The sequence below is a fragment of the Coenobita brevimanus genome, chromosome 56 (genome assembly GCF_032717465.1).
Source record: "Coenobita brevimanus isolate Jiangsu-jjx chromosome 56, ASM3271746v2, whole genome shotgun sequence".
In the NCBI taxonomy this organism is placed as follows: domain Eukaryota; kingdom Metazoa; phylum Arthropoda; class Malacostraca; order Decapoda; family Coenobitidae; genus Coenobita; species Coenobita brevimanus.
This window is the reverse complement of record NC_137009.1, coordinates 24,331,270-24,475,448: the sequence shown is the minus strand read 5'-3', so window position 1 is coordinate 24,475,448 and position 144,179 is coordinate 24,331,270. Positions and strand designations below refer to the sequence as shown.

The following is a 144,179-nucleotide window of genomic DNA, read 5'->3' as shown; positions in this document are numbered from 1 at the left end:
ATATATTGTGGCCAACTGCTCGTCGATGAAGAATTCACGAACTCTGTACAGAAGTCCCAATTTATAGAAGCATTTTTCGCAAGGGATTTAATGTAAGCTGTCCAGCTCAGGTTACAGTATTCGATCTGAGAACGCACATGACTTTTGTATATTGTGGCCAGTTGCTCGTCAGTGAAGAATTCAAGAACTCTGTACAGAAGTCCCAATTTTTTTGAAGCATTTTTAGCATGAGATTTAACATAAGCTGTCCAGCTTAGGTTAGTGTTTAGTGTGACACCTAGGATATCAATTGTAGTGGATATGGGAATATTGGGATCATTTTAAATTTTGTGGAAGCCTGAGGGATTCTTTCTGTTGGAGAAATTAGTGTATTTAGTTTTCTGAACATTAAATGAGGCCAGATTTGTTTGTCGCTATTGATTAATTTTAGAAAGGTCCTGATTCAGAGAAATTGTTGTGATTATTTGGGAATTTATAATACAGATTGTGTAAAGAAGGTACTAAATATGAAAGAACTATGAAGTGACGAGTCATCAGCATAAGAGTGTAATGGGTTATGAGTGGCAGATAGGAGTCATTTATATGAATGGGAAAGAGAGTTGGGACTAAAACTGATCCCTGGGGTAAGCCAGCATTTATGGAATGAAATTGGGAATAAATTCCTTCTACCATGACCCGTATTTTTCTATTGGGAAGGTAAGAAGGAATTAAAGGAACCAGTGATGCAAGGCCATAGTGTGACATCTTAGACAATATGGCCCATTGCCATACTCTGTCAAATGCTTTTGAGATATCAGCGCTTTTGTGTGTGTTTCACTATGCTGGTCTATTGTTTTGTTAGTCTGATGGGTAAGAAGGCAAGGAATGTCCGCAGTCAAACGTTCTTGTCTAAATCCATACTGCCGATCATTGATTAATTTATTGATTTCTAGGGGCTTTACAATGTGTCTGTTTATTAGTATCTCAAAAACTTTTTCGAGAAAGGAAGTTATAGCAATTGTCTGTAGTTTGCTGGATCAGAAGTGGCCTCCTTTTTAGGAACAGGATGGATATTTGTTTCTTCCAAGAGACTGGAAAACCTGAGGTATTGATGCATAAGCAGAAAAATTTTGCCAATACGAGAGCCAACAATGGAGAAAAATTTTTAAGTACTACTGAAGGAATTTCATCTGGACCAGTAGCTTTGTCTACTAAGAGATTCTGTAATACATCCTGTACGTATCTTGTATGAATCTTCAAAGGAGGTATTTGAGGGGAATCAAAATGAAGTACCGGAAAATTGTGATTTTCTGTATTTGGGGTTTTGTTGAAAAAATATCGACAAGATGGTTGGCTTTTCCACATGGGTCACTTACTAAATATCTGCTGGGGGATATTTGAATAAATAAAGGGTAGACCAGAATATTTTGTTATCATTTGGGTTGTTTAGCAGTTTGTTAGCTTGTCTATGAAGAACGTTTGATTTACAAAGATTGATAATAGTATTAACATGGTTCCTAATATTTCTATAATAGTTAAAGGCTTCTTTAGATGTGGTTCATGTATAAGTGTTATAGGCTATTGTTTTATGTTCTGTTACTCTAGCACAACTGTCGTCAAGCTATTTAGGTGAATTACATCATTTTCTGTAACTATGATGGGGAATTAATGTTTTAATGCCAACTTTAAAGAAATCCTGTATGTGGCCTAATGTGGAGTTTCCATCTTGAGAGAAAAAGGAGGTCCAAGGAACATCCATATATATATATATATATATATATATATATATATATATATATATATATATATATATATATATATTTATATATTCTCTTTTTACGTGTCCGACTCCGGCCGGACATATATATATATATATATATATATATATATATATATTCTTTTTTTACGTGTCCGACTCCGGCTCCGGCCAAATGAATATATATATATATATATATATATATATATATATATATATATATATATACTATTGCCAGACGCCTTAATCCCGTACGGGGAGGCCACAAACAAATTGCTTCCTCGTCGCCCTGTCCCCCGCCATTTCACTGCCCTGATACCAACTCACACACCCCTCTCTCATATACCTCTCCACTTCATCCCTCCATCTCATCCTCGGCCTCTCTCTCCCTCTCCCCCCATCCACCTCACTCACATACACTCTCCTCGTCAGTCTCTTACCCTCCATCCTCTCCACATGGCCAAACCACCTCAGTGTGTTCCTCCTAACGCTTCCTATCACATCTACATTCACACCACAACGTTCCGTTATATCCTCATTTGTCAGCCTGTCTCTTCATGTTACTCCACAGGCTCCTCTTAAATAACTCATTTCCACTGCTCTCACTCTTCACTTGTATCCTTCCAACAACGTCCAAGCTTCACTTCCATACGTTATAGTTGGCATCACAATACTGTCATATAGTAACTTTATCACTTCCACGCTCACTTCCCTGTTTTTTATCACTGCTATCAAGGAACCAGCAACCTTTCTTCCTTGTTGTACCCTTTCAAGCACTTCACCCTCCAAACTTCCATCCTTACTCATCACACTCCCCAAGTCCTTAAACGTACTTACATTTTCCATTTCCTCACCATTCAACCTCGCTGTACATACACTGACTTCACCTCTCTCAAAGACCATCACTTTACTCTTCCCTACATTTACATTTAGATTCCGTTTCTTACACACTCTCCCAAACTCATCCACGAAGCCTTGCAGCTCCCCTTCGTCTTCATTGAACAAAACAGTATCATCTGCAAACAACAGTACAGGGAGTTTCTAAACACAACCCTCTCTCACTAGGGCCACTCCAACATCCACTGCCCTACCTTATATCTTTTTTATTACCCCATCCATGTACAGATTGAACAGCCATGGAGACATGACACATCCCTGCTTTAACCCAACCTTCAAAGAGAAAAATTCACTTAGTTCACCATCCACACGCACTGTAGCCTTACCACCATCATACATATTTTTCACAGCATTCAACAACTTCCCATCTATTCCAAATAATCTTAATACTTTGCACAATCCTTGTCTATCCTACGATATATATATATATATATATATATATATATATATATATATATATATATATATATATATATATATATATATATATATATATATATATATATATATATATATATATATAGACATATATATGAAAATTTACAAGTCCATGGTTAGACCAATTTTAATTTATGAGCATGAGTCATGGTACAGTACAAATGCAACAGAGCAGAAAGTATTAGGATTTGAGAATAAAATACTGAGAAGGATTCATGGGGTAAAGTGGCAAGACAGAGTTACAAATGAACTAGTAATGGATATTACGAGAATGGAACCAGTTGATGAATATGTAAGACTGTCTAGCTGGAAATGGCTGGGGCACATATATACAAAAGAAGGAAGTTTAATACAGGATGTGCCACAGTGGGCAGCTAGAGGAAGAAGAGACAGATGTAGGCCAAGGGAAACCTGGTTGACGACGATGAAAAGAGAAGCAGGAGAGAAGTGTTGGTGGGACCTGAAGGAGATGGCGAGAGACAAATATTGGTGAAAAGAGTTCATCGAGGCCCCATGCATTCCGTGAAGTGCCCCTGGAAATTATATATATATATATATATATATATATATATATATATATATATATATATATATATATATATATATATATATATATATTTCCAGACGCCTTAATCCCGTTCGGGGTGGCCACAAAGAAATCGCCTCCACTTCGCCCTGTCCCCTACCATTTCACTGCTCCGCTCCCAACTCACCCCCCCCTCTCTCATATACCTCTCCACCCCATCCCTCCATCTCATCCTCGGCCTCCCCATCCCTCTTCCCCCCTCCACCTCACTCACATACACTCTCTTCGTCAGTCTTTCACCCTCCATCCTCTCCACATGGTCAAACCACCTCAGTGTATTCCTCCTAAAGTTTCCTATCACATCCACATCCACACCACAACGCTCCTTTATATTTTCATTTGTCAGTCTGTCTTTCCATGTGACTCCACAGGGTCCTCTTAAATAACTCATTTCCACTGCTCTCACTCCTGACTCGTGTCCTTCCAGCAATGTCCAAGCTTCACTTCCATACGTTAGAGTTCGTATCACAATACTGTCATGTAGTAACTTTTTCACTTCTATGATCACTTCCCTGTTTCTTATCACTGCTTTCAAGGAACCAGCAACCTTTCTTCCCTGCTGTACCCTTTCAAGCACTTCACCCTCCAAACCTTCATCCTTACTCATCACACTACCCAAGTACTTAAATGTACTCACATATTCCAATTCCTCACCATCCAACCTCGCTGTACATTCACTGACTTCACCTCTCTCAAAGACCATCACTTTACTCTTCCCTACATTCACCTTTAGATTCCGTTCTTACACACTCTCCCAAACTCATCCACCAAGCCTTGCAGCTCTCCTTTGTCTTCACTCAACACAGTATCATCTGCAAACAACAGTACAGGGAGATTCCGAACACTACCCTCTCTCACCAGGGCCACTCCAACATCCACTACCCTACCTTATACCTCTTTTATTACCCCATCCATGTACAGATTGAACAACCATGGAGACATGACACATCTCTGCTTCAACCCAACCTTCAAAGAGAAAAATTAACTAAGTTCACTATCCACACACACTGCAGCCTTAGCACCATCATACATACTCTTCACAACATTGAACAACTTCCCATCTACTCCATATATTCTTAAAACTATCCACAATCCTTGTCTATCCACCCTGTCATATGCTTTCTCCAAATCCATGAAAACCGCATACAACTTCTTTCCCTTCTCTAGAAACTTTTCCACTAAAGATCTAAGAATGAATATCTGATCTACACAACCTCTTCCCTTCCTAAAGCCTCCCTGTTCTTCTCCAACTAATTCCTCTGTTCTTTCTCTAACTCTGTCAATAAGTATCCTACAATACACTTTTCCTATTATACTAAGAAGACAGATGCCCCTATGATTACCACACACTTCTTTTTCCTCTTTTCCTTTGTACAAGGGAATAATTATACCTGACTTCCAATCCTCTGGAACTCTACCTTCCTCCCAGGCCAATCTGCACAATTTCCACATCCATTCTACTACTACCTCTCCCCCATACTTCAGCATTTCACCACACACTCCATCAATTTCTGGGGCTTTCCCCAATTTAACTTTCTTCATTGCTTCCACAACTTCTATCCTACTGATTTCTTCCTGTCTTCTCACCTCCCTCCTCATCCCAGCCATTCCCCAGCCACTTATACTCGCATTACTTCCATCCTGTATGTTCAACAATTCCTTAAAGTGTTCTCTCCATCTGCTCACTTTTTCTCCCTTCTCCACTAGTAATCTACCATTTTTATCTTTCACTCCCCTGCTAACTTCACTTCCACCCTGTCTTACTCTTTTCACCTCTTTCCAGAACATTTTCTTACAGTCCCTCCACTTTACATTCAAGTTCCTTCCAAATTCCTCATCCACTTTCTTCTTAATCTCTCTTACTAATCTTTTCACCTCTCTCTTTCTACATATAACTCTCTCTTCTGCCTCTCAACTTCTTCCACGTCCCTATTTCTCATCCATTCATTGTATGCTTTCTTCTTTTGTGCCACAGATTGTCTCACCTCTTCATTCCACCATGCTGTTCCTTGCACACCCCTCCTTCTTCTCTTCATCCGACACATCACATCACATGCTGCATGCACTTCTTCTGTAAATATCCTGCACACACCTTCCACGTCCCCCATCTGCTCCAATTCATATTTGCCCAATCGTTCCTCCATTTCTCTCTTATACTCTGCCTTTTTCTCATCCTCTTGTAACCTTTCCACTCTCCTTACAAATACTCCTTCTTCCCATCCCTCCCTTCTTCTGTTTCTCCATCCTAATTGGACCTTGATTCTGGCCATCACCAAGTAGTGGTCAGAAAGTCCACTCCCCAAACCTCTATAAGCTCTTGCATCCATTACACATTTTCGCATCCTTTCATCCACACACACATAATCAATCATTGCCTTCCTTTCATTCAGTTCACCACCCACCCTTCTCATCACTCGCCATGTATACCTGTGGATCATCTTGTGCCTGAAGAGGGTATTGGCTATCACCAACCCCCTCCCAGCACAAAAGTCCACTAACGCACTGCCATTCTCATCTATCTCAGCAGGCACAGCCCACTCACCAACTATTCCATCCACCTTCACATTCCCTACTTTACCATTCATATCACCGATCAAAAACACTCTCTCATTACTTCCAAGTATATATATATATATATATATATATATATATATATATATATATACACACAGTAGTGCACCAACTTTCGCTACAGCAGGATTCGCGGAATCTACTTTCGCGGCATGCACCAAATATTCCCTAACTTCCACTTTCGCTTGAAGAAAATCGATTTTCGCGCACAAATTTTGGGTTTGGGACAATATTTTGAACTTTGAATTTCCTGCACCGCCTGCCCGCAACCCACCGCCATCTTGAATGACGTCGTGTCAACTCTCTGTCCACCCATTCCCGCCATTGTGTACGAGCGTGCTAGCTCCATTGTGTTGGATTCTCACGGTTCAATGGCCTCTACTATACCTGGTAGTGTGGGGAAAGGGCCTGGTGGTGTGGGGGGAGAGCCTGGTGGTGTGGGGGGAGGGCCAGGAGGCAGTGGTGGTGATAAAAAGTGGCCGGGACATTCAAAGTCGGGAGGAAAGGCCAAGGCTAAAAGAGAGTATCGTGTTGGAGTGAAGAAACGGCAGTATAATAATGAAATGAAAAGGAAGATAGTTGAGCACATGGACAAGGGCACAAAAAACAGTGAAATCTGCCGTATATTTAACATCCCAGAATCGACAGTGCGTAGTATGAGGAAACAGCATGGTGAATTAAAGACAAACCTTGCCCTTGCAAAGAAGTACTTTGGTGTGAGTGGAAGTGAAGGAGGAGGAAGTCAGAGAAGTGTAAAGTGTGTGACTGAGTACAACAAGATCATGATTGTATTGGAACATTATTTAGCGAAGTGGATTAATAGGCGTAACAAGGAAAGTGCAAGTGTTACAGGACCCCAAATACAAGATCAAGCTCGTCTTTTCTTCAGAGCTTTGATTAAGAAAATGAAAATTAAAAATCCACCTTCTTTTACTGCTTCACGTGGGTGGCTTCAGCGATTTAAGGGTCGGGCTAAAGTTAAACATGCTGTTTACCATGGTGAAGCCCAGTCTGCAGATATCACAGCTGCAAGTAACTTCCCTGCCATTGCCAAACAGTTAATTAGAGATGGTAACTATTCATTAGCCCAGATTTACAACTGTGATGAGACGGGGGTTTATTGGAAACGATCCCCACGATCAACATTTATCTCGGTAGCAGAGAAGCAAGCCCGTGGAGTTAAAATGGCAAAAGACAGGTTCACTGCACTCCTAACGGCAAATGCTGATGGGTCACACAGGATGCGTCCATTAATTTGTTTACCATTCAAAGCGTCCTCGCTCCTACAAGCATGCCAACATGGATAACCTCCGTGGTTATATCTGGAAGTCTAATTCCAAGGGTTATACATATGACTTCTGCATTATCTCTCGAGTGGTTTGATAACCACTTTGTCCCTGATGCAAAATCTCACTGCCAAGCCAACAATCAAGATTTTCGTGTTATCCTGTTTATGGATAACGCACCTGGCCACGCCCGCTTCCTCGTTGACCGCCACCCTGCTGTCCAAGTGGTGTTTTTACCCCCAAACACCACATCCAAAATCCAACCGATGGACCAGGAAATAATTGCGAACACCAAAATCCTGTTCTACCAACATGTGCACAACATGATGAGGGGATCAACGGATACTCAGGAAGAGCTACGTGCCATCCAACAGCAGGATTCCCCCATACCTGGACCTAGTTCTGTGCTTTTGTCAGATGAAAGTAACGACAGTAGTGACACTGACAATCCCTCATCATCAGACGCCACATTATCAGTCAAACAGTTCTGGCGCCAGTTTAATATTCGCCAGGCAGTTGAAATATTTGTTAAGTCATGGCAGTCACTCACCATGGCAACCCTGAAACATGCCTGGAAACCGCTGCTACCTGATTTAGTCACCACCCAGGCAGACAGACAGCAGCGTGAGCAGTTGTCGGCAGGCGCGTTATGGGTGGTACAGCAGGTCCCAGGTCCTGGATTTGCCAACGTCACAGGGGCAGAAATTGAAGAACTGATTGACAAAAACTCCCACGAAACCATCGAGGATATCATGGAGGAAGATGATATTGAAGAAAAGGAGCAACAAATACCTGTAGAAGCAGTACAGCAGCAACAGCAAGAAAGAGCCCCAACAACAGCATTGTTGTCATCGTGGATCGACGCTTGTGAAACAGCGACCGAGCAGGCAGAGGCATTAACGTTTGATAACAAGGAGAAAATTATTGCTTGCTTTCAATCAGCACTAAGTCTGATTGGTGAAGTGTTCAATGAACGCATCCATGAAGGGCAGCAGGCTCTTATCACACGCTACCTGCAGAAGACTAAGGAAATAACGGAGGTGGAAGTACCATTGGAAGCCGAGAGGGCAGCCGACCATGGTGCTATCCCTACTGACAGTGCCATAGAGGAGCTTAACCTGGATGAAGATTTCCATGGATTTGTTCAAGAGAACCTAGCACAAAGGGAAATTCAGCACAGAGTGGAAGTGTTGCATCAAGTTGCATCTGAGGAGGCAGAGAGAGAGAGTGGTAGCGAGGCAGCAAGAGGTGGCGCCAATACATCTGGCGTGGCTAAATAAGCCCGCCACGCACCTCGGATACTTACCCCCAACATCCATTAAACACCTCAACCTGGTCTCTGTGGTATGTTTCTCCTCATATAATGTGTACTGTACAGTTTTTATTGTTTGTATCTCACAATGCAATGTACAATAGTGATTTGATGTACTGTATTGCAAGTGAGGCCCTGAGAAGCAGAACTCGCCAAGCGCCACCCCAGCCGAAAACCAGGTTATTATAGCATTGTCTTCCCCCACCCTTCCCCTATCTGGAGAGAGACAGAGGCGGGAGTTTTTCAAATATCCTCAAGGTCGTATTCGCATGTTAGTGCACCACACTTTCGACCTTATTGCTGCGTCACATGGTCTGAGGCCCAAGCTTGGCTGCAGAACTAACTAAGCGCCCACGTCGCCCTGACAGCTGAGCCCGGCCAATCACGCTCGCCGTAGTGTCCCACCTTTAGCCCCGCTCGGCCAATCACCGTGCGTGTTGCTCGTCACCCTCGCGCCAAAACACAGCTGGGAGCATCAGAAGCTCTTTAACTACGCATACCACTGGATTACTCTCCTAATTCTCGTGAATTTTGTGCTTTTTTTCAGTGTTATTCAGCTTACGATTATTGTCTCACAATGCATAATGACATTACCATGAAATTTCTGTAAGGAAAAAAGTAACAGTAAAAATTAATAACAATACCTACCTTAGACCATTCCAAAGCTGAAAGAAAGTGGCAAAATAAAACAATAATATTATTATTATACGATATTACTTTCTTGAGTAAGATAATAATAATGTTTTCCATTAATTTTATTGATTGCTTTCTTATTTTTCTTCATTCTACGTTTCGTGCATTGCATTTTTTCATTAATGTCGTTTTTCTCTTCTCAATAATTTTTGTTTATTATCATGCCCATTACTTCCATGTATTATTATTGTATTGTATTATTATCTTATTATACTATTATTATGTTATTTTCATTGCACATGTTCTTTTTTTGCTCTATTCTTACATTGACTCTTTCCTTATGCATAAAAATGAAATGAAAATAAACACGGAGAAAATCGAGGTCACAGATTTCCGAATTTCAAAATGCTATACCTCATGACCCTATAATGCTATGAAGTTGAATGTAGACTCAAAATGATCAGCATTTTATACCCTATTCACTTAAGTAATAAGCGAAATTATAAACGTTCAGCATTTTGAGTGGCAGGAGTATGAACGCAATGAGGTGTAATGAACATTTTATTCATAACACCAATAAATTGCAGTCACGCTCCTGCCGCTGGAAATATCGACAGATTTTAATTGATTTTAGTCCTTATGTAATTAGGTTATACTTTACTGATCATTTTGAGACTAAATTCAACTTGATACCTTAATTGAGTCAGGAGATTTAGCCTTTTAAAAGTCGGAATTTGACCGCGATTTTTTTTTTTTTTTTTTTTTTTTTTTGGCGCTTGGCGAGTTCTGCTTCTCGGGGCCACAAGTGAAAATGAAAATCTGATGTTACTTTAGGATAACCGGGAACCAATTAGCCTTTTTGCCATAAAGACAATGCCCCAACTTTCGCTAATTCCACTTTCGCGCATTATTTTTGGACCCAATTAGGCGCGAAAATTGGTGCCCCACTGTATATATATATATATATATATATATATATATATATATATATATATATATATATATATATATATATATATATATATATATATATATATATATATATATATATATATATATATATATATATATATCAGTTCTTGCACTAACCCTGTTCCTGGTGTATATATATATATATATATATATATATCAGTTCTTGCACTAACACTGTTCCTGGTTCATATTAATGATATCTTATCTATCACCCAGAATCCCATCCATTCTTATGAAGATGACTCAACACTTCATAGTTCATTCACACTCAGACACCCATTTACTAAGTCTGATATCTCTAACTCTCAACTCAGTACAGCCATCTCCATAAATCAAGACTTATCTACAATCAGTGAATGGGGACAAAACAATCTCGTCTCATTTAATGCTAGTAAAGCTAAATATATACAATTTATTACAAGACAGGTATTGCCAGACTCGTATATTACCTTCAATGGTAGAAATATTCCATTCTCCAAAAGTATTGAAATTCTCGGTCACACTTAACAATGCCCTCAGCTGGACCTCTCATGTCAGATCACCTGCTAAAACCACCTCAAAGAAACTTGGATTATTGTACAGAGCCCGTTACTTCTTCACTGACGAGGAGTTAGCTATAATTTATAAGAGTCATGTGCTCTCTCAGCTTGAATACTGCTCACCCTTGTGGAATCGATGTGGAGAGGTTTTATTAAACAACTTGACAAAATTCAGAACAAAGCTGTTAGAATTATCAATAATCCTGCTATTATTGATAATTCTAACGGCTACAAGTAAGAAGGAATGTTGCCTCCCTTGCATTGTTCTACAGATAATTTCAGAGCAAATGCTCAGACGAAGTTGTGCCATTGTGCCACCTTTCCATGCCTTCCCTCGTGCTACACGGGCATCTGGTAGCGCTCATGACTGGAATGTAACTCAGACATGTTGCAGAACTTCTGCCTATCAGAAATCTTCCATTTCCCAAACTGCATTTCTCTGGAACTCGCTTCCCCAGAGTTGTTTCCCTCAAAACTTCAACCTGCAGCTATTCGAGTCTAACTGTTACAAATGCTTTATGAAAAGAGGACACCAGTAATCTGGTGTACGGATTTTCTTTTTTAATTCATTTCTTTTTCCTTCCTCTGTTATGTTATTTAATATATATATTAAATAACATATATATATATATATATATATATATATATATATATATATATATATATATATACTGTTATGAAGGGGGATTTGCCAGTTAGGTAGTCTCGTACCTTCGAGACGTTTCTCGTACCGTAAGTTCCGGTACGAGTCATCAGAGTTGCCCGTTTGCCTGTTGTTTGTGAGTGTAGTTATTTCGTGAGTTAAACATTCATTTATTTTTATGCTCTTTTTCTTTATAATGTTTATTTAAGTGATTGCTTGTTAAATTATGTAATTTAAGTTCGTATGGTAAATGATTTAGAGTGTTATGTAATGTGAGACAACTCTGCATGTTTTGATGTGTCTGAGTTGGCAACTGTTGCTCGTCGAGAGTATACTCGTAAAATGTAGACTTTTCTTGAATAATGCAAGCTTATATAAGATGGCGTAGAGTTTATTACAAGTTTACTGAGGTGTCATGTCAGTTTGAGTCCAGTGCAGTCGGTTTTGGTTCAGTCTGAGTGTAGTGCAGTGTCAGTGTCAGTGAAGATTGTATACTTTTGTTACTTGTGAAAACAGTGGCAAACAGTGACGGATTATTGAAGTTTGTATATCATTGGAACTTGAGAAAACAATGAAGTGTCAAACATTAAGTGTAATAACTATGAAGTGTTGTTAAGCATTGTGTAATGCTAGGTGAAAAAGGTCCGACTCCTCGGTCCTAAAGCACCTAACGTGTACCGGGGTCCTCTTTCGAGACCGGAGCATAGTGCAATGAAGAGAGGCAGGACACAAAAACTTCAGGAATAACCTTTTAGACGTATATTATCACAGTCAGACACAGGACAATAACAGCAGATATTACAACACAATATATGACAAAGAAATAAAACCTTAACTAGGATATTAGTATATCGCAGGATACTGGCTTAACTAATACTGATGCCAATACAGTAATTCTAGTGCACAGGTGTACAGGGAACACAGGCGCTCGTGGGAGCTTGGGGAGAGAGGCTCACATGGGGGGAGAGGGGAAGGACTCGTGACGGGTCAGAACAGAGTTATAGTAATATTGGGAGAGGGTAAGTATTATTAATTCAAACTTAGTATCATCTGATAGCAAAGGGGTTTTGACATTTGATTCTATTTTGCGTTTACGTTTACGCTAGCTACTGGGAGGAGATTCTTTAGAAAGCAAGGGAGTGGAGGGCACTGGAAATTCACTGTGTTTACAGTAATACAAACGGGAGAATATTATTTACACTTCCTGTACTATTTTCTGGTAACAAAGGACATGGGTGTATTTTTACTACAGAGGATTCCTCGGGGGAAGAGTCTTACTGGTTTTCTACAAGGGCGTCACTTGTGAGTCTGATTCATCAGAACTTACTCTCTGTGCTAGTTCTTACTCATCCACCCGTGATATCACTCACCCCGATATTTAACATACATTAAGTCACTGTATCACTGTAACACGGTTTCTAGGGCAACGTCACACTTAACATAAGTCAATTCACTAGTTCTGGGGGAACACCACACTTAACATAATTTACTCATGTTGTGGGGGTGGTGGGGAGACATGCCGGCGACTACTCTGCCAGGCTAGGGGCACCGCCAGGGGAGGGCATACCAAGAGGGCATGGGACGACTCGCAGGGGCATCCTCTTGCATCCAGGGCTGCAGGTGGCGTAGGAGCCCGCAGTCTCTGGGCTAGGTTCAGGGGTGTGGCCCTCAGGACTGGGGCCGAACAGTCCAGAAATCTCTGGCTCAGGTCTCGGCCGGAGGTGGTCTTACGCTGTCTCGTGGGCGTGGAAAGTTCTCGCTCGGGCATCCTGGAGAGGGCCTGGAGTGACTGAGGACTGCAGTCCCCAGAGTCGAGGGGTGCCATCAGGGAGGGGCTGCGGCACCGATCTGCACTAGGGTCCGTCAGGTGAGTCTTCTCCAGGGCCAGCCATAGGGAGCAGAGGCCAGGGGAAGCCGTGAGGCCTCACTGAGTTTCTCCGGTGCTGGGGGTCCAGGCGTCTGCCTCACGCAAGGGCGATGACACTAGTAACACCTCTCTTTGGCCGTGGCTGCCCAGGGGCGCAACTATGAGGCGCCAAGGCCCGGCAATTGGCCATGGCCTGAGTGGGGGAGTCAGCGCGCCTCTGGAGGCCTTTGGAGCTGCAATCGGCCGTCTGACGAAGGCAGGAGCGGCAGTAGGCCATCTCCTTCCAGCGGAGGGAGGAGCGGCAGTAGTCCGTCTCTGAGGCAACACCTTCGGAGCGGCAATCGGCCGCCTGATGAAGGCAGGAGCGGCAGTAGGCCATCTCCTTCTGCTGGAGGGAGGAGCGGCAAAAGGCTGACTCAGGGGCAACACCTTCGGAGCGGCAATTGGCCATCTGACAAAGGTGGGCGCAGCAGTAGGCCATCTCCTTCTGTCGGAGGGAGGAGCGGCAATAGGCCGATTCAAGGGCAACGCCTTCGGAGCGGCAATCGGCCGTCTGACGAAGGTAAGAGCGGCAGTAGGCCATCTCCTTCTGCCAGAGAGAGGAGCGGCAATAGGCTGACTCAAGGACAACGCCTTTGGAGCGGCAATCGGCCGTCTGACGAATGTGGGAGCGGCAGTAGGCCGTCTCCTTCTGGCGTAGGGAAGAGCGGCAATAGGCCGACTCTGGGAGAACACCTTCGGAGCGGCAATCGGCCGTCTGGCGAAGGCGTGAGCGGGAGTAGGCCGTCTCCTGAGGGGCGCTGTCTGGAGCTGATTTGGCAGCTCCACCCCTAGCTCATCCGGCAATCCCACTCCCAGAAGGTAGTGTCCTCCTCCTGCTAGGGTGACGGTGTGACGGTTTGGAGTGATAAGGGCGCACCGCCCAGGCTGCCTTATGCCGTTGTCGCATGACGTCCCGTTGTTTGGCTGCGGCTACTCCGTGGGGTTCTGGTGGGTGTGTTGGTGCATTTCCGGGGACACTATGCTGGTCATCGCTCATCTCGTTTTCGGGGGCACTATGCTGTTCCTCACTCACCTCGTTTTCGGGGGCACTATTTTGTATGCCACGCATTTCAAAGTGTAATAGCAGTTAGTAGAGTGTGTATAGCTCCAGTGCTTGTGAGAACAGTGTAGGTTGGAAAGCATGAAGTGGAACTATTTGGAAAAAAAGACAGTGATCTTTAAGGAGCCAGTGTTTATTTTTGCCTGAGCTGATCTTCTGTACTGCACACCTATAGGCTAACCATAGGAAGAACAACTCACCAGGCAACGTCCTTCCTACACTGTACTACTGCTGTTGGAACCTGTGGCAGTGTGGGGACGGGATGTAACACTTGTGTCAGGAGTGTCGGATTATTATTTCAGGGCTGCAGTGAGGCTAATCTTCGACATGGAGCAAGAAGGTGTCCAGACAAGAGGCCAAGCTAGGCAGGAAGAGGCATTGCTGGATGGAATCATGAAACTATTACAAGCACTACAAGCACATATAAAGGCACGGAGTGAACAACTAGAGGCACAAAATAATGAGCTCAGAAACGAATTTAAAGAACTGTTAAAGAACAATTACAGGCACAAGAAAAAATTCAGTGACCAATTACAAGCACAAAGTGCCCAACTACAGGCAGCACAGAAGGCAGAACAGAAAGAACTCCAAGAACAATTGCAGGCACGGAACGAAGAATAGAAAGAACGATATGAACAGCTTCAGGAGGCACTACAGGAGCAAGATCACAGCTGAGGGTGCAAGGACAGCCAGATGCATTCATGGTGGAAATGAAGGAAGAACAGCAACAGCTTAACCCGTCACGTCCCGAGGTTTTCCGCGCCTATGACATCCCCCAGTCCTGAGCCTTTTGGAAAAATTTTTTTTTTGCTAAAACTTCTGCTTAGGTCGAGAAACGAAGGAAAATCACAAAGAGAGTGGTTCCCGCGGTCTATAAGTGGTCCGTACAGGTGCGGTTCCTCCCCGCAGGTATGGTGTTCTCTAATGGGCTGGATATGCGTTTACGTTTTCTATGGTAAGGAATAATGGGAGAAACAACATACAACACCTCTATATTTATTGAATTTGAACTAATAAACAATAACAGTAACAATATAATGGATTTCAGACACATATATATGAAAAATAAGCGTTGTACCATCGCGCGAGCATAGCGAGTTTGGTCCGAGTCGTAACATGCTATATGCTAAGTGTCTGGTATGAGTCAACCTATCATTCTTTCTACTTGTATACTTCTGTTTCAATTACATTTTACCAATTACAACTGTTTGTAAGTGTTTTCAGATGTTTTCATTCATTATGATGACATGCAGCATAAGTATAGCGCACATCAGCTTAGTAAGCGCACTCGCTATGACTCGTATTTCAACATACCAAATTGTTTTATCACTTTCCAATTATTTTCCCCTTTACATAGAACCTTTCCTCCACCACTGTAAAGGTTTTCAATTATTTTCATTCATTACGAGGGCATTTAGCGATATGCTAGCGCATATTCACGTAGCAACCACTATCTCAAACACTCGTGTTTCATCATCTGCTTTATTTATTCACACCACTTATAATTTCCCACTTACATTACACACGTTTACACCCCTATACTGCACTGTACATACTTACTGCCATTATTTATTCAAGTGAGCGTGAGAATATCGCCTGAAAATACCCTCGCAAGGAATGTTTCGACAAACATAATACTCACACACTTATATACTAATTCACTCACACACTTATATACTAATTATTCACTTTATCACTTGCTGACTTTTATTTTGACTAATACGTGCCTTATTCATTCAACTGAGCGTCAGGAAATCGCATCTCTATACACACGCTATGAATATTTGGCTTAGAATATATATCATCACTTACAATAATTTGAACTTATATTATACCCGTAAGAATTTCCCATAATAATAATTATATAATTATGGGCCGTATTTATTGCACTGAGCGACAGAATATCGCATCATAAAACCCTCGCTATGTAAGTTTCAACTTAGGGCAGATTTATATACTTACAATGTTTTCACTTATGTTCTACCCGTATGCACTTTATACTAATATTTGGAGATCAACATGACTGATAATTTCACTGAGCGTCTCTGTCTGTCGCATTTACCTCATAATTTCAGCGTCCTTTCGCATTCACACCATACTAAAATTGCATCAACGTGTGATATTCACTAAAACATGGGTGAATACAGAGACCCACGTCACACTGCACGCTCTCATAGCGAGTGTCCTTCCTCTGTGTCGTGAGTCTCACCTGGGAATTACTGCACACGTGACACCTGCACTGGGGCCTAGGTCTGTTTGGCTGGGGAGGGATAGGAGTGGGGAAATGGCGGCCGGATATTCTCTGGCGAGTTTGGGCAATATGGGCAGTGCGGGTGCGATGTTGGGGCCTTTCAACAGCATACTTTGCAAAGATTTCTCTTGTGAGCTCCCTCACAAACCCTTCAAATGTTTCCTGAACTCCTGTGGTCATGGCGTGAAGGTGGTGGCAGTTCAGAGCAGTGATATCTAGCAAGTGAAAGAACAGTGTTTTATACCACTTCATCGTGGTCCTGGCACACTCTACCGTCGATATCATGGAGTCTGACTGGTCCACGAGGAGCATGTTTATATTGTAATCCATAACACTCAGGTTTCCAAACACGACGCCTGCTCTCGCTACGGTAATCTACTGAATCAGTACGGTGCATCAAGGGGCGGTGAACCGTGGACAAGAGGCTTACTTCTCTGTTGTGGTTCCACATTGTTGCAAGGATGTTGTTGGCTTTGAAGAAGACAACCTCATTCCTTGCAAGTTTCCGCCCCACCTTGGCCATGTGACGCCGGTTCACCTTTACGGTTCCACAGATTCCCGTTTCATGTGTGTGAAGATAACGAGCGAGAAGAGGGCTAGTGTACCAATTGTCGAGGTAGAGAACGTGACCACAATGAAGGTAGTCTTCTCTCATCGTCTTTACCACTGCTCCCGACAGTCCAATACTTCGATCTTCTATTATGTCTGTCTGTGCACCAGTGTACAAGACTATGTCTTGCATGTATCCAGTCCTACAGTCACACATAACAAAGATCTTGAACCCAAAACGGTGCCTTTTGCTGGGTATATACTGTCTGAATGAAATATTGCCTCTCCACAACACGAGACTCTCGTCAATGACGAGGTCTCTATAGGGATAGAATGAGGAACGAAAGGTTTGCCTGAGGTGATCAAAGACCAACCTAATTCGCCTCATTTTATCAGTGTTGTTTGCATTTGCAGGGTCATGAGCATCATAGAAATGGAGGCAACTTAGAATTTGTTGAAACCGATTACGGCTCATCACTTGACCAAATATGGGGGTAAACATAACAGGGTCCCTTGGCCAGTAAGCAGGAATTCTATTCTTTCTTATAATACCCATCAAAAGGACCAGGGCAAAAAATAAGAACATTTCTGGAAGGGAGACAGGGTAATCATAGATCATAGAATGCCTACTCCTTGTTCCCAATCTTTCACTCTCTAGGCACTGGGCGCTTGCAAACAGGTTTGTTTGGTATACAATCTGATCAACAAATGCCTCACTGAAAAACAGGTGGAAAAAATCCAACCTGGTGGAATTACGGTGAATTCCTGGTGCAATGCAGCCAGATCGCCCCTGCTCAGTGAAGGGGTGAATGAGGGGAGAAAAATCACTCCCATCCTCCCAATTCCACGACACAAATCCCTCGTCCCTCATCAGCCCCATCACCGCCTTCGTCTGGGTGGGGAGGAGATCCTGGTTGGGGAGGTGGGGGAGAAGGAGTGCGGAGGGCTTCCCCACTGTCACTCCTTTTCCCTCTGCCTTTACCTTTTCCCTTTCCCTTACCCTTACGGCCTTGAGGAACATTAGGGGGCTGTGGGGATGAAATAGGGGAATATTGGGGAGCAGAAGACGTGCTTGGGAGTGGTTCCTCCCCACTTTCCCCCTGCATTACAACACCACGTGCTTTCTCACGCACCCTAGCTCGACTACGTGTTAGGGGATATTGGGGAGCATAAGACGTGCTTTGGAGTGGTTCCTCCCCACCTTCCCCCTCCCTCACAACCCCACATGATAAGGAACGCACCCGCACTGGCCCACGTGATCCACTACGCCACCTCACACTACATAGGGAGAGCAATGACTCACTCACGTCACTCTCACTTTCCCTAATCCTCCCTGGACTTTCCCTTTCACTCCCCACTCCTCCACTTGACTTCCTAGCTCCCCAAACAAAATGCTAGGCCCATACCTGCTCATACGACGTGGTGTGCGCTCTGGGCCACGATGTGTAATCACCTCCCGTCCATACCACGTGGCAGCACGTCCCACGGCTCCGTCCTCGTCCTCGTCCTCGAATTCTGGTTCCAAATCACGCTGGGGAAAGGGATAGGATATTGCACGTGCCTTCTTTGCCTCCTGCCCCTCTCTAGCAGCACGGTAAGTCACGTACTGCCGCTTCCTGGGAGACGGAACTTCCTTGTCACTGCTGGTGGTTTCTTCCTCCTCTGGCTGCACATAATCCTTGTCCATATCCTCATCGTCCAGTGGGGAATCACTGTCGCCAGTAAAGGTGTCCAGGGCGACTTGAATTTCGCTGTCTGAGAGACCTCTCTTAGCCATGTCTGAGCAGGACCGTGGCTACCAGGTGAGTGGACGAGTGGTGGTCTAGCGCGGGTTGCGCGGGGTCACCGAATGTCCCCGCCTAGTGGCAGGTAGGGGAAGGTCATGAGAGGGTACGTACCGCAAATCAAGCGCGCAAATTTGAAAATTGTCGAAATTATGCAAATTGCAATTGCACGACGTACTGGTACATCACCGGGACTGGCAAATGCAAATCGTTGCAACGTACCCATACGTCAACGGGACGTGGCGGGTTACGGAGGAAGTAGATGCCAAGCTACAGTAGCAGAAGTATGAGGTAAGCAATAATGTGACAGAGTGTAAACAGCATGTAGATGACCAGTTCAAGACAATTAGTGAGGAAATAGTGAAGGAGTGAAGACAGCATGTAGATTGCCAGTTGAAGCGTGTAGTCGATCATGAGATGATAATTAGTGAGAATATGGAGGATATTGAGAAATATTGCACTGCTGAGCCTTAGGTTAGTGTACAGAGAGCATATGAAAGGAATGGACAGTGTATGGTGAATCTTGGCAGATCCCGGGCATCTGAAGATGGCATTGCAGGGTTGAATAATTAATCAGAATGTTGGAGGTTCAAGTCCTGGACATAATTATCATGCCTCAGTTTTTAGGCCCCAGACCAGTGAAGTGCGTGGCTATAATGGGGATTCAGTAAATCTCAGGATTTTGATGGTAGAGTATCTCGGGAAACTTACTCTGCACAGTTTGAGTTACTTGTGGATCAGAATGGTTGGGGTGATAAGAAGAAGGCTATAGAAGACCCACCACTTAAGAAATGCAAGAGAACCTTGATGAATAGTTTGCGAGAAGACAGAAGGACAGACGACATACAGCATCGTAGGAATGGGAATTGTAGGAAGAAATGCTGCTGTACTGTAGTGACAGGGCCAGTGTAAGATGAAGACCTGGGGAGCATGCAGATGGAGGATGCAGATTTACAACCAGTGCTAAAGTGGCTGAAGCAGAGTACAGTGTGATCATCTTGGGAAGAAGTTTCCAGGTTAAGCCCTGCCACCAAGAGCTACTGGAGTCAGTGGGACCTTCTTCACTTGAACATCGGACTACTGGAGCGTCAGTGGGAGACAGCCAATGGCCTCAAAAAGCTTTGGTAACTAGTGGTTCCGAAGAAGATGAGGTCCGAGATCTTGGATGAGTCCCATAACAAGATCGCTAGTGGGCACCTGGGAGTGAAGAAAACTTTAAGCCGGCTGCAACCGGGGTTCTACTGGATTGGCATGCGTCAGAATGTTGAAGAGTGGTGTCGGACCTATGATGTGTGCTGTGCCAAGAAAGGACTCAAGAAACGTGGTTGGGCCCCTCTCCAGCTGTACCAAGTGGGTGCACCAATGGAATGAGTTGCGGTGGACATTGCTGGACCTTTGTCACTCACTGAGCGAGGAGACTGGTATATATGTTTTGCCATGGACTACTTCACAATGTGGCCAGAAGCCTATGCTATCCCTGATCAAGAGCCTGTGACTGTTGCTCAGGTGTTGGTTGATCAGTTTTTCTGTCGTTTTGGGATGCCACAAGAGCTACATTCAGACCAGGGTAGAAACTCGAGTCCTTTGTGTTCTGTGAGTGCTGCAAGTTATTGGGGATCAAGAAGACCAGGACGACCCCCCTAATGCCACAGTCAGATGGGATGGCTGAGAAATTCAAGTGGACCCTGGGGCAAGAACTGGCCAAGTACTGCACTGATAGACAAACAGACAGGGACCAGAAATCACCTGCTTTGCTGATGGCATATCGGTCTACATCCCACGAGTCTACTGGCTACACTCCTGCAAATCTGATGTTGGGCCACGAGTTACGTTTACCCGTCGACTTGTTAATGGGAAGGCCACCTGGTGAAGAGCTGCCTACAGACACCACCGGCTATGTGAAACACCTTCAGGAAAAGTTGGCTGATATACATCAAGTGCGAGGAGTCCTCAAGAGATCAGGAGAAGTGATGAAGTGCAAGTACAATGCCAAGGCAAGTGAAATGAGCTTCAAGGATGGTGACCAAGTCTGGTTATACAATCCTCAGCGTAAGAAGGGACAGTCACCGAAGCTGCAGAGCCCATGGGATGAGCCTTACACTGTGTTGGACCGCCTATCAGATGTAACGTATCGGATTCGGGGAGGCAGGAAGTCTCGCCTAAACGTGGTACACATGAACCATCTGTGGCAGTACCATGGGCCAGGACAGTTCAGATGGGACGTCTCCGAGGAATCGTGCTCACCCGCAGCTGAGGATGTTGAGGAGGACCAAGGAGCTGGAGTTCAAGAGGATGGTGACAGTTCCCCAACAGAGGAAGTGAATCAAGAAGAGGACCAAGACCTTCCTGGAGGAGTGGACTGTGTGGAGGAGTAAGGATGTAGTCAGAAGCCGCATAGAAGAAGACCTGAGAAGTTGCAAGATTATTTTGTGTATAGTTAGAGGTTTCAGTAGGATTAAGGTTTATGTTTGTATATATTGTGCAGTTCTGTCAGGACTACAAAGAACTAGGGAGGGGGTAGTGTTATGAGGGAGGATTTGCCAGTTAGGTAGTCTCGTACCTTCGAGGCGTTTCTCATACAGTAAGTTCCGGTACGAGTCATCAGACTTGCCAGTTTGCCTGTTGTTTGTGAGTGTAGTTATTTCGTGAGTTAAACATTCATTTATTTTTATGCCTTTTTCTTTATAATATTTTATTTAAGTGATTGCTTATTAAAATATGAAATTTAAGTTCATATGGTAAATGATTTAGAGTGTTATGTAATATGAGACAACTCTGCATGTTTTGATGTGTCTGAGTTGGCAACTGTTGCCTGTCGAGAGTATAGTCGTAAAATGTAGACGTTTCTCGAATAATGCAAGTTATATAAGTTGTGGTAGAGATTATAACAAGTTTAGTGAGGCGTCAAGTCAGTTTGAGTAAAGTGCAGTCGGTTTTGGTTCAGTCTGAGTGTAGTGCAGTGTCAGTGTCAGTGAAGATTGTATATTTTTGTTACTTGTGAAAACAGTGGCAAACAGTGACGGGGTATTGAACTTTGTATATCATTGGAACTTGAGAAAACAATGAAGTGTCAAACATTAAGTGTAATAACTGTGAAGTGTTGTTAAGCATTAAGTGTAATAGCAGTTAGTAGAGTGTGTATAGCTCCAGTGCTTGTGAGAACAGTGTAGTTGGAAAGCAATAAGTGAAACTATTCGGAAAATAGACAGTGATCTTTATGGAGCCAGTGTTTATTTTTGCCTGAGCTGATCTTGTGTACTGCTCACCTAAAGGCTAACCATAGGAATAACAACTCGCTGGGCAACGTCCTTCCTATATATATATATAGTTACGTCCTCACCCCACACTGCCACAGGCTCCAACAGCAGTAGTTCAGTACTGGAAGGACGTTGCCCAGTGTGTTGTTCTTCCTATGGTCACCCTTTAGGTGTACAGTACACAAGATTAGCTGAGGCAAAAATAAACACTGGCTTCTTGAAGTTTACTGCCTTCATTTTCCAACTAATTCCATGTAATGCTTTCCAACTTCACTGTTCTCACAAGCACTGGAGCTATACACACTTTACTAACTGCTATTACACTTAATGCTTGTCAACACTTCACTGTTATTACATGTTCTGATGACATACAAACTTCAATAAACACTTCACTGTTTTCTCAAGTACCAAAAATAATCTTCACTGACAATAATTACACTTAACCCGCAGCGTCCCGTCGACGTACTTCCACGTCCTCACGTTATGTCACTGCCAATCCTGTTGACGTACTTCAACGTCCTGCAATTGCAAGGTTCATAATTTCCACAATTTTCAAAATTCGCGCGAGATTTTCGATTCGCCCACGTACCCAAGCCTCCCCTACCTACCCCCAGGCGGGCAGCGTCCCAGACCCCGCGTGACCTGCGCTCGCCCTTGTCTCGGTCACTCACCTGTTAGCAGTGACCCAGGTCAGACATGGCGCGTAAAGGTCTCTCAGACGACGAAATACAATCCGCCCTGGATGCCTTCACTGGAGATAGTGATTCTCCACTTGATGATGATGTGGTGGATCGAGATTATGTGCAGCCTGAGGAGGAAATAACAAGCAGTGATGAGGAGGTCCCTTCGCCCCGGAAAAAGTGGTATGTCACGTATCGTAAGGCAAGGGAAGGCCAGCCTGCACCCAAAACATCTGCATGGACCTCTCTCCATCCCCTAGAGAGAGATTCTGATGAGGACGAGGATGAGGACGATGACGATGACGGCGGCTTAGGACGTGATGTTGCCTCGTGGTTGGGGAAGGAAAAATCTCACCCCGAGGATCAGAAGGTGGGGCGAGAAGGCAAATAAAGTATGGCCTAGTGTTTTGTCTGGGGAAGGCGAAAGTGGTGTGGTGGGAGTGCGGGGTGAAAGGGAAGTGGTGTGAGGGAGGCAGCACGAGCACGTGGTGCACGTAGGCCTAGGGGAGAGGAGGTGGAGCCACTCCCCAGCACGTCTTTCACCATACAATATTCCCAAACTTCCTCCACACAGCCCCAGGATGTGGGGAAAGGAAGGAAAGGGAAGGGAAAGGGTAAAGGAAAAGGGAGAGGGAAGAGAAGTGCGAGTGATGAAAGGCGCCGCTCTCCACCTACCCCACCACCACCAATGTTGCGTTGTGCCTTCAGCCATGTTTCAGAGAGTACCATAACTTCCTACACTACTGAAACTGTGTGGGATGGCGATATGACGCTCAGTATAATGGTAAGGCCAGTCAGTATGTGCCAAGTCTTATATAAACTTGAAACGGGTGTAATGTTTGCAGGAAAGTAATGTATAAGTTGAGAAATAGTTTAAGTTGAACGAAGTGATATGAAAACTACACCCACTGTATAAATCTGCGAAAATATGACGCTCAGTATAACACTCTGGTCAGTAAATATGTGATAGCAAGAATATAAAGTGGAAACGGGTGTAATGTTAGCATGAATAAAACGTATAAGTTGAACAATAGTGTAAGTTGTAATAATTGATGTCACGAGTACACCCACATTCTGGTCAGTAAGTATGTGATAGGAATTATATAAAGTGGAATTTGTTGTAATGTTAGTAGTAAGGTATTTTATAAGTTGAATACTAGTGTAAGATGAAACAAATGATATCGCGATAACACTCCCTGTGTAAGTAAGCGCTAATATGACGCTCAGTTGCATCGTAAGTTCTGAAATTATGTGATATCAATTATATCAAGTGTAAACATGTGCAATGTTAGTGGAGAATTATTATATAAGTACAAAAATAGGTTGTAAGTTGAAATAGTAGTCATAGCGACTTCACCGTGTGTGTTATCATGCGCTATTATTACGCTATATATTTACGTAAGGCCTGAAATTATCTCAAAACAGTTCTATAAAGTTGAAAAGTGTATAATGTTATTAGAAAAGTATTATGTAAGTAGAAAAAACACAATACGAGTTGAAACAACAGTCACAGCGAGTTCACTCACTACGTAAATAAGCGCTAACATTACGCTAAATGTTATCAAAAGGCCTGTGAATACGTAAAAACAGTTCAATAAAATGTAAAATGGTATAATGTTATTGTAGAAGTATTATGTAAGTAAAAAAAATGATATGTATCATGATTTTCGAATGTTAGCGATTCATCGTGACCAAGTTGCCCGATTTTGCTCGTTTCGCACGATGGTACAATGCTTATTTCTGCTCTATTTTTGTATAAAATCCAATATACTCTTTTATCACATGTTTTTATGTTTGTAATAAATACATATCTACTTACTTTCATTGGTTTCCCAGACTTATAATACCATAGAAAACGTTAGAGGCTCAGACCGCCTACGGAGAACACGGGGCCAGGTGGGACAAAGGCATACCTGTTTAGGGTAATTATGGACCCCGGGGAACAATTTCCTTGTCACTGACCACTGTTTCTGACCAAAAGCGAAAGTTTTAGCAAAAAAAAAAGAAGGGTCGAAAAATGGTCGGGATTGGGGGGTACCAGTGGTGAAAAAGTGGTCGGGACGGGGCGGGTTAATGCCTGCCAGCAACTCTTCACAAACTTCAGTAACAGCACTACACTCAGACTGAACCAAAACCGACCGAACTTCACTCAAACTGACCCAAAACCCGACTAAATCTGCCCTAGCTTCTCCCTAACTTTATATAAGCTTGGAATTTACTTGAAACTTCCACATTCTACGAGAACTACAGTTGCCAATTCAGAGACAACCAAAACATGCCAAAGCTGTCTTACATTATATAACACCCTGAATCATTTACCATACGAACTTAAATTACATAATTTAACAAGCAATCAAATAAAACATTATAAAAAAAAGGAGCAAAAAAATAAATTCATAACTTACGAAACAACTACGTTCACAAACAGCAGGCAAACTGGCAATTAATTCATAACGGAACTAGCTACCGTAAATATCAGGAAACGTCGAGAAAGATCTCGGCACCTAACTGGCAAATCTCATTTCTTAACAATACCCCCTCCCTAGTTCTTTGTTATCCCGACAAACCTACACAGTATACTGTATACAGACACAAACCTTAATCTTAATGGAACATCTAACTATACACAAAATAATCCTTCAACTTATCAGGTCTTATTCAATGCCACTTCCGACAATGTCCTTGCTCCTCCACACAGTCCACTCCTCCAGGAACATCTTGGTCCTCTTCTTGATTCGCCTCTTCTCTTGGGGAACTGTCACCATCCTCTTGCACTTCAGCTCCTTGGACCTTCTCAACATCCTTGGCTACAGGTGATCACAATTCCTCGGAGACGTCCCAGGCGAACTGTCCTAGCCCATGGTACTGTCACAGACGATTCACGTGTACCACCTTTGGGCGAGACTTCCTGCCTCCCCAAAGCCGATACGTTATGTCTGATAGGCAGTCCAACACAGTGTAAGACCCGTCCCATGGCCTTTGCAGCTTTGGTGACTGTCCTTTCTTACGCTGAGGATTGTATAACCAAACTTGATCACCATCCCTGATGCTCACCTCATTTGCCCTTGCATCATACTTGCATTTCATCACCTCTCCTGAAAACTTGAGGGCTCCTCGCACTTGATGATGTACCTCAGCCAGCCTTTCCTTAAGATGCTTTGCATAGCTGGAGGTGTCTGTAGACAGCTCTTCACTAGGTGGTCAATGGGTAAACGTAACTCGTGGCCCAACATAATATTTCCAGTGGTGTAACCAGTAGACTCATGGGATGCAGATCGATACCCATTCTGTATGTCCATCTATGCAGTACTCCCAGTTCTTGCTCCAGGGTCCAATTGAATTTCTCCATCATCCCATCTGACTGTGGCGTTAGTGGGGTTGTCCTGTTCTTATTGATCCCCAATAACTTGCAGCACTCACGGAACAGTGCAGACTCGAAGTTTCTACCCTGGTCTGAATGTAGCTCTTGTGGCATCCCAAAATAACAGAAAAACTGATCAACCAACACCTGAGCAACAGTCGCAGCCTCTTGATCGGGGATAGCATAGGCTTCTGGCCACTTCGTGAAGTAGTCCATGGCGACACATATACACCAGTTTCCTCTCTCAGTGAGTGGCAAAAGTCCTGCAACGTCCACCGTGACTCTTTCCATCGGTGCACCCACTTGGTACACCTGGAGAGGGGCGCAACCATGTTTGTTGGGTCCCTCCTTGGCACAGCAGACAGCACAGGCCCAACACCACTCTTCAATATCCTAACACATGCCAATCCAATAGAAACTCTGTCACAGCTGGCTTAGAGTTTTCTTCACTCCCAGGTGTCCACTAGTGATCTGGTTATGGGACTCATCCAATATCTTGGACCTCACCTTCTTCAGAACCACCAGTTGCCAATACTTGTGGCCATTGGGTGTCCTCCACTGACGCTCCAGCAGTCTGTTGTTCAAACAAAGATGGTCCCACTGACTCCATCAGCTGCCGGTCGCAGGGCCTAACCCGGAACCCCCCCCCCAAGATGGTCGCATTGCATGCCACTGCAGCCACTCCAGCACTGGTTGCAAATCTGCATCCTCCCCAGGTCCTCATCATCTGATGCCAGCCCGTCACAACAGTACAGGAGCATTTCTTACTATGATTCCCATTCAAATTACTCTCTTTGCCATCTGTTCTTCTGTCTTCTCGCACACTCTTCATCAAGGTTCTCTTGCATTTTTTAAGTGGTGGGTCTTCTGCAGCCTTCTTCTGTCATCCCAACCATTCTGATCTGCAAGTAACTCAAACTGTGCAGAGTAAGTTTTCTGAGATACTCTACCATCAAAATCCTGAGGTTTTATCTTAACTGAATCCCCATTATAGCCATGCACTTCACTGGTTTGAGGCCTAAAAACTAGGGCATCATAATTTAGGCCAGGACTTAAACCTTCTGCATTCTGATTATTCAACCCTGTAATGCTACGTTTAGATGCTTGGGATTCGTCAAGATTCACCATATGCTGTCCAGTCCTATCATATGCTCCCTGTACATTAACCTGGGGCTCAGCAGCGCAATATTTCTCTACTGCCTCCATTTTCTCACTAATTATCTTCACATAGTCGACTACATGCTTCAACTGGCTATCTACATGCTGACTGCACTTGATCTATTCCCTCACTAATCTTCAGCTGGTTGTCCACATGCTGTTTGCACTCTGTCACTATTTCCTCACTAATCTTTAGCTAGTTGTCCACATGCTGTTTACACTCTATCACATTATTGCTTACCTCATATTCTGCTGTTCTAGCTTGGCATCTACTTCCTCCTTAAGCTGTTGCTGCTCTTCCTTCATTTCTCCCATGAATGCATCTAGCTGTCCTTGCATCCTCAGTTGTAATTCCCTCTGTTGCTCCTGTAATGCCTCTTGCAGTTGTTCATATCTTTCCCTTTGTTCTTCACGTTGTGCCTTTAGTTGTTCACTCTGTGCTTGCAATTGTTCTTTGATTTCACTCCTGAGCTCATTCTGATCTTCACTTTGGCCTGTAGTCTTTCATTCTGTGATTGTAATTTTTCTTCGAGCTTTTTCTGTTCTTCTTTCTGTGTCTGTATATGTGCTTGTAATCGTTTCATAATTCCACCCAGCGATGCCTCTTCCTGCCTAGCTTGGCCTCTTGCCTGGACACCTTCTTGCTCCATGTCGAAGTTGAGACTCACTGCAGCCCTGAATAATCCCACTCCTGACACAAGTGTTATGTCCTCACCCCACACTGCCACAGGCTCCAACAGCAGTAGTTCAATACAGGAAATACGTTGCCTAGTGACTTGTTCTTCCTATGGTCAGCCTTTAGGTGTACAGTACACAGGATCAGCTGAGGCGAAAATAAACACTGACTTCTTGAAGTTCACTGTCTTTACTTTCCAAGTAATTTCACTTAATGCTTTCCAACTTCACTGTTCTCACAAGCACTGGAGCTATACACACTTTACTAACTGCTATTGCACTTATTGCTTGTTAAACACTTCACTGTTATTACATGTTCTGATGATATACAAACTTCAATAAACACTTCACTGTTTTCACAAGTACCAAAAATAATCTTCACTGACAGTAATTACACTCAATGCATGCCGGCAACTCTTCACAAACTTCAGTAACAGCACTACACTCAGACTGAACCAAAACCGACTGAACTTCACTCAAACTGACCCGAAACCTGACTAAACCTGCCCTAGCCTCTCCCCAACTTTATATAAGCTTGCAATTTACTAGAGACGTCTACATTCTATGAGAACGACGGTTGACAATTCGGAGACAACCAAAAAATGCCAAAGCTGTCTTACATTACATAACACCCTAAATCATATACCATACGAACTTAATATACACAATTTAACAAACAATCACTTAAATAAAATATTATAAAGAAAAGGAACACAAAAATAAATGCATAACTTACGAAACAACTACGCTTACAAACAGCAGGCAAACTGGCAACTAACTCATACTGGAACTAGCTACCGTAAATATCAGGGAACGTCAAAAATGATCTTGGCACCTAACTGGCAAATCTTGCTTCTTAACAATATATATCCCTCATTTATCCGGACATGTAAAGAGCCAATGGCACGTCCGAGTAGTGGCAACATCAAGATATTGAACAATATTCCCCTACCACTACCAGACCCAACTATCCCCATCTCCAACCTATGCCTAACTTATTTGTACAGTACCTATCCTTAATCTGCCATTGTTTTCCGGTCATTCAGGCATATTCATATATAAAAAATCACATAGGAATATCCAAAGTAATGCCAAACACCAAGAAAACCATGCAGAAAAATCACTGAAAACCAAAAACACCTTACTCATACACCACTGTATGTATTACCCCTCCTAATTTTGGCACTGTTTTCAGTCACATTTTGACATCAAAGCACACATAGGAATATTCAGAGTAATGCTAAACACCAAGAACACCATGAAAAAAAAATATACACAGAAAACCAATAACCACCCTGCCTATATACCAGTGTATTTACAGTATCCCTCCTAATTTTGGCACTGTTTTCAAGACAATAGCCCAAATTTAGACATCAAAACATACATAGGAATGTCCGAAGTAATGCCAAACACCAGGAAAACCATGACAAAAAAAAAAAAAACACTGAAAACCAAAAAACTGACTTATACATGTACACGCCTTTATGTTCCGTACCCCTCCGAAATTTGGCACTTTCTTTGGATCAATCTACCATACAGTAACAAGCAAGATTTGCCAGTGAGGTAGCAGAGATGTTTCTTGACGTTTCTCGTACAGTAGGTTTTGGTACGACTCAGAGTTGCCAGTTGCCTGGTGTTTGTGAGCATAGTTGTTTCGTAAGTTATGCATTAATTTTTATGCCCTTTTCTCTATAATGTTTTATTTAGGTGATTGTTTGTTAAATTATGTAACTGGAATTAATTTTCTATGGTAAATAAGTTACAGTGTTATGTAATGTAAGAAAACTCTTCCATGTTTTGGTTGTCTCCGAGTTGGTAACTGTTAACTATTGCCTCATCAAGTTTATGCTAGAAGTTTCTCGAATAATACAAGCTTATATAAGGATGGATAAGAGACTAGAATGGGTTCAGTCGGTTTTCATTCAGTGTGTGTAGTGCACTGTCAGTGAAAACAGTGTTGTTGGCAAACAGTGCTTATTGAAGTTTGTATATCTTTGATACTTGTGAAAAATAGTGTTGTCAAGCATTAAGTGTAATTGCAGTTAGAATAGTTTGTACAGCTCCAGTGTTTGTGAGAATAATGAAGTTGGAAAGGATTAAGTGTGAATATTTGGAAAATAAGGACAGTGAATTTGAGAAGGCAGTGTTTATTTACGACACCTGGGCTGATCTCATGTACTGTACACCTAAAGGCTGACCATAGGAAGAACAACTCACTGGGCAACGTCCTTCCTATACTATACTACTTCTGTAGGAGCCTGTGGCAGTGTGGGGTGGGAACGTAACACATACTGTATTGAGACTTAAAAACACACATGGGATTATCCCAATTAATGCACAACACCTAGAAAACCATGAATAAAAGAATACTGAAAACCAAAAAACACCCGACCTTTACACGACTGTACGTACAGTCCCCCTCCTAATTTTGGCACTGTTTTCAGATGAATCTGTTATTTTCAAGCACCTTAGCACACATATGATTGTCCTATTAATGCTAAACATCATGAAAACAGTGCATAAACAACAAAAATTCACAAAGAAATTGACGATGGATTGAAAATCTGTTGTTTGTGATCAGTGATTGGTCTCGGGGCTCAAAAAGAAAAATCCACAACCAAAAATGCCACTGCAAATTGCTTATATTGGTATAAATCGTATACCATAATCTTCGCTGGTGTTTATACAATAAGAGCTGCTATTAAAAACACATAAAACTGAAAAGTAATAGTACGAAATTCAAGCAGGAATAAAGTGTTCAAGAGTAAAACTTACCTTCATATAAGTTTCCACAATCCTAATTCAAAATTTTGTCAGCATCTTCCAAGATGCATAGGTCTAGATGCATAGGTCTAGATGCAGAATTTCAAGAGCTTTCCCATGGTCACCACGAAATTTCTGTACGGCCACTAGTAGTCGAATAAATCGCAAAAAAAAAACTGAAAACTCATTAGTCAATGCTATCACCACAAAAAAGGGTAAGGACTGAGAGAGTAAGGGAGAAGCCACGAGGGTATGGAGGAGGGAAGGAGGGGGAGATACAAGGTTGTGGGCAGGATTCTCCCTCTTCTGTCAACAGTGGATGGGCACTTTTACCATAACTTGTGGCTTGAAGTCTGTTAGACGCTGAGCGGCCATGCAGAAACAAACACATCATGACTGGGGGACTTTCGACCTTCAATAGAGAGGCGGACAGCCACTATCGCTGAACATGTACTCATGGTTTGTGGTCCATGTTTGATGGAGGTGGCAGTTGAGAAGGACTTAGCCCCCGTGGCCACGCGATATTAGACATTTGGTGGGGAATGTGCATGAACGTTTTGACACAGCACGCGGGTTAGTCATATTACTTGGGTGCTGGAGGTTAGTTGGGAGTGATAGGACGAGCACACGATTTTGACCAATCAGTACAGGCTCAGATGGACATTTTAGCTCGGGTTGAGGGTTACAGACTACTTCCCGCTCACAGCTCAAGGCCAGCGGCCATGATACTGAATATTTGGACATGTCTGCTGGCTGGCCAAAGTTCTCAGGCACTTTTACACCCGGATAAGAGCAAGTACAATAATTTCGGATTATGGCTTAATAGAGCCAAGGCCCAGCATCCGAATGCTGAACACGTTCGGATAATGAACACCTGAGTAATTAAGGGATCACTGTGTAGTAGGGTGGAGAGTTTTAACACTTTTTTTGATTTTTTGGTGTGGGTAGTGTGGAAAAGTTGTCATTTCATGAGAAAAAAAATTGTGTTAAAAGTATTTTGCTCCAGGACAGTGTTTCTCAACTGGTGGTCCATGGACTACTGGTGGTCCATGGTGACTTTTTGGGTGGTCCATAGGACGTTCACTATATTTGGTATTAAACTGGAGATTGGTGCATACATTTTTAAATTTATTGAAAATGCAGTACAAAATTTTTTTGTCAAAACAAATAATTGTTCAATTCATTTTATTGTATTATTCCTATTCAAGAAGATATTTTTCAAACCAAAATGTTTGTTGTCTCTACTTTATTTATCATTACTCAAAAATGAAATGGTCTACGATATTTCTCTTAATTGGGCTGGTGGTCCGTGGCCTAAAATGAGTTGAGAACCACTGCTCTAGGATGATATCTTTTACCACCCCAAGCTGATTGAAGTTTGAAAATTCACCCTGGAAAATAAGCAACAAATGTGAAATACCCCGATTTGATATTTTCATGTATTTTTCTTTTGGGTACTGCTGAAAACTATTAGTTATACCTTGTAAATGACACATGCAAAGATGGACTGATATATGATAATATCTTCTACTGCCCCAAGTCGTCTAAAAAAAAAAAAACGTTTTCAGTAGTTTTTGAAAAATTTCTAAAATTCTACCATGATGTCTATAATTTAGATGTAGCTATAATATGAAAACTAAAAACCTATGCGTAATTTGTGCAAAGGAACGTCAGTATTCAATAAAATCTTCCACTTACCCAATTAAAATCAATATTACTTATTTTCAGCAACTTTGTCAAAAACTCTGCATCTATGACTGCTTGCCAGAGTTCAGAATATAAATTTCCTGTTTTTAAGCTATTATTTAGTTGAATAGAATTTCATGTACAGCTCTTTGCTCATTTTTTCTCATTTATATTGAGGAAAAAATAACCCAAAACTCACCGCAAGGAAGTGGCTGTATTTCGAGTTCCACCCTACTCCAGCCCAACCATCCTACCATTGCTGGAACTGTTTATGTGCAAAATCACATTTTAGTTTCAAATCAGTGCATTTGTTGGCGAGACAACAGAGTTGATTGAATAGAAGCTACAGAAAATCCATCCGATAAATTTATGACTATCATCAAATTCATCATGACAGTGTATGCTCCAATGTGGTTTGAGAATCAGATGCAATCCCTCAGTAACAAAAGCTTCTAAACATCTTCATAAAACAATAGTCAGAGTTGGAAAATTGGACGGCAGAACACAAGATTGAGTAAAACCAGTTATTCAACGAAATGCATACTGTACTATGGTCACCATGAAAATATTTTACTATATATGATTCACGACAAGGAAGGTCACAAAAGAGAGCTGGGTTGGAGGAGGATCTTGAAGGCACGAAGCTCAGCACCAGATTGTGTGAGAGCTTTTAAACTGCCCACTCTAAATTTCGATGCTGAATCATACTACAGTATGACATTGTTGACTGGCATTCCTTGGAGCTGGCAGAACCTTCTCTTACAAGAAATTTCATCATCATCATCATCATCATACGGTCCTCCTTTCCCACCCTAGGACAGGGTGAGGAGTAGCAATGTCCAGGTAGCCCAAGTTTGCCCAGTCCAATGGGCCAAGCTTCCATTCACTCATCATTCAAGCCCCCGGAATCCTGGCTCTATCTGATACGCCAAAAACATTCACCACGTTCTGTTGCTTCACATAAACTTACCCGATTGAGTTAATTTGGACGCTGCCACGTTAAAAAGGAGTGCCAAAATCCCTGATAATGCACTTCTCCTCACAACATTCATCCATCCAGCTCGATCACTTGTCAGATCGCTAGCCTCACCGACTTCCAAATCTCTCTTCCTCACACACTCATCCACCATATCTCTCCACCTTCCCTTGGCCTACCTCGCCTACTCCCTCCTTCATAGTCGCTCAGATATACCTTTTTCACCACTCTATTATTATCCATTCTCTCCACATGACCATACCATCTCTTCAATTCTGGTGTCCACCGACTTCCTCAATCCATATCTTTGACGAATCACATTATTTCGTATCCTATCCGCCTTCCGTACTTCACATACATTCCCAAGTAGTCCCATCTCCACTGCACTTACTCTTGACTTTTCATTTTGATGCTGCACTATAATCTCACAACCATATATTAAAGTTGGCACTAACACTCCCTCATGTAAGCCTCGTGCAGCTGCAAAACTCAAGCCTCTGTTTCTTATCAAGGCTTTCATTGCACCAGCTATTGTTCTTCCTTGTGTCACTCTACTTTCAACTTCTATTGGATGCTTTCCTCTCATTTCTATCACTGTACCCAGGTATTTGAACTCTCTCACCAGTTCCAGTCTCTCTCCATTCACTGTAACATCACACTGGAAGTCACCTTCTCTCTCAGTACCCATCACTTTACTCTTTTCTACATTTACTGTCAAAACACGACGCTCACAAACATCAGCAAAACTCTGCACTAGTCTGTCCAGTTCTTGTCCGATACTTGCAAGCAGTAATGCATCATCAGCATGCAACAAATTTGAGATACATCATCCATCACCATTCATTACCAACGCCATCCCTCTCTCCATTACTCGTGTTTTTACTTCTCTCATCACCCCATCCATGTATATATTGACCAACCATGGGAACATCACACAACCTTGTTGCACGCCCACACTGATGGTGAACCATTCACTTAGATGCCCATTAACCCTTACACATGCTTCGCTACCGTCTTAAAAACTTTTGACAGCACCTAGCAGCTGACCATCTACATTGTACATGAGAAAACTTTCCACAATCCCTCTCTGTCTCCTTTGTCGTATGCTTTTTCCAGATCCATGAATGCCATAAACACCTTACGGTCCTTCACACAAGCCTTCTCTGCTAACTGTCTCACTGCAAATATTTGATCCACACATCCTCTGCCACTCCTAAAGCCACCCAGTTCATCACTCACTAGGACTTCTGATATCTCTCTTACTTTCTCTATAATAATTCTTCCATATACCTTCCCTACCACACTTAATAAACTTAGGCCACGATAATTCTTGCACTCACTTCTCTCACCTTTATTTTTGTACAGGGGTACAATCACAGCCTTTTCCACTCTGCAGGCACATTTTCATTCATCCATACCTTCTTACATATCTCCAACAAGCACTTGTTTCCACTCTTTCCACTACACTGAAGCATCTCTGCATACACCTCATCAGCCCCAGCTGCTTTCCCATTTTTCAGCCGCTTCACAGCACTCTTCACCTGTGCGAGTGTCACGTATCCTGGCACTGCATTCCTTCTCTGCACACCACCAAAACCAATCATGTTTACAGCCGCTCTGCTCTATCTATTCCCATTCATTGGACTTTCAAAATATTCTTTCATTCTGGTCCTTCCTCCATCTCCATGGGTTAATAATCTACAACCTACATCCTTCACACCATCACATTTTTTTTCGCTTTCACTTCAACATTTCCCCATCCCCTCTCCAGAATAACTCCCTATTTTCAGAGTAGTTCACATTCATTTTTCTTCTTAGATCATCATTTACCTCCTTCTTTTTCCTCTTCACTAGTCTCTTTACGTGCTTCTTGCTCTCAACATACTCAGTTTTTATTTCAATTGAATCCATATCCTGTGACCACTTTAGCCACTTCTTCCTCTTTTCCTCCACCGCTCTCTTAACCTCCTCATCCCACAATGCCATACCTTTCTTCTTTGTTGTTACTCTTGCCACACCACACACCACCTTAGCATTCATGACTAAGCAGTCCCTATATGCATTCCACAGGCTGTCCAGATCCATTTCATTCCAGTTCACTGATTTTAACTACTCCTCTACTTTGGTCCTGTAATCATCTGCCAGTTCTTTGATCCTCAGCTTCTCAACTTTCAGTCTTTCTCCCTGACTGTTCCTCTCTCTCCTGATCCACCTTACTCCTCTCAGCTTGATCTTGCATACCACAATCATATGATCTGACAGACCTCCACATCGTCCTCCCACGGCCCTCGTATCAGCAACCATTCCCATCATCGATGTCCCTACGAGCACATAATCAATCAGGCTTCTTTCAACACGATCCCCGTTTCCTCTATACCATGTATATTTATGTGTATCTTTGTGTTTGAAATACGAGTCACAAATGCACAACCTCCTCTCCTTAAACATGTCCTTTAGTCGCTTTCCATTATCATTTTCTCCTGGTACTCCATAATGACCAATTATGTCATCCTCAAGACCAGTGCCTACTTTTCCATTCATTTCCCTCATTACGATCATCTTGTAGCTCCTGGGCATTTCTCCCACTACTTCATCCAGTTTATCCCAAAATCTGTCTTTCTCTCTCTCACTCCTGTCCTCACATGGTGCATATGCTACAATCACTGCCACTTTCACCTCCTTTAACTTGAACTTGACATACATACACCTCGAGCTGACACATTTGTAGTCTCTCATTCCACTCTGCCACACCTCATTCATCAACAAAGCAACTCCTTCCTTGCATCTTTCTCGCCCATTCATTCCCGATCTTACGCATTTCACACCCTCCCACTCCTCCACTTCGCACCCTTTCATCTTCGTTTCACACAGTCCAATCACAGCATATCTCGCACTCTTGAACACATTCACCACTTCCACCCTCTTGCTCTCCTCATTCACACCCCTCACATTACACATGGCCTTGCGAATCTGCCCTTTTGGCTGGGACCCTGGGCATGTATTGGGCCCTCCGAGGTTCTCTGAAACGACTGCCTTGATTAAATGATTTTGGATAGGGGAATCTGGGGAACACTTAAATGCCAGAAACCCCGGTTATATGGTTACAAGGAACTTAGACAGAAAATATCATGGATTTCATTCATACAGGTGATGTTCCACGTTCTCAAGCAAAGGATATTTCGTGTCATATTCAAGCACTGGAACGTTACATCAAGCTTGTTACCGAGGCTTCTGAGAAAGTTTGTGGGAGAAGCAACCGGGATGGATTTATTCAATCAACTCTGTTGTCTCGCCAACAACTGCCTCAGTTTGAGACTAAAAAGAGATTTAGCATATGAACAGTTCCAGCAATGGCAGGGTGGTTGGGCTGGAGTAGGGCAGAACTCGAAATACAGCCACCTTCTCGTGGTGAGTTCTGGGTTATTTTTTCCTCAATGTAAATGAGAAAAAATAAGCAAAGAGCTGTATATAAAATTCTGTTCAACTAAATAATACCTAATAACAGAAAATATATATTCTGAACTCTAGCAAGCAGTCATACATTCAGTGTTTTTAACCAAGTTCCCGAAAATAAGTAATATTGATTTTAGTTGGGGCAGTTGAAGATATTATTGTATACTGATGTACCTTTGCATAAATGATATACAGGCTTTTAGTTTTCGTACTATACCTACCCCTAAATTATAGACCATGGCTGAATTAAAGGAATTTTCTAAGAAGAAATACTGAAAAAAAAATCATTTTTTTTTTCCCAGACGATTTGAGACAATAGAAGATATTATCATATATCAGTCCGTCGTTGCATGTGTCATATACAAGGTATAACAATAGTTTTCAGCAGTACCCAAAAGGAAAATACATCAAAATATTAAATCAGGGTATATCATATCTGTTGCCTATTTCGAGAGTGAATTTTTAAACTTCAATCGGCTTGGGGCGGTATGAGATATAATCCTAGAGCAAAATACTTTGACCTCACTATTTTTTTTTCTCATGAAATGACAACTTTTCCACACTACCCACATCAAAACATCGATAAAAGTGTAAAAACGCTCCTCCCTGCTGTGTGTGTGTGTGTGTGTGTGTGTGTGTGTGTATATATATATATATATATATATATATATATATATATATATATATATATATACTCGTATATGTATCCCATTCGCACCCAGTGTCCCCAGTATAGGACGGAACTAGGCATTGTCAAAATTTAATAAAGAATGGAATCCCCAGGTAGGGAACCATGAGCTTTGAGACCATAAGCTGACAGACGGAGCGCGGTACGCCTTGCACCCTTCCAGCAAAGTCCCTCACACAGGTATTCAGGAACCCAGTGGGATAGAGAGAGAGATACTGGCAGGGGTACTCAGCGTTGCTGAGTCAAAAGGGCGAACACCCTAAACCTATTTTTTCCAGTTCAATCTTTCTTTCTACTTCAGAAAGACCATGTACCTCTTTTGCTTATAAAAAATGATTATAAGAGGTCCAGGAGCTTTCTATTTCAGGTTTTGCAAATTAACGCACAGTATTTGTGCACACATATTTATTATTGCCGGTGACCTCAAATGGCCTCCAACCGGTGACCCCAATTGACCTTACATAGCCTATGTTCTAACTGGGGGTCATGTGAGTCTCCATGCCAAAAATTGGGCTGCTAGTCCAGTCATTCGAACGTGTATTACCAGTGACCTGAAATGACTTCTGACCAATGACCTCAAATGATCCCGGAGGTCAACTTCACATAGCCCATATCCGAACTGGAGGTCATGTGAGTCTCCATGCCAAAAATTGGGCTGCTAATGTATAAGGCGTTGCCTGATGCAAAAAGGCGAACACTCTACCGATGGCCTGAAAAGACCGAAATTTGAATATTGACCCCCTCCAAACCATCCTTTGGTCATCCTGATTCAAAATATATATGCTTTTCCGGTTCTCTAGCCTTGTTTTGGGCGTGACTGAAGGACAGAAACAAGCAAAGAATGCGGCTCATATATATATATATATATATATATATATATATATATATATATATATATATACAGTATATACATATATATATATATATATATATATATATATATATATATATGCAAAATAACCACAGGAGAAATGAAAGGAGCGACATTGAGTACTTTCGTATATTACATCTTCAGACAGAGTGAGACAGAAACGTAAAGGTTAGTCGTTATGCACACCCGCAGCAGGGAGTGGCACACAGAACAAAGAATGACCTGAATTTTTACCTGCGGCTTAACTTATGGACACCTGCAGGAGGGAGTGGCACCCAACAAAGGATGACCTGAATATAAAAATGGGCGATGCACAGAACAATAGGTACTTTTTTTTTTTTCTTCTTCTTCCTTAGGGAAACACCTGGCAAAAAATGGGGAGGGATAAATACTGCGGCTTAACTAAAGACCTAGAGTATTAATGCTAAGTGTGTCCCACACAGGTGTGACTACACTACCAGGAGACGACAGGAAACAATCAATTGTTATTCTGGGGGATACTGCTTTAAATTAATTCAGTTAACAATTTTAAAGCAGTGTCCCCCAGAATAACAATTGATTGTTCCCTGTCGACTCCCGGCAGTGTAGTCACACCTGTGTGGGACACACCTAGCATTAATTCTCTAGATTTTAAGTTAAGCCGCAGTATTTATCCCTCCCCTCCTTTTTTGTCAGGTGCATCCCTAAGGAAAAAAAAAAAAAAAAGATCCCTATTGTTCTGTGCATCGCCCATTTTTAGATTCAGGTCATCGTTTGCTGTGTGCCACTCCCTGCTGCAGCTGTCCATTAGTTAAGCCGCGTGTAAAAATTCAGGTCACCCTTTGTTCTGTGTGCCACTCCCTGCTACGGGTGTGCATAAAAGACTTCTACGGATTACGTTTCTGTCTCACTGTGTCTGAAGATGTAATATACGAAAGTACTCACTGTTGATCCTTTCATTTCTCCTGTGGTTGTTTTGCATACATATCTTCACGGTGAAGTGGAGTTTCTGCATATGTATATACATATATATATATATATATATATATATATATATATATATATATATATATATATATATATATATATATATATATCAGCTCGGTCCATAGGTCCGTCTATCCTCCTACATTCTAAACACTTTTTCAGCGCTAACACCCACGTTCCAATCTATATACAATATACATGCTAGGGCTGTCTCATACGGGACTAATGTATTGGTATTACCAGGAATATTTTTAAATGAGATTGGGTCATTGGTAGATTAGTAAAGTCTGCCTTGACAAAATTTAAATTCTTAAATTATTTTCTGTCGCAGCTAATTTCGAGCATGAACCCATTAGGACTGTAGGCCACTTCTCTACCGACTGGTCCAACTCCTAGTGATACTTTGTTTATAGCTGATGCAATAACCCAGCAAATTAATAAAAACTTTCCATGCATACATCTTAGTAGTGTTTAGTATCGGTCCCTCACATGAAGGCGCCCTCTTGCAACACCACGTGATGTGTATAAAGTGATTTCATGTTTTAACATAAAATTTTAGTGCTCATCAAAGTTTTAGTAGAAACTGTATAAGTATATCACTGATGTGTCATTTACCCTTAATTAAATAAATTCATTACTACCAAACATATATGTTTTAAACATTTTATGGTATCCAGACTTCATCATCTAGCTTTTCTGTATCTCAAACAACCCCCAGAGTAATGAAAATATAATGTTAATATCCTAAAAATTATTTGCTATATAAATCTCCTCCTCCTTCTTCTCGTTTTCGATTGGCCTAGCTCTACAGTGGCAAAACCAATCACATTCTTTTTTTTCTTTTTTTTCAATCATAAAATGTTTCATTTTCCAGTGACAAAGACACGCGATATATAAACTGACCAAAAAAGGTCAACCTGCCTATCTATCTAATCTATTGACAGACACCTCAATCCCGTAAGGGTTGGCCACAAACAAATCGCCTCCATGTTGCCCTGTCCCCCACCATTTCATTGTCCTCCCCCAAGCTCACACACCCCCTCTCTCATATACCTCCCTACTCCATCCCTCCATCTCATCCTCGGCCTCCCTCTGCCCATCTACCTCATCCATATACACTCTACACCTCTGTGTATTTCTTCTAAAGGCTTCTTTTCTCACAATAACTATGTAAGTGCTTGTAGTGAAGTTTTGTAGATCAGTTATACATATATTAGAGTTGTGGACGAGCGGTTGTTATACTTTAGTAGTTTTGTAAGTAGATAATCTTCGTTCCCTTTTTGTCATGCAATGACAGGAGAGGTAAAGATGAGTATGGGACTATTTTTATTTGTCTTCGAAATATTAACAAAGTCTCTCACACACGAGTGAAGTATAGAGTCCAGCGAGCTAACGCCTGTCTCTCTCTCTCTCTCTCTCTCTCTCTCTCTCTCTCTCGCCCATGTTGCTAGGCTCCTTCTCCCTACTACCTGCCGGTTCTATGGCCAGTCTCCTTCTGAGCTCTGCTTCCTAAATTCTGGTGTAGCAGGGGTCGTGTCACGTGTGTTACACTGTTGTTGAAATGTTTTAGAAGCCTGTGTGTGAGTATGTGTGTATGGTCACTAGGCATTGTTCGTATGCTTATCTCGCTGACACACTACCTATCTCATCCCCTGACTTGCTGCTTCCGGTGTATTGTCAACATTTCTTCACTTACACTTGCAAGCTCATATCCCGTTCCCAGGCTTGCCTGGTGTTCTGTCTATCTGTCTGTCTATCTATCTATCTATCATGTTTTCTATAATGAATTGTATTTATAATATGGAGTCCTGACACTGCTCGGTCAAGCGCTGGAGGTCCTCCGACAACAATCATCATTGACATATGCTAATCTATTAGTACATAATATTGATTATAATATTGTATACATACTGTATAATATTCATGTTAATATTGTACTCATCCAATAATATTACATTTTAAACAAGTTGTATATATAATTGAACAAATGCAATGGTTGTTGTATGACCTTTTGTAAGATATGTATGTATAACAGACATATGCATATAATTGTGCAATGGTAATACTGCTAGGTTATTACATTACATATTGAGTTATCCCTTTAGTAATGACTAATATTTCACCTAACTTGTGTGATGATTCTGGTAATACAGAATTGTGGTAACATTGTATGAATTTACATAATATTGTAGTAACATTGTGGTAATACATAATTGTAACATTGTATGAATTGTTACATAATTGTATTGTAATTGTTACATTGTAGTAACATTGTAGTATATAATACATAATTGTAACATTGTATGAATTGTGATATAATATTGTAGAAACATTGTAGTAATACATAATTGTAACATTGTATGAATTGTTACATAATATTGTGGTAATGCATAATTGTGTTGGCCTTATAATTGTAGTTATATTTTGTTAATGCAACGGTTACATAGTTGTGTTGGCCTTATAATTGTAGTTACATTTTGTTAATGCAACTGTTACATGTTTGTGTTGGCCTTATAACTGTAGTTACATTTTGTTAATGCAACCGTTACATAATTGTGTTGGCCTTATGATTGTAGTTAAAGTTACATAAAAGTTACATCTTGTTAATGCAACTGTTACACAATTGTTACATATTGTTTGTAGTTACATAATTGTAATAATTGCAGTCCTGACACTGAATCCGGTCAAGCTGCGGTCGATGATAGTTATGATGTGCCATGCCACTGGCTCGTGGAGACAACAATTTGCTTTTTATTTCACTTATAGAAGGAGTTTATGTGATGATGTGCCATGCCACTTGCTTGTGGAGAACACTAATTTGCTTTTTGTTTCACTTATAGAAGGAGTTTATGTGGTATTTTGGGATTTGTAGTAACACTTACGCTTATTTTCATTTGTTTATGTGATCTTACTCTATTTCTTTTTTTTTTCTTTTTTTTTTTGTATGTATTGATATTCTATAGTTTGTTTTTCTTCGTTTGACTACGCTTTTTCGGTGTTGTTCGAGGTTGCATAATTGCTGGCTAATTTCCTTGGGACTCTTTTTTAAGGCTTACTTTACATTGCACAGATATTATTGAAAATGATATTACATAGCCCCCTAATTTGTTATTTTACATAAAAAATATATATACACTATATACAGTATTAACTATATACATGACTTGTTCACTTGTACCTATCGTGGGCAATATATGTGTCAGCATTGTGTGGAAATCTTTGCCTTCACGATTGTGTTGAAGATGTTCATTCATGCAATCGTCATTTGTGTCGGCCATTTTTTTTTTCTTTTCCTGGTTTTCCTTGTAACTTAATTATCTGTTTCTACTAGGTAGCTTTAATTAATAAATGTTTATGTACAGTACTTTTAATCGCTCACTGCATAACTGTGATGGTATATTTTCTTTATTACTTTGTAGATGTAATAATGTATATCTGTATGTATGAAACACGTATTTTATGTAGGTATAAATGGTAATACTCGTTGGTAGTAAATAAATGAATGAATATATAGTGTAAAATATTTATTGTTGGTGCAAGTATTTAATGATTGAATTATGAAGATAACTTAAGTAGGTATATGTATTTAAGTTGTAATTATGTAGCACGTTTTATATGTTTGTGCAGTAGTTTTTTTGTCTATCACTGTGTATTGTACAAATGAAGTAACTACGTAACTCACTAATTTTTACCGTGGTGGGAATGGTGTGAGTGGTGTTGCACGTGGTGATAGCGTTGTTCTTCACGGGTTGAGTGACGTGTTGTGGGGTGTCAGACACACGTTGATAGGCGTGGCGTCGTGTCAGCTAACACGTATGGTGACGTCGACTTCCCACACTGGTAGCTGTGGTGAGTAAATGAGTAGCGATGAGTAACATCAGTGAAGATAAGTGAGTAAGATGGGTTGTGAATATGGACTTGGTATTTGCTTCGTCGTCTTGACCTCGCACTCATGTGTCAGCGGTGGAGGTAGCAGAGAGAGGAAGGTGAGGTCTGGTGGTTGTGAGTTGTGAGTCGTGTCTCACTCTTCGTTTGTTTGTTTTTTTTTCTTTCTCGATGTATTCTCGGTCCTTTTTTCTTGTGATTTACTCGTTGTGGGATGAAGACTGCCGCTACTTGTAGGTGCGTGTAGAAGATTATACAGACGACTCGTAGAGTTGTTACTTGTAGTTGATCGTAGATTGTTGTAGTTTGCTGGTTCATCACAGAAAATGCAAGATTGTTTGTATCAAAATTTTGTTAAACTACTGGCAAGGCGTCCTGTGACCTCTTCACCTCTACATCAAAGTGATGATCGGGCAGACGGAGGGGGGGATTGGAGAGAATACTCTCAGGACCTGGTTGTGAGTTGTTGGTTGTAAGAGGTATTTTTTATTTCAATCTTGATAATGCAGAATCAACTGTACACTCGTCGGCTCGTAGGCTTGTAGACTCATATTTTGTAGGAATTCACTGTAGAACTGAAGCTAATCTTGGTTAGAGACTTGCCTGCTTTTGTAGAAATTCACTGTAGATTCATAGAAGAGGTTCGTACGTCTGCTGCCACCATATCTCACAATAACTTTGTAAGTGCTTGTAGTGAAGTTTTGTAGATCAGTTATACATATATTAGAGTCGTGGACGAGTGGTTGCTATACCAGAGTAGTTTTCTAAGTAGATAATCTTCGTTCCCTTTTTGTCATGCAATGACAGGAGAGGTAAAGATGAGTATGGGACCATTTTTGTTTGTCTTGGAAATATTAACAAAGTCTCTCACACACGAGTGAAGTATAGAGTCCTCCGAGCTACCTCTTGTCTCGCTCTCTCTCTCTCTTCCACCCTCTCGCCCATTTTGCTAGGCTCCTTCCCCCTACTACCTGCCGGTTCTATGGCCAGTCTCCTTCTGAGCTCTGCTTCCTAAATTCTGGTCTAGCAGGGGTCGTGTCACATGTGTTACACTGTTCTTGAAATGTTCTAGAAGCCTGTGTATGAGTATGTGTGTATGGTCACTAGGCATTGTTCGTATGCTTATCTCGCTGACACACTACCTATCTCATCCCCTGACTTGCTGCTTCCGGTGTATTGTCAACATTTCTTCACTTACACTTGCAAGCTCATATCCCGTTCCCAGGCTTGCCTGGTGCTCTGTCTATCTATCTATCTATCTATCATGTTTTCTATAATGAATTGTATTTATATTATTGAGTCCTGACACTATCACATCAACTGTACATCCACACCACAACGCTCCTTCACATCGTCATTTGTCAGTCTGTCTCTCCATATATCTCCAAATGCTCCTCTCAAATAACTTATTTCCTCTGGTGTCGAGCTTGACTTTTGTCCTTCCAGCAAGGTTCAAACTTCACTTCCACACATTAGAGTTGGTATCACAATACTGTCATGCAGCGACTTTTTTTTTTTTTTACTTCCTTGCTCATTTCCCTACTTCTCATCACAGCTTTCCAAGAACCAAAAAGGGTCATAGGTTAAAAATTGGTTAACTTTCGTATTTTTTTATTTGATTTCGACCAAACTTGGTGGAAGGGTTCAAGATTGGGAATAGGTGAAGTTAGTCAAAGGACAGTAAATTTGGGGTGTATATCAAAACCTGACCATTCGACGGCTGTAGAGTCCTCACCCTGCATATAAGCGCTTCTCAGCATTTGTACGTACCACTCTTGGTCTGTAGATCCACTGAAGAGGGCGACAGCTGTCGCCGAAACTGTTTGGAATACATCTTTTTTCGTCTGCCAGTGTGGATTTTTATGTCTTGACTATTCAAATTGGATCAAACTTTTTTCTTTTCAAGTTACCCAAGGATAGTTTGATTGTTTTGGAGTAACAACAATCCAGTCGTCAAGGTCAAAGAGCAAGATGAACAGAAACACTTTTGATTCTGTTTAGACCAAATACAGCTAAGTGTCTCGCAAGGATGAAATATTTCATGTATGAGAGCACTTTAGTCAAGGGTCAAGAACACTGGGCAGAGTCAGAGGTTCGGTCATATTACAAGTCAGATTCTACAGACACGAAGGCAATCGTTTGCGTGAATGTTGATCGGGTTGGTGAAGGTGGTATACAAATCATCCCGACAGATATCAAAACACGCGGTCTCCAGACGATCTCTTGGTGGAAAGAGTCTTATTTGCCTTCATTTTCATACATACCTTTCAAAAATTTTTGTCACATCATTATTAATCTCAGTAATGGCTTTTTATGTAGCAGAAGTATAGCAGCGATGGCATCATTTTTATGGTTGGTATGTGGGTCACCATAGAAACACCAAGATGGAAGGTGACAGAGCAGTTCTGCTGTTGGCTGCTCAAGGAATACAGCTATTGAAACTGATAAAGGAAAAGGAGAAAGTAGCCAAATCTAGGACAGGTCGAAAGGAGCTGCTGTCCCGGAGAAGGTGAAGAAAGGCATGAGAAGAAAAAAACATCAGCGTTTAATGCCTCAAATTCCGACCAGCAACCTAGGACGTCCAGTAAGCTCAGAAGTAGCTTTAAGCACATCAAATGCAAGTAAGGGCTACTTTTGTTTATCCGTATGATAATGAGCTCTTGCTCTTAGGAAGTGTTTTACAATTACGTATCATTCGTATCATCATAATACAAAAGTAACCTCAGTATTTGCTGGAAGTGTGACTGAAGCTTGAGTAGCCTAGATCTACCTGGACTTGGTCAGTGATTACCCCAACACTTCTTTAATTTTATGGCAAAATTTGTAACAAGAGATAGTTAAAATTATGAAAGATTGTCAGCGGTTGTCTAATAGAAATAGGAGAATTTTCCAGATTAATTTAAAGTATTCCATTTTCATAGATGTTGTTGCTTCACAAAACTTGATATCTTTTACAAGACACCTTATTCTTTTTTGTGATCAATTGTTATATGCATATGTGACCCTGATTTGTACGATGGGATACATCCAATCTACAGTTTTCAATCCAGTTGTTGGACAAAGTTTATTCTGTAAAGATCCACTTTATTGCTGCTAATTATTACATCAATTCTTATGTGTGTTTTGGGCTCCTTACATTGTATACTTATTACTGGTATATGTCATTATCGATGCAAAAAGGTTGGGCTAGGTTAAGTTCGGAAAGGTTTGGTTAGTTAGGTTAAGGTTAATTTGCCTTACTATCGTCTTTAGCTCCACATTTTTCCTTATCTTCATAGCCCTCCCCACTAGTGGGGGCCGCGTTTTAAGACTGTTGGAAAATCGGAAATTATACAATCATTTTTGACGGCACTCTGTTCTTTACAATTCAGCTCTATAATAAGGAAAAAAAAAAAAAAGTTGAAAACTATAGCGGCAATAAGTTGGACCTTTACCTTTAAGTCTGTGTTGTATGACTTGTCTGGTTCATGATTTGGCATAATGACCTGTTGCAACACTCTTTTTTCCAGAGTTAAACAAGAAGAAAGGGAATTCAACAAGAAACTCAAAACTACGGGTGGTGGCCCTCCTCCAAGGCCAACACAGCCCTGGGAGGAAATGGCTTTAGCGGCATCACTGATGACTGATGAGCTCACGATGGGTGACAGTGTAGTTGATACATTGGTCATTCACTCCGTGGACATGGCTGGGAAACCGATGTCTAATATCAGAATCAGTAAGCCTGAGATTTTCAATTGTAATTGCGTATTGGTATAGTTTAATGCCTTATTATTGTAACATCACTTTATATGTATGCACTTCCTGAAGACCATTTCACTTCTTAATAAAGTATAAACCCTGTGGTTATAGATGAACGGTTGTTCTTAACTGGTAACGTACATACTCATGTGCATTTTCATGCCTGGATTCATGGTTATATTCCTATTTTTTGGTATGTAGCTACTGTAATACGGACGTTGATAAAGCAGGCAACTGGAATTTCATGGTCCTTTTCCTTATGTCGGTGACTTGCAATTATAGTTTAGTAGAAGAGTAAGGTACCTGTGGAAACACGAGGCTCTGCTTAAGTTTCCTTGAATGAAGCACCGTGTTTCTGAAAATCCATAGCTAATGAATGAGAGATTGGCTTGCTGCAGGAACTGCTCCGGCATCTTAAAAAAAAATATATAAAATAAATGTCTGGCAGTGTTGTGTCCTGAAATATTTCCAGCTAATTTAGTACGCTTGAAAGTCAAGCATCATCTGAAATATTTTCAAGGTGTACTGTTAATTGCGTAGACTTCAAACGCAGACATAATTGTAAATGTTAAGAAGGTGGGCTGTTAATTGAGTAGACTTCAAACTCAGGCATCATAGGAAATATGAGCAGCATGAAATATATGCTGAAATTACCCGTCTCTTGCAACTGTCTTTGGGGGATTAGAAAGGTTGATTGATTGACTGACTGAATATAATTAACATGTGGCAGCGCAACTGCCAGGGTCATATGCCATCGAACAGCATGGTAAAAGACGCCGCAAATAAATAGTGCACATTCAAAATAAAGTGAATACCCATTAGCAGAAATACAACACTGTATTATAATAAAAGAATAGTTTATAAAGTATCAATTTCTTACAAAAGTGGAAGGAGGCCCGCTTCCTGAAGAAGATTAAGAACATCATTAAAATCGCTGGAGGTTCCACCAAGCATCGAGGACAGACAGTAGGCATCATCTGCCCCTTTTTGCCTACGGAGGAATCTCTGACGTAGGTCCCCCAGACTTGGATGCTCGACCAGCGAAACAAGGCAATCGTCACAGTGGTTGAGTCCCACCACTCATCAGGAACCCATGTGTAAGCAAAGAGTGCCCAATGCGAAGCTTGGCAAGAACCACTTCCAATCACTGAGGCTTGGAGGTGAGAACCCTTGGCACAACCACTCTTTGAAATATTTATTTTAGTTTCTTATGAGGAACACCAATCCCAGTGTCTCTGCAAACATGTACGAATTGCTTATTGCAAGTAAGGTGTTACATCAGAAGCAGGAAGCGGGTAGTCAGTTGGGGGTTGTTGAAAAGATGCAGCTTTAACTAATGTATCTGCCTTCTCATTGCCCACCACACCAACATGTGCGGGAACCCAACAGAAATGGACATGATGGCCACGATGGCTAACAAGAAAAAGCCACTCCAAAACTGATAAAACCAATGGATGGGATGCATTAAAAGACTCAGTGCAGACGGAGCACTACCTAGGTTGGCTACAGCCTCTACTAAAGGAAGGGGAAACAACACCAAAGCCCTCTCCAGTATCAGTCTTAGACCTGTCAGTACAGACAGGGAAAGGACCCTCATGAAGGTAGGCATGTTCTAAAGAGAGAGAGTGACACCTGTGAGGGATGTGAGCCCTTTTTACAAACAACGGACCTATAAAATGTCATGCAAGGGAGTAGCCAAAACCCACCCCTGGGATCCGATGTGGACAAACTACCAGTCTCAGAACAAAGAGAGCTAACATAACAGACTGGACCCTGTAACCAAAGGGATTTGGGAAACTAGGACGGGTGTCGTAAACAGAAGATTGGGAATACTGGGAGACGACGGCACAAGAAATTGAGTCCGAAATGCAGTCAAGATGAAATCAACACCTCATCATCAACGACTGGCGACACAAATCAAAGGGGAGTACACCAGCATCCACCAACAAACTTGAAATCGGGGATGGCCTGGATGCCCTGGTTGCTAGACATACACCAGCATGATGCACAGAAATTAACAACCGAAGACCGGCATCTGTTGCAGAGAAGACCTCACACCAATACTCAAGTTTAGGAAGAGTAAGAGACCTATACAAGAGGAGCAGAGTCTGACAGTCAGGACCCCAGGAGGTATGAGCCAAAACCCTCAAAAGACTCAAAGCTTCGAGACAAACCCCCTTAACAGAACGGATATGAGAAACCCAGGTTAGTCATCCATCAAACAGAAAACCCAGAAACTGTGTCTCTTCCATACAGGAGATTCTTCGACCATAGAGATACAAGTCAGGGTCTGGGTGAACCCCTCAAAGACAACAAAAATGCATAGCCACTGTCTTTATTAAAGAAAAACGGAATCCACAATACTCGGAACACTCAGAATTTCTATTGATAGGTAGCTGCAACTTCCTATCTATCAGAGATATTCTACATGCGGTGAAGGAAATTTAGAGGTCATCGACATATAGTGAGCCTCATACACCATCCTGAAGTACATTGATTACGCTGTTGATGGCCACAGCAAAGAGAGTAACACTAAGGATATTCCCTTGTGGTACTCATTTTTAAGTCCACGGTCATTAGAAAGCACTCCTCCCACACAGACCCTAAAAAAACAGTTAGATAAAAACTGCTGAACAAAAATAAGCAAGCACCCACGAAGACCAAATTCATGAAGAAAAAGTAAAATGCCATGATGCCAGGCACTGTCATTTGCCTTCCCCAGATTGAAGAAGACCATGAACTGGTGTTGGTTAGTGGAGAAATTCTCACACAGAGAAGTTTCCAAAGAAAGTAGTGCATCAAAGGTAGTGTACATTTTTCGAAAACCATACTGGAAAGGGGTTAGGAAGTCACCTCTCTCCAAAATACCACACATGCCTAACACTGACCATCTTTTCCAGAACTTTACATATGCAAGAAGTCAGGGAAATAGGTTGATAATTCGTCTCCTGTAGATAGGGATGGAGATAACCACAACAACACCCAACAAGCCGGAAACTCACCAGAACACCAGATCTTATTAAATCATGAAAGCAAAAGCGAAAGGGACTCATCAGACAGGTGACGTAAAATGGCATAAGGAATATCATCACGGCTAGGAGAGGAATCATGGCACTGTGACAGTGCTGCCAGTCGTCGTCTTTCGTAGCCACGATGCGTGTGCACAATTGATTCATGATAGTGTGATGGCTACATTCACACACTGCGTTCCCCTGTGGCTAGTAGGGAGAGGAGTGGGAGATTTTATACCCAAATGTTCTGGCGAGCTCTTCCCAGATTTTTCCAGAGAATTCAGGGGCATTATCAGAATGGATGGCCTGAGGGATGCCGAAATAAGGGAACACGTGTCAGAGAAGGGCATCGGCGACGGCGACGGCATGATACTCTTTGGCTGGGCAGGCTGTTACAAATTTTGATCATGTGTCCACGAAGGTGATCACATATTTATATCCAGATCTGGGAGGGAGGGGGCCTACTACATCTATCACCAGGAGTTGCCAGGGCCTGTGGGTGGTGATGTGGCCCGAGGGTCCTGCAATCCGGGTGATATCTTTCTCCAGTGCACTGGCATGGCAACTTTGAATGATTTCCTTGGCGAGGGTCTAAGGGTTTGGCACCCAGTAGGTGTCGTTAAACACCTGCAATAGTTTGTTGGTGCCCAGGTGGATGCCGTTATGGGCATGAAGGTGGCGCAGGGTGTCACACTTCACATCGGGGGTCAGGAGGATATGCCCGGACGGGGTTAGAAGGTGGTCACCCTGTCGGCATAGCTTGCTGACCAGGTGGGAGAGAATCCAGGAGGGCCGCTCCTTGCAGTGCCATTGTTGTAGGAGGTCCGGGTCTGGCTGTACTGTGTGGATGGGGAGGCGGGAGAGGGCATCTGCATTGGTGTGGAGTTTTCCAGGCCTGTAAGAGATCTCGTACTGGAATTCTTCCAGGGTTGCATGCCACCTGATGAGTTGGGCATTGTGCGAGTCAGACTGGAGTAACCACTGGAGTGACTAGTGTTCCATGATGATCGTGACCTGGGTCCCGGAAAGGTAAGCCCTGAAATGTTGGAGAGCCCATTTATGCCAAGGAATTCCCACATGGTTGCGGCATAATTCCTCTCAGCTGGATTCAAGGTGTGGCTGGCGCAGGTGATGATGTGCTCCTGACCGTCTTGTACCTGGGCTAGTACGGCGCCTATGGAGGTAAGGGAAACATCGGTGTAGAGGTGAAAGGGGAGGGCATAATCAGGAAAGGCCACAATGGGGGCGGAGACGAGCTTGTCCTTTTGCTTGGAATGCAGCTCGCCTCTCTTCAGTCCAGAGGAATGGCTCCCCCTTCCTGGTCAGATCGTCAAGAGGCTTTGCAATCTGAGCGAACCCCTTCATGAAGCAACGGTAATAGGACGTTAGTCCTAGGAAGGCACGGATGCCGCGGACGTCCTGTGGTGACGGGATGTCCGCTATGGTGTGAAGCTTGTCGGGGTCCAGGGAGATTCCTGCCTGGGAAATGATGTGTCCCAGGAACGAGACAGTCCTGGCAGCCAGGACACACTTAGAGGGGTGGAGCTTGAGGCCTGCCTCGCGAATCCTAGTGAAGACTCGGCAGAGGCGCTGCAAGTGGTCGGCCCAGGTCTGGCTAAAGACGATGATGTCGTCCAAATAAATCAGACATATCTCTCAGGTAAGGCCCCTCAGGACAGATTCCATTAGCCTAGAGAAGGTGGCAGGGGTGTTGCAGAGGCCGAACGGCAGGACATTGAGTTCGTAATGTTTGCCATTGCTCGTGGAAAAGGCCGTCTTGCCTCGGTGTTCTGGATGTACAGGGACCTGCCAGTATCCAGACTGAAGGTCGAGGTTGGAAAACCAAGACACTCCATAAAGGGAATCTTAGGAATCATCAGTTCGTGGGAGGGGAGTGGCATCTTTGATGATGACGTTGTTCAGGTGGCAGTAATCGATGAAAAATAGCATCGTGCCGTCTTTCTTCTTCACTAGAACGACGGGGGAGGACCAGGGGCTGATGGAGCGGGAAATGACGTCGGCCTCTATCATTTCACGTACCTGGTGGTCCTCTTCCTCCCTTTGTCGGGGATTCTTTCGTTGGGAAGGCTGTCTAATGGGTGGGCCTGTTGTGTGAATCTCATGCGACAGGTATGTGGTGTGCCCTATGTCTGCTGGTCCTGTCACAAACAGGTCCTGGAAATCCAGGAGGAGGTGATGTAGGGTGGGGCAGAGAGATGGTCGGGAATGGGGGGTAGGGGGCAGGTGTCATGAAAGACTTTGTAACTTCTTTGTAGTGATGTTTTATATATATTAGACTTGTGGATGAGCGGTTGTTATACGTGAGTAGCTTTGTAAGTAGATAATCTTGGTTCGCTCTCTCTCTCTCTTTCTCTCTCTCTCTCTCTCTCTCTCTCTCTCTTCCATGTTGCTAAGCCCTTCTCCCTACTACCTGCCTGTTCTATGGCTAGCCTCCTTCTGCCCCTGCTCCTCTGGCAGAAGGAGATGGCAAGAGGCCGCTCCTGCCTTCGTCAGACTGCTGATAGCCACTCCGAAGGTGCTGCCCCCAAGACGGCCAATAGCCACTCACTCCTCAGGCAGAAGGAGACGGCAAGAGACCACCCCCGCCTTCGCCAGACAGCCGATAGCCGCTCCAAAAGTGTTGCCCTAGAGACAGCCGATAGCCACTCACCCTTCTGGCAGAAGGAGATGGCAAGAGGCCGCTACTGCCTTCATCAGACGGCCAATAACCGCTCCGAAGGTGCTGCCCCCAAGTCGGCCGATACCCGCTCACCCTCCCTATTGCAGGAGACAGCCAATAGTCGCTCCCGCCTTCGTCAGACGGCCGATAGCCGCCCCGGTGTCCAGAGGTGCACTGAGTCCCCCACTCAGGCCACGGCCAACAGCCGGGCCTTGGCGCCCTATAGCTGCACCCTTGGGCAGCCACGGCCGATAACCGGGCCCAACAGCCAGAGAGAGGTGCAAGCAGTGTCACCGCCCCAGCGTGAGATGAGTGCACAGACCTCCAACACCGAAGGACCCCAGGGAGGCCCTACAACTTCCCCCGGCCTCTGCTCCTTATGCCTGGCCCTGAAGAAGACCCACTTGATGAACCCTAACTCAGGTCAGTGCCACACCCCCTCCCTGACGGCGCCCCTTGACCATGGGAGCCGCAGTCCTCGGGTACTCTAGGCCCTTCCCAGGACGCGCGGGCGTGATCTCTCCACTCCCCAATGGCGGAAGACCGCCACCTCTGGCCGAAACCTGAGCCAGAGATTCCTGGACCTGTGTGGCCCCAGTCCTGAGGGCCACACTCCTGTACCCAGCCCGGAGACTACGGGCCCCTTCGCCACCTGCAGCCCTGGACGAGAGAGGACGCCCCTGCGAGTTGTCCCGTGCCTTCTCGGCATGCCCTCCCTTGCCGGTGCCCCTATTCCGGCAGAGTTGTAGCCGGCGTGTCTTCCTGCTGTCCCCACTATATGAGTGATTTATGTTGTGGTGTTGCCCCAGAATTAGTTAAGTGACTTATGCTAAGTGTGATGCTGCCCCAGAATTAGTGTAACAGTGATACAGTGACTTAGTGTATGTTGAATACCGGGGCGAGTGATATCACGGGCGGATGAATAAGGACTAATGCAGACTCTAAGTTCTGGTGAATCAGACTCACGAGTGATGCCCTTGTAAAAAATCAGTAAGACTCCTACCCCGAGAAATTCTCCATAGTAAAATATCCAAACGTCCTTTGCTGCCAGGAAACAGTAGAGAAAAAGTGTTAATAATATCCTCCCGCTTGTATTACCATAAACACAATAAATTCCCAGTGTCCTCCATCCTCCCTTAAGGAATCTCTTCTCAGCAGTCAGTGTGTATGTAAGAACCTGGACTAGCAATAGAATCAATTATCAAAATCCCTTTGCTATCAGAAAATACTAAGTTAGAATCCATAACCTTAATTCCCTCCCAATATTACTATAACTCTGCTGACCCTCTGCACGTCCTCCCTGGCCCCCTCCCCCCCCGTGTGAGACCCACTCCTACTGTCCCACGTGCACCGCAATCCTGTATTCCCTGTACACCTGTGCACTAAAATTACAGTGTTGGCATCAGTGTCTGTTAAGCCAGTATCCTGTGAGATCCTAATTATCTAGTTAAAATTTAATTTTCTGTCACATACTGTGTTGTATTATCTGCTGTTTTTGTCCTGTGTCTGACTGTGGTAATATACGTGTAAAGGTTAATGCCTGGAGTTTTTGTCCTACCTCTTTTTATTGCACTAAGCCCCGGTCTCGAAAGAGGACCCCGCTACATGTTAGGTGTTCTAGGACCGAGGAGTCGAGCCTTTTTCCCCTAGCATTACAATTGACATAATTTAAAATTATGTGAGAGTCTGAAGGATTCTTTCTGTTGGAGAAATTAATGTATTTAATTTTCTGAGCATTAAATGAGACCAGATTTTTTTTTGTCCCCATTGATTAATTTTAGGAAGGTCCTGGTTCAGAGAAATTGATGTGTTTATTTGGGAATTTATAATATCAAATTGTGTAAAGGATGTTCTAAATGTGAAAGAATTATGAAGGGTCAAGTCTTCAACATAAGAGTGTATTGGGTTATGCGTGACGGATAGGAGGTCATTAATATGAATGAGAAAGAGGGTTGGCAGCAAAACTGATCCCTGAGGTAGACCAGCATTTATGGAATGAAACTGAGAATACATTCCATCTACCATGACCCGTATTTTTCTATTATGAAGGTAAGAATACATTAGGGGAACCTGTGATGCAAGGCCATAGTGTGACATCTTAGACACTAAGGCCTGGTGCCATACTCTTTTAAATGCTTTTGATATATCAAGTGCTATTGTGTGTGTTTCACCATGTTGGTCTATTGTTTTGTTAAGCTGATGGGTAAAAAGGCAAAGAATATTGACAGTTGAACGTTCTTGTCTAAATCCATACTGCCGATCATTGATTAACTTATTGATTTGTAGATGGTTGACTATGTGTTTGTTAATGTCTCAAAAACTTTACCAAGAACGGAAGTTATTGCAATTGGTCTACAGTTTGATGGATCAGAAGTTGCCCCCTTTCTAGGAACAGAATGGATATTTGCTCCTTTCCAAGAGGCTGGAAAAAATTGAGGTACGAAAGCATAAACGGAAAAATTTTGCCAATACAAAGGCCAACATTGAGGAGCAATTTTAAGTACTATTGAAGGAATTTCATCTGGACCAGTGGCTTTATCTGCTGAGAGATTCTGTAATACAGCTTGTACATATCTGGTGTGAATCATGAAAGGAGGTATTTGAGGGGAATCAAAATCAAGTACAGGAATATTGTGATTTTCTGAATTTAGGGTTGAGTTTGTTGAAAAAATATCAACAAGTAGGCTGGCTTTTCCACGTGGGTCACTTACTAGAATGGAAGAGGTGGTAGTGAAGTTAGTTTTGAATTAATTAACCCCTTCTTTACCGACCCCTCCCCCAAATATAAACATTACGCGTACCCCCCATACCGACCTGATAGCTCCCCCTCCCGTAGTGTGAGGGGTAGTGTATATTTTTTGCCCCGTCGAAATTATTCACTCTTTTTTATTTGTTTGTATACTGATGATCACATAAACCCAACATGATGTTGGTAATAAAAAAATATTATTAAATAAATCATTATGGTATATAAGTTTACATATCTTATGCTAAAGTACTGTTACCCAGGTAACTACTGTACAAACTGGCTTGAAAAAAATGTCCTGCACAGATGGATGGTTTATTTATTTACCTTGTAAGCTAAGCATGAAGTATGTGGACACACGTGATGGGGATGGCGACCTTGACCCACTTGTTGCCGAGAGTGCACCGTCACTAAGCTCTCTACTATTTTCCTCTTCCTTCCTCACTCACATCAACTTCGCTATCATTTTCAGGATCACAGTCATCTACTGACACATCAGACACTGCTGCATCATCATCTGATACATCTAAATAAGTATCCTCATGAGGAATAAACTCATCACTATCGGAATTTGCCAGAGATGCCATGAGAGAAAAATATCCTGTACACCCTCTCTCGTGGTCAAGTGCATGGTAACTGACTCACTCAGGCAGGCCAAGGGGTGTAAATTTTGCCGTATGTCAGCAGAAAATATAGTACGATATCTGTAGTAGAAATTATAAATAAAAAAATGATTGGTCTAAAAGAGGTTACATCACAGATGAGTGAGCAAGCCATTGGTGCCACCGCAACTCAGTCATGACATATCTTATGATGTCAGAATTCGTCAGAACTTCGTCACAGTCTTTGTCGTCAAAACACAGAGCTGTTGCTACCACGAGGTCCTCAGAAACAGCCTTACCGGGCTACCCTGAGGCCCATAAGCTGCCATTCATTGGAGGGTGTACCAGCATACAATGGTAACGGTTCCGGTGTCTCACGGGTGTTTACTGGCGAGGTATGGGGGTACATCAAAACACATTTTCGGTAAAGAAGGGGTTAAGGGTTGACCAGAATATTTTGTTATCATTTGGATTGTTTAGTAGTTTGTTAGCTTTTCTATGTAGAAAGTTTGATTTAGAAAGATTGATAATAGTTTTGGCATGGTTTCTGATGATTTTAGAATAGTTAACCCGAGACGTCCTGTCGACGTATGGGTACGTTGCAACATTTTGCATTTGCCAGTCCCGTCGATGTACTGGTACGTTTTGCAATTGCAAGGTCCCTAATTTGCACAATTTTCAATTTTTGCGCGTGATTTTTCGTACTTATACATGGGACACCTTCCTCTATTCCTCTACAAGATGCCAAGCAGGGACAATGCCTTACACCGCATAACCTCACCCCCCCCCGCACGCCATTGTCTCGGCAATTCACCTGTTACCAGTGACCTGGCCAATAAAGACATTCAGGGCCAGAGTGATTCCCCAATCAATGACAATGTGGAGGACAAAGTTTACATAGCATTAGAAGAAGAAACAGTCAGAAATGATGATCAGGTAATGTGGCAAAAGAAAGTCAGGAATGGTGATAAGTTAGTGAGTGAAACAATGCTTATAATGCCTATATTACAGTTTGAAAACCAATATACTCTCATACTACATATAAATTCGTACCAAATAAATAAATAAATACTGTTTAGGAGTGGTGTGGAATAGTTATCCTCCCATAGAACTCGTTTTCTTTGCAGCCAGCCTGATAGAAAACCCTGTAAGGTAAGGAGGTACTCCTACCTGTATCGATTATTTTAAACCTCAGGTGAGCGATTTCTCTATGAATTTTCGATGCTTCTCACCAAAAGTGGAGGATTTAGCCAAAAAAAAAAAAAATCCAAAAATGGTCGGGACTGGGGGGTGTCGGAGGTGTGAAAGTGGTCGGGACGTGACAGTTTAAGGCTTCTTTGGTTTTGGTCCTTGTATAGGTGTTATAGCCTATTGTTTTATGTTCTGTTACTCTAGCACAATTGTGGTCAAACCATTTAGGAGAATTATACCTTTTTCTGTAAGTATGATGGGGAATGAATGTTCCATACCGACTTTAACCCGCGGCGTCCCATCGACGTTCTTTAACGTTCTCACTTTTTGTCACTGTCAATCCCGCTGACGTACTTTAATGTGCCGCAATTGCAAAGTCCATAATTTGCACAATTTTCAAAATTCGCGCGAGATTTTCGATTCGCCCACCTAGCCAAGCCTCCCCTACCTGCCTCCAGGTGGGCAGCCTCCCAGACCCCGCGTTACCCGCGCGCGCCCTTGTCTCGGTCACTCACCTGTTAGCAGTGACCCAGGTCAGACATGGTGCATCAAGGTCTCTCTGAGGACGAAATACAATCCGCCCTGGATGCCTTCACTGGAGATAGTGATTCTCCACTAGATGACGATGTGGAGGATTGGGATTATGTGCAGCCCAAGGAGGAAATAACCAGCAGTGATGAGGAGGTCCCTTCGCTGAGGAAAAAGCAGTATGTTACGTATCATAAGGCGAGGGAAGGCCAGCCTGGACCCCAAACACATGCACAGACCTCTCTTCAGCCCCTAGAGAGAGATTCTGATGAGGAATGGACAAGGATGAGGATGAGGACAGCGGCTTAGGACGTGATGTTGCCTCATGGTTGGGGAAGGAGAAAATTTCACCTCGAGGATCAGAAGGTGCGGCGAGAAGGCAAATCAGGTATGGTCCTTCTGTATTGTCTGGGGAAGGCGAAAGTGGTGTGGTGGAAGTGAGGGGTGAAAGGGAAAGTGGTGCGGTGGGAGTGCAGGGTGAAAAAGAAAGTGGTTTGGTGGGAGTGAGCGGTGATAGGGAAATTGGTGTGAGGGAGGCAGCACGAACACATGGTGTATGTGGGCATAGGGGAGACGAGGTGGAGCCGCTCCCCAGCACGTCTTTCACCCTACAATATGAAAGGAAGGAAAGGGAAGGGAAAGGGTAAAGGAAAAGGGAGAGGGAAGAGAAGTGTGAGTGATGAAGGGCACCGCTCCACCTCCCCAACCTCCCCCACGACCCTTCCCTCCCCACCCTGACGAAGGCGACGATGGGGACGAGGCTGGAGATGGTGGTGTGTCATGGAACTGGGAAGATGGGAGTAATTTTACTCCAATCATTCACCCTTTCACTGAGGAGTGGCGGTCTAGTTGTACGGCTCGAGGTGTGCATGCGGGCTCCACTAGGGTGGATTTCTTCCACCTGTTCTTTGGGGAGGTGTTTGTGGACCGCATAGTGGAGCAGACGAACCTCTTTGCAAGAAGCCAGCGCCGTGAAAGTGAACGTCTGGGTACAACCAGCAGGCACTCCCAGCAACATGACTATCCTGTAACCCTTTCTGAGATGTTCTTATTTTTTGCCCTGGTTCTCTTGATGGGTGTTGTAAGGAAAAATCAAATTCTGGCGTACTGGACCACAGACCCAATGACCATCTCACCTTTCTTTGGAAAGGTAATGGGTCATAATAGATTTCAGCAGATTCTCGGCCGCCTCCACTTTTTTGATGCAGACGACCCAGCTAGTGCAAATAACACTGATAAAATGAGGAGAATTAGGCTTGTTTTTGATCATCTACGGGAAATGTTCTGCTCCTCATTTTATCCTTACAGAGACCTCGTCATAGACGAGAGTCTTGTGTCGTGGAGAGGCAATATTTCCTTTCGCCAGTACATACAAAGCAAGAGACACCGTTTCGGGTTCAAGATCTTTGTTATGTGTGACTGTAAGACTGGATACGTGCAAGACATAGTCTTGTATACGGGCGCACAGACAGACATTACAGAAGATCATAGTATTGGACTCTCAGGGGCCGTGGTGAAGACAATGATAGAGGAGTACCTTCATCGTGGTCATGTGTTGTACCTGGACAACTGGTACACTAGCCCTCTTCTCGCTCGGTTCCTCCACCAACACGATACAGGAGTCTGTGGTACAGTAAAGAGAAACCGTCGCCATATGGTCAAGATAGGGAGGAAACTTGACACGAACGAGGTGGTTTTCTTCCAGGCAAATAACATCCTTGCCACCCTGTGGAACCACAACAGGGAAGTTTGCCTCCTGTCGACTGTACACAGCCCCCTGATGCACCGCACAGACTCCGTTGATCACCGTAGCGAGAGGAGGCACCACGTCTGGAAACCTTACTTGGTACTTGACTATACTTTCAACATGAGGCAATTGGATCAGTCAGACTCCATGATTTCCAGTGTGGACTGTGCCAGGACCACGATGAAGTGGTACAAAAAGCTCTTTTTCCACTAGCTCGACATCACTGTCCTCAACACGCACTACCTCCATGCCATGACAACGGGAATCTCTGAGACCTTTGAGGGGTTTGTGAGGGAACTGTCACGTGAAATTATCGCCAGATCTCACAGGACAGGCCCACACACCGCACACGCACCCCCATGGCTGCCCAGACTCCCCTACGCCTTGCAGGACGCCACTACCCAAGCACTATCCCTTCCCAACCAAACCGTCGTAAACCCCAGCTCCGCTGCCATGTATGCAAGCACTCGACAGTAAGACCAGCCACTCAGAGAAAAGACACAAGGTACGAGTGTGCAGAGTGCAATGTTGCATTGTGCCTTCAGTCCTGTTTCAAAGAGTATCATAACTACCTACACTACTGATACTGTGTGGGATGGCGATATGACGCTCAGTATAATGGTAAGGCCAGTCAGTATGTGATAAGATTTATATAAAGTTGAAACGTGGGTAATGTTTGTGGTAAAATATTATATAAGTTGAGAAATAGTGTAAGTTGAAAGAGGTGATATCACTACACCCACTGTGTAAATCTGCGAAAATATGATGCTCAGTATAACAGTCTGGTCTGTAAATATGTGATAGCAATGATATAAAGTGGAAATGGGTGTAATGTTAGCAGGAAAGTAATGTATATGTTGAAAAATAGTGTAAGTTGTAACAATTGATATCATGAGTAAACCCACTGTGTAAATCTGCGAAAATATTACGCTCAGTAGAACAGTCGGGTCTGTAAATATGTGATAGCAATTATATAAAGTGGAAAAGGGTGTAATGTTAGTGGGAAAGTAATTTATAAGTTGAATAATAGTGTAAGCTGAAACAAATGATATCGCGATTACACTCACTGTGTAAATATGCGATAATCTGACGCTCAGTAGCATAGTAAGGTCTCCAATTATGTGATAGCAATGATATAAAGTGGAAACATGTGTAATGTTAGTGGAGAAGTATTATATAAGTAGAGAAAAAGCTTGTAAGTAGAAGTAATAGTCAAAGCGACTTCACCCGCTGTGTTATTATGCGCTATTATTACGCTAAATATTATCATAAGGCCTGAAACTATCTCAAAACAGTTCTCTAAAGTGGAAATGTGTATAATGTTATTAGGAAAGTATTATGTAAGTTGAAAAAACACAATGCGAGTTGAAACAATAGTCACAGCGAGTTCACTCACTACCTAAATATGTGTTAACATTACGCTAAATGTTATCAAAAGGCCAGTGAATACGTAAAAACAGTTCTATAAAATGGAAAATGGTATAATGTTATAGGAGATGTATTATGTAAGTTGAAAAAATGATATGTACGATGAATCAGCAATGTTAGCGATTCATCAGTGAACAGTTTGGCCGATTTCATAGTTTAGCCGATTTCGCTCGGTTTGCCCGATGGAACAATGCTTATTTCACCTTTATTTTTGTATAAAATCCAATTTACTCTTGTATCACATGTTTTTTTTTGTTTGTAATAAATACATATCTACCTAATTTTATTGGTTTCCCTGACTTATAATACCATAGAAAAAGTGAGAGCCACAGACCACCTCCACAGAACACAGTACCAGGTGTAACGAAGGTATACCTGTTTAGGTCACTTATGGACCCCGGTGAACACTTTCTTTGTGATTGACCATTGTTTCTGACCAAAGGCATCCATGAGAAAATTTTGAAGTCGCTCCCAGTCTGCCCTGTCGTAGTGCCATTTAGTCATCATGACAGGTTCAGAGCAGGAGGGTGTAGTAGGTGTTAAAATGGTGGCTTGAATCAATGATCAGAGGATCCGAAGGGGGACTTCACTTCGACATTAAAATTATCTGAATTGGTTGTTAGAAGCAAGTCCAATAGGTGGGGAATTTGATTGGGGTTGTCTGGTACACGGATGGGTTGACTGACTAACTGGGTGAGATTAAATGAGTCTGCAAATAGCTCACATTCAAGACCAGAGTCATCAGTTCTGGTTGAATAAGTGAGCCATTCGACATTATGGACATTAAAATCATCCAGAATAGTAATTTCTGATGCAGTATTAATGTACTTGTGCAGACATAGAGTCAAATAAACTCGGCTCTGGAGGGGCATTAGGGGAACGATAAACACAACAGAAATACTTAATTATACCTAAAGAGTTTAATTTGTATATGGAATAGTCGAAATAAGGACAATAAAATTTAGTAATCTCCTCCAGGGCAGTTTCTGATTTAGCAAGGCAACATACACCTCCTTTGGGTCTGAAATTTTGAATCAAGATATAACCAGGAAAATTAAATCTAGCTAAATCAGAGGTGGAGCTTACTTGTGTCTCTGTCAAAAATAGCAGATCAGGGGATTCAAACTGGAGGAAATTTTGAACAAAGTTGATGTCGGAGTGAAGTCCCCTAATATTGTAAAAGACATTTTTACTGACGAGGAGATTTAGGGCACCGCAACACCGGAGGTGGCACAGTCGCTTGATGACGACCGGAAGGGCCCTGTGCAGACGACCCAGCCCTGCTAGTGGTGGTCACCCGAGAAACCACCTCACTGATTCCCATTATAGCAGCAGCCATGGTTCTTTTTATGGGGAGGAGAGCAGTGATGTGTTGTGAAATATGTATGATATGTAATGACAAGATCGGTGTTTTTTTTTTTTTTTTTGAGAGAGAGAGAGAGAGAGAGAGGATAGCTGGTTTAAGGTAATGTAATATAATGTGTATGTGTGTGTTGTGTAAAAAGGGCAGGCTGATGCCCTCCGGTGTTTGAGGCAGAAAGATGTGTAACCATCTACCAAGGCCTAGGAAAGAAAATGGAATCCAGGCTATTCCTTGAGTTTCCCGTTACCTTGGCGGTAGTACTTCCCTGGGCGGGGCTGCCTACCCCTACTACTCACGACTAGGTAACTAGGTAACTTAATCTAAGTTCTGATCACGTTCGCATAGAAACAGCTATATCCCAGCCACACTTCCTCACTTAAGCGAACTTTTGGTCATAAAATGAACCAGATACAACCCATTATCACTTCCGGGTACTACATCCGCCCACGGTTAGGGAAGACCAAAAGTTCAGGCGACTGGACCTGAACTCCTTGGAAATACCAGGTACCCATACTTAACAAACACTGTACATAAGTTTATCTACTTGACCAGTCTCCCTAAATACTGCTACTGTGGGGTGTTCCACATGCTCCTTGCTCGTGAGGGGAAACCAATCTACATGCCTCCAAAGACACCAGCCAACATGTCGTATACTACGATTGTGGGATATTACATAAGCTCCGTGCTCGAGAACAGTTGGCGGCTATTTTGTCCAAAAAAATAAATAAATAAATAAATAAAATTCCTCTACCACGAGTAAATTTTCTCATGCAACTCACGATATGCAACTGACGACATATGTCACTTCCCAGGTATATTACTCACAAGGAGAATGCCCTGCTACAAGAAGAAACTTTGTGCTTAGATGAGAGTAACACGAGCCACTCCACTGCGTTCTGTCCAGAGAGACCTGGAAGGTCATACCTGACCCCATGTTCCCAGGCAGTTAAGGCAAGGACAAAACGTGCTCAGAGAGAGAGAGAGAAAAAAAAACTGAGTATATACAATATATACACCATACACCCCTCACCTACGTGTACTGCAACCATTCAGGCGGTCTCCAGGATCTTACAATGGGCAGTATCTCCTCCTCTTCCTCACTGGTCAAAAATTTGTGATCCACTGTACTCAGTAAGGCATCTCTCTCAACATATCTTTTGATCTTTTCACCTACCATACTCAAGATGGTGCCATCGAACACATATTCTAACTCATGGGCTCTACCCTGATCAATAACTCTGGCAATCTTGTAAGGACCCTGCCTCTTTCTATTTACCTTTGATGCCATACCAGGCAAGCACTCTTTGACATTTATCCAAACTAATTCACTCGCTTCTAGAGAGTCAGTACTGTGCCTCATTTGCCCTGCTCCTTGAGCATCTGTTTGACATATATTTTCTCTGCACAGTCTTCATCAGTAGGCAATGCAAATCTCCTACCTCGCAATTTGGATGACGTACAATAAAAAGCAAAGAATGGTGATGTACCTAGGGACGTATGCACTCTTCATTCAATGCTTTCTCAGTGTTGCACAGGTGCATGGGCCACTTATTTGGGTGTTCTTGGCTCAAGATTGCCAGTACTGTCTTTAAGGTCCTATGTGCTCCCTCAATAACTGAATTTCCTCGTGGATGATAGGGTACACAGAATCCTTGCTTAATCACGGCTCTCCTACAAAAATCTCTAAACTCCACATTGGTGCTTTCTCCTCCGTTGTCCGTGATAACTACCTATGGTTTGCCATACCTACAGATGTCCTTAAATTCTTCAGCTACTGCTTTGGTGGATTTCGTACGAAGGGGATAGATACATAGATACCTGGAAAAATGGTCTGTCACTGTGAGACAATACCTGTGACCACTCCTACTATTATGCAAATCTATGAGATCTATTGCAACTCTATGATCATTATCATCTACTGGTGGCAATTCCTTAAAATGGTGTACAATCTTCCCGTGACCCTTGACATGACTTGCATGATTTAACAAAATGTCACACATCGGTCAGCAGAGACAGCCAATAGAAAAACTGTCTTGCCTCGGCTACCGTCTTTCATTCTCCTAGGTGTGAAGGGTTATGAACAATTGAACAGACAATAGCAACTAAAGACTTGGGTACTACCAGGCACGACCTCGACTTTCCCATTTCTTCTCTCTGGACATACAGAATCTTCTCGTTCGAAAGCGTAAATGGGACGATTACTAGACAACTTCCTGGGTAACTGACCTCCTTCTAAATACTGAATTACCTGCCTCCATCTCGGGTCTGCTCTCTGGACTTCCCCGACCTTGTCCACTGTAAGGCCCAGCAACCGAAAGTCTGCATTAGACTGGGTTACACTGGAGGCCTCCTCAATTGTTCCGATTGGTCTACTCAAAGCATCTGGGACATAATGATTCACACCCATTTTATACATTATCACAAAATCGTAGTCTCTCATCTCCAGCAAATAACGCGACATATGTGGGTATTTAGTCTTTTTCTTAAAGATGGTGGTTAACGGTCTATGGTCAGTAGGGTGGTCCTACTTTTCGATCTTGCGAATTTTTAGGACGGTACCCCCTGAAATTCTTCCATATAACACGAAAACATGTCAAGCAAAATATTTTTCAAAAATATTTATATTTAGAGGTAGCTCATCGGCCTTTTATATTATTACGTATCGCCACATTCAGCTTGTCCCACATAGTTGTCACAGAAATGTCTTTCACACAATTTCGGTATCTTGAAACTACTCAGTTCTACATTGTACAAAGATTTAAATTCATAGCACCTAGGCAGATCACAGCTGTCTACTGTGAACCGGGCGTGGCAGTCAAATAATTGTCGTTAGACCTCATGACTTGGTTATGCTGCTGATATTGGTGGTGACAATAATTTACTAGATTTCAATGACAATTTGGTATATAACAGTGTTTCACGTACTTGTTAAGTGCATAGAGATGTCACTGTTGTGTACTGATAGCACTCAGTGACAATCTAATTGCACCCTTTAATTGTATGCTTTCTGCTTTTACAGGCAATCTTACATAATGACTAATAACTGGTTGAACTGTGTTGATTCTGGACGAATATGGCTTCGACGAGTGGGAGCACTGATGCTAAAGAAAGGAACCTGTCTGGGACTCGGTCTGATGTCTACTTGCTCAAAAAGTTGGAAGATGATATCAAAGGATCCAATTTCCCTTCAAACCGCCAAGCCCTAGGTTATCTTTTGCACCTCCACCTGAAGCAGAACAAGACAATTAAAACAGCAGTGACAGCTACAACTGAAAAAAAAAGTGGAACAGTTCTGGAAGAGTGCTCGTATTCCAGTTCGACAAACATGCAATTCCAAGAAAAAATTAGAGAAGATTTTGCTTCAATGATAATCCCTTAAGAAAACCAAGGGCAGGACAACACCAGCACAAGTCCAGGGTGAGCAATCATTTAAAAATACTTTGGATGACCTTTTCGATACTGCACATGCTGACGCCCCGAAACTGATCACAGTAGATGAGGACAAGCAGTTTCTCATCAGTCAGCGTATGAAAGGTCAGCCAGGGACAATGGCAGGAATCGAGAAGACCCTAAGTATCAAACAAGCAAAAAAGTGCCACCGCGAGTATATGGAGCTCAAATGAAGAGAAAAGGCCTCCACTGCACATGTGCAGACTCAAGAAATCGCTGAATTGGAGAGCAGCAGCAGCAGTATTTTGTCATCTGGGGATCAGTCCAGTGGTAACTGCATGACTCCTGAAAATGAAGAATTAAATGTAAGTCTTCCTTCACCACCCAAACGTGGTTGGAAAGTTGCGCTGAGTCAAAATTTGTTGGCCACTCTGGATCGATATCAACTATCTGATCACACTGCTCTGATGATTCTCGGAGAAACAGCAAAAGCTTTGGGTCATGATCTCAGTTCATTGATTCTGAACCGCAGCAGCATCAGACAGCGACAGAAATGGCGCAAAGAGACGGCGATGAGCATAATGAATGAGTTCGGTCCGGACGAAGTAATTGTCATACACTGGGATGGAAAGCTTCTTCCAGACCTCACCAACAATGAAAAAGTGGACCGACTTCCGATCAACATCTCGTCAAGTTGTAATTCTCAGTTATTAGAAATTCCAAAATTAGAATCTGGGACTGGTTTGCAGCTAGCACAAGCCGTGGTCAGAGCACTGAACTGGTGGGGAGTTGTGGAAAGAGTCCAAGGCCTCTGCTTCGATGTGACAAGTGCAAACATGGGTCAACACAAAGGAGCATGCATTATGGTGGAACAGCTACTGGACAGGGAACTCTTGTACCTCGCCTGCTGGCATCACTTCTTGGAACTATTTGCAGGAACTGCTTTCAAGGCAGCCATGCATGTTGCACTAGCACCAGAAGTACTGCTCTTCAAGCAATTTCAAACTTTATGGAGTTCAGTCGACCAGGAGCACTTCCAAGATGCATCATCTGATGAGGTGGCCGCAGCTTAACTTGAAGATATCAAAGAGGAGGTCCTGACCTTTGTTTTCACTACACTTCTGGACAAGCAGCCTCGAGATGATTACCGTGAGCTACTCGAGCTGATGCCATCTTCCTCGGTTCATCACCACCACGAGGTACTCGTTTTCATAAGCCTAGTGCGATGCATCAAGCACGATGGCTGTCAAAGGTAATGTACACATTCAAAGTGTGGATGTGTCGTTCACAGTTTACCTTGACCATCAGTGAAGAGCATGGTATCCGTGACCTGTGTGTGTTTTACACACGCTTCTACGTCAAGGCCTGGATAACAGCACCACTGGCAGTCAGCGCCCCACAGAACGACCTGCATCTGCTGCAGGCTCTAGTCGACTATGCCACCATCAACAGTGAGATTTCCAGAGTAACAGCTCAGAAAATTGCCTCTAAACTGTGGTACTTGAATGAAGAGCTGGTGGGTCTTGCACTGTTTGATGATAACGTCAGTCAAGAAGTCAAGAAACAGATGATGCAAGCTATGAATTTCACTGATGGTATGGAGGATCCTTTCAAGTGAGACTGGTGACGTTCGAAGAAAGACGGCTGCTGATTTCGCCACGAAGCTGGCAAAGAACCTCTTCAAAAGACTGAATATCGATGATGACTTTTTGAAGTTACCTGTTGACCAATGGTATGAAGATCATACATAGGGAAAGGCACTGGCATGTTTGCAAAAACTTGCAGTAACCAATGATCATGCTGAACGAGCAGTTGCACTTATCGAGGCCTTCTCCGGTCGTCTAACGAATGATGAAGACCAGCTGCAATACATCCTACAAATTGTGGCTGACCACAGATGCAGAGTTCCTCATGGAGTTAAGCGATGCCTGCAGCAATGAATGGTCAATGATTTGGTTGGTGACATATTGGTCATTTAACCCCCCCCCATCCCGACGTTTTCTGGGCAGTGGTATGCCCCTGTCCCGACATTTTTGGACCTTTTTTCTTTTGGCTCAAACATCCGCTTTTGGTGAGAAACATTGAAAATTCATAGAGAAATCGCTCACCTGAGGTTTAAAATACTCGATCCAAGTAGAAGTACCTCCTTACCTAACAGCAGGGGTCGGCAACCTCCAGCCCGCGGGCCAGATCCGGCTCGCAGACTCCGAACTCATGGCCCATCACCCTGCTTGATATTTATATAACAATCCGGCCCACAACAGCCTAGCCAACTAAATGAGTAAGTCGGCGCCTCGCGACGTGATCGCGGCGGGTAGCGCGGGGCAAATTTGCATGACTGAGATCTCTACCACAGAAGCACCACGGAAAATCGCCAGGGAGAAAATGACTACATGGCAACACGCGATCATGTCGAGAGGTGTCGACGTGGGACTGGCCACTATCGTGGCATCTGGTTTGCCTGTTTTTCTATAACATTTTTGTATATTGTCACAAACTGTTTTCTGCAGTCACTGATTTGCATGTATTTCAATAAATTTCTTGTAATCTAGTCACTGGTTTGCCTGTTTTTTTTTTTTTTTTATATTGTCACAAACTGTTTTCTGCAGTCACTGGTTTGCATGTATTTCAACAAATTTCTTGTAATCTAGTCACTGGTTTGCCTGCTTTTCTATATATATTTTTTTGTATATTGTCACAAACTGTTTTCGGCAGTCAATGATTTGCATGTTTTTCAATAAATTTCTTGTAATCTAGTCACTAGTTTGCCTACTTTTCTATAAAATATTTGTACACTGTCACTTTTGGGTTCTCTTTGACACTCCGGCCCACAGGCTACTCCTAGAAGCTTTCTCTGGCCCTCGCACTGAAAAGGTTGCCGACACCTGCATTACAGGGTTTTCTATCAGGCTGGCTGCAAAGATAACGAGTTCTATGGGAGGATAACTATTCCACACCACTCATAAACGGTATTTATTTATTTATTTGGTACGAATTTATATGTAGTATGAGAGTATATTGGTTTTCAAACGGTAATATAGGCATTATAAGCATTGTTTCGCTCGCTAACTCATCACCATCCCTGACCTTTTTTTGCCACATTACCTGATCATCATTTCTGACTGTTTCTTCCTCTAATGTTTGTCCTCCACATTGTCATCGATTGGGGAATCAATCTGGCCCTGAATTTCGTACCTTGGCATGACATGGCTTTACTGGCCAGGTCACTGATAACAGGTGAACTGTTGAGAAAAGGGCATGCAGGGGGGGGAGGAGGTCATGCTGGGTAAGGCAATGTCCCTGCCTGGCATCTTGTAGAGGAAGGTGTCCCGTGTATACGTGCCAAAAATCACTCGCGAAAATTGAAAATTGTGCAAATTAGGGACCTTGCAATGTTGCCGCATTAATTTACGTCTCCGGGATACGAGTGCACATCATGTGAGGACATGAACTCACGTCTCCGGGACAGGGCGGGTTAATAATGCAGAAGTGACTGTACTGATAGTCGTTTACTGGTATTACAATGAAGTGTTCATAAAAAATCTACCGGTATAACTTGCTTTGAAGCAATTCAGATTAGTTAATAAATATATCTACCTTTTTCCAAAATTAACAGTTTGTGACCTTCTATGAGCTGATATCGTATCTGAAAAATTCATAAATGTCGGAAAGTTTCAGATACAAAATCCTCTGAATATACAAGATTTGACTCTATTACAGTGATATGTAAGGGCAATAAGCATCCTCTAAAATTTATTTTTTGTCAAAAATATTTCACATACAGTATTTTTAACCTATTTAGAATGTTTTGAATGGGTATAGCATTTGAATTTTCGAAATCGAATTTTGACCCTACTGTATAAGGACCACCCTAATGGTCCGTAACGATGGAAAAGGGTTTGCACCATAAATAATGGCTGAAAAATCTACACGCACTCACTACTGCCATGGCTTCCTTGTCAGTTACTGAGTATCTTTTTTCTGTTGGGGTAAGCTTCTTTGAAAAGTATCCAATAGGTCTCAGGTCTTTCTCGCCCTCCAGCTGCATAAGAGCTCCACTAATATGTGAGTCACTAGCATATGTGTGTAATTCAAACGGTTTAGTTAAATCTGCCTTTACTAGTACAGGAGCTGACACTAACTTTCGTTTAAGAACTACGAATGCATTCTCACACTCCTCTGACCATTCACATTTTGTGTCCTTCCTAAGCAAATTAGTGAGAGGACTGGCAATGGCAGCAAAGTCAGAAATGTGTTTGCGATAGAAGTTACACATGCCCACAAAGTGTCTCACTTCCTTGGCCTTCGTTGGTCCTGACATCTGTTCAATAGCTTCAAGATTCTTACTGTCAGGGCGTTCTCCTTTCTCTGACACTACATGTCCCAAGAACTTACTTTCTTGCCTTATGAATGAGCTTTTACTAATGTTCAGCTTCATTCCAAACTCGGATAATCATCCAAACGTAATCTACAGTCAGTCTAGCATCTGATCGAAAGAGTCTGCCCAAATCACATCGTCTAGGTAGTTACAGCACCAACCTTGTCTAACTAAAGGGGCATTTTCCTTGTGAAAATAGCTGGACTCACAGACAATCCGAAAGGTAAGCGCTTGTATCTATACAAATTAACCCCATCAGATAAAGTCGTCAAGTCTCGAGAGCTCTCATCCAACTGAACTTGGAGGTAGGCGTCTTTCATATCAAGAGTACAGCAAAACCTTTTCCCAGCACTTTCCTTTACTAATTCGCCTAACTCTGGTAACGGCTGGATATCTATCTTGACCTTTTTAATAAGAGCCCGATAATCAATACACATCCTTTAACTGCCGGCCGGCTTGCTGACTAAGACTATGGGGGCAAAGCTAAATATGCAGCCGTCGATTCCTCAGTCACATCCTTATCAATCATCTCGTCAATCATCTCGGAAATTATCTTCCTTGCTTGCTCAGGATGCCGATACAAGGGCATAGGCACAGGTTCAGAGTCAATGGTATCAATGTGGGTTTCAGGCACTTTAAAGGTGCCAATTTCCATTGGATCAAGAATGAATAGTGCATGATTATCCAATATCGACTCTCTCAATTTGTCCCTCTATGACTGAGACAAATGTGTCCACTTCAGCCCTCTAAGAATTGAATTTAATGCAGCACTTTGGTCACTCCCATCCTGAGCCTGATCCATGTGGGGTAACAATGCATTATCGACCCGAACTACTGGTGCCACAAGGTCACCTTCTGCCTTGCCTACTGGTTGCACTAATTCGGGTGGACTTCTGTCCTGTTCTTTGGGGCTAAGATAAGTAATACCCGACTCGTCAACAACATAGTACGTCCCCAACACTTGTCCTGGGTTTACCTTCACTGGCCTCTTGGTTACATTGATAATGGGTAAATAGCATGTCCCGTTCTCACTAACTCTCACGCAACAATTTGGTGCTAATGAAACTTTACCCCCGGGCTTCTCATATTTACTAACATGTAAGACATCTCTGGGGTTTCTGTCTTTTAATGCAATGGGTACTGACATATATGTCTGTGCAGGTACCACTGTCCTACATTTCACTTGTACTAGCTCTCCTTCTGCCTTCCTCGTATGGTTAGACCGGAATCTTATTCCATTCACTGTCTGGCAAAACTTATTTCAGACCTCGTACTGCTGACCACCCCAGTGCATCACCTGACCTTCTCCATCCCAAGTGAAAATCGCCCTACCAATTAAATCTGCACCCATGAGCACTTCTGTTGACAAATAATAATCTGGGACCACTACAAATCGCTGCACTATGCTTGTCTTGGGGGCAATATGCACTACCGACGAAACCTAGCCAACAACAGTTAACTTATGGTTGGATACTGAATGCAATGAACGTCGGCACTTGCTAATCTTTAATCCTAATCTATTCGCTGTACTCTCTTTCATCAGTGTTGCTACACTACCGGTATCTACAAAAGCTGAAGCCTGATACTGTCTCAAAATCAAGTGTATCGCTGGAGTGTCTACTTCACCTCGAACTTTTCGGACTTCCTCTACCTCAGCATCTAGAAGGTTCTGACAACTCTCACTCTGTTCTACATCCTGTACACTACACACGACATGACTGGCAGCCTGCATTACCTCAGGGTCCTCTAGTCATTCCCTAGGCTGTTGGGAGTCTGGCTGTAATTGAGACTTTACTGTGGGAGGGGATTAGCTGTTGTGGGGGATATACTTGGCACGCTTGTCTCGGGTTTTCTATTTAGGTTAGGTCTTCCACGGCGTCCCTCATGCCCACTTCTAGAGTTAGCTTTCAAGCAATCACAACAACTTCCCCCCTCTGATTTCCTTGGACAACTCGCCTAGTCATGTTCCTGCCATTTGAGTACCACCCACAAGGCCACATTGTAGGTCTAGGTTTAAAGGATACCTGACGTAAAGGTACTCGAGTCGCTGGTCAAGCATTGTTATTAACAACTGGAGGTGTGATTCTAGTAGGGGTTGGAACATAATTAACACCAGACCCTTGTTCCTCCACAACTTTTGCCACTCTACGCCACTGTCTATAACCCCTTTCTCTCTCTAAATCTGAAATAAAGGTCTCTTCCACCCCTAGATCTTTAAAAAATTCTAACAGTTCCCTAACTTCCTGTGGTACATTATGTAGTACAGCTTTCTTCCACAACTGCTCCACACTGGGAGGGTTAATATGTGGATGTTCTCTACAAATTGCCCTAAAGTTACTCGTGAATCGTCTAACAAATCTCTTAGGTGGATCCTCAAAGTTATACTCCATTTGGGCAAGCTCACAGAATGCATCAGCGATCCCTGCGAGACCTCTGAACTCTTGTTGCAACAATGTCTTGATGTCCTAATAAGTACCACCTGCCTCACATAAGCTTAACTCTCCCAGAACCTACGTGCGCAACTCTGTGTCCATACATGTAAGCACTACCGTCTTCTGCTGTTCCAAGTTACCAGTCACTGACTCCACCTGCATTAAAAAGTGATCCACCAGGGTCCTAATATGTAGACCGTACATTTCACTCATCCTTAGAACGTCAACATCCTTACACTCTAGTATTACCGAATTTCCCTAATAGCTCTGCATACCTCCTACAGGCAAATTTGACCACTGTGGAGTTGACTGCCTAAATGGATTTCCAGACTTCATGGGGATATACTATGATGGGCCTCCAACCTTGATCGGGGTCAGTCCAGATGGGCTTAACATCTCCTCCAAAGCTCTAATACGCTCAAAACACTCATCAATTGCGGATGGTTCCCGTTTCACACCTACTCCCTCGGGCATTTCAGTCTCAAAGTCGATTAATTTTTCAACATGGGGCTCCGTCATGAATTATACAAACGTGAGCAACCCCAGGAGGTGAATGCTCAGCTACTAAAATGCTCAGCTGCAACACCAAAATAGTACAGACTACATATACATGTACCTTATAACTCTACATATAATGCCAAGTACATATTACCATAATTAGAATACAAATGTGGGCGATTGTGTGTGTGTATGCGCCAACGCAAGATCGTGCTAGCAGAGTGAGAGAAGAGTTCTGGACAAATGCGGAAGTGTGCATGGAAAAGTTTGGAAGGAATGAGAGAGTGTTTTTGATCGATGATATGAATGGTAAAGTAGGGAATGTGAAGGTGGATGGAATAGTTGGTGAGTGGGGTGTGCCTGCTGCGATAGATGAGAATGGGAGTGCGTTAGTGGACATTTGTGCTGGGAGGGGGTTGGTGATAGTCAATACCCTCTTCAGGCATAAAATGATCCACAGGTATACTTGGCGAGTGATGAGAAGGGTGGGTGGTGAACTGAGTGAAAGGAAGGCAGTGATTGATTATGTGTGTGTGGATGAAAGGATGCGAAGATGTGTAATGGATGCAAGAGCTTATAGAGGTTGGGGGAGTGGACTTTCTGACCACTACCTGGTGGTGGCAAGAATTAGGATAGAAGGGAAAGACGAGAGGAAGGAGTAGTTGCAAGGAGAGTGGAAAGGTTACAAGAGGATGAGAAAAAGGCAGAGTATAAGAGAGAGGTGGAGGAACGATTGGGCAAATATGATTTGGAGCAGATGGGGGATGTGGAAGGTGTATGCAGGATATTTACAGAAGAATTATGTGCAGCATGTGTTGTGGTGTGTGGGAGGAAGAGAAGACGGAGGGGGGTGCAAGGAACAGCATGGTGGACTGAAGAGGTGAAACAGGCTGTGGCACAAAAGAAGAAAACATACAATGAATGGATGAAAAATAGGGGCGTGGAAGAAGTTGAGAGGCGGAAGAGAGAGTTATATGTAGAAAGAAAGAGAGAGGTGAAAAGATTAGTAGGAAGAGAGTGGATAAGGAATTTGGAAGGAATTTGAGTGTAAAGAGGAGGGACTGTAAGAAAATGTTCTGGAAGGAGGTGAAGAGAGTAAGACAGGGTGGAAGTGAGGTTAGCAGGGGAGTGAAAGATAAAAATGGTAGATTACTAATGGAGAAGGAAGAAAGAGTGAGCAGATGGAGAGAACACTTTAAGGAATTGTTGAACACACAGGATGGAAGTAATGCAAGTATAAGTGGCTAGGGAATGGCTGGTAGAAGGAGGGAGGTGAGAAGACAGGAATATATCAGTAAGATAGAAGTTGTGGAAGCAATGAAGAAAGTTAAATTGGGGAAAGCCCCAGGAATTGATGGAGTGTGTGGTGAAATGTTGAAGCATGGGGGAGAGATAGTAGTAGAATGGATGTGGAAGATGTGCAGATTGGCCTGGGAGGAAGACAGAGTCCCGGAGGATTGGAAGTCAGGTATAATTATTCCTTTGTACAAAGGAAAAGGGGAAAAAGAAGTGTGTGGTAATCATACGGGCATTTGTCTTCTTAGTATAATAGGAAAAGTGTATGGTAGGATACTTACTGACAGAGTTAGAGAAAGAACAGAGGAATTAGTTGGAGAAGAACAGGGAGGCTTTAGGAAGGGAAGAGGTTGTGTAGATCAGATATTCATTCTTAGATCTTTAGTGGAAAAGTTTCTAGAGAAGGGAAGGAAGTTGCATGTGGCTTTCATGGATTTGGAGAAAGCATATGACAGGGTGGATAGACAAGGAGTGTGGAAAGTATTAAGAATATATAGAGTAGATGGAAAATTGTTGAATGCTGTGAAGAATATGTATGATGGTGCTAAGGCTGCAGTGCGTATGGATGGTGAACTAAGTGAATTTTTCTCTTTGGAGGTTGGGTTGAAACAGGGATGTGTCATGTCTCCATGGTTTTTCAATCTGTTCATGGATGGGGTAATAAAAGAGGTACAAGGTAGGGTAGTGGATGTTGGGGTGGTCCTGGTGAGAGAGGATAGTGTTTGGAAACTCCCTGTACTGTTGTTTGCAGATGATACTGTGTTGTTGAGTGAAGACGAAGGGGAGCTGCAAGGCTTGGTGGATGAGTTTGCAAGAGTGTGTAAGAAACGGAATCTAAAGGTGAATGTAGGGAAGAGTAAAGTGATGGTCTTTGAGAGAAGTGAAGTCAGTGAATGTACAGTGAGGTTGGATGGTGAGGAATTGGAAAATGTGAGTATGTTTAAGTACTTGGGTAGTGTGATGAGTATGGATGGAGGTTTGGAGGGTGAAGTGGTTGAAAGAGTACAGCAGGGAAGAAAGGTTGCTGGTTCTTTGAAAGCAGTGATAAGAAACAGGGAAGTGAGCATGGAAGTGAAAAAGTTACTACATGACAGTATTATGATACCAACTCTAACGTATGGAAATGAAGTTTGGACGTTGTTGGAAGGACACAAGTCAAGAGTGAGAGCAGCGGAAATGAGTTATTTAAGAGGAGCCTGTGGAGTCACACGGAGAGACAGGCTGACGAATGAGGATATAAAGGAGCGTTGTGGTGTGGATGTGGATGTGATAGGAAGTGTTATGAGGAACGCACTGAGGTGGTTTGGCCATGTGGAGAGGATGGAGGGTGAAAGACTGACGAAGAGAGTGTATGTGAGTGAGGTGGAGGGGGGAAGAGGGAGAGGGAGGCCGAGGATGAGATGGAGGGATGGGGTGGAGAGGTATATGAGAGAGGGGGATGTGAGTTGGGAGCAGGGCAGTGAAATGGCGGGAGGGCATGATGACGTGGAGACGATTTGTTTGTGGCCACCCCAAACGGGATTGAGGCGTCTGGCAATAGATAGATAGATAGATAGATTTAATGATAATCATCTAAATGGCCTCTCAATTACTGCTTACAAGTTTAATTACCCTCACATTAATAGGTCATCCCACCACTGCCACCACATGTACTGTCACCTCTGTGATCCAGACTTTTGCTTGGTCAAAAGGTGCAAAAACCAAGTCACAGATGATGACTACACATGCTGGAACAGTCAGGACCTCAGATTGATGGAGACTTTCTCCCAGTAGCGGCCTCTTCGGTTGCTTTTGTTACTTCTCAGGTGGTCAAGTTAAGAGTGGTAGCATGCCAAAATGACGGGGTCAGTCTCCAACTCGGCCAACTCAAGCCCAACCTTCGCTATTTCCCGAAAATGTTTCTAAGGTTACACATTAACAAACTAGTAGGTAAGCTTTATACCACAAGTTCTCAATAAACAATAAAGTTTGAGTGGGAGGAAATGTGTATTAACAAAACCAAAAAATGAGTAGAAATCTTCCCATCTACTAGCCTTACAGATTAAACCTGAATCAGTGGCACGTTGTTCAAAAAATATATATGGTCCTAATATCAAATTCCACAAAACTTAGCTCCTTCGTCCCAGGTTCAGTCCAGTGTGGCTCTCCATAACCGTCCCTCAGAGCTCATAGTTCACTGGTTCAATCTTCTCATATTCTTGACCTTGATTTCCACACTGGGACCTTGACCTTGACTCACTCATCTGGGACTGACCTCCACACTTCGACCCACTAGAAGTTAATATGTATAATGAATAACTATTCTCCCTAAGGCAAGTAATCCCTTCAGGTGATCGAGAAAGTCTCATAATAAAGAAACATGAGTTACAACACTCGACATTTCAGTTAGAAACAGAATAACACATGGCACTACAGACACATAGATCTGCTCAAAATAATACTTGTTGTAGGGATGGCATGGAAGAAAAAGTACTATAACAAATAAACGTGAATAATCATCCTCTGATCAGGATAAACATCATTGCATTGATATCATGGTGCCTCACAAAGTAAGTACATGAACATTAACTAACAACTAACACAGCCCTAATAAGTACTGAATTACAAAGTCATCCCAACACATACTAACAAATAATTCACAGTTCCAGGGCACCTAATATTTGGCTCACAAAAATCACACATTTATCTGAGGCTCAGACAGAGCTCTGTTGCTAGCATTCTCTTATTCCAGTTACTAAATAATACTATAAAGTACTGTACACAAATATAAGGGAAATACCTCACACTCCAGCCCAAGAAATACCAGGGAGGTGAGCGGGAACACACACTCGCTTCTCCAAAGGCTAATGGCGTCATCTCGCGTGATCGGTACACACTTCCTGAGGAACAACAACACTGATACTATCATGAGTCTATTTCTTATTTTCGTCACAATTATCACTCGTGGGGTATCACCTATTCGCACTTCAACATATCAGACAACAATATAATCAAATTACTTACAGAATTCCTTGGAGGCGGGGGGGATAGGATGACGACAGTACCGACCATCTGTCACATATCACAGACGGTGAGCGAGTGAGCGCACCAGTCTTGCGTGGTGGAAAGGGGGGGAGAGGATGACGGCTTATGCAATTTAAAATTTTCATTAATATAGGCTCGTGACAGACTCAGTGTGATGCCTTTCCCCTTACAATCGATTACCCGAAAAAAATGACATTCCGTATTTATAATAATTACTCATCAACAGCTCTATATGCTTGCATCGAAAAAACAATGACGAATCATCGTGCCTTACATCCCTTTGCGCGTGCATACATTATGCTGGATTACGTGACCCTAGGCACATGTTCCTTCCCACTCGAGTTTTTATATTATAAAGAGACTTAATACTAGTAAATTACACTAGAAAAAAAAATGACTTAGCAACTAGGTAACTTAATCTATGTTCTGATCACGTCCGCATAGAAACAGCTATACCCCAGCCACACTCTCTCACTTAACCATACTTTTGGTTGTAAAATGAACCAAATACAACCCATTATCACTTCCGGGCACTACAACATCAAGGACAAGGCTCACAAAAGGTACTGGAACTCTCCAACACAGATCCTTCCCACTGCTTCTAGCACTGTGCCAAAATCCTCTCTAACAACTTACTTCATCATCCGTCCATCCTCATGCCAACTCTGATGGCTCTGTAGCTGTTTCTTCTACTGAAAAATCTTAACATTTTACTCAGGTCTTCTCATTTTTCCACCTTAGTGTGCGTCGACGCATGTACTCGAACATGTGTTGGCAACACAGCTGGCAACATGTTTGGATATATGTATACAGCAGTCTTTGGACAGATGTATGCAAACATGTTTCAGTGCAACTTCGAACACTGGCAGCAGAAGCGAAGGAATAAGTGTGTCCATACCAGGCAGCTAAGACTTCATCATGATGTTTCCAACATGATCTGGACCCTACTGTTCCCAACATGTTTGCATCATGTTCGTTACTGTGTTGCTTACATGTTGCCAGCACTTGTTCGAGCACACGTGGGGACTCTCCCTTAGACGATTCCAATGCTCTTCCTTCATCACTCTTCCCCGGTGACTTCTTCATTACTGACATTAAAATTTCTTCATCTAATGTACTTTCTGCCCTCAATGGCCTTTATAATAACAAGGCATGATGGGCCTGTTGCTGTCCTGTCTGTTGTCCTCAAGACCTGTGTTTCCGTGCTTATACACTGCCTAGGTATACTCTAACGTCCTTGTCTGTCAACATGTACCTTTCCTACTTGCTGGAATATTGCTTTCATTCACCCTGTCCCAAAGAAAGGTGACCATTCCCACCCTTCTAACTATCGTCCACCTACTCTTATATCTGTATTTCTGAAATTTTTGTATACATTCTTTGAAACAGTAAAACACTTTTTCTATCATAACCTTCTTTCCAATCGCCAGTATGGGGTCCGCCAGGGACGCTCCACTGGCGAGCTTCTCACCTTCCTTTCAGACTCCAGATCGTCCTCCTACACGACTTTGGCGAAAGCTTTGCCATTTCACTTGATATATCTTTAAGGCTTTCGATTGAGTCTGGCGTAAATCTTTAATTTCCAACTCGCCTCTTAGGGTTACTATCAATCTGTCAGTGCATTCATTTCTAGCTTCCTTTTTGGCCGTTCTATAGGCACTGCTGTAGACAGACACCGTTCCTATCCTGGAGCTCTCAAGAGCTGTGTTCCTCAGGAATCTGTCCTATCTCTCCATCTTCTTTGAACATACTTCGTGGTTCATTCTCTCGGTAATATTATTTGCAAGATCATATTACCTCTCTTGAGTGAGAAGGCGACTCCGTGCCATCTTTACCCTTGCACAGTTGACTTTATACACGGGTTTTATTCACCCCTGTGTGGATTAAACTCTCATATGTGAGGAGGCTCCCCACATACAGGTCTTCTTAAAAAGGCAGAGTCATAGACATTTCATCTCATTAACTCTTCTTTTCTCACTGATTACCTTCAATCGCCGTTTCATAGCCACACTGTTGAACCTATATCTCTTTTCTATCGCTATTTCAGTGAATGCTGCTCCGCTGACTTGTCTGCTTGTTTCCCCCCAGTCTACGGCAGTTGCATAGCATCCGTCTAGCTGCAAATTCTCTTTTCCAAGACTTAACCGTTATTCCAAGTCTTTCATGTATGTAACACGTAAACCGTGGAACTGTCGCTCTCTGTCTGTAATTCCTACTGTCTATGACCTCCAATCTCTGGCGCAGTGTGTCCAGTCAACTCGAAAGAAACGGCTCTTGAAATTGATTCTCAGTTACGTATTTATTTTCTTGTAGGGAACAATTCTGCAGGCTTCTGGCATTTGGTTCCTTCTTCCTTGCATGGAAAAAAAAATAAAATAGAAATTCGCCTTGTTTTACAAGTGTTAGAGGGACGACTTAGACTGTGGATGCGGCAGTAGGTTTAAGAAATAAATACGTGATACGGGATATACACTGATAACGCTGAGACAGCCGTCACCTCAGCACATGAGAAAATTTCCAGCAATGGCTAGTATATCTGAGATAAAATAAAAGATATAGTGCTTCAGTGAATATTGTCATATCCTGAGATGTGATGGTGGGTTAAGCGATCTTTAATTGTTCCATCTATCCTGTGATCTTCAACTGCTCCTTCAGTCATATGATCTTTAATTGCACCTTCCATCATGTGATCTTTAATTGCACCTTCCGTCATGTGATTTTTAATTGCACGTTCCGTCATATGATCCTTAGTTGCACCTTCCGTCATATGATCTTTCACTGCACCCTCAGTCAGGCACAATTAAACATCACATGACACACCATGCATAACACCTCAACATATAGTCATATTTTCGTTCAAAACTCTGACAGAGCCAGAAAATGTACCGATCACCTTGAACTCCAAAATATTGAAGCGTTTTTAATACAGGGACACACACCCGTTTAAACAGTCAAACCACCGGACAATACAGAACCCTCATAACAACACCCCAAACACTGACTCAGAAAACAACCTACAGACAGCCACTATATGCACACATACCTAACCACACGAGTCCACGCCAAGCTGACAGCTATATACACAGGTTTATATATATACAGTATGTATATATATATATATATATATATATATATATATATATATATATATATATATATATAATCTCATCAACCTTTGAGTGTCCACTGCAGGATCGGCCTATCCCTACCGAAGTGGGGACGATACAGCTAAGGCTGTCCAGTATAGATTGTATGTAGGGTGAGAAGTGCTTGTAAGTGTGTTCTGTTGTATTGGAGTGGCTTTGGATGTGTGTGTAGTATGTGAACCAAGTGTAATCGGCCCACGCAAGCCGACTGGGTGCAAACATACTTTAGTATACGACACTGGTTCAACCACAGACCCCTTGTGTCTGCCGATGCAATACGTGGCCAGAAGAACGCTCCCAAAGTTTATTACCCTGGCGGGGCGCGAACCCTCGTTCTTTAGCGTACGAAAACGCACTTTACCATTGTACCACAGAGGCTCCATATATATATATATATATATATATATATATATATATATATAGTCTGTGTGTACGTGTGTGTGTGCTCCCAACTGAATTTTAAAACTGATGGTTATAAATTATTTATTTTAATCTACATACCAAATTTAAGTAAAATCCAGCCAATGATTTAGGGGAAGTTTGATGACAGATGCGCAGACTCGCATACAGAAGGGCAACTATCACTATTTTGCCTTTATGTGAGGAGTGTAATGCTGTTTGGTAGTGAGACCAGGGCAGTAAAGGAGAATATTCGCAGGCTCAGACGTACAGAAATGACAATGATTAGGTGGATGTGCAGTGCGTCCCTGCGTGCAAGGTCTGGGGGGGCTGGGTTTACAATGGAAGAGTTGAGAGGTAGGATGGGACTGGAGTGTATTGATGTTGTGATGAGGAGCGGTAGATTGAGATGGTTTGGGCATGTGGAGAGGATGGGGGATGATAACTGGGTGTAGAAGGCGAGAAGTGTTAATATTGGTGTGGGGCTATGTGGAGTAGACCGAGAAAGACATGGGACGAGGTCATTCAGTGTGACCTCAGGGTTAAGGGACTGAACAGGGAGCCTGCAACAGACCGTGCAGCATGGAGAGCTGCCATTAGGTGACCAAGGCCGACGCATGCAAGCATGTTGGAGGCTTCAAAAACGAAAACGACGAAAAAACGAAAACGATTTCCTTTTATGACTATAGCTTATGCAAATGTTACCAAACTTATCAGAAATATAGCGAAAATTCTAATATCTTCATTTCTGAAACAAAGAGTCCTCATTAAAAGTCAGAGATGTTTCAATAATATCTTAAACTATTTCCTCTATACTTACGGTAAAACTGTATGAGTATGACAAACCTGTGTAACAATGATATTTTGAGAGGCAATTTTTCCTTACTGTGAAACTGACAGGGGAAAAAAGAAAAATGCTTTCATAACCAGGATTTACTGATACACTTTCTCTTTCTTGCCAGACTGTTCTTAATCTAAATCACATACAGTACTTGGAATTGTTTTCATCCTCGCCCTGGGCATTGCTGGTGGGCTGCTGCTGTTGCTCATGGACGTGGTCACTAACTTCCACAGCTCAACTGAAAAACTATGAATTCACTTACAGTTTGTCACTTTGAGTTCAGCCAGCAGTGCCATACAACTGGGGACCTGGATGTAAAGCTGATTGTTGCTGCTATCGAGGAACACCTTTACGTGGTGATGCCGATATTGTCAGGTGGCTCAACTACCCTACACCAACGTCCCTCAACTACCTTCCTTACCTCAGAAAGGAGAAGGATGGTGGACTGCAAGAGAAAGGTAAATTAAGCCTGCAGCCCACCGAGCTCATGTTTCAGATGAGCCTAGGGTCAAACCAACAAGATGGAATATTTTAGGCCAGCTTTTGAACAGGAGTAGTATTCATCCAACGCTCTAAGACATCTCTCAAAAACAACTTTCACAACTACGAGAATGTAATGACAACATGGTGACCTCCATACATAAGCTTGGATATTTGCTTCACAGTACGTAATTTAGGGATGAACTGTCATGAACCTGATAGCAAATAAATGTATGTGAAGTGACTTAGTTTCTTTTATTTTCAAGACCAGTTACATCTTTCAGTATGAGGACATATTATATTCTGGCCATTTCAATACGATTTTATTCAAATCTTGAACGACTTCACCATAACACACACAAACACACACACACACACACACACACACACACACACACACACACACACACACACACACACACAGCCCTGTGCGTATGTAACCCCCCCCCACCCCTCTGAAAAAAAAATAGATTAATTGGATGCCGGACGACGAGAACCGACGTCGAGCCTCCACAGTAAGTTTACACTAAGATGTGGTGGAAAAAGCCAGCATTAAATGTTGGAGCATGCTATAAAACCATGGAAGGAGGCATTCCAGGTAAAAAAAAAAATAATTAAATAAAAAATAACTTCTTAGACCCCTCCCCCCCCTAATGTGCAACCAATCTTATCAATTTTTATGTTACTTTGGCCTTCAAGGTGAACAAAAACCATAAAAAAGCCATTCCAGAATTTGATTTTCCTTAAAGTCCATGAAGGAGTTAAAACTCGAGACGAGTTATAAAATCAAAAAATGTTCCTCGCCCTCCAACATGGTGGGATGGACATAATTAGATCTGACACTGAAGGTCAAACAAGGTCATAATAATCAATAAAGTCAGAGTTTGCCAATAGTGAAAAATGGACGTAGAGAGGTTGTGTGTGTCAAATGCATCTGTTCCGACAGTGGCCACTATCATCACTGATACGAACTGAGCTATACTTGTTTCAGGCATTAACCATTTTTTGACTGAGGAGAGCAAAGAAAAATTGTTTATGATGTGCTAAGGTGGTACAACATCAATTTGTACTGTCTGGCCATCATATATATATATATATATATATATATATAATCATGAGATGAATCTTTGATAATTTTAATTTTCTCATAAACTTTCCTAAGTACAAAGAAGGTTACTACTGTTATAGGGGACAGCTTATGCAACCTTTGTTTTTAACTTTTGGGAGTTACGAATAGAATAAGATTAGTGATGCGAGTGACGTCCGGCCTCCAGGTTCCACATTTGAAATGTGTGGGTCCCTAATTCTGTTAATATAACATCCCACTACGTCTTCCTGCTCCTTTATGCAAATTTTTGCGTAACTCTTTTGAAGGTAACTCCCCCAGGTTAACCTGCTCTTTACGATTATCTCTTATCTTTTATTATTACCACTTCCTGACGATTTTATTCTGTTCCTGAACAATCATTCGTGCTCAAGAAGTTCATCAGGACCATATCAAAGTGCTCACGTTGAAAGAAAGAAAAAAATGTCTTAAGCTAATTTACATCTCTTGGAGGTTGCTAGAATAAAATATAGGAGATGCCTTTAGCCTGAGTTGGTTAAGCCATCTCTCCTAAACCTTGTTACCGTGTATGTCACCTAGTGACTGAAATATAAATAGAAATAAGAAAATATATAGGATAAATAACTATATAATAATCCATGGACAAATTTCCTGTAGAATCCATGCACAATGTTATGTGGTATGATCAGACAGGCAAATACATCATGATTAAATTTGTAAACGTGTTGTTAAGTTGAATGCACATTCCCCCCCCCCTCTCTCTCTCTTTCTCTCCTTGGAAACAAACTCGCACTATCGATCTAGGAAACTGTCCAATCAGAGTTGCTGTGTGCGTGACGTAATGAAGGGGGCGGCACTGTCGCCCCAGCTACGTATATATATTAATACGGGTCGTGGCCAGTCACTCCACAGACACCAGCCGTTTCCTGAGGACATTTCTATACCGTAAGTCCATGGTTCGTTTTCTCAACGATTTCACTCTGAATATACATTTTGCACTTCATCCCTGCTATCTAAACACGATTTTTTTTTCTGTTGGGAGAGACATACCGAACGGGACGGGTTAGGGCGAGCCTTCTTTAATCCCGACACTAACAGTGGGTTTTACTAAGCTGGATAAAATCGCATAGTAGTAGAAAGACGGATATGTATGAAGGCATAGTGATTCCAACAGTGCTGTATGGCTGCGAGGCGTGAACCCTAATCACTAGGACCCGGAAAAGGTTTTAAGTGTTGGAAATGAGGTGGTTAAGTTCAGTGGGGTGTTAGATGGTTTGACAGTGTGAGATATAATACTGAAATTTAGAATATGAAAGCAGACTTAACATAAGGGAAAGAGCAGATTAAGGTTTGTGAAAGAGGTACAGTCATATGGGAAAAAATGGGTGACGAGAGAATGATAAAGAAAATCTACATATAAAACCTGGATGAGTGAGAGGAAGAGGGAGGCGTTGGGGAAGGTGGATGGATAGCGCAAGATATACCTTTAATTTTATAGAGGTTTGAACATTCAGAAGAGTAACTGATGCGAATGGAAGACTGTATAGCAAATCAAAATGAAATGATATGTGAAGGGATAGCAAGCTGTCAATGATCTATAACATCGGGAGTGACCAGACTCGGATTAACCGTAATTAGCAGGCAAGGTTGATGATGGGTAAAAATTGTTTTGGTATCGACCATCACATATGACAGTTGAGAGACTAAATGTGAGTGAGCGGGATTTATTTGTCTTGTTTTCGACCGCCACTCCGTAGCAGCAGATAGTGAACATATATTTTTAAAGAGTACCATGACGCAGAGTGGTATAAGAGACTCCCTACCACCTCTTCCTGGTGTTTTAATCCCTGATTCCGATGATTTACTTATTAAATGTTATATCTAATCTCTTAAGTTCGAATAGTTGCTCCTAGGCAAAATAATTTGATGATAGCAAGAATAATAAACAAAAAGGGGGGAGGGGAGTCACCTAATGTGCAGTATTCTCGTCGGCTTAGGATCTTTCTCCCACTTCTGTCTCAGGGAAACCGGTTCACACTGACAGAGAGTACTTGTTGACTCCGGAGGTTCTCGTACCGGTATATTGGGCATATAGCCTACTGATCCGGTCAGCTTTCTTCATCCATGTCTCCACCATTACGGCAGGCACGCACCACCCATGTAGTTCCACACTTCATCTATTTCTATCCAACTCTGATTCGAAGAGTTAACCAGTACACCAAGTATTTCATGTCTGCAACTGTCTTCAGTCTGTTTTTCCCCGTGTCAATGATTTTCAGTCTGCTAAGTGCAATATGCATATGCATCTCAAATTTTACGAGTCCTGAATTTGGATTCCCAGCTTCATTTGGGAGTGGCAAGTTTTGCTGAATCTTGGGATCTTTATTTCTACATAAGAAAATATTCTACCTTAATATCATCTAGAATAATGCGAATATTATCTTTATATTCACATGATACATGAATGACACGCATGAGGATAATAACTTTTTTTTCATTTTGATGATCTCTGTCATATTTTTGGTATATGCAAATGACTTGATCTAGCTGAGGAGAGACCTATCATAATGAACAGGGTTAATATGCAGTCTGTATCAAACTCCCCCACTTCAAAACGTCTCTGCTAAGCTAAAGGAAAACAATGTTGCTCAAGATCTACGAGGTTAGTCGTTCTGGAGGTTTTAAAAATAACGTTCTAAATCCTCTTTTACTTCAGATGTTTATGTTCAATGACTCCTGCAGTTCTCTCGTTGTTCTATTCTATCTACATTTACACAATTTTTTTTTATGCTGTGCAGCTGCTCAAATTTAACCCTTCATTAGTCCTGTGGGGTATTCAAACGTGGCCAGTCCGGTGGGGTGTTACAACACCCCAATATAAAAATACATGTGGTGTTACTAACATGTAAAATATATCCATACTGCCGCTTTAGCATATCATGCAATCACTAATGAAAAGATTGAATGCCTTGTAGTTGGTGTTTATTAATGCGTAATTTGTCAGGTAAACATGCACAGGGAAATACATTTTGTGATTTTTAAAATCAGTATAATGAAAAACAATATGCAAAACTAAGATAAAAAAAAATCTGTATCACAATACGATCTAATCGGTTAGTTTGATGGGGTAACTGGACACCCCAGGGGGCGGGGGGAAGTGCCCCTCTCTCACTACAGCAGAGGCAGGACTAAACCAATCCACATGCTCCCTCCTCTCACTGAATCAGGAGAGTATTGGAACGGAGAGAAATATTCGAATTACCGGCTAGGAAATTTTGGGGTGCCCAAACACCCCACCTGACTAAGGAAGGGTTAAGAAGTAAGATCTATGCCCACATTAACATCACCATCATTATCCATATCATCCATCATTATTGTCATCACCGCCATCATCGCCCATCATCACCATCATCATTATCATCGTTATCGTCATCACCATTATCCAGCATCATCCATCATGATCATCATCCTCATTATTTTCACCACCACCACCATTATCACCATCCATTATCAATATCATTTTCACCATATCTGCCACCATCACCAACACTATCATCCTCATTACCATCATCAAAGAAAAAGAAGATGGGTTTATATCAAGAGAGCCGTGGTTGATTAGTAGACCGGTGATTGAAAGGACGCAAGATCGATCCTCGCTTGTGGCAAAGCACAGTTCGGGAATTTAAATTTCGCTAAATGTTAGTAACCCACTGAGTTGGATGCCAAGTTTTTCACTTTAATCAGGCTGCCTTCACACGATCTTTTCAGCTTCAGCACTCACTTTACTGATAAGGGTAAAAGCAGCTATATTTTAACCTTCCTGTACATTATATATTGTTTATGCTGCTGTAAAGGTGATGGACAGGGACGCCTTCACGTGGTGGCATCGATATGAGCGGACAGTGGAATTACTGTCAGTTTTGTAATTGAATATACAGTGGTCGTAAAAATATGTCAAACTTGTAATTGATTATATAGTAGTGGTAGCCGAGCTGTAGGTAATAGTGAGTAGATATGTGAGGAGATAACCTAAGTTCATTTGTAGTCGGTGACAGAAGATAAAGATGAATACTGGGGTTTGATTGTAGTTTATTTCTTCACAGAGAATATCTCAAAATTTTATACTAGGTATGTCTCACAAAAGCGTATTGAGGTGAGAGAGGTCTTATGCTTGCTAACCCTCTCAGCCTCTCTCGCTAGACCCCCCCTTTTCCGCTTTCTCTTCTCCAGCCTCCTAATTCCTTCTGTCTTTTTTTCGCTTCTCTCTCGTATATGAGAGCTTCTGTCACCTGGATTATACGGTTGTCAAATGTTCTAGAAGCATGTGTGTGTGTGTGTGTGTGTGTGTGTGTGTGTGTGTGTGTGTGTGTGTGTGTGTGTGTGTGTGTGTGTGTGTGTATTCCTATCGGGCGTCATGAGGTGCAGGCTGCACATTCTTCAGAGGGAATGTCCAGACGATATTTTCTTTCGGCCCTAAATGACTGACTTAACCTTCCAGATTACATCAATGCTACTAGCTATTATTTATGATATTTTAGAGTCGTGACATCGCTCGCTCACACTCAGCTGGTGACCTACGACAGCCTGTAGTAATTAATTCTAGTCTATTAATACATAGTATTCGTTATTATATGGTAGAGATATACTATTTATGATAATATTGTACAGTCATCATAATATTGTAGAAACATAACATGTTGTAGTAATACATTGTATGGAGTAAATACGTAACATAATATAGTAATACATTGTAGCTATTTCTTCTACTGATAAAGCAGATCTCTTCGCACAGACTTTCTCCTCCAATTCCACCTTAGACGATTCCGGTGCTGTTCCTCCATCTCTTCCCCCCTCTGACTTCCTCATGGCTGACATTAAAATTTCTTCAGTTGATGTATTTTCTGCCATCACTGGCCTCAGTACTAACAAGGCATATGGGCCTGATGGGGTCCCTCCTGTTGTTCTCAAGAACTGTGCTTCTGTGCTTACACCCTGCCTTGGCAAACTCTTTCGCCTTTGTCTGTCAACTTGTACCTTTCCTTCTTGCTGGAAGTTTGCTCCCATTCAGCCAGTCCTAAAGAAGGGTGACCACTCCCAACCCTCCAACTATCGTTCAATTGCTTTAACGTCCTGTATTTCAAAAGTTTTCGAGTCAATTCTTAACAGAAAAATCTTAAGGCATCTTTCCTATCACAACCTTCTTTCCGATCGTCAGTATGGGTTCCGTCAGGGACGCTCCACTGGCGATCTTCTCACCTACCTTTCAGACTCCTGGTCATCCTCCTTTCGGGACTTTGGCGAAAGCTTTGCCATTGCACTTGACATCTCAAAGGCTTTCGATCGAGTCTGGCATAAATCTTTAATTTCCAAACTGCCCTCCTACGGTTTCTATCCTTCTATCTGTGCCTTCATCGCTAGTTTCCTTTCTGGTCGTTCTATAGCCGCTGTTGTAGACGGCCATCGTTCTTCTCCTAGATCTATCAACAGTGGTGTTCCTCAGGGCTCTGTCCTATCACCAACTCTCTTCCTTTTATTCATCAATGATCTTCTAAGCTGTACATCTAACCCTATCCACTCATACGCTGATGACTCCACCCTTCACCTTTCCATTCGGTTCCCGCAACGCCCATCTCAACAGTTACTTCAACAAACAAGGGATGAGGCTATGGCACACCTAATGTCTGACTTGGCTCGTATCTCTGACTGGGGTAAAAATAATATGGTTGTCTTTAATGCATCTAAGACTCAGTTCTTACACCTATCAACCCGACAAAATCTTCCACAGGTATACCCACTAATGTTTAATAATATTCAGCTTAATCCTGCATCATCCTTGAACATGCTTGGGGTTTCATTTACTCGGGACTTATCTTGGAAAAATCATATTACATCTCTTGTAAAATCTGCTTCCAAGAGATTGGGTGTGCTAAGCCGACTCCGCTCTTTCTTTACCCCTGCACAGTTGTTGACTCTATACAGGGGTTTTATCTGCCCCTGTGTGGAGTACAACTCTCATGTGTGGGGAGGCTCCCTGCATACAGCTCTTCTCAATAGGGTGGAGTCAAAGGATTTTCGTCTCATTAACTCTCCTCCTCTTACTGACTCCCTTCAACCTCTGTCTCTTCGCCGCTCTGTTGCATCTTTATCTCTTTTCTATCGCTACTTTAATGGTCACTGCTCCTCTGAACTGTCTGCTTGCATTCCTCCACCTCTACGACGGGCGCGTAGCACCCGTCTGGCAGCAAACTCTCATCCCTTTTCTGTCCAACTCTCTAATGCAACAGTTAACCATTACTCCCAGTCTTTCATTTATGCAACAGGTCAGCTCTGGAACTGTCTCCCTCTGTCTGTATTTCTTGCTTCCTATGATCTCCAGTCTTTCAAGCGCAGTGTGTCCAGGCATCTCAAAATGATCGGATCTTGAATTTGGCTCTCTATTGTATTTTGTTTTTCTCTTGGAGGGAACTGTTACTGCGGGCTCATGGCCTTTGGTTCCTTCTTCCTCGCATTAAAAAAAAAAAAAAAAATGTAGTAAAACTGAATACAGAATAACATATTGTAGTAATAAAGTGGTACAGATGTGTATGAACAAGAGACATATTAGTTGCACTACCATGCTGAGATTATAGTAGGAGTCATTAATATATTTGTAATGTGATTTATATCTATGATACATATATATGAGATATAATAATATTGTTATATGAATTGGTTAGATATATGTTGGCTAACAGTAATTTGAAATTACTGTAGATTATTATTTTTTTAATGATTCTCACTATTTACATTTACTTGTTTCACTCAGGGGGTCTCACTTGAATGTTCACTCTTCCTCCTGTAAATACTGACTCCAAGTTTGCAATTCTTGCTTGCATTCTGTGCATTGCCAAGAGCAATATGGCTAATACAATGGAGAAGATTTTGACAGTTGGTGCCGGGCTATACATATAATATGAGTTGAATATACTCATACTCAATTCTTCCCAGGGCTTCATTGTTTCATTGATTAGTTGCATAATTTCAGACTTAAGTGAAGTCAGCTTTGTACTTGTGTTCATGTTTAAATCCATCTTATGTAGTGGCTGGAAGTATTTGTGTGTGTGACTGAGGATGGCATAGTGATTCCTGGTAGGTAAGTGGACAAGGATGGCCAAAGTACAGCACAGTAGCCTGGTGCTATGTATAATCCTGATGCTGAAGTATGAGTTGGTGTATATGTAGACAAATTATGAGTGAAGTATATTATTATTATGAGTGAAGTAGAAGAACTGTGAATGCCCGATGCATTGATGATGTGTAGGTTTACCTGGAGCATATGTGAAGTTGCAATGGTGATGAATGTCATGATTTCTTACGATTGCCATTTCACAAGGGACTGTTCCAGTAAGCTGAAACGTGAAAACGTACTGTACGCAGGACAAAGGTGAACAGCATGTAAGGATGTACGGCACTTTCGTTCAATTGTTGATTCGCTAGCGAAAGTAATAGTGTCTTGTCTCTTGGAGACCATGATGAGTTCGGTGTCTGTGTGGATGTTGATGATGACCAGAGTGTCATTAATCTTACAAGGAACGGGGTATATTTGACAGACTGAACAGATCGTCAGTTATGAATGGTACAGCTGCCAGCACTCTCGCATGTTACAGGGGCACGAGGGTTTGAAGAGATGTGGCACCGCTGTGATGATGTGCTTCGAAACAGTCCACGTGAGTGAAGCGGAGTAACCTCGATATAGTTTCGTTAAGGAAAGATGTTTGGTTTAAGCTCCATTTCGCATGGTTGACATTTCAAGCCTAGTTAATGGTATAATTTAACATTGTTCTACCTAAGGATAATAATTGCCTTTACATGACGTATTACGACTGTCCACAGTTTGGAGGTGAACTGACGTGTAACGGAGGGTGGAAGAGGAGGGAAGGTGTTCCCCAACCCCACCTGGGGTAAGAGGGAGGATCCCCCACATGGAGACGGAGATGGGGGGGGGGGGCTGTAAGTTTTGCACTTTTAGATGAGACCACATCTGCTTCATTACCCTCAATATGGAAACTCATCAATACTGAACAGTCGTAAAGTAATGAGTAACTACGTGAACTATGTTTGCGGAATAAACCATGATCAAAAGGGAAAACCAAATGTTTCAGTTTATGTATTAAGGAAATATTACGCTGTATAATCATAAACTGTGGGCGAAACCATGCCCATGACTTGAAGACACTGATCCAGACTCAGACTTATGGATGGCAGCCTTCAGAGATCAAGGTCAACCCACTCTAGTAGTGTTAATCTTATCTGCGTATGATTGAACCCAAATATTGTATACCACTGGGAGAAAGGACAGGTTGCAATCACATGCAAGTAGATGAAATGGCATGCTCCCGAAACCCACTTGAAATGTCCGCCACGGTTTTAGTTCGAACCCTACTGTCGGGGCATCCTATGGAGAGGCTATAAAGTCTTTCACCATAAGTTGTTCCAGATTTTCATCTTTTCAAATAGCTAACTGTCAGAAAGAGACAATGCTATGATCAAACATCGTTTCCATTGCACTTCTTCAATGCTCGTATGATAATATAGTGTTAATCCACTGTTGCAGCTCACATTCAAGCTGGAGAGATGGTAATCTTTGGCCATGTTAGGATAAAGAAGTATAATACACAACAGATCGAGCCACCTCAGTTCCAGAGAGTTCTGTTAACCCATCAGTGTCCAAGGTTCCTGTGTGAGGGATTTGGCTGGAAGGATACTAAGCTTACCCTCCCCCCCCGCCTATTGGTTCATAGTTGCGAAACACATGAGTCGGTATCATGTGTTAACCGCTTTATTATTTTCGAAAATGCCTAGTTCCGTCCTTAACCTAATACTCTGGGCAAAAATGGGTTAAGCATTTAAAAATCTGCATTCCTTGTTGCCACAAGACTCGTATTTTTTTTCCGTTCTTTTCACTTACAATCAATGTATTCATCATCTGCGGCGATATTTCCTCTTACCTATGACGAATTTCATGCAGGAGTCACAGACGGAAGCTCTCAACATGCTTGTTGAAATGGCATACGTCACATGCAAATTTCACTGAAAACCTTAACCCGCCCCATCCCGACATTTTCTGGGCAGTGGTACGTCCCAGTCCCAACATTTTTGGACCTTTTTTTTTTTTTGGCTCAAACATCCGCTTTTGGTGAGAAACATCAAAAATTCATAGAGAAATCGCTCACCTGAGGTTTAAAATACTCGATCTAGGTACGAGTACCTCCTTACCTGACTGGGTTTTCTATCAGGCTGGCACAAAAGAAAACGAGTTCTATGGGAGGGTAACTATTTTATCCACTCATAAACAGTATTTATTTATTTACTTGGTACGAATTAATATGTAGTACAAGAGTATATTGGTTTTCAAACAGTAATATAGGCATTATAAGCATTGTTTCACTCACTAACTCATCACCATTCATGACCTTTTTTTTCCCACATTACCTGATCATCATTTCTGACTGTTTCTTCCTCTAATGCTATGTAAACTTTGTTCTCCACATTGTCACTGATTGGGGAATCACTCTGGCCCTGAATGTCTTTATTGGCCAGGTCACTGGTAACAGGTGAATTGCCGAGACAATGGCGTGCAAGGGGGGGGAGGTTATGCGGTGTAAGGCATTGTCCCTGCTTGGCATCTTGTAGAGCAATAGAGGAAGGTGTCCCTTGTATACATGCCAAAAATCACTCGCAAAATCATTCGCGAAAATTGAAAATTGTGCAAATTAGGGACCTTGCAATGTTGCCGCGTTAATTCACGTCTCTGGGATATGAGTGCACATCATGTGAGGACGTGAATTCACGTCTCCGGGACGCGGCGGGTTAAATACATTAAAACCTCTTCATCAACCCTTACACTATGATGATTGTTTTTCATGTCTATTCTTGCTGCATCAGTACGATTTTAATAAGCTCAAAAAGGATATATCATAGTGAAGCTGTTGAAAATTTTTAGCTGATGGTAGATAATGTTTTGTTCATCTAAAGACAGAAAATATTTTTATTTTATATCAGGCATTTTTTGCTCAGTCCAGCTAATTCCAGACAATACAGTTCAGGTCAGATGAACCCATAGTGGATCAGAGTTGACTACTATAGGGAAGACCTTTTGGATTTCAGGGCTTACCTCCAGCCATGTGTTGATGTATACTTTATTACATTTTTGCTTCTGTTAGACTATTTTCTTCAGTTTAGGAATGGTATCAAGTGTTCAGCGAAATAAAATTTCGTTCAACCACTGTAACAAACCTGTTTAGTAACCCCCCCAAAAAAAAAAAAATATATATATATATATATATATATACTTCCTCCGGTTGCAGGCATTATCTGAGGTAAGATGACAAGGCGAACTGTCAAGAGCCAACCGGTGACTTTAGAAACTCGCTACAAGATCGTGTGGCTGTGGCTGGAAGGGATGGGAGCGATGGATATAGCTATTCAGGTTGGCACTAGCCTCTCCACTGTCTACCGTTGGATTCATCGCTGGCAGAAAAGAAGATCCCTGACCTCTCGATCCACAGGAGGAACCTGCTACTTCGTCAGTCCTCTGATTGATAATGGAAATAAACATTTGGTTAATAATGCAAGGGGATTTCTCTCAAATGCTACAGCGGGATACATATCTAACAATAAAGTCAGAACTGTAAGTGATAACACTACAGGACAATTGACAAATTCTGCAACTGTGGTAGACCAATACATTCACCCTCAAGAAAGGTTTACATGATTTTCATCTCCTTTCTCGTGCTACACTTCGCAAAGCTGTAATCTCTCCCATGGCACCCATCCCCCAATCAGGAACGAAGGATATGAGAGCCTCACGCACCGTACAATTCCAAGATACATTTCTTCATTTAGACAACATTGGCGTTCATTATGTTCATAATTATCTTGAATTGAACGTTGACCAGTTCAGTACAGTGATGTCTATTGTAGCTTTCCTCCTATGACTAATTTATTTAACAAGGAAGGAGCCTCATGTAATCAAGAGATGAATGAAGATAAAAATAACACCTAAAAGTTTCACCTAAATGTATGAAAGTCGCTGGAGAGAGCAAAAATACAACATTTAATATGTCTCACTAGAGTAGTTAACGACATTTACGTCCTCGATTCATTTATCTTCTTGAAAAGAGATAAATGCTGATTTACTGTACTTATTCGTTCACCCCATACACAAAAGTCAGTTGTAAATAACTAGTACTTGCGAATGAAATTGTGAAGTCTTCTCAGTCCAGTATAATGCCAATAAAATTAATTAAATTAGGTCATGCCAAGATGTGGATAAACAATAACAGTTATTTTTTCCTACTTTTTAAGTAACTGACACTTTCCTCAATTTGAGGACTTCCTTTTGACCTGATGATATTTGTGTTAGCATGACTTTTCTAAATTTTAAGCCTTATCCATGGATCATATATGTAACACGACAGTTATCAGAAATAGGAGCTACTACCCATACAGTACCAGCCATGTGATGGATTTGTTTCTGTTGAGGAGTCATAAGATCCACTGGGGGTAAAGATATAGTCAGTAATTATGTGTTGTTATAATTAACCAGAGAACTTGAAAGTGCTCCGTGTAGAGAAACTGAAGCATCATTCTTCGACTGTCAATAATATGGAAAAACAATTTTTTAAACAAAATATTTTTCATTAGGAACTTTCAGTATTAAATACATGATAGCTGGGACAGCCATCATCCACTCCCTATATTCCACGTTGCTTTCAAGCGACTAACACTGAGTGACAAGCTTCTTATAGCCCAGGAAATTATTCATTGGGTTGGGCAGTAAGCATTCGGCAAAACGAATATCTGGTGGTTTAATGGGTTAGGATACTCCAAGTGGGTGTGGCTCATAAGTTCTTACATTCAAATGATGTTTTGGTTTATTGATCATATAATGGCACTCAGGGTGGAGAGACTGACCACTGGCTTTAAATATCCGAGCTAAGCAGTCTGGTCCCGGACACATTTTTTTTTTTTTTTTTTTTTTTTGGTGGGGACGAGGGGGTATAACTGGTCATCCAGTCATGTTGGCAATGCGGCATCAAGTGCCCTGAGAAAAGATTCGACAACGTCGCACCTTCTTCATCCCCCCAAACGATATTACGTAGTATGATAGGTTAGTGTTAGGTTGAAAGTTGCATACAGTAGGTATATGTTAATTTAATATCCAGACACGGCTTTTCTGGTGATTTTTTGTTTAATTAGCCGAATTATTTCATCTATTCTGGAGCAAAGATGCGACGTAGCCGAATCATTTCTTGCTGAGCTTGCTTCTCCGTTCACCGTATGACTGGATGACTAACTGTACCCAAAGAAAAAAACGCGTCCCAGACCCCTATGTTCCTGATGGGACAATAAAGGATTGAAAAATGAAACAGTCTACAAAATTATTATTTTATATTTAAAAAGCATTTACGATACTTATATTCACTTTTTAGTTAATTTCATTGGTGATTTATATGTAGATCCTCTCTTGGCTCCCTACACAAGAACAATTAATAATTATTATTAATGAACTTTAACTGCATGCTACACTGTTCAGTACTGATATAGATCAGGAGGTTAGGTAAAGGAAAGTGCTCTCACTTTTTCTATTTAATTTCTTTGGTTGGTGTCTTAGCATGTAAAGACTTCGAGACTTTGCCAGACTACAGTCTGTTCCATCATATATCACTTATTATTATTAAATAATACATAAATAAAGACAATGCAGAGTGTACTGTAGGCCATATGTTTCAAACTATTCATAATTTAATAAATATGAAAATTATGAACCAACAGTAATCACATAAAAGCTGTAAACTTAGAAATACATAGGATAATCCAGTGTAATTTGAATTATTTTAGTGCAGCAGAATTGACACCCATAGAGGTTTCAGAACAGTATGCTACACCTCTGCCAGGAATATGTGATGGTCCTGTTTATGAGAAAAAGGTTTTAATATGGTGCATGCTAAAGCTTTACAACGGATGTACAGAGTTCCTACTATATTCAAATACGCCAATAACCACATCACAGTCATAACTGTGACCACCGCCATCGAATCACTTCGCAGAGGCGACACAGGCAAAACATTGTAAGTGATCATGAACATTTGCAACCCCCATCATCAAATGTAATATTCTTGAAATCTAGGTGCGCATCTTCAAAGGCGATTTACATTACTGATAGTGGTGGTCTTGTGGACCCACCATAATTGGACCCACGTCGTTTTTTATTAACTGACAATTTTCGCACACTTTAACATACAGAAATAACCTCTTTCAGGGGTATTCCACCATTTAAGGGGAGGCGGTGGCTCAATCGGTAGAGAGGTGGCTTGCAGTCCTAATGGACCCAAGATCGAATCCCGGCTGGGGCAGGGAACAGTTTAAGGATTTGAATTTCATTAAATCAGGCTTTACTGATCTACCAAAAGACCCGCCGACATGTCGTAAAAATAACCCCACTAATACCAATACACCAGTCCTGTATGAGACAGCCCTAGCATGTATTCAATATGGATGGGTGTTAGCGCCAAAGTGGTGACATGTGAGATGTATGGTATGTAGGAGGACTGCTGGGCCTTGATAGCAGGCTGTGAAGCCTATGCCCAGAGTCGGACACATAAAAAAAAGATAAAATCATTTATTGTAATAAAGCATATTCGTTCATTTCAATATTTAATTAAAACAACAGTGGAAAGACACACAATGTAAGTGACTGTAACTTGTGCAACCAAAGACAGAGAACAGTAACGTATTTCATAAAAATTATTAAATGGTTTACAGGTAAAGGGCAGCACAATACAATGTTACAGTAGCAAACTCGGAGACAATGTTGTGCATACAGTACGTGAAAGATATGACCAAAAATATTGAAATGGAACTGTGATCACAACATTTGATATAATTTTTGATAACACATTACTATGGCACTCACAATATCAAAGTACCAGTTTTAAAACTAAAACACACAAATGGGCACTACACCAGGGCAAGTGAATTGTTTCAGTTTAAAACACATTCCAGACTCACATTGTACGGGTGCACACTACATGGATTTCAGATAAGTAAACACTCATTTCTTGTTTTGTTTTATTGCTGTTTCATGAACTTCACACACATCTTCTTAAAGGCAGAGTCTGTATAAAGGCTGGTGCAGTTGCACCTGACAGCACCTGACAGGTAACAGTTGGTCCATGGGACATATACTTACTTTGTTGGAGGGACAGCAAAGCTCTTCAGCCAGAAGACGCCCTTCCTCAATATAGTTCTGGGGAGCAATGAAGGTAGGCTACCTAGGATGGCAGGATTGGACTGACAAAAATTCCAATAAAAATAAGAAAATAACTGGGGGGTGGGTGTCACTTGAGCTCATGGTTACCTACCTTGCTAAGGGAGGTCACCTTGACATGGTGGCATGGCTTGAAGCATGGCTGGCAATGCCATCTACTTTGGAGGTATGCCTACCTTTGCAGGGTTCAACATTTTTCGGTCTCGTGGACCAAGCCCCCCACATCACTGGTGGAGAAGGCCTGCTGGTGATGTTAGTCCCTGCCCACTTGCCATCTATAGCAGGACTGTTGCCTCCCCATGTGTTTGCTGTGTGTGGTGTCCTGCGATGCTGGGTGTTGGGAGTCCTGGGGGTTCAGTGATGCTGCACGATGCACCCTGCAGCTAGCAATATACCTCTTTGGTCCCTTATTTTGGCTAGATGGGCAGCCTGGTTAGTCCCGACCAGGTCAATCGGCTGGTCATGCGTTGGCTAGGGTCATGTGGGCATTGGGGGGCCTGGTGGCTCCTATTGTCCTGGAGTCACCCTTGCTCAGGTGCCGCAGTGGTTACCCGTGTATACTTTCCTGCTACCTCTGGGGTACAACTTCCCCTTGTTGGGGTCCATGGTGGGTGAAGGAGTGAGGGAATGAAGGCTTTTTCTTGTTATAGAAGAAATTAATAGTGAATTGGCCAGTGTCCCGATGCCACAACCCTCTGACATGTCTCAGGATTCTGTGAATTTTCGGTCTCTTGTGGTGACTCTGGAGACTTATGAGGCTGTCAGTGGACGTCGACCTCCATCTAAGGGGTCCCATCCCCGTCCCATGAGAGTTGTCTGTCTCTGTTTGACTGAAGTACACAAAAAGAGTCGTTTGTTAAGTTTTTGGCCGTGCGCTTCAAGGAAGGGCTGGATTTGAGGAAGTGTGATGTGATTGATATGCACAGAGTGGAGTTTGTGGTAAGTCCCCTAACGTTGTTCCTCAGGCTGATGGTAGCTTGCTGGTTGAAGTGCCTGTTATCCCTGACCTTTTGGGGGGACCAGCCTGTATCCTGTTCTCCTCATGCTTCATTAAATTCCTCTAGAATAGTCGTTTATCCCAACATGTTGTAAAAGTGGAGAGAATGAAGAAGATGAGTGGTGACCTAGTTTCCACAACAATGCTGATCGTTACATTTGACCTTCTCCATGTTCCTGAGATTTTGTCTGCTGGTTGGTATCGTTTTCGAGTTAAAAAGTATGTTCCTATGCGAAGGAGATGTTTTCAATGCCAACGTTATGGTCACATTGATTAGTCCTGCCAGCGTCTAGCCCTTGGCCCACATCCAGTGTGTTTCATACGGGATGGACATTCATTTAGGAAAGGATTGCATTGGTCCTCAGTCATGTGTTAAAAGTGATGGTAACCATGCAGCATCATCTATGTTATGTAATCGGAACAGATTTGAGAAGGAAGTTTTATACCTATGTGCCAAGGAAAGGCTGAGTTTTCCTGAGGCTAAGGATCGTATACGATCTATGTTTGTTCACCAAGGTGTTACATTTGCTGCCGCACTCTCCAGATCAAGTCCAAGCATCTCCATTAGGGATACGACTTTCAAGTCGCATTCAACAGCACGTGGCTGTGTCTGACAATGGTTCTGTCCTTGGGCCATCCTCTTCGGCCATAGTTCTGGTTTCACCTACTTCTGGTGAATCTCATGAGTCTTCCAAACCCTCAACTTTAGTGTCTTCTCCAGTCTCTGTTTGTGGTATGTCTCACGAGCCTTGCCATCCCCCAAATACAGAGTCTTCTCAGATCCCTATTTGTGATGACTCTCGAGAGCCTTGCCAACCCTCGACTCCAGAGTCTTCTCTAATCCCTGACTGTATTTCTGCCCATCATACAAAGCCGCGACCTGCAGTTGCTATGTTTAGCCATCTACATATGTCGCTTATTCCTCAGGCTTCTAAGCCTACATTTGCTACCCAGCATGGTTCTTCTGGTGCATCAAAACATAGTAGGGGATCATCAGAGTCGGTTTTGGCGGAGGATCCCCCAAGAAAATTCTGCCAAGGACACCAGTCAGAGGCAGCCTGACACTGCTACTTCAGGGGCTTGTTCTCCTGTGGATGTGCTGGTGGTAGCTGGCGTGAGGGTTGGTGCATCCACTCCAGCTACTGCTGATAATGCTACAGCACATCTTGTATCTCCAGTTCCTGCAGCCAACCCAGTAACCGATGATAAACAAATCCGTCTTTCTAAACACCCTGTACAGCCTCCATCATCTGTTCCTCGTCTGGGTGGATCCAGTGTTCCTCTTCCTAAAGTTTCCCGGTAACCTAGCATGCCTGGTCTAATCAGTGTTGCGTTACAGTGGAACTGTCATAGTGTTAGAGCTAACTGAGAAGAACTTCAGTTGCTTCTATCTGAGTTTCACCCTTTCTGTGCTTGCCTTCAAGAGACTATGGCCAGAGATAGGCCTCTTTCTGTTCCTAGAGGCTATACAGTTTTCCACTCCCCTTCTTTAATGGGCTATACTAATCGAGGTGGTTGTGCTATTCTGTGCCGGACAGATGTTTCATTCACTTCCTTTTCTGTTAGATCCCCTCTTCACGTTGTGGCTTTTCAGTTACACTTGAAGAGAATATATATATATATATATATATATATATATATATATATATATATATATATATATATATATATATATATATAGTTGCATAATTTACCTCCATCTATGTCTGTCTCACATGCCGACCTCGACCACCTTATCAATCAACTTCTTCGACCATTTATTCTTCTCGTTGATCTTAATGGGCATCATGTTTTGTGGAATGATACAATTTCTAATCACCGAGGTGATCTTCTGGCATCTTTGATTGAGGATTTGGATTTGGTTCTGACTACAGGTGACCCTATGCATTTTCATGTACAGATTGGTTCTTATTCAGTTATTGATCTTACATTGACCTTTCCATATTCTTGTTGGATTTTTCATGTGTGACTGTGTGACTTGTATGGTATTGACTATTACCCTAGTGTGGTCAAAACGTGCAGTTCAGAGCCTGTGGATGGTGGTTAGATAAGGCTGGCTGGGTAGAGTTTGAGGAATGCTGTAGGCCTGAGTCTGGTGTTTGTGAGTTTGGGAATGTGGATGATCCAGAACAGTCCTTCCAATCTACTGTTTTCCAAGCTGGGATTTTTTCTTGTCCCGTGAACGTCTGGCAGGTTCTGTAGGAGACCTGTGCCTTGCTGTTCCTTGGCTCGAACAGTCTGTAAAGCAGCTGGCAGATATAGGAAAAACAATAATATTACTTCTCTGAAATTTGAGTACAAGAAAGCTTGAGCTCGCTGTCAATGGGTTCTGGAGAACTCCTGTCGCAACTCTTGGAGATCATGTCTTGGCTGTTTCCTCGTCTACTCCTATACCATTGGTATGGAAGAAGGTGAGGAATATAATGGTTAAGCATTCACTTTCTCTCTCCCTGGTGCTGACTGTTCGCTGTGTGGCAACTGCTGTGGTGGAACACTTTTACATTGTCTTCTGTCAGGATCCTTCTCAGATATTCAGTTGTTACCGGCAGCAACAGGAGAGGCTCAGTCTTTCCTTTCATTCTACGGGTGAAAAAATCTATAACACATGCTATAAACTCCGTGAATTACGAGCTGCTCTCCGACAGTGTCGTGATTCTGCTCCTGGTCCTGATGACATACCATATGCCATGATTCGCCACTTACCTGATGAATCTCTTGTGTTTTTATTACACCTTTACAACAGGATTTGGGATGAAGGTATTTTGACCACTACTTGGAAACTGGGTACAATCCTCCCATTTGCTAAGCCTGCTAAGGACAATTCTCATGTTTCTAATTACCGTCCTATTTATTTGACGTCTTGTGTGTGCAAACTGTTTGAGAAGATGGTTAGTGTGAGGCTGGCTTAGTTTTTAGAGAAGAATGGGTTCTTCTATCCTTCACAGACTGGGTTTCGCAAGATTACGTGTACATCTGACAGCCTTCTCAGACTTGCATCAGCGATCTGAGAGGCTTTTGCCTCGAAGCAACATCTTGTTGCTGTCTTCTTGACTTGGAGAAGGCAAATGATACGACATTGCAGCATAGCATCATGAGTACACTTCATAGCTCTGGGTTGTGTCACGATCTGCCGGTGTTGCTCCAGGACTTCTTGTCGAACCATAGGTTTCATGTCCAAGTGGGCTTCTCACTCTCTGCCCCTCGGGTTCTGGAGGAGGGTGTTCCACAAGGTAGTGTATTAAGCGTCCTTTTATTTGCAGTTGCCACTAATGGCATAATAGACTCATTGCCTGAGGGAGTATCATCCTCCCTTTATGTGGATGACTTGGAAATCGGGTGTGCTGGATCCCGCATGTCAGTGGTTGAGAGGCGATTGCAGATGGCATTGGACAGGGTAGCCAACTGGGCAGCCTGAAGAGGTTTTCGTTTTTCTTTGAGTAAAACTGTGGCAATGTACTTTTGGGATTAAGGGAGTTCACCCAGACCCTGATATATTTCTCAGTGGGTGCCGGCTCCAGTATGTGGAGGAAACCAAGTTTCTTGGTCTAAAGTTTGACTGCCGGGTGACTTGGGTTCCACACTTGCAATATCTGAAGGTGTCTTGTATGCAGGCTACGAATTTGTTAAAGGTTTTGTCCCATACCCAGTGGGGTGTTGATGGTAAGACACTCCTACACCTATATCTAGTGTTAATGAGATCTAAAGTTGCCTATGGTTGTAAGGTTTACTCCTCTGCTACTGTGCCTCGACTTAAGGTTTTTGATCCTGTACATCATGCTGGTATGCAACTTGCTAAAAGGGCATTTAGGTCCTCCCCAATCCTTAGATTGTTGGTGGAGGCTGGAGTGCTTTCCCTGGATTTGCAACGCAGTTCCTTCATCATTCATTGCTGGAACTGCTTGAGACACATGCCAGACTTGCTGACAACAGTTTGTGTATCTAAGCACTCATTTTTTAATTATTATGATTTGCAGCCTTGTGCTCCATGCCCTTTTGGGTAAAGGGTTAGGCAGATTATGGGGGAATTTTGTTTTTCCATATGGCCTATCTGCCATGTCCGGGTTCTGAAGATTGCTCCGTGCTTGCTCCCAGAGGTGTGTGTCTGCAGGGTTTTTATGGGCTCAAAGTCGTCTGTCCCTTCTCAAGCCCTTCGTCAGTTGTTTTTGGAACATATGTCTCTCCACAGTGGCATTGTTCCTGTTTATGTGGATGGTTCGAAGTCAGATGCTGGCGTTGGGTTTGGGGTGGTATTTCCAAGCAGAATCGGTAGAGAGGGGGCCTGTAGTTCTAATGGATCCAGGTTCGAATCCCGGCTGGGGCATGGAACAGTTTAAGGATTTGAAATTCTCAAAAAGCAGACTTTTCTGATCTACCAGATGATCGGCAGACATGTCATAAAAAGTATCCCTGCTAATACCTGTACACCAGTCCTGTATGAGACAGCCCTTGCATGTATTCAATATGGATGATGGGTGTTAGTGCCGAAGTGGTGATATGTGGAGATGTAGGAGGACTACTGGGCCCCAAAGAGGACCACTGGAACTTGGGAATAGGCCCTGAAGCATTTGCTCAGGGTCGGGCGCGTAAAAAAAAAAAAAGTTTTGTACGACGTGGGAGTCTTCCTGTCAATGCATCTATTTTTACTGCAGAATTGTCTGCTATCAGTTTAGTTCTAAAATTGATTTTAATTCATCAACACATCTCTTTTACAGTTTAGCGACTCTCAAAGCGCCCTTTTGGCCCTTGAGGGTTTTAACCCTACTCACCCATTTGTCCTTGCCAATCCTCGAGTGGATTTACTTGATTGAGTGGCGGGGTACTGTGGTGGGATTAAGGTTGGGGTTACGACTGTGTCGTTATTGGTTATGGGGATATATATTTTACTAGGGGCTACATCAAGGCAATGGTTAGGATAAATAAATGCCAATGTGTTGGGAAAAAATAGACAGGGCAGTGATTACTGACTTGGAACAATACAGAGTTATTGAATGATTTCGAAATAGTACTAAGGCCATTACGTTACAGCATGTGTAGATCAATTACATGAATGAATAGTTACAGATTAAGAATATGAGTAATGAATTTAGTGAGAAGCAGGAGTGCCAGGCTGTTGTGTTTATGTGTATCGTTTATGCAAAGTTATACCACGTGGCCAGATTTTACAAGGAGAGATGGAGAGCAAGGCAGGTAGTAGCCAGGTGAAGTTCTGAGTGGAAAGAAGGGCGAGCGAGGTCGCCTGTTCGGTTTTAAGTCCCTTAATGAGGTAGGCGGAGCACCGGTAGGCTTAGGTCGCCTGAATAGGTAAATTTGATTGGTTTAGGCACCACTACAGATGAGGAGGGAAGAGAAATTGAATAGCATTGGAAGTGGCACTGGTACAGATGAGGAAGGATGAGAAATCGAATACTATTGGTAGCAGCACGAGTAGCCATGCTAATTCCAAGAACAAGGTGGGGAAAGGCCATGAGGGAAGGAAACCACATGTGTAGGTGAAATGCGAAAAAGCCTCGAGGGAAGGAAACCACGTGTGTAAGTGAAATGCGAGGTACAGTACTTTGTGGTGTAATATATGCCACAGCACTTCCCCTCCCCCCCTTCCGTTTAAGGCAACAAAACGTGATGAAAAGAGAAAAAATGATTAGGGTACAAGGTAAAGAAAATATATATATATATATACAATGTTCAAAGTGAGTGAACACTGGAAAGTGATTTGAATGCAGTAATTACCAATAGCAGTTGTTATAGACAAAGAAATAGTAGCCAGGCATAACTTTCTGTGCGAGAATTTGACCAATACTTAGTTATTATGAGCAAATGAATGAGAGAGAGTTATGCCCTCCTTTACAGTTGAGCTATTACATGAGGTAGCACACACAAAAAACAATTCTGTACCATACGAATGCAATGTAGGTGTGATGACTTGGAGTGTCTGCAGTTTTTGGTATCAGATTATGCTGGAGTATAAAATTGTGGTGGTTTGCTGAGACGGCCTGATTGTGTGTAGGTAAATGTGGTAGTTATTGATGTAGTTTGTAGGGTTGTCGTAGGTGATGGAGGGATTACGGGAACGACGGGTGTTGATGGATGAGGGGTATTGACTGGGGGAGGGGTGAGGACTAGTGGGAATGAGTGTAGGGTAGGATCACCTGAGGTTGAGGTTGATGGAGAGGGTGGGTTAGGGTTAAGGACTGGGTAAGGGGAGGGACCTGGGGTTGACGAAGAGAGTGGATGAGGTGTAATGATGGGTTGAGGGATGGTGGGTGGAGGAGTAAGGCGAGAGGAAGGATCGTGTGAGGTTGACAGAGAGGGTGGGTTAGTGGTAGTAGGGTTAGTGCTGGAGGTATGGTTTGTGGACGGTAGTGTGGGTGGTAGTGAGGGAGTGTTTGCATCAGTGGTAGAGGTTTGCTGTACTGTATGATGCCTGAGTCGATGTGTGGTAATGACAGGTAGCAAAGGGTACGAATTGACAAAGGGGTTGGTGTGTGTGTGTGTGTGTGTGTGTGTGTGTGTGTGTGTGTGTGTGTGTGTGTGTGTGTGTGTGTGTGTGTATATATATATATATATATATATATATATATATATATATATATATATATGTGTGTGTGTGTGTGTGTGTGTGTGTGTGTGGATGGGTGTGGGTGTGGGTGGTGCATGTAGGTGTTGGTGCTGGGATTTGAGGTGTTGGTTGTGTGCATGTTATAGGTGGGCTGTCAAGGTTGGGGGATGATGTGTGGGGTGTTGTCTGTGACTGGGTTTGTGGTGTGGCCGGTTTGACTCTGTCTGCAGAGATTGTGGATGGTTTCCCCTTTTTGTATATCATGACTATTTTGTCTGAGTTTGTGATCACAGGTTATGGCCTTCATATGGGGTTTGGAGTGGTGAAGTGCGTTGAACTCTACTCACGAAGACCTGTTCGGCGTCTGGTAGGGAGTGCGGGATGAACGTCGTCTGGTGCTGGCGAGAACGAGGAGGGACTGGTCGTAGTGTCTGCACTGCCTGCTGGAGCTCTGGGAGGAAAACCAGGGCTGGCGTGCCTGCTTGTGGGGCGAACTACCCCAGCAGCCTCAAGTCTTACCTGTACATTAGCTCTGCCGGGGAATTCCCGATGTCCTTCTCTGTAACCCTCAAGTTTAGGAGGAGGATTGGCAGTGCGGCCCCCCAATTCACTGGGTGGGGAAGTGCCCTCAGTGCTTCCTGCAGGTGACAATGGTAGCGCTCAATCATCCCGTTTGCCTGAGGGTGATGTGTGGAGGTTCTGTGGCGTTCAGCACCCAGGAAGTCCACTAAGTCCTGCCAGGCCCAAGATTCGAACTGGGGGCCTTGGTCTGTGATGATGACCTGCAGGGTGCCAAAACGAGCGACCTAGGATGTCAGGAAGTGATATGCCACACGGTCAGTCATAGCATCCAGCATGGGCGTGGCCTCAATCCACCTTGTTGTTCTATCTATGCACGTTAAGATACAGTGGTTACCCTAGATTAGGGGAGGAGGCCGAGAATGTCAATGTGGACCGTGTGGAAATGTTGAGTTGGTGTGGGTAGAGATTGAAGTGGTGTCTTGGTGTGGCAACGCACTTCTGCTGACTGACACGCCACGCATGCTCGGACCTAGTTGGTGGTGCAACGCCTTATCCCTGGCCATACCACTCGCCGGCTAAGTAAGCTGTGCGTGCCGCAAATGCCTGGGTGCACCATCTCGTGGTAATGACTAAAGACTTGCCCTCAGAATCGTTGGGGAACATAGGGCCATGCTGTCTTCAGGATATGTCACACCAGAGTTTCTGGGGTGTGCTGGTGACATCAAACTGTTGCAGGTGAAGTGAGGTAGCGGCCTGCAGCAATTCTTGGAGTTCCTGATCATCCTTCTGCTCCTGGGCCAAGGCTGCATGGTCAAGCATGGGTAGTGTAGGGCCGACAGCTGAAACTCCATGGGACAGGGCATCCACAACCTTCTTCAGGTCCCCACTTATATGCTGGATGTTAGTGGAAAACTCTGAAATGAAGGCTAGCTGTCTTGCCACCCGAGGAGACCAATTTTCACCTTTCTGAGCCATGGCGTAAATAAGTTTATGGTCAGTGAGAATGGTGAATTCTCTGCCTTCCAGAAAATGCCTGAAATGTCTGACTACCCCATATATAACCAGGAACTCCCTGTCCAAGGCACTGTATTTGCGCTGACCAGGGTTAAAATGCTGGCTGAAGAATGTGACAGGCACGTTTGCACCACTGACATGTTATTGTAGGACTGCACCCACAGCCTTCAGCAGAGGTGTCTGTGGTGAGTGTGATAGGGGCATCTGTTGATGGGTATGCTAGGCAGGGTGCAGTGGTGATGTTGTTTTTGAGGGTGGTGAAGGCATGGTCTGACTGTGCAGTCCAGCGAAGAGACTTGGTGGGTGTTTTTTTTATCCCCTTCAGGAGATCGTTAACCCCTGCAGCGCGGGTCATCGCGTTTGCGACACTCGCCAAAAAGGACATAACGGCGGATCGCCGCGTTTGTGATTCGAGTTAATTTTGAATAAACGTGGGCAAGGATGTTCCAGCTGGTATTGTCTATCAGTACCACCGCCCTTTAGCTACAATTAGCATACTTTACCTTTGTACTACTGACCTCCGTTGTTGCCAAGTATCGCGTTTTTCCCCCCTCCTCCCCACCACGACCCGGCCAGCCTGGCTGTGATATATGGCAGCGCTCTGACTGCTCAGAACTGTAAATCTGTGCTCTCCTCTCACAAGCAGTTCATGCTAATAGGAAACGCTTGTTTCCACAGTTGTCACACTAGCTTTTTTTCGCGCGGTTTGCCCCTGTTTAGCGTCAGTTTACCGCAGGCTTTCACAGTGACATTATGGCGAGTTCTAGCTCTTCCGAGTCAGTGCAAGCGGCCGACAGGAACGAGAATAAAGTGACGGGCGTAAGGCAGAATAAAAAGCGCGTCGCGGTGATCTTTTGGGAAGTAATATGATTGAAAATAATGTAGTATATGTGTTTTTAGCTGTGAAAATGGAAATGTTTGTTGACTGACGGGAAGACCGCCACCGCGCTGCATGTCGGCCGTACGCTTCATTGATTTTAGCCTTATTTTCAGTGCTTATTGTACAAATACGGATTCCAAACTACCTGTACGTTGTAGTATAAAGTTTACTGTGACAGAATGAGGCTGTGGTAGAGGGGAAACCGGGTTGCTGGAGGTGTGAAAATGAAGATTTTGTTACCCAACTTTGCAAGTCTCCACAAGTCCTTGGGTAGTCCACGAAGGCTCAACACCTGTCTCTGGAGAAAGCTGAATGTAAGGACTATCTCCCATAAAAATTATAATGTTCAAGGGTTAATCTCTGATTTTTGGCAAATTTTTCCTACAGGTACTCAGACCACGATACAACCCCGCCACACGGGGGGGGGAGGTCGGCTGTCGACGGCCGCGGTTTAGGGGTTAAGGGGGGCTAGTGTGGCTGCGGCGTTTCTCAGGAACCTGTGATGATAATTGACCATCCACAAGAACTCCCTGAACCTGCGAGGTGTAGCTGGGCATGGAAAGTCCTTAATGGCGTCCACCTTCTGCGGGAGGGGCGTGATACCTGTGGCGGATACCCTGTGGTCCAAGAAGTCCAATTTGTCTGCACTGAGGGTACACTTCGCTGGGTGCACATGCAGCCTGTAGTCCTGCAGGCATTGGAACAACATTTGGAGGTGTGTTTTGTGCTGCTCATGGGAATCAGAAGCGATGAGGATGTCATCAATGTAAACAATGACAAAATCTAGCCCTCTGAGAACCTGGTCCATAAAGCTCTGAAACGTTTATGCGGCGTTTCTGAGGCCGAAGTTCATCTTTGTTTATTCAAACAGGCCAAAGGGGGTGGTTACCGCTGTCTTGGGGATGTCCTTCTCCGCCACAGGGATTTGGTGGAATGCCCTGACTAAATCGATCTTGGAAAATACACGATGGCCCTGTAGATGGTGGTGGAAATCCTGGATGTGGGGAATGGGGTATCTATCGGGAACTGTCATCGCATTAAGTGCCCTGTAGTCCCCACATGCTCTCCACTCACCCTGATGTGCCTTCGGTAACATGCGTAGAGGGGATGCCCAGCAGCTTGATGACAGCCGAATGATGCTCTCATCGAGCATCGCCCGAAACTCCTTTTCTGCTGCCTGACGACTTTCTGGGGGAAGGCGTCTGGGACAGGCGAAACAGGGTGGTCCGGAAGTGATGATGCACCATGGTCTGTACGGCCGTTGATGGGCGAGTGAGAGGTCAAGAGGAGAAACTGGAATCGTATGAGGATTTCTGGTGAAGGTGTATAATGAGTGGAGGATTACCAGCACACCCAGTTACTTTGACGGACGAGTTTGAGGGTCTGTGATATACATTCCATCCTCCAGAATCCACGAGCAAGTCATGTGCCTCCAGGAAGTCGATGCCAATAATGGGTTGATTAACGTCTGCAATGAGGAATGGCCAAGTAAATGACACTGATTGGACAAGTGCCACGTGACAGGGTTCCATACCATATGTGGCTATGGGGGTGCCATTTGCTGCTATCAGATCAATTGCAGGTTGCTGAGCTATTTTGTGGTGTCAGAGGTAGGAGGGACTATACTGAATGTGGCTCCAGTGTCAATAAGGTATTTTGTGCCGGGGATAGTGTCTTTAACCCATAGTTCCCTGGAGCCAGTGGAACGTGTCATGGTTTTGGGTGTATTGATCCTGAAGGGGCGTTTGGTGTGCATGGTGGGAGACACTACTGGGAATGTCTCCCGCCATATGCATTTCCCATGAATATGCAGGGTGGTGCACATCATCTGGCTTCCATGCGAAAGTGCTTGTGATATGTACACAACACGAAATTGTCCCTTGCTGTTTGGGGATTAGCATTACGAGCACGGTTCACTGGGGGAACACTGTTGGAACATGGAGGGACTAGGGGATGAATTGCAGCACGGGGGGTCTGAGTGGTGAAGCCACTTATTTTACTTTCCAGCTCGTCTATTCTGGTTGTTAACTTTGCTAATAAGGTACACAGCTCTGACTTGGAACTGTTTTTGTTTGCAACACTGTTCACTGACACCACTGTTTCACTAGGGGGAGCACTGGGAGATATGACAGGGGAAAGAGAGGAGTGTACACTTACTGGGTGGTTGGCGTAATGCTGTTGAGTTCCGTATAGAGTGTCTGCCCTCTCAATGAACCAGAAAGGGACGTGCCAGGGTCTACGGATGCTAGATGGAGTCAGAAGTCTGGTGGCATGAGTTGGAGGAGTTGATGCCAGAGGAGGTCATCTGACAGTGTGGCCCCAGCTGCCGTGAGATTGGCTTGAATGTGGGCAAGGAGGGCCGAGGGGCACTGCTGTTGGGAATGAATGGCATCTGCTCCATTAAAAGTTCCTCCTTTGATTTGCCATGGGCCCGCAGCAGACTCACCTTCAGGATTTTATGTGTGTGTCCAGTAGGTGGCTTGAGGAGGAGTAGGTCCTGAACAAGGGCAGCTACAGTTGGGAGAGTGCGGACAACTGCTCTGATTTTATCATCACTGGTATCTTCAGGCCACGCAGCATCAACTTGTGTAAACCATGTGTTGATATCGTATGTGAATGTAGGAAGGGATAGTCGGATGTGTGGTAAGGTATCCATGTTGTTTAAACACTCCAGGAAGTCACCAATGTGGTGGTATTAAGGTTGGGGTCACCACTGTGTCGTTTTTGGTTATGGGGATTATGTTTTACTAGAGGCTACACCAAGGCAATGGTTAGGATAAATAAACACCAAGGTGTTGGGAAGAGATAGACAGGGCAGTGATTATTGACTTGGAACAATACAGAGTTATTGTATGATTTCGAAATAGTACAAGGCCATTATGTTACAGCATGTGTAGATCAGTTACATGAATGAATAGTTACAGATTAAGAATATGAGTAATGAATTTAGTGAGAAGCAGAAGTGCTGGGCTGTTGTGTTTATGTGTATCGTTTATGTAAAGTTGTACCAGGAGAGATGGAAAGCAAGGCAGCTAGTAGCCGGATGAAGTTCTGAAAAGAAGGGCGAACGAGGTCACCCGCTCAGTTTTAAGCCTCTTAATGAGGTAGGTGGAGCACTGGTAGGCCTAGGTCGCCTGAATAGGCAAATTTGATTGGTTTAGGCGCTGCTACAGGTGAGAAGGGAAGAGAAATTGAATATTACTGGAAGTGGCACTGGCACAGATGAGGAAGGATGAGAAATTGAATACTATTGGTAGCGGCACGAGTAGCCATGCTAATTCCGAGAACAAGGTAGGGAAAAGCCACAAGGGAAGGAAACCACGTGTGTAAGTGAAATGCGAGGTACAATACTTTATGGTGTAATATATGCCACAGTACACTCATTGGGTTTTGTTGGGTCCTTGCTCATGTTGGTGTAACTGGTAACAAGAGGGCCAATGCACTGACCAAAGCTGATGCTTCTCGAGAACCCATTAGCCCATTGCTGATTGCCCGTTTCCTGTCCCAGATTTTACTCCTTTTATCAAGTTCGCAGTTCAGGCTTGTTGCCAGGCAAGATGGGATGCTGTTCGTGACAATACACTAAGGGAGGTTACTGAAAGGGTGGTTTTGAATAGGGTGCTCCCCTCCATGCCAAGACGGTTGGAAACTGCTGTGACCAGACTGCACATTGGGCACTCCCAGTTAATATTCATGGGTTCTTGATGTGTGATGTGAACCAGCCATATTGTGATGACTGCCTGGTCCCCCTTACTACCCGGCACTTGCTTGTCGAATGTCCGGGTATGGGGGACCTGCGTCGGAGGTTCCTCCATAGCCATAGGGGGGAGAGGGATGGCGCCTACTGTCAGTCCCCCGTGCTTAGGGGAGCCTCTTTCTTTTCATCTGAAGTGTTTAAGTTCTTGAGGGAGGCGGGTCTCCTTCACCTCTTATATTCCAGTGAATTTTTTTTCAGATTTTATTGTTTTTATGTTCATTACCGTGTCCTGCAATACTGCTGTGTGTGTATGATTATGTATGTCATTGTATCCATAAGTATATTTATATTGTATTAACGGATTTTCGGTGCTATATGACCTTGCAGTTGCAGAGCCATGCAGTTTTTAATAATTCATTTCAGTTCAATTCATGGTTACCTATCTTATGTGGCATTGTAACAAATAATGTTTGTGCTGTCTTTATAACAGAATGGGCATTACTGTTTAAGACGTGAATGTAGTAACAAGCAGGTTATTGTATATATTTTGTAAATATTAGTTCTCCCGTCATCGTGGTGAAGAATTCCTCGTGTTTTTCATGAGCATTGACATTAAATGTTGAAAAATAAGTATTTTATTCACTTTTTACGACAGTGAATTTAATTCAGTTATAAGTAATTACAGTTAATTTTTACAGACTGGTAGGCTTTTATGGAAAATAGTAAAGACATAATTGATTAAATTCCTAACTGTCCCACGGGGAGGACACTAACCGGCTCACCGGGACGCCATCTTTGCGTGGAGGTGACTGCTCCCTGCGCCATTTTAAATAGGGGAAGAGACTTTCCGGCAGTCATTAACATCTTCAAATTCCTTGAGACATCAAGAGCAATCCTGGGCTCCATACATGAAACATATGCCCGGTTTGCTTCCTGCACATCACAAGAAGTAAACAAACACATGTATCTGTCTGGTTTAACTAATTCAACGAATGGCTTAACCTCACATGAACTGCACTCACAAAAAGAAAGTAATATTACAGCACAAGGATATGTGACAGGTGCAACACATCAACAAACATTTCTACCAGATCAATCATTTCCCCACCATTATTCCATACTCACAAACTTGCTGCCACAACTCGGCCCTATCACACAAAAACAGCACCTGCAACACGGATTCATACTGGACGAACACCACCTCCAACAGGCAAATTAAAGACCTCACGGTTAAATGTCGTAGGTCTCTACTTCACGCAAAACAAAGTTCTTACTAACCACAAAATAACATTAAACTCCTACCAGAAACAAGGCTCACAGGCACAAAGAAAACCTAAAACACTGATAATCACACATTTGTACAGACATTATTGAGATCACTATAGAGGAGGGCTCATCACACGCATGGAATCTATCTTCTACAAGTATACAACATAGGCAACTTAATCACATTTCCCAGATGAAACCAAATAACAAAATACAATCACTCAGAGACAAAACTGACTACAAACAAATGAACTCCTCCCAGGCCATGACAGTACAAAACAAATCTTAGCTCCTTCTCTTACCACTGACACCTATCACTGCTGGGGACTGGTACACAACCAAAGAAACTTACGATTTCTCTACAATGCAGCACCATTCAACAGCATGTATTCTCAGTGACACTTCACAACACATCTACATTATATATCAAGCAAAACATTCCTCCTCTTTCCCAGACATTACATTCTGTTCACTTACCCTTTCACATAACATACCGGGCAAATAGTACCATAGCTCTGTTGCAGGTCATTTACCAGTTATAATCACTTTAGGAATGTGTCCTTGATCAGAACAATCACAGTACTTACACAGACCGCGAGAAGCACTAGGCTAAGCTTGCCGAAGTATTGGAACAACATTTCAACACAATAAAAAACACAGCCTTCACCAGCATTGACAAAAGTATTTAAAAAATTAACCCGTCATACTTTTTGCAGACAAAAACCACATTTCACGAGGAAACAGAAGACATTACGATACAAACATTACACCAGAGATTGCTTGCATCCAAGGACAAACTGAGACATAACTGTCCCCTTCCACACACACACGCAGACACAAGACACCACCGACGAAGTCAAACATAATTCCCCCCTCCCACACACACAGGACATCATTACAGAAGTCCAGCAAGTAAACAACAAAATCAGAACAAAGAAAACGGAAAACTGGAAGACCACTGTAACGACACTCAGCCACTACAGATCCCTCTCGGATTTATAAAACACCATACCAAGTCACAAACATGTTCTTCCAAGACACATTTAACCATCACTTCCAATACTAAACACATCCCCTCATACAGAGAACGAGCAAACATATTAATGAACCGCAGGTAGCTTAGCTCACTTCACACCAAGATACACTGCTTCTGAATAACAATGCCATCTGCACAGAATCCTTTTCCCCTGACCACAACACAAATCCTTTCACTCCAGATCGAACACACAAATTTACAAAGGAATTATAGAGCTCTACAAGCACAGGGGCGGATGATATCAACATTTTGCATCTTTAATATTTTAGACTACACTTCATCCAAGCACTGACAAATATTAACTACTTTGCTGAACCGCTCTGTAGTATTTGGCAAAGTAGAACAGTCATCGTTATACTCAAACTAAACAATGGTCTAGCAGACCCTTCTTCTTCTGTACCCATAACATTACCTTATAAACCATCGAAAATAAATGAACACCAAATTTTTAACAAAGCCACAACCCACACTCCCTTTGCTCCCTCACAACCTGGTGACAGAGCACTACACTTCACCAACGCCATACTGACCAAGCTCACAACATCCATCTGACAGCATGAACTGCACGAGATCCACACACATGCGTTTCTTACAACATTAGACACTAGTAAATACGTTTATTCCATCTCCAACAGAAACCTATCAGCTATAACATGAACATGAAAAACAACAAATAATGGATTGCCAACTGTCTGTTAGGTAGACAAAGACATGTGACATTCCAGGAAAACCATCGCGAAGAAGAGAGTTCCTTATGAGAGTACCCATTGTTCTTTCACTACACTTTTCAGTCTGTGCAGTCTCTATATTCTCACATCACAACACCCACAAATCTTGTTTCATATGCAGATGATGTTACAATACCAACTACATACCACTTTGCAGACACAGCATGGTCACTGCAACAAGATTACCTTTTTACACTTCAGGCCTGGGTCACAGACAACATGCTGAAGATTGTTCCGACCATATCTACCAGTATACTTATCAACAGTGGCAACCATGAACACAAATTCACGCCTAACATCACACTTAATGATGTACCCGTGCCTAATACCCCTCCCACCAAGATCGTTAAAGTGGCATGACACTGGGCACGCCTTCAGGGATCATATTTTTATTTATATTTTGTTTATGCATCCGACTTTGGGCATAGGCTTTATCAGTTTGTTCCCTGAGGCCCAGTATCCTCCTACGTATCATATGCCTCTACATGTCACCACTTCGGCACTAACACCCACCATCCATACTCAATACATGCTTGGGTTGTTTCATATAGGGTTGTTGTCTTGGTATTGGAGTCCTTTTGCAACGTGGCGGTTCTAATGGTAAATTAGTATAGTCTACCTTAGCGAAAATCATAACCCGTTAGCTGTTCTCTGCCCCAACCGGGATTCGAAACTATGTCCAGTAGAACATCAGACCACCTCTCTACCGATTTGGTCACGCCTTTGGCAGAACAACTGCAGACTCCTAAAACACACACACACACACACACACACACACACACACGCATCACCAATTATTTCATGTATCTCACTGCTTTCCTACACACTCTTTGCCAACCCGACCTAAGCCATCGTGGGACAGTTTCACAGCTCCGTGGAATGCAATCAATCATTTCCTGTGGCACCCTCGGGGATGCATAGGGCCTCGATGAACTCACACCACCACATCCTATCTTGTGCTAACTCCTCAAGATCTCCCCAACACTCATCTCCAGCTTCCCGTCTCATTGTCCTCACCCACGTCTCTTTTGGCCTTCCTCTACCTCTCCTACCAAGTGCCACCCACCCTGGTGTACCTCGTACTATTCCCTGTCTCCTATACACATGTCCCAGCCATTTCCATCGTGAGAATCTAACATATTCATCGATCGGCTGCACTCCCGTTATTTCTCTAATTCTACTATTTGGTATCCTTTCCCACCACTTAACTCCTAATATTCTTCTAAGTGCTTTATTTTCAAACACCAAGAATTTATTTTCCATAGTCACTGTGCTGTACCAAGACTCGTGTCCATAAATTAAGATACTCCTAACCATTACCTTATAAAGTTTGATTTTTGTATGCACAGAGAAATTGTTATTATTCCAAATATTTTTAAGCATTCCCATTGCCTGATTAGCCTTCTTTAACCTTTCCTCGAATTCAAAGTTCAAAGAACCATCCTTGGCTAAATAAGTACCTAAATATTTAAACCTATCAACTTGCTTTACAACCATACCTCCAATTACACATTCCTGCGCATTTTCCATATTCATATTGATTATTTCAGTTTTTCCACAATTAATAACCAAACCCACCTTGCGACCTTCACTCACCAAATAGTCCAACACTCTCTGCATCTCTTCTGGACCATCACAAATCAAAACTATATCATCTGCATAATCTAAATCCAAAAGTTTCCTGTTCTCTCCCCAAAGTATACCTGCACCGGTTTCTGTTCCAACGCGTTTCATAATGTAATCAATGACCAATATAAATAGTAAAGGCGATAGAACACCACCTTGAATTACTCCGGACTTGACTTCAAACGAATCACTCAGACAACCATCAACCATCACTTTACAAAATGTGTCCTCATGCATGTTCATAATGACCCTCACAAACTCCTCTGGTATTCCGTAATGTCTCATGATCTTCCCCATAGTCTCTCTCGAAACACTATCAAAAGCCTTTTCAAAATCAACAAAACAAAGACTTAACGGTACTCTCATTTTATTAACTTGCTGCATCAAATGCCTAACTATAAAGATCTGATCATTGCAACCACGTCCCTTTCTAAACCCAGCCTGTTCATCCCTCAGAATACCCTCAACCACCGGCTCCAACCTATTTAACAACACTCTACTGAAAACTTTCAAAGCTATCGGTGACAAAGAGATTCCCCTCCAATTACCACATTCACTCAGGTCTCCCTTCTTCGGAACTTTAACAATTACACCATTCTTCCAAACTGATGGTAGTAACCCCGTCACCCATATCTTATTGAATAGCTTGGTCAAGATCATTATTAATCTATCCCTCTCCACTTTAAACATTTCCGGAAATAAACCATCCTCCCCTGGTGCCTTATTATTCTTTAACTGTTTTACTGCTTTCTCCACTTCTGCAAGCCTCAACTCTCCTGTTTCTATATTTAAATCTTCCTGAGCAGACGGTATATCCTCTTCTGGTGGTATTGGTCTATTAAGAACTGTCTCAAAATGCTCTTTCCATCTATTTTTAATATCTCCATCTTTGATCAATAAATTTCCTTCCCTGTCTCTAACTGGTATTTCCTTGCGTTTACCTGCATTACCACTCAGTTCTCTAATCGATTCATATGCTATTCTTTGACTCTGTCCATCATTTTTGTTTATTAAGATTTCAGTCTCTGCAACCTTTCCATCCACACATCTTCTTTTATCTCTCCTAGCTAATCTTCTTACTTCTGAATTCAAACTCCAGTACGCAGCTCTTGCTAATTCAATCTCTTGTTCATCAACGCATTGCATCTCACTCCTCAATTTAGCCTCACCTCTCTTTTTTATCATATCCCACGTTTCCTCTGATATCCATTTCTTTCTCCTGAAGCTATGTCTCCTTCCAATCGTACATTCAGCAGTCTCATGCAAAACTTTATTCACATCCTCCCACATCTCATCTACACTTCTCTCCCCCTCTTCCAACGTTTCCAACACCAAAAACCTATTTCTGCATTCTAATCTGAATTCCTCCTTTTCTTCTCCTTCCCTTCTAAGCTTAACAATATCGTATCCACCAACACCAGATTTTTCCTTCTTCTGATTTTTAAGTTTAAACCTTATTTTTGCAATGCTGAGTTGATGGTCACTACCAATATCCGCTCCCCGTTTAACATGAACATCTAGCAGAGAACTTCTATGCCTCCTACTGATAGCGATGTGATCAATCTGATTTTTATATTTTCCACATGGCTACACCCAAGTTGTCTTGTGTATATTGCAATGCTGAAAGAGTGTGCCCCCGATGACTAAGTCATTTGCTAGACAGAAGCTTCCAAACCTCACTCCGTTTTCACTCATCCTACTACCAACTCCCATCTTACCCATACATGCCTCAAATCCCTCATTTGAACAGCCCATTACTGCATTAAAGTCTCCAACGCAGATCAAAACATCATGTCTAGGTACCCTTCCTACTCCTTCTTGCAACTTTTCATAAAATGTGTCTTTCCTTTCATCGAGTGCATCATTAGTAGGTGCATAACACACAAACAGACTGATGTTGCCATGATTTGATTTAAACCGTGTGTATAACAATTGCTCATCTATAGGATCCCACTCACATAAAGCCTTATTTGCCTTACAACCCAGCAACAATCCTACTCCCTGATAATGCATTCCGTCCTGTCGGCCAGATATCAATAAACGTATACCATCCTCCAAATCCAACTTAACGACTCCAGTTAATCTAGTTTCTGTCAGAGCACAAATATCAAGTCCGTAATTTTGAAAAACCTTCACTAACTCATCGATTTTACCATCATGATTTAGCGTTCTCACATTCCAGTTACCAATTTTAATTGTATTTTTTGCATTCACAAAGGAATTAGATTGTAATTGAGGCAACCGTGAGATTCTTAGCACCCCCTGCCCATTTAAGGGCTGCACGGGACTGGGGGCCATTATTATTCTTTCCAAGTCCATCAAGGTTTCTTTGGCTAACTTCCTGAACACCTCGCCATTGTGTTGCAGTCGCAGTAGGCAGCTAACTTGCCTGATTGCCCACACCCGAAAGACCCAGCTATGCTGTAGCCAGTCACGTGCCGGCATGCTTCCCAGCCATTTCACTCTCAAGGAGTTCCTCTGCCTGAGAAAGCAACCACCCCCCTGCTCCCGAGGGCTTTTGATCTGTGTAGTTATGAAAAAATTGGTTCGGGTCCGAAAGACCGTCCAATATCTTTATTTATTGCCTAATACTGCACATTCTTTTTCTTTTTTTTCTAGGGGGACACTCTCAGCGTGGAGCAGGTTGCCTCCTGAAAAAGAAAGGGATGTGAGGGATCTTCGTCATAAGTGAGTGCCATTTGGTGGCCGATTCATTAAGTACCGCCCTGCCCTACACCACCCAGAACTAGTTCACAGTGATTCTAGCTACCACGATGTCAGGACACTTTTTTACTTATCACATGCACCATCTGAATTTGTGTCGCGGTTTCTGAGAGAGAGAGAGAGAGAGAGAGAGAGAGAGAGAGAGAGAGAGAGAGAGAGAGAGAGAGAGAATGAAACTGCTAGACGAAATGAAGGCTTGGTCTAAGTGAACCTGATCGAGACTCGTACATAGGGGAGGGAGCAGTGACGTCACAAGGCAGAAACTCAACAAAAAATCAACCAATATAATTCAGCTGGAACCCTTACGTAACCCGCTCAAGCCCAAGGAAGCTCGTTGACTGCATAAAAATAACTTAGTATAATGTTTTTACGCTAACCTGGCCTACTATTGCCCCGTCTCCATCTTGAATGCTGAGTTGTAGGTTTGTAACAATAAATTAACACTAGACACTGAGGCTAGTCATGAAGAAGTGCTAAGGAAATGATGTAAAGCGGTATTACTTTCTTTTTCAGCCACTGAAGTTCGTGAGATAAGCTATAAATGGACGAAAATCCTGGCCATAATAGAGTAAAAGGAGTATAACATACTGTACCAAATTTTTTGAATATGCTTTACTTGTATTGAATGTCCTGTTAGCAGTTATTGTTTCCATGGTTATTTTTCAATTTTAATTCTTAAACTTTTAAACAGATACTTTGTATGTTTTACACAGACCATTCTCTGCCTGTCTGATGTTGCTTTTCTGGTCTGATTAGTCAGCACACCAATTGTAATATTTCCACAACTGATGCAATTTTTTGTCCATAACTACATATTCAAATGACAAATTGACTAGGCCTACTCGGTGGTATTTGGAAGCTGTAAATTTTTTCAAAATTATCTTCAGTGTGTATATGCTGTCATTTCGTTTATACACAACTAAGCCCCTTCTAAACATTCAAGGGAAAGCGTATTGAAGATTATCTGTTGGTCACCCACATCCATACATGGTAGTGTCAATGGAAACTAGAAATGACTGAGGCTGCTTAACCTTGGGTTTCCAGTCCACCCACCAACTGCTGTCAGGGTTGGCATTTGTTGGTAATTTTGGCATTTTATGCCAAAAATTACTTACCAAATATTTTTTTGTGCCAAAGAAATGGTCATTTGTTCAAATTTCATATGGTTAAAATAAAATTATCGTATTGAATAATGCCCTTTTAGGATACATTTTATTTATTTATTTATTTTTTTTGGGGGGGCAGGAGTGTAGAGGGGCATATCACCTTAACCCCTACCACTCCTGATACCCTTTTGAGCCAGAACCCCAGACAGGGAAGATGGTGTGCTCTTTCGAGACTAGGGACGAGGGAATGTGTGGAAGTGGTTGGTCAGGCCACCTCATCCCGTACCCCGCCTGAGACCCTCATAAGCCACATCCAAAGACAGAGAAAGTGGTGATGGACCTTGGGCGGCAGAGATTAGCCTTCCCATGGAATGCTTCCTTAACAATGGGGAGCAGGCTAGTGTCCTGCATGGACTAAAAGGTGCCATACTAGAAGGGCCTGTTTGCAGCATTCAAACCTAACCCAAGGAGAGTGGTAGGCCTCATCTGGGACTTGATAGAGTCGAAAGCAATAGGCCTCAAACAAGCACGATTATCAAAGGCATACCAAAACCGCGCCACAAGGAGAAGGTGGCTGAAATTTGTATGAGAAATAGGGGGAGGTGGCAACTCTCGATACCTCCTGCGCACTGCCCCATATACGCTCAGAATACGGATGGACACCATGGAGCGTGCATGTCATTCTTCCTCCTGTACTCGCCCTTCCTGTGATGGCACACTCCCTAAGCACCCCACCAGGAGGCCTTCATATATCCCTCCAGACGACACTTCATCTGATGAAGAGTATCAGGCCCAACAAGCCCCAAGGAAAAAACGGAAGGCTGCGTCAGGCACCAATAAGGCATCTGTGAAGAGGACATTATTCAAGACCTCTACAACCACTGCCACCACTTCCACAACTTCCACCACTGCCACCACTGCTTCAACAACTAGTGCTGCAGGAGACATTGTAGCAAACCTTTCGAGAGGGGAAAGTCTAGAGGCATTTAGGCAGGGAGGAAAGGGAAGGGGTTGCCTTATCATTGGAAAATTACACCTCCAACCACAGCCACCCCTACCCCATCACTCGCTACCACCATGTCTTCCCACACCACCACTGCCATCTCTGCCACCAGTGCAACCTCAGACACCACTGCAGCCTCTGCCACCACTGCAGCCTCTGCCACCACTTCCACCACTGCCACCACCTCTACTGCTGCCACCCCTGCTGCCAAGAGGCCTCGCCGTCATAAGCCCCTCACCACTTTTAAATACAGTGCCTTCCTTTTCGGCGATGACGGGCGCAAGGGGGATGGTGAGGGGGCTGACGGAGGGCTTGATGCTGACGCGGTGGCAATGGGTTGGGGAGCTGATCCAGACTGTGAATCAGTGCACGGAGACCCTGTTTATGTCTATGAAGAAGACGAATCAGGCAACGAGGTGGCCTTCCGTGAATATCCCAGTGATGATGGCTTGGACAATCTTATGTTTATAACTCTTTTAGTTTTTCATAGAAAGTTAGGCATAGAATGTCAAGTGTATTTTATATAAACTGTTTATGTCTGTTGTACACTACTTGTAGGCTATGTCTGAAAAATTTTGTACTCTTATGATTCATAAAATGATAAAAGGAAACTCATGTCATATTATTCATAGGAGTTTTGCTCCTCTGAATAATATGACATGAATTTATTAAAAACAAATAATAGTAATTTTCTTTCCAGCTCCTACACCCATCGGGAGATTCGATCCCATGCCTCCTGACCTCTGACCCAAATGTCATTCCTAGGTCAAGCACTCAGACCATCACACCACGGAGCTTCACACTGTGAGACGAATGAAAGATCTATCCATCATTCGGACACATGCCTCGGTGACATTATATATATATATATATATATATATATATATATATAATCATCATCAGGCGTTTGAGTATCCACTGCAGGACCGGCCTATCCCGACCGAAGTCGGGACGATACAGCCAATGTATCTCTACCAAGTGGCTTAGGCTGTCTGGTAGAGATTGTATGTAGGGTGAGAAGTGCTTGTAAGTGTAATTGTAGTGTTGGAGTGGCTTTGGATGTGTGTGTAGTCTGTGAACCAAGTGTAATCGGCCCGCGCAAGCCGACTGGGTGCAAGCATACTTCATAGTAAGCGACACTGGTTCAACCACAGCACCCCTTGTGTCCGCCAATGCAGTATGTGGCCGGGTGAACACTCCCAAAGTTTATGACCCTGGCGGGGCGCGAACCCTGGCTCACCCGTGTACGAATCGCACACTCTACCACTGTACCACAGAGGCTCCATATATATATATATATCAAACAAAATCAGATTTTATGTCGATCATGATCACTTTTCATTACAAATAACTACATTCATGCATCTTTATATGGCCAAGAAGCTCACAAAAGGTCTTTGAAAACATAGTAACTATGGTAAATTTATGGGCAAGGTTCGTGAATGAGAACCTCGTATCAATACCTACATTATTCCTTTTAAGAGAGAGAGAGAGAGAGAGAGAGAGGATCTTCTTTGTTAAAGTTACTGGCATTTTTCTGAGAGAGAGAGAGAGAGAGAGAGAGAGAGAGAGAGAGAGGATCTTCTTTGTTAACGTTACTGGCATTTTTCTGAGAGAGAGAGAGAGAGAGAGAGAGAGAGAGAGAGAGAGAGAGAGAAAGAGAGTTACAGTATATTGTATAATAATATATGCTTTGTCGGCAGTGCGTAGGATAATTTATCATAATTTAAGAGAGAGAGAGAGAGAGAGAGAGAGACAGACAGACAGACAGACAGACAGGCAGACAGAGAGAGAGACAGAGAGACAGACAGACAGAGACAGAGACAGACAGAGACTTACGAGTATATTGTATAATACTGTATGCTTTGTCGGCAATGCGTAAGGTAATTTGTCGTAATTAGAGAGAGAGAGAAAAAAAAAAAAAGTGTTACGAGTATATTGTATAATACTGTATACTTTGTCGGCAGTGAGTAAGGTAATTTATCATAATTTCAGAGAGAGAGAGAGAGAGAGAGAGAGTGAGAATGGGTTGATGATACAGTAATCACAAGTGGTCCTTGCCCAAGGCATGGTAAATATATATAAGCTTATTTTTTTCCAGGCAATCCCTTCCCCACCTTGCTCCCCACGAGTGGTTGGGTTGCTTGGGCCACCAGCTGTTCATCTTCCGGCCATTTTATCGCGCCACCACGTGACTTTATGTGGTCATATATATATATATATATATATATATATATATATATATACACATATATATATACAGTAATACAGTAATATTCTCATTATCCGGACGCCTTGTATCTGGACACCCAATGACCCAGACATTTTGGGCCTGGGACTTTGAAACCCAAAAATGTCCAAAAAACATAAAAAAATAATCAAAAATTTTTCACCTGTAATTTGATCTTGGCACGCAGCGCAGACCAGCTGTTTTGCTGTGTAGTTCCGCCGACGTCCAGGAGGGCAATGCTGCCTCCTCCCCATTTCCTGCTCATCCATCATCGTGAGTGCACACTCGTCACCATGGTCACCTACGAGCTTACTTTTATGGTGTTGCCCTACCTGTTGCAGGCCCTGTTGTTCCTCGTCTGTCTCTTCCTCGTGTGTGCGATGATGGCCCCACCACCTGAAAAAAGGAAAGGAGTGGTTCTGACACTGGAGAAGAAGAGGGAGATACTGAAGAAGGTGGATGCAGCATGGTCAGTGTCACACATCCTCTTTGAATTCAGTGTGACCTGCCCTATCTTGTTTGATATTAACCCCTTATAGGCGGGTAACTTGTCAATTATATGACCGTGTGGGGTGGCATATTTTTGGAAAAATAATGTATCAGGGAATAAGCCTAAACATGCATAAATCGATGAAAATGGATGAAAAACGAAGGCAAGAGGTGTTACATGCGTGGTAATACGTCTCTGCTGGCTGTGGGAGGAGGGGAGGAGAGAGGGAGGAGTGCACGTAGGCAGCTTATCACCACGTGTGCCTGGGGGCGAGGCTAGCAAACTGTTCACTGATTTGCTTTTTCTTCACCATTTAACGCTATATTTATCATTTTTGCATTCTTTACACTATTCATTGTCTTCATAATTTTATGTGTGTGTGTTCTATTGTACTTGAACACTTATAACAATAAACCCTACATATGTATATACTAATTTACTTGAACAATTATAACAATACAACTTATATATGTATATTCTATTTTAACTTGTTTCAAGGCCTGGGAGAGTAGAGGGCAGGACAGAATGTGACCAAAATGCCTTATCACCCAATTTCACCAATAAATTAGGACCGAAAATGGCTGGACGTTATGTAACGTCGCCCCCCTCCTCATGCACGGATGTTATTTAACGTCGTCCGCCTGGTAGGGATTAAGAGATCCCAGAACAGGCTCACCCAGTATATGGCTGACTTCGCATTGAAGACCAAACGCAATGTTGAGAGGAAGGTTATGTTTACTCCCTGGTTTGTAGAAATCGACCGTTCCACGCTGATTTGGAACCGGCAACAACGCGCTGCTGGTGTGGTGGTATGTGGTACAGAGTTGAAGACTGCTGCTGAGAAGTTCGCAAGGTTACACGACACCCCAGACTTCAAAGCATCTGAGGATTAGCTTATCACTTTCAAGTTACAGCATGGCCTTACCAACCGTAAGGCCCATGGCGAAGCTCTGGATGTCAACGAGGAGAGTATAGAGGAGTTTCGGCAGAAGGGGAAGGGATTGATGGACAGGGAGGGCCTCAGTCTCAGTCAAGTCTACACACTGGAGCAGCATGTATCTGGTCGCAAGCTTTGCAAGCAGCTATTATGTGCTTTGTGTTGTACCAATGCTAACGGCATGCATCGGCTCAAGCCCGTTATTGCAAAGCAGCATCAGTGTTTTCGTGGGGTGATGGATGTCCTTCCTGTCGTTTGGTACCATTCTGTGAAGGCTTGGTTCATAGCCAAGATCTTCAAAGACTGGTTTCACCAGCACTTCGTCAAGGAGGTCATCCATTACCAGACAAAGACACTGGAAATCCTGCATGATCAGGTAAAGGCCCTCCTTCTGCTAGACGATGTACCTGCGCATCTCTCCGACAAGGAGTTGATGGCTGAGAGTGGCCACATTAAGTGCATGTTTTTGCCACCTAATACGACTGCTGTCATCCAACCAACAGACCAAGGAGTGATCGTGGCAAAGAAGAGACTGTACCAAAGGAAGTTTCTGGACGAGGTGATGGTTGTTCTCGAGGACGAGGACGAGTGCAGGGAGGGACAGGACACACGAGGCCAGCGGACTGTGGAAAACATTCTCCGCTATAACATCATGTCAGCCATCTACAACTGTGCCAGTGCATGGAGGGAAGTCTCTGTCAAGATTCTGGAAAGTTGTTAGTCTCGTATGCTTCTCAGAGCTGATGTGGTGCATGACTTTCTAGGTTTTGACATGGATGACTTCCATGCACATCTTCATGCAGTTGGTGACGACGTTGATGTGGACGAAGTGCGTGAATGCTTGGATGACGACAAGGGTGATCAATGGTATCAGATCATGTCCGATATCGAGATCGCATCTTCAGTTGCCGGTACAAGTACCCAGCTTGAAAATTCAAGCGAGGACAATGATGATGATGCCGACTCCTCTCAGCACGCCACTACTCCAGCAAACCCTATGCTGAGCACACCCCGCGAGCACGTCGTTTGTTCTCGACTGCCGAGGACACCCAGACTGCAACAGGGAGATGAGTCCCTTGGGACTTGTGGAGGAAGTGCGTGCTTTCAGGCAGCCCATCATCAATCACCAGAATTGGCCTTCCTTATGTGAGGTATCTAGAATTACAACATCGTAAGCGCTGCCGCAGCTGAAATGGAGTTAGTGTTATGTTTTTGTGATTCTAGCGCTCCATCCAGGGAGAGCCTGACAGCAACACTTTGTATAAGAAAAAACGACCCTTTTGCTGGGATCACATAATCGTAAATCCATCATGATAAGACAGAGCAGAGTTTGGGGAGTTGCCTGGTAACACTAACTCCATTTCACCAGTGGCGGCGTTTATGATGTTCTGATTCTAGACGTCTGATGTCAATCAACCATTGACAGTGTCTTCAGGCCCGTGACCCCACCATACCCAGCCCTAGGTCCACACTGCTGCCTCTCTAAGACTGACAGCCAAAGCCCAGCACATCAGCCATGGTGGAGTGGCCACTGGACATGAGTTTGCGCCTGTCTTTGGAGTTGTCTGCAGTGGGTAGTCCATCACAGTGTCCCAGGGACTAGACCACACGGCAATTTACAGTATTGTGCAGTGTAAAGAACACAAGGTACAGTGTTAAGAAATTAGAATTCAGAGTGTAAAGGCTTCAGTGCAGGGTGCAACAGTCGTGAGAGTCAAGTACAGTAGAGCGCAAGTGAGAAAAGAATGTGCAGTGGTAAGAAATTAGAATTCAGAGTGCAAAGGCTTCAGGGCAGAGTGCAACAGTGGTGAGAGTCAAGTAGAGCTCAAGTGAGAAAAGAATGAGCAGTGTTAAGACATTCGAGTTCAGAGTGCACATGATTAAGTGCAAAGCAATACTGGATTACTGCAGGTGCTTCAGGTGAACCTTATTACTGTCAGTGTCTGAGAGGAGATGGGTTATTCATCGCAACGGCCATGGACTTGTTGTAAGTACACTGGATACTGCTAAATATTTTTCATACTTACCTCAAAATCCTCATTATTTTATTCCTTTTCATTTATTTTATGCTTTCTGTCCCTTATTTGTGTGATTAGGGCCTTAAAAAGGAGCTATGCATGTCCAGTAGGGAGTTATGTAGGTGGTTTTCTGAGTTAGGGTGGGTTAGGGTCCATATATACCAGTCCAGGAGGCAGGGCTCCACTATCCAGATGAACCCACTTCCTGGACATGCCTTTGACTGTATTACATAGGATAATGGGAAGATTACCTATATATTTATACATTATATATATATATATATATATATATATATATATATATATATATATATATATATATATATATATATATATATATACATATATATATATATATATATATATATATATATATATATATATATATATATATATTCATTTTCATTCATTGCCAGATCCCATGTATCCCAAACGGGGTGGCCAAGGGCTTAGAGTTAATTGTTTTACAGGGAGGGGCATTAATCCTCCACCAACCCCACTTGACACGTAGGGAGAACGTTATGCCAGCAGCATCTGGTGTTCCCATGTGGTCACCCATCCAAGTACTAACCAGACCCAACATTGCTTAACTTCGCTGATCGGACAGGAAGCGATGTACTCAACTTGGTATGGCCGTTTTATATATATATATATATATATATATATATATATATATATATATATATATTGCTGGGTGCGGACGAACATTTCCAAGATGATGATGTGTGTTTCATTCAGTTCCGTAAGACTTGAAATTTCAGCCAAGAAGTCCTTGGCAATAGCTACCTACGGAACCATTATTGCTCTCCACGGGTTAAAGCACTCCCCCCCCCCCCAAGCCACTGGGAAGGCAAAACAACGCAATTCTTTTATCGGTCCCAAGGCTGGATAAGTGGGAAGGGTTGGCGTCAGGAATGATATCCAGCCATAAAACCAGAAAAAAAGACAAATTAAATCAGGATAGCCTCGTTCTTATTTTTTGGACACAGCTCTGTAATGAAGACTGGCCAGTCATTGACCCCACACATAGGTGTGAAAAGATGGAAGGTAAAAATGAAGATTAGTACCAAAAAATGAGTTTCAGTATCAGGTAGCTTTTGCTGTCTCCCATATTAGCCAAGTGACATTAGACGCGGAATGGAATGATTTTCGATCAGAAATGCTCTGGTTTGGTTTAATAAGACTGAGAAAAGCCATCAGCTTAGCCTACTGTCAGCTGAGCATTTTTTTTTTTTTAAATCTCTTGTCTTTTATTTATCATTAGTGATATCAGCCATGCTAGTCATGATTTCTTAACTGCTACTGGCAGAAGATAGATTGATATTCACCATGATCATCATAGAACTGTAAATAGCCTCATTCTTCATGAAGTAAATGAAAATTGAAGATGAGCTATTTTCATAAGAATGTCCGGGAGGAAGGTCGTTTGATAAACTGTATATCTTACGACCAAAGTTTATTAATACTAAAATATATGAAGCATAGTGTTAAAAATATATGTGTTCTGTTTTGCTGAAACTGAACCGTAGCAGTGATTATCAGTCTTTGATATCTTCCCGTGCTGAAAAATACTGTATTATAAAATAGTAAAATTAACACATAGTATTATTAAGAAATTACTGAAGCTTTGTGTAATAGGTAATACAGTTCACAAACATGTTACTGGGGTTTCCAGCGTGTGCATTAGGGTTATAATTTTTTCCAACCTTATGTTCCTGTACCTCAAGTCGATGAACATTTGCTTAAAAATAAAGAAAAAAAGCCCTTATTCCTCTCAATTAAAAAAAAAAAAAAAAAAAAAAAAGGTCGCCCTGAAATAAAATATAAAAAAAATCAATTTTTGAATGTGTATTTTTAAATGTATAATAATAATAATAAAATAGCTTATAAAAAATATATCAATAATGAAAATCACTGTTTATTACCTAGAACAACTATGAGTTGCAGTTTGGCTTTGTTTCTGCAGGTTGCATAAAGTTCCTGCATCACTTTGACTGCACGTTCTGCACGCTGATTACTTCTCGGTATCTTGAGTAAGGGTGGTTTTTGCTTCCAGTGATTCTGCAATGAATTTAATGCTTTTTTGTAAGGTTTCAATATTTCTGACAAGTTTTTGAAGTTATTATTGTACATCTGATCAGTAAACTAGTACTCTGCCCATTCGTATGAAATGAATTTGCATATCTTCTCCAAAGTCTTCCTTGTTGTAGGTATAAGAAGGAATGCAAGGACAGCGAGAATTGCTTTTGAATTCCACCTCACATTACTGATATTTGGAATTTTTTGAACGTTAAAGGAAAATGCCCCTTTTCTTCAAAGAATCTAAACACTCGTGTTAAATGGTATAAATACTTCATGTCATCCCTCCATCCTGACTTATCGAGGATCTCTTCTGTTCCATTAACAATCTGTGATTTTAGTTTTTCATAATTCTTTATTAGATGAGACACAAATGGATATTCAATGTCTGGAGAATTGGTGTTAGTGCCAAGTTCTTCGTCCATCAGCAAACGGAAAATCCTGTTCAGAATGTGATGCTGGCAACCGATAAATTGTTTTTTTTGTTTTTTTTTTTAATTCTTATCTAAGAACCTTTGTTGTAATCTGACAACAGCTCCACTCTTTTTCCCAGTGTTAACGCTAGTTGTATCAGCAATGATAATTTTTATTGCGTGCCATAAGTTGTATTCATCAATAACTTTTGCAATTCCTTCAGCAGTAGTTTCAGCCTAGCCATTTTCTAAATGCAATGCATCCAATTTTATTTCGGTTCTTTCATTTTTAAGTAGTACTATCTGGTACTCATTTTCACCAATCCGCTTTCCATTGAAATGTAAAGCCCATGTTTCCAACTGTAAATTTTCAATCATTTCCTCCTTCAGTGTAGCACCCTCTTTGTATATTGACTTGTAAAATCCTGCTAGATTTGGAGCTGGAATGTCAGTACGATCATGTGACAATTGTTTGCATATTTTAGCACTTTCTTTGTCGATACTCCAGCGGATGTCACCAAGTTAGTTGCAACTTTACTTCTGTTGTATTTTCTGGTTGGTGGATGATTAGTCTCAACATCATCCTTACATTAGCTGTCGTCATATTCAGTGCAACTACCACTAGATGAAAGATAAGATACTGATGGTAATATACTGTAGGTTCATCAGGCAGTTTTCGCCTTTTTGAAGGGTGAATGATTTCCTTACTTGCAACTTGACCTGTTGAGTACCCTACCTCTCCTTTGCTTGCATTTGTAGGTGGAAGAGTTGTTTATCTTTAGTGGATAACCAATGACCATTTACTTTTGTCATATTAAAAAGTTTATTTAGGGCTTCATATTTTTCCTCTCTTGACACATCATAAGATTCTATCACCTTGTCAAGCTTTGCTTGTATTGCTTGAGCTGACATATGTGGAAAGTTCAATTTATTCTCCCATAATTTTGTAACTTCTTTGGAAATTTCGACTATTCGTTCTTTTCTTAATTTGAGTTTTGCTCCAAGAAACTGGTAACGTCCAACAACTTGCATTTGGTTTGATATTCTGCATTTTTCTTGTAATGATGATTCTTCTAAAGGCACAATTCCTCTTCTTCTATGTGACTGCTGGAACCGCACCAAATTATTGGTCCAAACATCCTTGTTCTTCTCTACGATATATCACTCTTTTGTTCAATATCTTGCTTATCTGAAAAACAAAAGTATTTAATATCTAACAGTAACACACTAAGCAATTATTTTGCTGATTGCTCACCTGGAAACTGCGAAGATAACTGTTAGATGCTGAAAATTGCGTCCCGTTTTATAATATCTATATTATTCTAAAATGTTCTAAATAATGTTAAACCAAACTAGAACTTTACAAACTGTTCTAGGAAGCTCTAAACAGTTCTAAAATCTTCTGTGCAAGTCTATAAAGTTTTAAAAAATCTATATAATGATTTTAAAAAATGATAAAACTTGCGTGTGGTAACGTTAAATAAATGATAATCCATTTTTTTTTTAATTTGGGGGTGACCCTTTTTTTTTTTTTTTTTTACTGAGAGGAATAAGGGCTTTTTTCTTTGTTTTTTAAACAAAAGTTCGTCAGTTTATGATACAGGCTACCTCTTATTTTAAACAAAATAATTAAAGTTATAACCCTAGTGTGTAATTGGGAATAATGTGGTGAAGAATGTAGAAAACTTTAAATATCTGGGAACGATTGTATCATCTAATGGATCATTAAACAGTGAAATTGAGGAGAGGATTAGACAGGCTTGGCGAGCTGTTGGAATGTTGAAATCTGTTTGGAATAATAATATGCTTTCGGTACATACTAAAGTGAAAATTTACAGGTCCATGGTTAGACCAATTTTAATTTACGGGCATGAGTCATGGTACAGTACAATTGCAACAGATCAGAAAGTATTAGGATTTGAGAATAAAATACTGAGAAAGATTCTTGGGGTAAAGTGGCAAGACAGAGTTACAAATGCAAGAGGAAGGGATATTACGAGAGTGGAACCAGTTAATGAATGTGAGACTGTCTCGCTGGAAGTGGCTGGGGCACATATACATAAAAGAAGGTAGTTTAATACAGGATGTGCCAGAATGGACTGCTAGAGGAAGAAGAGGTAGAGGTAGGCCGAGGGAAACCTGGTTGAGGACAATGAAAAAAGAAGCAGGAGAGGAGTGTTGGTGAGACCTGAGGGAGATGGCAAGAGACAAATATTGGTGGAGAGAGTTCATTGAGGCCCTATGCATCCCGTGGGGTGCCACAGGAAATGATTGATTGATTGATTGATAACCCTAGTGTGCATACTGGTTCTAATACCTGCAAAGTAATCTCTGGCTCATTCGCTTCAGACAAAGCCTGGATGCAAAGTACAGTTTACATTTTGGCTGTTCCTGCAATATGTGGATGAAGAATACTTGTTCCTCTTTGTTGTTGAGAGAAACTGTCACTCGGCATTTTCTGCTGCAAGAAGGTAGCCACAGGGCAAATCCAGCTCAGCTCGGAATTAAGAAATAAAAGACATAACTGCTGTCCCTCTAAAGGTTAATAGGCAGTGACTATGGTTATTGATTCAGTAGGGTAGTTGCAGTAGTTGTTCAACCCGACGTGATAAATTGTTTACATAGATAATTGCTTTTTTGTGTGCTTTGTGCCCACTAGGATGGTTATATGAAACAGTAGGTCAATGGTGCCATGGTCACACACCAATTTTAACACTGCACCATTAGCCTGGGTGGCTGTTCACTCATGTAGGTATGGCAGTACATCAGCAAAGAGGTTTTCTGAGGAAGGTCGTGCAGTAGAGGGTCAGGCTAAGGTCAGACAGTAGTTTGAGCGTTTTTTTAAGTAGTGACTTTTTACACCTTTAGAGTCTCCTTCAGGAGATACCAAGACGCTTGTAGAAACAATGCAGTATTTACATCTGTAGTATCACCTTCAGGAGCTACCGAGGTGTTGCTACAATCAGCGAGTCTTTATCAGTGTGGACTCTTTCAGAAGGTACTGAGGTGTTGGTAGAGGCAATGGAGCATTTGTATGTGTAGAGTCTCCTTCGGGAGATGCCAAAATGTTGCTGGAGGCAATGCAGAATGTTTCCACGGGGTGAGGATGGGAACCAGTGTTCACTGGAGCTGCATGATGCTTACTAAGAAATGTTAAATTAAACAGTCAGCTTTAGAGTTCCTTGTTGGGGCCTTTCCTACAGAACCTACTTTAGAAATCGAGTTGCAGAAAATAGAAACATAAGGGGCCTGTCACTTTCTGTGGTCTCTGGTAAGGGATTTAATATCACCAGTGTACTTTTTCCCTGTTTTGCCTTCAAAAGAAGCTGAGATCATCATTGCCTATTTGAAGGGATGTCCCTGTGGCCTAAATAACCAAAATTGTATTTATCAACGATTAGTAACATGTTGGGATTGAAAAAGAACATAAAAAATTTAAAAAAAAAAACACTGAAACAAGAGACTATTTGAGATGAGAGGATTTTCAAAGTTCTATACCCAGTACTAACTTCCACCAGCAACAAACATTTAGTGAAAACAGTGTCAAATGAAGTAATGTTTAAAAAAATGTGAACCTTCTCCCATCGCAAATGCTGTGTGGATATGGATGTGATAGAGAGCGTTAGAAGAAATAAACTGAGGTGGTTTGGCCATGTGGAGAGGATGGACAGCGAGAGACTGACGAAAGTGTATGTGAGTAAGGTGGAGGGGGGAGAGGGAGGGGAAGCCAAGGATGAGATGGAGGGATGGAGTGGAAAGGTATATGTGTGAGGTTGGTGTGAGCTGAGGGAAGAGCAGTGAAATGGTGGGAGATAGAGCGACATGGAGGCGATTTGTTTGTGGCCATCTCTTACTGGATTAAGACATCTGGCAGTTGATAGAAAGATAGGTAGATTTATGCACTCTTTCTGCCCCAGAAGGTTGTGGCAGCCATCATCCATTCACTTGATGTAATGCTACCCAATTCTTTCATCCCTTTTATCATTATCACAAACCTGGCGAGGTAATAATATGATCAGCTGAGTGTATGTGTGTGCGTGTGTGTGTGTGTGTGTGTGTGTGTGTGTGTGTGTGTGTGTGTGTGTGTAATTCACCAGGTCAGTCAGGATCACGTGATGGATGAAATAATCAGGTTTTTACCTTCCCATTAGAAAGCTGAGAGGTCATATAGTCTGATCTAAGGGCAAAGCCTTGACCTTGACGCATGCACACACCCATGCTCTTGCTCAAGGGGAACAGTAACCACCCGCTTCATCAGTGAAATTTTTTGCATCCCGAGCAAGGGCAAACTCCCATCTTAGCAGATGCTAAGTGAGAGCATTACCACTGAGCCGGCAAGTGGTGTGTGTGTGTGTGTGTGTGTGTGTGTGTGTGTGTGTGTGTGTGTGTGTTACTTGCTGCTGAACGTTATGGGGCTCATGACATAATGCAAAATTACGAAACTCTGCAGTGGATGTATGGAATGTCATTTTAACCTGTGCCGTCTCTAATTATGCAGTTGTTCACCTGCATGTTCACTGCAACAATTACACAAAAATCTATGCATAACCTTTTGTTAATTGCCATTGAGACCTTTTATAACAAAGAGATCAACCTTGCACCATAAAAACTTTTTATTGTCCTCTGGCTGATTCCGTCTTCATGGTCTGTCATATTCGACTACAAATATTTTACTATCACATTAAAAAAAGAATTTTACTTTTCGGCTACAGTACTTTTTAGTTTCTTTTCTTAACCACTGCAGGCTGCAGCAAGCCCTATCTGATCCATCATCTCACTATGAGTGTCTTAACCCGCCCCGTCCCGGAGACGTGAATTCACGTCCTCACATGATGTGCACTCATATCCCGGAGACATAAATTAACGTGGCAACATTGCAAGGTCCCTAATTTGCACAATATTCAATTTTCGCAAGTGATTTTTGGCACGTATACACGGGACACCTTCCTCTACAAGATGCCAGGCAGAGACAATGCCTAGCATGACCTTCTCCCCCCCCCTGCATGACCTTTTCTCAGCAATTCACCTGTTATCAGTGACCTGGCCAGTAAAGCCATGTCATGCCACGGTACGAAATTCAGGGCCAGAGTGATTCCCTAATTGATGACAATGTGGAGGACAAACATTAGAGGAAGAAACAGTCAGAAATGATGATCAGGTAATGTGGCAAAAAAAGGTCAGGAATGGTGATGAGTTAGTGAGTGAAACAATGCTTATAATGCCTATATTACCGTTTGAAAACCAATATACTCTCGTACTACATATAAATTCGTACCAAATAAATAAATAAATACCGTTTATGAGTGGTTTGGAATAGTTATCCTCCCATAGAACTCGTTTTCTTTGCAGCCAGCCTGATAGAAAACCCTGTAAGGTAAGGAGGTACTCCTACCTGGATCGAGTATTTTAAACCTCAGGTGAGTGATTTCTCTATGAATTTTCGATGTTTCTCACCAAAAGCGGATGTTTGAGCCAAAAAAAAAAAAAAGGTCCAAAAATGTCGGGACTGGGGCGTACCACTGCCCAGAAAACATCGGGATGGGGAGGGTTAAATGACTCACCTCCATTCCGTACTGCCCTGCTGAGGGCGGGTCACCTTGATGTGATGGGGCTTGAAGCATGGCTGGCAGTGTCACCTACTCTCAAGGCATGCCTACCTATGTAGGGTTTGGTATTTGTTGGCCTTGTTGACCAAGCACCCCCTACATCACTGGTGGAGTAGGGCTGTTGGTGATGCTGATTGTTCCTGCCCATTTGCCATCTAGGGCAGGACTGTTGCCTCCCTATGAGTCAGCCATGCATGGTGTCCCGTAATGCTGGGAGATGGGAGTCTTGGGGGTTGAGCGATGCTACATGCTCCACCCTGCAGCTAGCAATACCTGTTCTGGCAAGATGGGCAGCCTGGTTGGGCCCAACCAGGTCAATGGCTGGTCATGCGTTGGCTAGGGTCAAGTGGGTGCTGGGGGCCTGGTGGCTCCTATCGTCTTGGAGTCACTCTTGTCCGGGCCCCCCAGTCGTTGCTTGCATATACTCTCCCGCTACTTCTGGGATCAACAATTGTGTTGTCCCTGCCATAAGACCTCCCCTTGCTGGGATCCGTGGTGGGTGGAGGGTTGAGGGAATGAAGTTCTATTTTTGTATATATGGTGTCTTCTGATAAAAATGTTGTTGATGACGTGGCACCTGTCCCTGGACACTCTTAAGGATCCTGCTCCCTCATTGCCACTCTGGAGCCTTTCTGGGCCCCTAGGGACTTTTCTCCTCTGTCCCAGTGGAGGACTAGGAGGAAGTCACGTTGGGCAAGTTCGGAATAGGGTTCGGCCCAGAAAGCACGGTGCAAGAGAATTTTCCAAAGTATCCAGTGCTTAAACTCTATTGTTTCTACCTGTGATGGAGAAGCTGAGATCTCATCCCAAGAGGATGGTGTCCTCCCCAGAAGAGAGCTCCTGTCTCCGATCTCTGACCCCGTATCTGGTCTCAGTATGACTTGTGTACCCCATGCCACCTTTAACCAATGTAAGGGGGTCGTTTACTCCTGGGAACTCCTCCGATACCCTGAGACTCAGTTGTTGGAGGAACTAAGCTCTTCTGGTGTTGTCAGTGTTTACAGGGAACAAAAGATCGATGGTGCTTTGACACCAACTCTGATGCTATTCCTGACCTTTGACCAATTAACATTGACTGATTCTGTGAAACTTGCTTGGTTATCTTTTCCTGTGAAGCCCCGAAGAGATGTTTTTACTGCCAGGGGGTATGGGCTTGTTAGCTGCTTTTGTCGCTCATGCTGCCTCCTCTTGGCACTTGTCTTGCTATGCTTTTGAGAAAGAGATTTTGTCCATATGTACCCATGAGCAAGTTTCCTTTCCTGAGGAAAGGAGAGCCTGACTCGATTTTTTCAGCCCCGCAATTCTTAAGCCTCTGACCTCTCCGGTGCATCCGTGTGGGGTCCCGTGTGTAGGACTCTGCCTCGATCTGTGCCATCTACTGCTCCCTCTCCTGTGATTTGCAGACTGTCGTTGCTAAGGCTCCTGTTGCTTGTGAGGCGAATGGTAACCTGCCTTTTTCAACTAATGTTTCTGCCTTCATTTCAGTGAACGAGGGTCGACACTCTTCCTTGGCGGTGGCAGACGTCCATGTCGATGCTTCTCCTTGTCCTGACATATCCAAAAAACCAGCATCTCTCCTGTGCGTGGCAAGTGTCCCCGAAGTTCCTCAGGGTGCTCAGAGATTGAGGCCCTGCCACCAAGGGTTTCAGCTGGGGAACCCACAATTCATTCTCTCCAGGGTTATCAGGGGTCCGGGCGAGTGCAGGCTGAGGATAGCATTTTGCTGACAGTCAGGACCCCACCAGACAGTGGTGATGCCTGGGTTGTTGATGCACCTCCTCAGTTGCATAAGGCCTTGCCTTCTCAGGATCATAGTACTGTGGGGTGTGCCACTGATTGTACTCTTTTTTGTAATAGCATTGCCTCTCTGTTCCATATAAGGCAGCTTCCAGTCCCCCTACAAAACCATCTCTTGCTCCACCACAGAAAAAGACCATTGTCCAGCCTTCATCTTCCTCCCCTTCACCGTGTACAAAACCAGGTATCTTGGGTTCCTCCTCCAGGCGGTACCATCAAAGTTCCCACTTTCCAAAAATCTGGTACTGGAAGTAACATGATATAATGCCACTCCATTATGGGATCTATAATTCAATGGAATTGTCGTGGTTTACGTGCTAGGTGGGAGGAATTGCGTAGTCATATTGCCCACCTTTCCCCAGTATGCCTATGCATCCAGGAGACCGTTGTTGGGGATGCTGCTCCTTCTGTGTCCTTCTGGTTACCATGTATTTTTTTTCTGATCCTCTTCCTGGCCACGGATATCACGGTGGTGTTCCTCTCCTAGTTCACCGTGGTGTCCCATTCACTTGTCCAAATCTTTGAACTCCAATGCTGGCTATTGTCATTCAGATTTTCCTTCGTCATCAATATACATTGTGTAGTCTTAATCTCCTCCAAGTGCTCCTGCTGAGCAGGTAGATCTTGTTCACCTAGTTTGTGACCTTCCATTCTCCTTTCTTTTACTGGGTGATCTGAGTGGTCGTCATCCACTGTGGGGTGACAGTATGACCAACCCCACAGGTGCCATGCTGTCTTCTTTGGTAGACAATGAGCAGTTGGGATTGCTGAATTCAGGTGAAACGACGTACTTTCATAGTCAGACTGGTGTTTTCATGGCCATAGATTTGTCTATGTACTCAATTACTGCTATTTTTAGATTTTAGTCGGGCTGTGTCGCCAGATTTGCATGGCAGTGATCACTTCCCAATTCTTTTAACCTCTGCTGAGTGTGAGGCACAATGACGTCTTCTTTGCTGATGCCTGGACAAGGCAAACTGGCCACTCTTCAGGGAGTTATGTTCCACTGACTGCACTGTGGATGGATTTCGTAGTGCTGATGAGCCAGTGGCATATATAACTGATGTACTGTAATGCACTCAGCAGTGCTTTTATCTATTCCCAAGACTTCTGGTCAACTTCCTGAATGTCCAGTTCCCTGTTGGACCCCTCGGCAGTGAGGACGAAACGGGTTGCCATCTCTCGGCTTCGCAATCATTGTGGGAACACTCAAAATTTGTTGCTTTTTCAGACAGGCCGTGCTCATGCGCTTCATGTTTGAAGGAGGCCAGATGTGCTTCATAGCAGATGTAGGTTTCCTCCCTTCACTCGAGGACTTCTTTCACCCAACTGTGGAATTGGGCCAAAAAGATTTCTGACAAATTTTCTGTTCGTTTCCCTCCTGTTTTATCTGATGAATGTGGGGCTGTGACTGATCCATTTGCTGTTGCAAAAGCATTTGTCAAGCCATTTGCTGGTGTGTCTAAAAAGGACACTGAATCGCCTTTGGCATGCCAATGCCAGTGCTTAGAATCTGTATCCTCAGCTTCACATCGTCTGGGGTAGAGTCTTACAATATCCTCTTTTCTGTTTCTGAGCTTCAGACGGCTTTGTCACAGTGTCTTCATTCATCTCCAGGCCATGATGATATTCCATATACCTTTTTACATCATTTGTCAGACGAATCCTTTTTGTTTTTACTGGCATTATATAATAGAATTTGGTGTACTGGTGAGCTTCCATCTTCATGGGGTGTTGCTGTGGTTATATTCATCCCTAAACCCAGAGAGGATCATGTGCAGGGAACAAATTATCATACCATCGCTCTAACCTCTTGTGTTTGCAAGGTGTTGGAGAAGATGGTAAATGGTTGGTTCGTGTCGTATTTAGGGGGGAGAGGGCATTTACTTATCTCCAGTCCAGTATGGTTTTCGAAAAATGTGGTCTGCCACTGATACCCTACTGTCCTTGGAATCTTCTATTTGTGAGGCTTTCCCCACTAACTGACACCAGGTCAAGGTCTTCATCGATCTGGAGAAGGCATACGACGCTACCTGGTGTCATGGCATTTTACTTTCTCTTCATGAGTTTGGTCTTCTTGGGCATTCGCATATTTTTATTCAGCAGTTATTATCTAACCGTTTTTTGAGGGTCCTAGTAGGACGAGTGCTTTCTGATGTCCGTGCACTTGAAGATTGGGTACCTCAGGGGAGCATCCTTCGTGTTCGTCTCTTTGTTGTGGCCATCAATAGTAATTAGTGTACTTCCTGATGGTGTACGAAGCTCACCATATGTAGATGACCTCTCGATTTCCTTCACTGCATCTACAATGTCTCTGATAGAAAGTTACAGCTGGCTGTTAATAAAGTTTCTGAGTGGGATGAGTCTTGCAGCTTCCATTTTTCTTTAACAAAGACAGTAGTTATGCATTTTTGCCGTCTTTGGGGGGTTACCCAGATCCTGACTTGTACAGTATCTCTATGGTTGGAGAATATCCTGTGTGGAAGAGACGCGGATTCTGGGTCTTTTGTTTGAAAGATGACTAACTTGGGTTCCTCAGATTTGTTCTGTGAAGGTGGCTTGTATTAAAGTTTTAAGTCTTTTGAGGGTTTTTGCCCATACCTTATGCTAACTGTCATACCCTCCTCCTCTTGCATAGGTCTCTTATCCTTCCTAAACTTGAATATGGGTGTGAAATATGCTCCTCTGCAACAAATACCCGTCTCCAGTTGTTAAATTCTGTGCATCATGCTGGTGTACGTCTGGCAACCGGGGCATTCAGGTCATCCCCGATTTCAGGTTTGTTGGCGAATGCTGCTGTCATCCCTTTGGATTTACATCACCAGTCATTGGTGATGACGTGTTGGTATCATCTTCACGCATTCCGGACTCAGTTTCTTGTGCCATTGTCTCCCAGGATTCCCGATCTTCTGTTTATGACACCTGTATTAGTTTCCTGAAGCCCTTTGGTTACAGGGTCCTTTCTGTTATGTTAGACGCTGTTGAGACTAGCAATCTGTCCACACCGGATCCTGAAGGTGGGTTTTTGGCTACTCCCTTGTGTGACATTTTGCAGGTCCGTTTTTGGTAAAAAGGATTCGGTTCCCTCTCAGGTGTCCCTTTCTCTCTTTTTAGAACATGCCTCAACTCATGAGGGCTCTGTCCCTGTCTATACTGACGGATTTAAGACTGATACTGGAGTAGGCTTTGGTGTTGTCTTCTCCTCCTTTAATAGGGGGGGTAGTCTCCCTTGTATTGCTTCAGTGTATATGGGAGAACTGATTGCGATATTATGCTCTCCAATAATATTTACTCTCCCCCAATCTGCTTTTGTGATTTTTAGTTTCTCCCATAGTACTTCCTCTGCACTGGAGTCTTGTAATGCATCCCGTCCACTGGTTTTATTGATTTTAGAGTGGCTTTTTCTTCTTGGCCATCATGGCCTTCATGTGGATTTCTGTTGGGTTCCTGCTCATGTTGTTGTGGTGGGCAATGATAGAGCAGATACTTTAGCTAAAACTGTGTCTTCTCGATGGCCACCTACCGACTACCCACTTCCCACTTCTGATGCAACACCTTACATGTGGTATGCAATACGTAAGTGTTGGCAGAGAAAGATTTTTTTTTTTCTATGCAAGAAAGAAGGAATGAAAGGCTTATACCCCACAAACCATACCTCCCAAGAAAAAAAAAAAAAAACATTGAGCCCAATTCATGATCCGTTCATTTTGAGATGCCTGGACACACTGCGTTTGAAAGACTGGAGATCGTAGGAAGTAGGAAATACAGACTGAGGGAGACATTTCCAGAGTTGATCTGTTGCATAAATGAAGGATTGGGAGTAACGGTTAATTCTTGCATTAGATGGGTGCTACGTGTCTGTCATAGAGGTGGAGGGATACAAGGAGACAGTTCAGAGGAGCAGTGACCATTGAAGTAGCGATAGAAAAGAGAAAATGATGCAACAAAGGCAAAGAGACGGAGGTTGAAGGCAGCTACAGTAGTAAGAGGATGAGAGTTAATGAGATGATAAGCCTTTGACACCACACTATTGACAAGAGCTGTATGTGAGGAGCCTCCTCAGACATGAGAGTTCTACTCTACACAGGGGCGAATAAAACCTGTTTATAAAGTCAGCAACTTATCACAGGCAAAGAAGGTACAGAGTTGGCTTAGCACATCTAATCTCTTGGAAGCAGATATTACAAGAGATATATGATCTTTCCAAGATAAGTCTCGACAGAATGAAACCCAAAGGATTGACCTGGATATTATTAAGCATTAGTGGGTACTCCTGCAGAAGATTTTGTTGGGTTGATAGGTGTAGGAGGCGAGTCTTCGATGCATTAAAAACAAGATTATTTTTACCCCAGTCAGAGATACGAGCCACGTCAGACATTAGGTGTGCCATAGCTTCATCCCATCTTTGTTGATATAATGGCTGAGATGGAGGTTGCGGGAACCGAATGGAAAGGTGAAGGGTGGACTCATCAGCTATGAGTGAATAGAGATAGATATACAGCTTAGAAGGACACTGATGAATAAAACGAAGAGAGTTGGTGATAGGACAGTGCCCTGAGGAACAACACTTGACAGATCTAGGAAGAAGAACGATGGCCATCTACAACAGCACATATAGAACGACCAGAAAGGAAACCATAGATGAAGGCACAGATAGAAGGATAGAAACTGTGGGTCAGTTTGTAAATTAAAGCTATATGTCAGACTCGATCAAAAGCGTTTGAGATGTCAATTGCAATGACAAAGCTTTCATCAAAGTCCCGAAAAGAGGATGACCATGAGTCTGAAAGATAGGTGAGAAGATCGCCACTGGAGCGTCCCTGACGGAACCCATACTGATGATCAGAAAGAAGGTTGTAATAGGAAAGATGCTTTAAAATTTTTCTGTTAAGAATGTACTAAAAAAAAATTGAGACACAGGATGTTAAAGCAATTGGACGATAGTTAGAGGGCTGAGAATGGTCACCCTTCTTTGGGAATGGCTGAATGAGAGCAAACTTCCACCAAGAAGGAAAGGTACTAGTTGATAGACAAAGGCAAAAGACTTTACCTAGGCAGGGTGTAAGCACAGAAGCACAGTTCTTGAGGACAGTAGGAGGGACCCCATCAGGCCCATATGCCTTGTTAGTATTAAGGCCAGTGATGGCAGAAAATACATCAGCTGAAGAAATTTCAATGTCAGCCATGAGGAAGTCAGAGGGGGGAAGTGATGGAGGAACAGCACCGGAATCATCTAAGGTGGAATTAGAGGAGAATGCCTGAGCAAGGAGATCTTTATCAGTAGAGGAAATAGCTACAGAGCCATCAGAGTAGAAAAGAGGAGGGAAGGATGATGAGGTAAAGTTGTTAGAAAGGTTCCTGGCAAGGTGCCAGAAGGACCAGGAAGAATTCGTCTTAGAGAGTTGAGAGCATTTAATACAGATGGAATTTTTTTAAGCAGAACGAAGAACATAAAAAGATGTGACTCAGGGGTGGGTTGGGTGCCATACCTTTTATAGGCCCTCTTTTTGTTGTGGACAGCATTAGAACAAGCGTGATTAAACCAAGAGTTTCTTGCATTAGTCAAAGGATATGAGAAAAGAATGTATGCTTCCATGCCCGAAAGAATAACCTCCGTAATCCACGAGGCACACTCAGATGACCCCCAGCCATGGAAGCAATGATCATTCCAGGGAAAATCAAAGAAGTACTGCCTGAGGGCCTCCCAATCAGCAGCTCCAAAGTGCCACAACCAACGTTTCTTTGGAGGGTCCACAGGCTGTACTGGAGCGATAGGACATGTTAAGGTAATAAGGTTGTGATCAGAGGAGCCCACCGGAAAGGAAAGATTAAGAGGATTAGTTGTAACAAAGAGGTCAAGTATGTTGGAACTCTCTCCAAGGCAGTTGGGGCTACGGTTAGGATGCTGTACAAGTTGGTCTAGTTCATTAAGGATAGAAAAGATGTAGGCTTGTTCACCAGGTAGGTCAGTGGAAGGAGAGGAGAGCCAAAGGTGATGGTGAACAATGAAATATCCTAGAATGGAGATTTCAGATAAAGGAGAAACGTATAGGATGTGTTGCATCGTAGAAGTAAGATTGTTGATGAATTTCTCATAGTCAGTAGAATTTGGTGATAAGTAAACAGCACAGATATATTTAGTCAGAGAATGACAGGAAAGGCGAGGCCAGAGAACAGAGAATTCAGAAAAATCAAATTCAAGAACACAAGAGCAAGATAAGTCGTTGCATACCTATACACAACAGCCACCTTTGGCTTTGAGATGAGTATTGAGAAAGTAGGAGGATATAGAAGAGGGTTTACCATCAGCTGCCTCAGACAGCTGAGTCTCAGTTAAGAAGAGAAGATGAGGTTTAGAGGAGGAGAAGTGGTGCTCAACAGAGAGAAAGTTAGAGGAAAGGCCACGAATGTTGCAGAAATGAAGAAGTGAGTCAGTGGTTGCAGGCAGATCGTTGAGTCGTCACCAGGAGAGTGGCGGGTGGGGTCATTTATGGTCCCCCACCCTGGGGACTGATGCTACGTTATTAGTCACCATTTTCTCTAAAATTTTGAAAAGGAAGTGTAGTGTGTAGTGTGCATGTAGTTTGGTGTTGACAGTTAGAGAAACTTGTATTGGACAGCATGCTGGCCTAATCTCTGTGTTACTGAAACACTAAAAAAGTTCAGCAAAAGAGGTCAGGAACTAGTCCCGAGGTCTGATGAAGTCGGAGCTCCAGCTTTCCCTGTCATCAGCTTTCCATCCACCTTGGCAGTACTGCCCTGCTCGACTGGTGCTACAGTCTACTCCTCTTGAATGGTGTTGCTCACAATAAGCTAAAAGAAATGTTTCAGACAGTTGTTGTGCCAAGGGTTCTTCCCTCCATGCCTCGGAGACTGGAGGTGTCTCTTGCCAGTCTTCACATTGAGCACTCTCGTATTACACATGGGCTTTTGATGTATGGCGGGACTCCACTGTACTGTGATGAATGCTTTGTTCCCTTTACTGTCCGTCACTTGCTGGTTGAGTGTCCAAGTCTAGGGGACCTACGTTGAAGGTTCCTCCATAGGCGTCATGGGGCAGATGGTGCCTACGATCCGTCTTCAATGGTTGGTGGAGCCTCCAGCGATATTAATGATGCTTTTAGCTTTCTCCAGGAGGTGGGCCTCCTTCCACTTCTCTAAGTAACTGATATTTTATAAACTTTTCTTTAATTATTTGCGGTGAATAACTTTATTTTAAATATGCACATTTTATTTGTGGCGTTTTTTATCTTGTCAGGAGGCAAATGACCCTAGTAGTTTCGCCGCCAGATTTTACTTATGCGCAATCAATCAATCAATCAACCATTCCGTACTGCACATTTTTCAAAGAAAATAATAGAATTAAATTTTGTAAAAAACTACTTTTACTGCATAAATATTCCTCATTATGGAACACCACCACCAAAGAAAACATTACGCCGACCGTCACCATTATTCCGTTCCAGTAAATATTCTATCGTATAAGTTTTTTTTTTTTTTTTTATTCCGTTACGTGGTAAAGACTATTGTAGATTTCAACTTATTTACGGATTATTTTTCTTTTTATTCTCTCTC

General features: G+C 42.8%; 1 pseudogene; it reads right to left on the bottom strand.

The window, feature by feature from the left end:
• Window positions 1-127,231: 127,231 nt before the first annotated feature.
• LOC145401809 (5S ribosomal RNA) lies at window positions 127,232-127,350 on the bottom strand (annotated as a pseudogene).
• Window positions 127,351-144,179: the final 16,829 nt, after the last annotated feature.